The following is a 118720-nucleotide window of genomic DNA, read 5'->3' on the forward strand; positions in this document are numbered from 1 at the left end:
TCATCAGCGTCATCTTTCCCCAACTGGTCGAGCTCTGTGCTGTAGAGTAGTACCACCATCTTTTTTCTCAAGGAAGATTTTTTTTTTGTTTTTCAGAAAAAGGAAATAGAGGGACAGTTAATAAGTAGGCAAGGCGAGGAGGAAATAGGCATAGCTACCATCTATAAAAGAAGCCCATATGCAGCCATCAACAGGAGGACCATATCCCACACATATGATCTGTGCTGTCTCCTCAGCTCTCTTCATTCTCCTCTCCTCCCCCTGTCTGCTCGCCTAAGCTAACTCGAACGGCGAGAGAGCTTCCGCGAAGCCCAGGCCGCCGGAACCGGCCGCTGCTCTGATTGCTTATTGATTGGTCAATCACTCCGGCCGCCTACTCGACTCCATCCGCTACCGCCTACACCGCTGCAGGTACTACCGCTGGCCTCGCTAGCATACCGCATACGCCCGTGGTGGCGATAGACTAGTAGACTACTACTACTAGCTAGCTAGCTAGCTACTCGTACAACAGCTAGCATACTAAGTCGCCAGCGTTGGGCACAGATCCTCTCTTCTCTCGTCGTCTTCGCCTCCTCGCTGGTCGTTCATCCGAGCTTATTGCCGACCGGCCGGCCGCCGGCGGCTCAGCGCCGTTGCTGACGGTGTTTTCCAAGGGCGGCTAGCTGTTGGAACTTGGAAGCCGCGTGGAGGTGCGCTCGTCGGCGAAGCGAAGCTGCGTCTGTTGTTGTCGACCACCGTTTGCCATCAATCATCGATCAGCACCAGTCGTGGTTGATAGAGAAGGTATGAACACATACAGCAGATCCTGTATCCCTATTAATTACTTCTCCATCATTAGCATACGTGATTTCATGCATCCGAATCCAATCGTCTCGGTTTAACTATATTAGTTACCTCCCGCCGTCCCGCGGCTGACGAATCTAACTAGCAGTAGAAATCGTTCTGTAAAAAATGAAAAATAAGAAGATCTCGTACGCATCAGCTGGAGTAGATCTTGCTTTTGTAAGCATGTGGAGTTCTTGAGCTACATATATATCTCATGGAAAATTAAAGAATACAGACAGTGTAATTATGAGGTTCGAGACATCTCCTCCCCGTCCTTGTCCGCCCATCAATGCCATACCCGTGTGACTGTTTCTTGATGTTCATTCGGCAACCCGATTTGGATTCCCTCTTCGACGTAGATGGATCGTCATATTCTTTTCTTACGTATGGCCATGGATTACTCTAAGTCTCTAACCCATGGAGCATCCTCTTTTGTGCAGTCCACAGTTATAGCGTCGTCCCAGAATCCCTGCGCCAGTCGTTTCGGCTCCCTTGAATCGACCGGCGGCGGCGATGGACGCTACCTTTGGCTGGGCCGGCGCCAGCCACCATGTCGACGACTACTTCTCGCGCCAGGTTGGATGCGGCCGGTTCGAGATGGACGAGGCCTTCCTCGGCGCCTGCTTTGGACAGCTCCAGTGCGACGGGGTCCTCCCCGCCGCCGGCGGTGGCGACACCGGAGCGTGCCAGGTGAGCTCGAATCGCGGCGCCTTCGAAGGCGGCGCGGGTATGGACAGTGACCCGCTCGCGTTCTTGGGCGCGGGGACGGGGGACGCGTTCGATGCCGGCCTCCTCGACGCGGCGCTCGCGTTCACCAGGGAGCTCGGCGACGGCGGGGCCGTGTCGACCGGCGCCATGCTCTCCAGCTACAGCGGCACCACCGGCGGCAACATCTCCTCCGGGGAGTCGAACAACTACAGCGGCGGCCACGACGCCGAGGTGGTGTCGCCGACGTCCATCATGTCGCCCACCACGGCGCCGCGGCCGTTCACCCACGCGTCGTCCCACCAGCAGGCGCTCCACGCCAAGCGGAAGGTGGCCGACGAGTACCCGGCCGGCATCGCGACAAGCGCGCCGGCACCGGCGCCGCTCCCGCTCCCCGGCGGCGCGAAGCGGCGTGCGGCGACGAGCATCAGCTTCGGCCAGGGCGCCCAGCACGGCGCGCGCGACCCCGCCGCCGCCGGGTACGAGCCGGACATGGAGGCGATGGCGCAGGTGAAGGAGATGATCTACCGCGCGGCCGCCATGCGGCCCGTCAACCTCGGCCCCGAGATCGCGGCGGCGGCTTCCGCGGAGAAGCCCCGGCGCAAGAACGTGCGCATCTCGAGCGACCCGCAGACGGTGGCGGCGCGGCTGCGGCGGGAGCGCGTGAGCGAGCGCCTCCGCGTGCTGCAGAAGCTGGTCCCCGGAGGCAGCAAGATGGACACGGCGTCCATGCTGGACGAGGCGGCCAGCTACCTCAAGTTCCTCAAGTCCCAGGTCCAGGCGCTAGAAACCCTAGGCACCACCAGCACCAACAGCTCGAGCACGAGCATCAGCGCACCAAGCATGTCACCGCACTACAACTATTTCGGCAGCAGCAGCAGCAACCCGGGCTTCCTTGGATTGGCGAGAAGGAGCAGTAACATTTCTCCAGCTGGGTATGTAAATCCTAACGGATCGACGAATACTAGCAGCAAATTGTTGTAGCCGGTAACTGTTCGATAGATTGTATGACTGTGCCTGAGTGGATTATACACGCATGCATGTTGCTGTTTCATCGAACTGTTTGTCTGGTCGTCGTAAGGTCTCGTTGTTAGTTGTAGATCACGACGTACTCCTAGTGATCATTATGAGTACTTAGTTTCTAATTGTAGTTATATGTATACTCTATGTGCAAAGATTGATCAGATGCATTGTTGAGCGATCGATGTAACTTGAGTGAAAGACTGCGAGACCACGAGGGAGGATGATGATGATGATGATGATGACACATCTGAAGTTGTAGAGATAGTTTCACGAGAAGCAACTGCCGATCCAAATGTGTTTTAGAACATCGCCCTCCATTCTTTTTTACTGGACATCCTAGAATCAATCCAGCGCTCAGTTAAATTTTTTGAATTTTGACCACTTCATGCATGGTCAGAAGTACGCTGTTTTTTATACACATAAGAAGCCGCATCATTAATTAGGCTTGTCAAAGTAGCTAGCACATCTCCAAACACTGTGGAAAGGTCAAAATCATCAAGTAAAAAAAAAGGAACAACGATAGTACTGTAACTATTTCGTTGACCGGTTGATGCATTGCATGCCCGGCCCAGACTTGAGTGTGTGTGTGTGGCGCCTAAGCTACGACTGAAAACGGCAGCTGATTCGATCGTTGGACACAACATCATGAGGCTGGCGATCTTTGCTAGCGACCAAATTGCACATACTATACATTTCCTGCTGCTACTTTGGTGCATGATTAGCCACTTTCCCTCGCCCCATTCGTGCCCAAGCAGCCCAACGAAATATCTTTTCGAAGAAGGGAAGGAAAGCAGAGAAGAAAAGGGAGGCCGGCTGGGGACGGGGAGATACGCAAAGCTGTAGGCGGCCCCTAGGCTGAAGAGCTTTCTGGTCGATCAGCTAAGACGACGGGATCGAGATGCTAAATCTATCCGAGCTATCCAAGCTATCTCTGCGTCTGAATTCATATCTCGTCTTTTTATCCTCGAGTATCTCTCTCTATCACCTACCGATGCTGGCCAGGCCTTTTTAGATGATGAGATCAAAAGAAAGCAAGGAGGCCAGGGGATTATGTTTGTTAGTAAGTTAACGCGGAAAGGGCCTTTTGCTGACGAAACCTTTCGTCCCGGCGAGCTAGCCCCCAGCTCGTGCATGCATCGGTCAGCGCTGCTAGCTTGCTGCTGTCAAATCGGTCGATGCTTTGCGAAAGCCGTAGTGGCGGTAGCAGCAGGGCGGGCAAAACCCTAGACGGAATGCGCGCCCGATGGGCTCATGTCATGTGGGTGGGTGCGGTGGCGTTGCGGAATGGAATCATGGCGCATATGATTAAGAGCCCAAGGCCGGGCGCCGGGCACGTATGGGAGTTTGGGCACGTCCTTTTCCAGTTTTCCTACCTCATTATAGGCCTCCTCTCCCCCCCCCCCCACCCCCCCATCATGGAGCTCTCTCCTCTCTCTCCTTTCCTGGCTCGTTCGTGTCGAGTCTTCGGTGTGTGCCTGGCTCCTGCCATGAGAGAGACAGGGAGAGAGAGATAGAGAGACTGGTACTACAGAGACACGGTGCAGCTAGAGAGAGAGAGGGTACACAGTGCAGCTTGCATCATGCATACGCTTTTTCAGGGCGCTTTTCGGCCAGCCAGCCCTACCCTACCCTACCCTAGAGCTGGGTAGGAGGAGGAAGAATGGCATCGACCGGACCGGGTCCGGTCCGGGCACCACAGGTAGGGCGAGGCGCCTTTAACCCTGGTTGGGCTGCCCGATGCCAAAAGACATTCCCTTTGGGCTGACCCCCATGCATGTGTGCCAGCGCTGTCTCGCTCTGGCAACGACGGCACGGCAGGCCCAGGCCGCCGCTGCCCCGCCGGTCTCCTCCCCTCCGCCTGCGCGCGCCCCTGAACTCGTGCCGAGGCCGAGGCCGCGGAGGCGTGCGCCTTGAGAAGAACACCGGCCGGCCGGCTCCAAAAGGCGCGTGCGCCTCCCTGCAGCGCGTTGCTCCCCACATGCGCGCACAAACAATACAAGCCCCTGCTCCGTGCTAGGAGGGCTGGCAGCTTGTCACCTGCACGGCTGCACGCACGCACGGCGCTCTAGCTCGGTGGGGCGTAGACGGCGCGGTAAATCTGGGACGTCGGGTGTGGCCGTCGAGAGCGTGCGTTTTTACTTGGAGAGCATGGCATGGGACAGCTAGCCTTTTGGTCTTTCCTTTTTTTTACTAGAGGTAGAGCTAGTATCTACTAGGCGGAGAAAAAAGCGCACCCTGCCAGCACCCTCCCCCTTTTCTGCATTTTGTACCGTACGAGCCGTGGTTTGACCGGTCAATTCGGACTTGGTTTAATAATTTTCTGAAGAACATGTACGATCGAACTTGTCGTTAATTCAAATAAATCCGTACCAAAAAACTTAATAAAGTCCAGGGCAGGATCACGCGCCGCCGACCTCGGCTCGGATACGAAGGGAAGCCGGCGACGGAACGGGACAGATCTATCCAACCGTCCACGCTCCAATTTCCTGGGATCCTATTTTTTTTTTAAAAAAAAGATTCATCTCGTCCCCTTCCCGATTCCAGGATGCGCTCGTATAGTCACAAGGCAGATGACGCATCTCGATCGTCAAACACGCGGACGAGACAATTCCGTCGTCGGCGGCGCGGCTCGCGATCGGTCGAGGTCGTCTCGGGGACCCTCACCCTCTCGTCGGCGCGGCGCGGTGGCGGTGGCCTATCGCCGTGGCCAAGGTGGAGCAGGCTTGTGCCGATCGGCATAGGCGGCGGGCGGCGGCGGCGGCGCGCGTGCGTCATCGCGACGACGATGGAACCCCGCCCGGCGAGGCGGGTGACGGGACGTGTTGACCGCGTACGTGGGAAGGGAATAAAACGTTGCATGCGCGGTCATGATTGGATCGCAGCACCGGACCGGCTGCTGCGAGTGCTTATCTGCTGTAGTAGGCAGTACGTTCGGCGAGATGCATTCGTGAAACGGCCAGGAATTGAATATTGTAGTACGGCGACAGACGTACGCATGCACGAAAAAAAAATAGGAGAGTTTCAGCTGTTTGGATGGAGTATATGTATAGAACTAAGGCCAACTTGGCCGTGTTATGTCGTCACAATTGATACGGGATCTGGCTGTACACGCGCAGGGGTTGACACGAGAATTCAAGGACGTACTGGTGGCAGCAGGATAGCAGCAGCCGGGCAGCCGGCGTCAGGTTATCATGACCTGCATGCACGCTGCACGTTCTTTCCTGCTGTTTGACAAAACTACCATTCGGATCGCCTAATGATCTGTGCACGCATGAGCTTATTACGGCATGTGCGTGGATTATGACTCGATGGACTATGCCGTGCACGCGATCCGGGAATGGATTAACATTGTTCATCAGCGGACATGCAACGGCCTGGCTGCCTCCGCGTCCCAAATCTCAGTGCCCCGATTGCCGGATTCGGTTGGCCGTTTGAGTTTGGGTCGGCCGGTAGGCTGCCGAAGCGCGCGCGTCACGGCTGATTCGATCAGGAACGGTCGGTGACGCGACGGGCGCGTTTCGGGAACCAACCAGCCCGCGTTTCCTCTCCGTCCAGCGGCCGGCCGGTGTCGCGAAACTTCTGTTCGGCGCGCTTGCGTCGCGTCGCGGTCGTTACAGATTAAATTCTGCGTACTTCGTGAAGCCCGATCCGATGGATGCATTCATGCAAGTGGTGGGTGCCTGTGCAGTCATAAGGGCAAGTTATTATATTATGTTTTACCTCCTGCCATTCAGCCATTGTACGCCCACACCACCATTTAACCCGTCCGACGACGTTCGTTTAAACACTGCACACGGTCAACCCCGTTTGCACAGTTGATCATTTAGCCAGATTGACCGGCCGTTTTGCACGATAGGATTACTAGAGAGGGGAACTACTGCCTCCTGCAGTCCTGCTATTCACGGCTGAAGGGACAGACCAAACGGCTTGTCCCGTCCATTTCCTGTTTCAGCGTCCTCCAACCTTTGGTGTTACAATACCAAGAGAAACCGCCGCCTTCCGCCATTGTGTCCGATGATGGTCAACGCTCAACAGTGCCCCCTACAGCCTCGTTTCAACCAGGTTCTTTGTGCAAGGTACAGTACCACAACAGTGAACAGCGTTCCCCTTCCTGGTCTCTCCCCAAGCGTGCAACTTGATCCCCTGCGAAGGCGGTGATGTCGCCTTCAGTACCGTCCGCTCCCACCCCTAGCATCCCTAGCCGGCCATCACACGGCATCCGGCTGATACCATTATCGTCGATCAAACAATTCATCATCCATCACAATCAAATCCTGATACCGGAGCATCGCCCCCAATGCCCATCTCCCCTATCCAACCAAACCGGGTGCAGATCAAGCACACCATACGGCCGGCGGCCTCATCGCTGCATCCCACTTGCCAACCTAGCCCTGCGACCGCAGTTACTGCAGCACTGATAGACCTGCACCTTCTGCGCATGCACACCAGGCAAGGCAGCTGCGAGCCTGCGAAGCCCCACCTATTCGACCACCCAATCATTCGGGAAGCATCTGCCCAAACCCCAACACGACACCAATAACAGACTAGCCACAGAGCGGCCTAATCATAATAATTGGAAGGTAGACAGAGACAGCAGTTCAGAATTCAGATGGACAGATGCACGCGCAGTGTTAGCCACACGCCATCTTGTTAGCAGAACAGAACAACGTGCCCCAGGCAGAGACTCAGAAGTAATCTTTTTTCACTCTTTGGACAGTTAACATAATTGGAGTGTCTGACACTGTACATAATATGAGCCACTTGAAGTTTTAGAGGTTTGGGGGTAAACAAATGATGCTTGGAGAGACAGCGTGTTACTCAATATACAGCATTCAGACAACTCGTAACACACAATTACTGGACAGAGAGATGTGGGCCAACCTACCTGGAAGCAGGCTTAATGAGCAAGCTTGAAGTAGAGTATGATAAGGATGGCCAGAACAAGAGCCGTGATGATACCCCCAATGATCCACTTGTTCCTGTCCATCCTCTTTGACATTGCTGCCAGGATCTTCTTGCTCTTGCCAATGTTATCATCAACGCCATGCAACTATCAACAGGACATCGATCTCATTAATCGACACAAATAGGGAAAGTTGTATCATCAATAAAAATGCAGATTAACATGCCAAAGGAGGGGATCGTGTTGCAAGTATTTTTAGTTAACTCAATTTTGTGTTGCAAATTGCAATTTTAGATTATGCACGGAACTCATTCATAATGCAAAAGTATATCTTTTCTCGAACACACAGTAGAGCTGCGTATCAATATATTAAGAAGAAGAAAGGGGTTTAGAAACCCCAAGAGACAACATGCAGGTTAGTGGACCTGTATCACACCCCACATTCACACTGCTACACTCACCTATTAACAAGAAAACATGACAAAAAAACTTGACTAGCTCTGATTTCATTTCAACAAGAAACAGGTGTGTTGCGTGCATTTTTACTAAAAGGGATGTCACAATTCCTCTTTACAATGAAGAAAACAAAGCAATGAAATCTTCTACTCTGATCTATAAAATAAGAAATCAAGCGTACACAGTCCTTGCAGCTTTGAGACTAAGGATCTTTCCCCTTTTAATTCAATCATCAGTCCTTTGCCATGCATATAAAAATGTAGAGATATCACAGGATTCAGAACAAATTAACAAGTGCATGCTCACCCTCACAGGATGGACTAACAGATCTACCCATGAGTTCCGAAATATAACTCCACAGTCTAAATTCCTGAAGAAGTACTAACCTGTAACATGTGCACAGAAGTACTAGACACAGTCTAAATTCCTTACGTACAATCTAATCTCTACTATTCTGTAGCAATCAAGATTATGTATCCACATGGAGCGATAAGATAGCACTACTTAGGACATGGATGAAAAAGAATTCTACTCTGGACAGTCAAAAAAATATGAATGATTAATTGTTTGGGAGACATATTCAGAGCTAGCACACCTGATAGAATATTTGATGGGCTAGACCAAAGACACAGGAGGACTGTGTGTCATTACATTATAGGGAGAAAAAAGGGTCCACAACAACACATAGATCTTGCAAACAAAAGAAGGAAAAAAAAAATAAACACACACTCAACAGCAACAGCACAGATCACTAACATTAGCATGCCACAGAATCAAAAACCAGTTGATAATTAACATTTGTTTTTCACAAGATATCCTGCACAAAGCAAAAGCCAAACTGAATTGTTATGAATAAAGCCAAGATAAAGGAAATAGGTCCAATGAACCAAACTAGTAGTGCTATTATGCATGTTTTGTTAGTAAGAATTACTGCATCTGTTCAACCTGTAAAGTCAGAAAACAACAGCCAAAATTGGTAGAACTGTTGAGACAGGACACATACAGTGGTATGAGCATGTAGTAGCGACTGTCGTTGTTGGTGAAGGTCCTGAAGAATTGACACACCAAGTTCTTCTGTCTCCAACATAGTTCTTCGGCTCTCTTTAATCCTGTCAGTGGACTGATTCAATCTTTCAGTTGTCATCATCAATCTTCCCCTCTGATCAGTAGACACCTGAGACATGCAACAATCCCCTCTGATCAGTAGACACCTCAGTATAACCTAATAGATCCAACAGGAGTGCAGAGGCAGCATTCATATTGTATAGTCACCTCTAGGAATAGCTAATGTAGGTAGTTGAATCACTTCCCTAGGTATTAACAGCATTGTAAAATCGACTAATGAATTTATACTGCTATATTTTTCTAGAACACGCAAGAAAGAATTTATACTACTTTATTACTTGAGGAACATTTCTGTGTGAATAGATATTGACAAGTAAAATGCAATTGGATAATAGCATGCCCATATGATTATGTGGTTTACTTCTGTCAGACCAAAGAAGTATGCTCTAGTGATCATAACAGAAAAAAAAATCTACATGTAAAAGCTCTTTTTTAGAAATGTAACAGTTATGTCTTATTTAGCGACCAACAGAACATTACAGATATATAGGATGTGACCAACGATTTCTTGATTGTATCGTAATTTCCACTTTTCCATTCATCCAATACCAATATGAAGAAGATGATTACAAAATTAGGAAACTTAAGGGAAGCACAGTTAGTGAAGGGGCGTATAGAGATCAACGTGCTCAGCCATCTGGATGCCAATCAGTGGTTTTGTCAAGGTACAGTATTAAGAATCAAAATCTAAAAACTTATATCAGGACTGAAAAGGTAAAACTATGTGATATATACTTCTAAGTTCCAACATGTAGCACGATATTTCCTATAAAACAAAAGCTTGTAATCATGCCAGCTGAACATGTACAGATAAGGAAACCAATAAGCCATTGATTAAATCTTGAATGTCAGATACGGATGGGAACCTATATAAACATGCTGGCAGGATCCTAACGAGGATGCTAAAGAAAGAAAAACCCTAAATGTAATGTTGTAAGTTAGCTGGATTATCAACATGCAAATCTGTTCTAACTGCAGGACCTAAGAGAGCCAGTAATTGAACTACCATTTGACAATAAGATTAAGCTGTAATCTAAAAGCATTTATGTTCCTAGTTCGCATGTCTCGTTGCTATATAATAGCGCACAACGTTGCAAGCAAACTACAGCTGAATAGCAGACTGTATAAACGAACAATGCACAAACTCATTTCCAAAACGAATTAAAGTTCAATATGTCACCATCAATCATGTATATAGCCTATACCAATACATATGGTGAAACAGCAATTCTCAATGATCATGTCAGCATCAACCAAGTCACCTGATATCAAATACTACATCCAAATTTAGAAGCATGAACGCAGATTATTATCAGCTCCTTGCTCACAGACGGCGGACCTGTGACAGCTTTGCTCTGATGCAATCTATAATAAATGCCTTGATGTGATACAGGTTAAGCACTGCAGCATAAATGTACTTAAAACACTCAAGACGCAGTCCTAAAAGGTACTAGCGTTAAGCTATTGATAGGAGTCCAGGAGCTCACCGCAAGAGTGTCAGCCATGCCAGCCTCAAGGAGCTCCTCCCGGGTAGCCTGCCTGGCGTTGGGCGCTGATATCCTCTTGAGCTCGCTCTTGACATTGTTGAGGTCAGATTTATACTCCCTCAACTTCGCAAGCAAACCAGCCTTCACGCTCGGCTGCAGGCTCCTCGCCTCCAGGTCCATCTTCCGAATCTGCCAACACATAGAACAAAAACTTAAACTACTGTGTCCCCAACCTCCCAAACCCACACAAAGGCACATAAAAGTCTTACAGCCCTTCTACACAACTCCCTCAAAATCCCAAAAGAGCACCGATTTCCACTCTTATGTTTCTACTTTTCTACCACGCCCAATTCAATTGCTCCCCCACAGCAGAACTGAAGGCGCCATAATCGTATATCTAGCCAAGGGGATCCCAGAACAGAATGCGTTGCGGCATCTATTTACCAACGATTCAGCTTCCTCCACGCCGGACTGGATCTCGGACAGCTTCTGCTTCTTCTTCTCTGCGGAGATTCCACCGAATCAGCAAAACAATCAACAAAAGCGGGGGCTCCCCAACGGAATCACGACGGGGGAATCGGATTAAACAGGGGAAGTTTGCTTACCTCCATCGAGGGCGGAGGCGGCGGTGCACTTGCGGGAGAGGGAGGCCGATGCCTCGCAGTACTGCCTCTCGTAGCCCTCGAACACCTCGCTCATGGCTGCTGCTCGCGGCTCGCCTCGATCTCCTTCCTCGACCCGCGCCCTCCAAATCCCGCGGCCAAATCACTCCGGCGACACGATCCAACAGGAGCGACTCGGCGGCGTCGGATCGAGCGGACGCCGGAGGCGAATTTGACGGGGACGGCGATCCGCGTGGCTGGGCGTGGGGAAATTGGGAGGTGGCTTCGACTTTGTTTGATCGGGTCAGGAGGATTGGGGGAGACGGATACGAGAGGGATTAGCACATTGGCGCTGTTTGTTCTAGAGACTGCGTGGTGGGCCCGTAAGGTTAGTGGTTGTCGCGGGCTTAAGCAAGCGGCCGACGGTAGTTGCGGGCTTGCGGCAGCGCGGGCCCGGCACGGCGTTTGGTCCAGGATCGCAATGGTTTTTTTTCCTTATCTCATCAGGATTCAGGATCGCAATGGTCTTTTTTTCCTTTTATACTGGCGAGAATTTTCACCTGCATCCGTGCGCTACGGTTTGCCGCCAAGAAATAAATGTCCATTTCAATCGCAATAGAAATAAATGTGCATCTCAATGGAGATTAAAACACACGAAGTAAACACTATATATTGACAGACTTCATGGAGCTTCATTGTTTTACCCCAGTATCATCTCTTAAAACATTGTAATATTTCCAGCAATTACCTTGTCCTTGTGGTCAATAATGGAGGAGTGATACATCATATTTAATTAGGTTAAAAAGGCAATAGTAAATATAGAAAAATGATATTGCAGTATCTTGAGATCATAGCAACACTCCAACACCAATTGTAGTATAATAGAAGCAATCTTTCATGCTGTTTTAAGCATATCAAAGGACACATTAATTTGACAACTTCACCTTTGGTGAGACAGGAAGAAGCTATATATCAAACAGGAAAAAGTTATATCCAATAGAAACACAGAATATTCTAAAGATAGTACAATAAAATCAATCAAATCAGATTATTACATGCATTTTGGACCATCAATATCTGTAGTTTAGAAAGATAAGTACAAAGTACATATAAATTTCATTCCTGGCAATTGTGTCCGTCCCTTAATACAATTGCATACTATCATGTACACTGTTTGTCTAATAAACAAATGATGAGGGCCTACTACCCTAGAATAATGAGCCCACCAGCATTTCCTTCTCTCAAGAGGTCTAAAATCAAATATGAGAACACCATGTAAGTCAGGATACAATGTTAAATGCTTGTAATAAAATATTGATAAAGATGGCATGAGAGTTTATCATAAGAAAAAATTAGTGCTATGACAACACAACGAAACAGAAAAATCAGTTGAGAGAATCTCAACAAAATATCATACAACACTATGAGCAAATCAATAACTAACTCACACACACTAACAGAACTAAGTTGTGGATACCCGAAACCATGACCCCCCAAAGCTGGAAACTTAGAGGTTTGCATAGAATTAAAGAAAAGGTAAAACATGTGAAGAAACCATATAGGTACTGTCAGAAGTTAAGTTGAGTAAAAAAATATCAGCCATATGTGTCATTACCAGAATTTTCACTCTTATATAAAAGGATATACACAAGGTATGTACAGAAGCAGGGAAATGACAACGATGAAGAGAACATGCATCAGAAAACTTAAAAAGCACACTGCATTCAGATAAGATAAGCGGCACCTTAGATTAACATGACAATGCAGGAAGCCAGGAACTCACAAGTTCTGCACCGATGATACCTATGGAAAATGAAAAGGTGTTAGGCTGGTGATACCGTGTCCTAAAATATCAGATGCACCCCATGTACTCTTCTACCAGTGCTATACATTTTAATCCATGAGGAAAACTGAATAGGACGACAGTGAAACAAAGAAGTTCCATGAAATTCAGATCTCGCATAAATGTCGAGTGAAATAATTGAAGTTAACAAACAACCAGAAACAATTAACATAAATGTTGATTGAAATAATTGAAGTTAACAAAACAAGTAGACAATTAAAGGCATGTTCTGTGTTCTGGTTGCAGCTGAATCACAAGGCATATCTGTATGATGTCAGAATCAGACAACTTGTGTCGAACACAAGATAACCATAGAACACACAACTGTAACTTGCACTGCAGGAACAGATCTCACCAGGTGCGCGTTGATCCACCAGCCTTACCACCAGAACATAGCTCTTTGCCTCCACATTCACTAAACACCTTTCCCACGAAATTCATGAGCCATTGCCTGCCAGGTAGCCGCTGTGGTGCTGGTGACACACAGAGGAAAGAAAAAAAAATGAAAAATTGAAAGAAAGGAAAAGGAGGATGCCTAAGGCTGTCTCCAACGGGAGACTCTAAACCGTTCTCTACCCTATATATATAGAGAAGATTCCGTTCTCTATATGCTCCAGCAGCGTTCTCTAAATAGTCCTCTAAAATAGAGAACGCTACAGGTTTTCTCTATATATAGAGATTCTCTCTCCTCTTCTCTATTTTTTCTTTACGTTTTAAACACTGAATTAAATAAAAATAAAATATGTCCATAGCATTTGAGGTATGATAAATACGTACGTACAAAAATTTAGAACAAAATACGTTTCTAATATAGAGTTTAATGTATAGAGAACGAGATTTAGAGAACGTTGTTGGAGAGAAATGAGATATAGAGGAGAGAATCTTGTAGAGAATTCTGTAAATGAAGGATATAGAGAAGGATACAGAGAATGACGGTTGGAGATAGCCTAAATGACGGATATAGAGAACGATACAGAGAACGACGGTTGGAGATAGCCTTAGAGCTGCGGCTATAATTGTGAAGGCCCGCTAAAGCACGTCGACGGGGGATGCGTCCTCTTAAGATGTCCGTGAGTCTATCCCTGGCCTCGCCAATGAGGAGCACACCATGGCGCCCTGGTGATGATCCAGGTGAGCACCTCCTGCTTGATGAGGGCAATCAGAGGTCTAGTGAGTGTTGAAAAGTACATAGCGCTTGCCACCAGCTTGTCCTTCTGCACAGACGGGTCAGACAAAACGTCAAACACCTTGCAAACGCTCTCCAACAGGCAGAGGAGCCCACAAATCTCCTTAGAGATGCTGATCTGGGAGAGCTTCTCGCTGGACGCCATTAGGGACGTGTGATTTTGTGTGGAGGTGCTCACCAATCTCCACGGCGCATATAGGACATGCTGCGTAGGGTGTGTTTGGATAAGTGGCTAAGATCCAGACAGGCTTAGCTAATGCAGGATGAGCCCGTTTGGTTGTCTGCATAGACCGGCTAGCCAGGCTTAACTCATGGAAAAGAGGCCTCCAAGCCTGGCTCCGATAGCACGGTCGTTCTAACTAAGCCAGGCTTGTACAAGCCGCGTTATCACATCCGCTCACCTCCCGTGCTACTCGAGACTGCGCCGCCACCAAGCTCGCAAGCTTATCCATCGACGCTGGATGAAAGACCTCATCGTCGCCGGCTCCTTCGGTGGCAACGACACGGCCGCCGGCGAGACGCGCGGCTCCTCGCGAGGCGCGTGGGGCTACCTGTGGCCATCAAAAACGGCGACTGGGGCTGCCCACGGCCACCCACGAGGCGCGCGGGGCTAGCTGTGACCGTCGGAGATGGCGACTGGGCTGGCCGCGGCCACCGGCGAGACGCACGGGCGGCCGCAGACGACGCGCGGCCACCGCCTCGTAGTCTAGTATTCCGTATTCCATCTTCGATTGCAAGCGATTCTCTTCCCTCTTTCTTGTTTACTGACTTCGATTTCATACTCAGATGCAAGGATTCATCTAGATCTTGCTTTCTCGTTCCTCTCTCTGCTTGCTTGTTTCCCTGTGAATGACTCATCCAATGGAGCACACAACCTGTTTGCTAATGTGCCTCCGAGGATAACAATTGGTTTCATTTTTTGTGTGAATTGATTTTTGTCATATGTTTTGCTTCTCCTTGATTTTGTATCAACGTGAAACGTTCGCATGATCCCGCTCGTAGTCAGAGAGCACACCATGCAGCAACTCATTCTTAAACTTACCGCAAGAAGAAGGTGGTGATTTTACCCGCAGCAAACCAGGCAACCAAACAGGACTAATTGAATACAGGCTTAGATAAGCCAGGTAACCAAACACGAGTTCATTGTATTGTTCAACCCAGGCTTGAGCTGCCCAGGCTAGCCATAGTCCGACAACCAAGCACACCCGTAGGCTCGCCACGAGATGATCGATGCCGCGTTCCGCACGCTCGAGGCGGAGGCCGGAGACAAGGGAGGCCAAGATGAGGAATGCCGCGGCTGCCGTCCGCAAGTGTGGGCGTGAGAGAGAAAGCTCTTGTCTTGGCGGCGGCGCAGGACGGGCAGCCGAATGACGGGCCCCTAAGGGTACAACATCAATGGTGTCGGAGGAGAGCAGGTCGAGACAGAGATCTCAGAAGGGAGGTGGCGGTGGGGAGAAGAGCCAGAAGCTACTGTCGACTCTGACTTTTCACTGCCTGCTAGGTAGGACGCAACAAGGTGGATGCATTCCACAACGCAAGTGAGGTGAGAACGTGAGCGTGTGACTTGCTGCAGCGTCTAGTCCACTGTGATCTGGGTGCACGGAGCCTTGAAAGCTCGTTCCTACCTCTATTTGCTGCGCTCTGGGTCTCTGGCATGCCAAGCGCTCGCGGCTCTCGCCTCGGCAACGACGTGGCCACAGGCGAAGGGCCGAGTGGAGCGTGAAACACAGGCGTGAGAGGAGGAGGCAGTAGTCTTTAAGAAACCCGGATTCATGATGGCACCAATAATCCGACGATCAAGGATTCTATAAGCTGAAATTACAATTTACAACTGAATAATTGTACAGAAGTCCTGCAAAGAAGAAATAGCTCTGGATTGTACACATCGTACATTCCGTGGCATAATTTCAACCTGCATGCTAAAGTGGGAGTTCAATAGCCAAGTGGTGGATCTGATCCAGTGATGGCCAAGGTGAACTCGTTGTACTATCTGAGTTTACATTTTAAGAAAGTTGTTACGAAATGCCTAGTTTAAGTGGTTGACAGAGATATACGCTACCCTCACTCATCCATTTGAGGTGGAAGGACTCCTAAGAAAGTCTAAACACATTGAGAATTGAAAAGCATCCAAGATGACAAAAGTGCTCTAGTTGATCATCCAATTAACGGGACATTCTTAATGGATTATTAGTGCTAGATTCGATCTAGAAGGAGTGAGGTCTTGTTTGTTAGAGCTCCCAGAGCAGCTTTTAGGTTGAATCCAGAAGAAGCTCTACCAAACAGTTTTTTTTTAAAAGTGACTATGTTAATTCTGTAAAGTGATTCTCTGAAATGATCTAAAGAGTTGGGAGCTTAAAAAAGTAGTTTCTCCTTATTCACTTCTCATGTTGGATCTATTTTTTATAAAGTTAATCTTAGATAATCATAGAGGACCACTTTCAGCTAGTGAATCACTTTTCTTAGAAAATTCTAAACTTTTATGAAGAATCATTATCTAAAGAAGTTCTACCAAACTGGCTCTAATTGTATGCTCATGCTACCTTCTTCTTAGTTCAAGAAGTAAACCACATCAGTAAGTTTGGTGCACCGAAACCTTTGAACCCCTGGTAGCTTGTTGACAAGCTTGTCAACTTTTTGGATCAACCTTAGTTTAAAATGGCGTTAAGTGACCAACTATGAGGCTTGAGGTGAAGGCTTGCCTTGATGGCAAGTCGTTCATCCTCTCGCACTTGTCGCCATCCATGAGTCCTGCTTAGTTTTTAAAAACTCTTTATAGGTTGGTATAAACAAATTTGATAAATCATAGTTGCACATCTAAATAGAATGCTTAAGTTTATACAGAGGAAATAGTAGTGGAAGTCCTGAAATTGGTTTAAATTGACTTAATTTAACCTTTTATCTATGAAGGACATCAAGCACTCATAGGATTGTGTTGGAATATACAAAGACGAGAGGAAGGTGCACACACAAAAATAAAAAGCAATTTTGGCTTAGTTAGAGCATCTCCAATAGGAGTCCTAGATTGAATCCTATCTTGAAATATAGGGTTTAAGAGAAAAAATAGCCTCCAACAGGAGTTCTATTTTACAAAAAACTGGCAAATCAATTTAGGACTCAGTCTCCCGGGTCCTAGATATAGGACTCAATTGGTTGGGTCCTATCTCCCTTTTGCTACAAAATCTAACTGACAGAGATTTTTTTCCCCAATGCCTCCGCTCCAATCTTTCCCCAATTAGTTGTAAATGACATGATTTGAGACCCTGCTGTTGGAGTATAAGTTTTTTTACCCTAAACACATCAAATATGTCCCTAATACAAATTATAGGACCCAGATATAGAACTCATGGTTGGAGATGCTCTTATAGACTCTACACTTTTTTAGCCATAAATTTCTAACAACTATGTGTTCCGTGGTTTAGTGGACTAGCAAACCATAACAGCCAGCAGCAAATGACGATATCACTTGCTTATTTCCCTTAACAAACTCGCTTGTTTGAAGTGGATACTCGATTTTTTTTCCGATAAGATATACTCGAGTGCTCATGGCCGGCCCACGGGTAAAGGATCAAGCTGCTCGTCCTTCTCCTGGCGCTCAATTACATCAATTGATGGATGAGACGCCAACAAGGAATAGAGGCCGACGTACCTTGTTCAGATCGCGCGCACATCCCGATGCAAAATAATGCCTGCGCTCCTCATGTTGCACGCAGCCGCGCAGCAACACGACGGACGGGGCGCCGAGAATTTGATGCGCTACCGTGGTGCTGTAGGCTTCCAGGGCACGTCCTCTGATAGAACCGGCCCTGGGCCCCTGGCTCTGTTAAGAATGGCCCTGAACCATTGATGCCGACATGATGTTACAGTGTGCGTGCAAATCCAAGTAAGGAAGATTCTCGTTTCTGGTCCGGCCCGTTTAGATTGCAAAACTTTATAATATTTGGAAATATAGCGTTTTCGTTTGTATTTGACAAATTTTATCTAATTATGGACTAACTAGGCTTAAAAGATTCGTCTCGTGATGTACAATTAAACTGTGCAATTAGTTTTTTTTATATACATTTACTGCTCCATGCATGGATCCTAAAATTAATGTGATGGAGAAAAAATGTAAAAATTATAACATTTTGAATGCATCTAAACAAACCCCGGTGCGCTGTCTGTTTGCACGCGATTCTGCTCTCCTCACGTGGAAAACGGAGGAGGAATGGGGCCGTCGTCCTGTGCACCTTGGGCCTTTGGCATGGACAGCGAGATAAATGTTCCTCTTGGTGGCTGGTGGCCCTCCTGTTCCCGGCTCGTCCTGATGTACCGACGCTGGAGCAGCTGAAATGATGGTCTGGTCTATCTAGTCTTTACTACTTTTGTACTGTGGATATGACCCAAAGCTATCTTCTGCACGCTGTTTGCAATGTGTTCCTCGTGTCGACGCGACTTGCACTGTGTTCATCTTTTGAACGACGCCTTGACCTCTGTGACCTGCTCTGTCATGCCTTCATTACCTGAGCACAAGGTGCATTGCATATGGATTGCCTTTCTGGTGAAGCATCGTGCATACTGTTACACATTTCATGAATACTAGCAGGCCCGTACGATGGGCGGTGCAAGTGGAGCGACCGCACAGTTTAGTGGCCCCAAAATTTCACATACAAAGATAGTTGTAGCTCTATACATGCATGCATGCGCTTCACTGTTAGGTTCCTTTCCCTAACAAATGCATGCAAGCACCCATACAATATTTTCCTTTTTTTTAACATGTCCACAAAATCTCAATGAATGCCTGCTTGCTTCTCTAGCTTCTTTCTTCTTCGTCACGCATAAACTCCGGCATGCATGCGGGCCTGCTTGGTTCCTAGCCGTGGATCGTCACGCCGCAAATGTGGCGGCATCTAAGATGCGGCGCTAAAATCCAACACCACACTTGCGGCAGAAAAAAGAACTAAGAGAAAGCTGAAAAGCTATGGCGTGCTGCATTCTATTAATGAACCAAGCAGTAGCCTAGTATTTTCGGCGGCGCCACATCCAAGACGTGCGCGTGCTGTGGCGTAGAACCAAACACGCCTGCATTCTAACTTGACTGCTTTGACATATTCAGCGATTACCAACTTACTACGACCTACTCCTGGACCAGTCCGAATGCTAAAGTGCTAGTAACATAGGAAACTGTCAATAATATCTCGCTACCTTTGTCATTAAACCACATGCAAAATTGAATGAAGCTATGCTGCTAATAATTCCACGCGAGCTGCAGCCAAGTTCAGCCTGAACTTTTCAGCTCGACCGCCAGGTGACACTGAGGTCAAGAAAGAAGCGCATTTCCTTTGACCCGATGCGGAAGTCGCAGCCCCTCCAGCCACGAAAAGCGCGCCACCCCGGTGCACGACACGACTCGTTCACCCGTGACTAGGTTCACTCGTCAGGCCGCAACGACTTGTGCCAATGCGCACGCCACGGCCGTTCCTCCACGCGGCACGTGCTCTGAGTCCAGCGCGGCCGCGCTCGGCCAGGCCCAGGCGCACGTTGGCCACGTGCGCCGGCGATCCCACGGCTCCGGCCTCCGGAGATAATAGAGCGAAGGCAGCGCCCAAACAGGGCCATACAGCGCACACGTCGCGCGCGGCCCCGCGGACGCGTGTATAAAACCCACCACCGGCGCGCGGGCGCCGCCTGCGCCACAAGCACCCCCGCCGTGCAGCGCGGCCTTTCGTCCCGTCCCCGATGGCCGCGCCCGCGCCGAGGCCGGCCCGCACCCTGCTCGCTCTCGCTCTCGCCGTCGCCGCCGTCGTCGCTTGGCCCGGCGCCTCGGGGGCCGCGGCGGGCGGCGCCGGCCCCAGCAGCGACGTGCTGCGGCGGGCGCGGCGCCCGGAGTTCGCGGCGTGGATGGCCGGCGTCAGGCGGGCCATCCACGAGCGCCCCGAGCTGGCGTTCCAGGAGTACGAGACGAGCGCGCTGGTCCGGAGGGAGCTCGACGCCATGGGCGTCGCGTACAGGTACCCGGTCGCCGGGACGGGCGTTGCCGCGTCCGTCGGCACCGGGGGGCCGCCGTTCGTCGCGCTGCGCGCCGACATGGACGCGCTCCCGCTGCAGGTACGCTAGCTCCCATTGCTTGGAATTTGTTCTTCAGACTGTTTCCTTGTGTGTTCGTTCTGGAGTTCGATTAGGAACGTCGCGGTGTGAAACGAAGACGAACGACCGAGGTTTCATCAGATGGCTTAACTTTCCGCCGCAAATTGGACGATAAATTCAGGCTCCTTGGAAGGGCATAACGTGCGGTGCCATTTGAGCTGCTGCAAGCATACTAGAAATGGCACTAGGTTCCACCTCAAAAAGAGAGAAATAGGGAAAAGGAAGGATTGTCATTCGTCGTACGAGTCGAAGTGTCATTCGTCGTGCCAAGTGCAAAGTCAAGCGAGCTAATCATCTTGAATCTTTGAATATACACTTTGGGGGAAGACAAGTACAACCGGACAGCCGGTAAGGTTTATCCAAACAGGAAGCAGGTCGTATCGGGGCACGTGTGTTAGCCTCAACAAGACAGAAAGTTGACTCAACTCTCTTGCTCCCAAAGTTGCATACTATGCACAAGCATTCCCTAATCAAACTTTTAAGTTAATTCCCATGCGTGGCCTTCAACCCTTTTTTTTTTTCAAATTCTGTGGATCAGGAGGAAGTGGAGTGGGAGCACAAGAGCAAGGAGGAGCGGAAGATGCACGCCTGCGGCCACGACGCGCACACCGCAATGCTGCTCGGCGCCGCCAGGATCCTCCATGAGCGCCGCCACGAGCTGCAGGTTTGGGTCGCAACTCGTGCCTAGCTCGCCTCTCCTTCCGCCCTTCGCTGTCACACACACACTGTCTTCAACTGGTCATCTTATAGTATTTGTTTCTCTCTCTCCCGGTTGCCGTCGGGTAACCTGTGTGTGTGTCACTGGCCTTGTCGCAGTTTGCTGGATTTTCAGGTCACCTGATTTGAACTTTTTAATTGTCACGTTGCGCGGCTGCATATTCCGCGCAATTATTTATGCAGGTTTCATTCAGAGAACAGTTAGCGCGAGCATTAGTTCGTTGTGAAGTCGTTTTCCCACTTGATGCTTGAGATCTCTCTCTTGATCCCCCTTTAAAGCGATCAAGATGAACCTGCCCATTCCCCTCCTCCACAACATCTTTCTATGTTGCGTCCTCTTTTTATTTTTTAAATTATGGTAATTTAGCGCTTGGATTTGCCTTTTCTCCTCACAGCTTAGACTTTAGACAAATGTTGGTAATTGTTAATTTGGACCTTTAAATTTCTTAATGGTAAAGTAAAGGGGACAAAAAAATAGCCAAAATGCGTAGCTATTGGAATGAGCACACACATCTTGCATAGTCTGATTTATCTTCTAAAACGTGCATATCAGATTGAATTTCTCCTCCTTGCAACAAGAAATCAAAGACTTTCCATGGGACACCCCAGACGTCTTTTGCTACGATGCTACAATGCCTGTTAGTCCGTGGATGAAACCATAGGGAAGCTTTTGTTTTCTTGCGGATTTCGAACTCTATCGGAGATGTCGATCTGGTCTCGGGCACGTGGATGGGAAATGGATGTTATCATTGTTTTTCCATGAACAAGACGTTAACACATGGTGCGCGCCTAATTGACTCCGATTTGATAGAGCTGTCTCTTCTGATGGAGCAGTTTTCAACTAGCTATTGGACTGAAGAGTCGTCCTTTTCTATTGAAAACTAGGCGTCACAGCATGTAATAATGGACGCGAAGAAGAAATATGCTAGTGATAGAGCACATGGTTTTTATAGTTGAGGGTAGGCAGAGCTCAAGTTCCTTTCGCCTTCGTAATAAAACGAGAAGATGAGTAGCTCATTTCATTTAGTTTTGTTGTCGTCAAGAGCTTTCCTTTTGCGACATTTGCTAGAATCTAATTCTTGCGTGCAGCTCAATCTGTCGATTTGCTATTCACATGTAAACATATGCGATCATCTATCAGCTAATTGGTACTCACGATGAAGTGTGCTTGTGTTCTTCGGACTGAAGTTCTGAAGTTTTGTTGCTGCAACACTGCAATTTCAGCGAGCAGGAAAAAGAGCGAAATTGATAACAGCCAAAACTCTAATTTTTTCTTGCAGGGTACGGTGATCCTTCTTTTCCAGCCGGGAGAGGAGGTGGGCATTGGCGCCAAGAAGATGGTGGAGGCCGGCGCCGTGGACAACGTTGAGGCCATCTTCGGGTTCCACGTCACCGTGATGCTCCCCACCGGCGTGGTCGGCTCCAGGGCCGGCCCGCTGCTGGCCGGGTGCGGGTTCTTCGAGGCGGTGATCACCGGGGTGGGCGGCCACGCGGCCATCCCCCAGAGCTCCATCGACCCCGTCGTGGCCGCCTCCAGCGTCGTCCTGAGCCTGCAGAGCCTCGTCTCGCGGGAGGCCGACCCGCTGGACTCGCAGGTGGTGACTGTGACGAGGTTCCAAGGCGGCGGCGCGTTCAACGTGATCCCGGACTCCGTGACCATCGGCGGCACGTTCCGGTGCTTCTCCAGCGAGGGGTTCATGCGGCTGAAGCGGCGGATCGAGGAGGTGATCGTGGCGCAGTCCGCGGTGCACCGGTGCGGCGCGTCCGTGGACTTCGGCGCGGGGGGCAGCCCGCTGCTCCCCCCGACCGTGAATACCCCCTCGCTGCACGCGCACTTCGAGGCCGTCGCCGCGGACACGGTGGGCGCGGGCAACGTCCGCGGCGCGATGGAGCCGTGCATGGGGAGCGAGGACTTCTCGTCCTTCTCCGAGGCCGTGCCCTCGTCCCACTTCTACTTCGTCGGGATCGGGAACGAGGGGATCGGGGCCGTGCACGCCGCGCACTCGCCGCACTTCCTTATCGACGACGACGCGCTCCCCTACGGCGCCGCAATGCACGCCAACCTCGCCACGGGGTACCTGCGGCGCCGCGCGGCGTCCAGCGGGCCCGGCGACTCCCACGACGAACTGTAGTGCTCTACTGCGCGGCCTGTCGCGACACAGCGCCGGCGGCGACGGCCTCGCGCTCGCGCGCACCCGACGCAAGGCAGCTCGGTGAGCTCAACAAGGTCCAAGCCGCAGGCGGCGCCCTGCCATCGTGGAGTACTAACCAGTGCCACGCATTGGGGCATTGGGAATCCACTCGGTGTTCAGATGTAGAGATGTAGTCTGATTGATCATGCTGCTCGGTTCGTGGGGGTGTAAAGCTGCTGGTCAATCTCACGATGTGATTATTAGTGCCTGATAGAGGCGCTCACGTCTGAATTCTGAAGCAAGAATGAGCTCGTAATGAAAGGCTCCCTGGTGAACTGTTTTGCTTGGGGTGTTTCCTAAGTACTAGAACCTTCAGTAACTTCAGAGCATAAACGCCACAGACCAAGGCATCGACACAGCAAATGCTGATATGAAATGTCTGAATCGTTATTACAAACGGATAGTCTGCACAAGAAGGTAGAAAACACATCAACCTGGCACAAGAACAGAGCTCCTAAATTCATGCAGTAGGAATGTGAAGGGAAAGAGCCAAAGAACAGCAACGCCACGCCGTGTCCTCGAACTCAGTGGCGCAGGCTGCCGAAGAGGAGCGCCACGGCGGGGCAGAGGAGGGCGGCGACCAGCGAGGAAGACACGGCGGCGGCGCCTGACGTGGGGCTCGGCGCGGGCTCGTCGGCGGCCATCGCGACCCCCGCGAGGGAGGACGCGGCGACGGCGGCGGCTACGACGGCGCGGCGGAAGGTCTTGGACGCCATTTCGCTGCGATGGACCTTACAGGCTTCGTTCCGTGCACGGTAGAAAGCAAGAAGCCGAGGGAGGTGCTGTACTGGTGGGCGGTGGAGAGATGAACGGCGCCCGTTATTTTATAGCTGAAGAAACCGTGAGGCTGGCCTGGTGGCCGGAACCACCACGTTCAGTCTTGCTGGCCTGGCCTCGCATGCCCGCCTCCCCGAGACAGCTCACGACCAACGGCCGGTAGGCCCCTGCGGGGCTGGCCTAGGCTGCACGTTCCATTTATGACGTGGAATGATGAACTGCAGTGATGATGAGTGGGCCTCGCCCTCGCATCTCCCGGTGGCGACGGCGTGTTAGGCTGACTCCAACGGAGCAGCCAAAGCGCCTGTCAAAGCTAAAATAGCTGCCGCGTGGGTACTGTAGCAGCAGAAATCTTCTTCCAGCGGGACACCTAAACGGACCAGCTAAAATCGCGGTAGGAGAGAGAATCAGCCAAAATCGCTAGTGCTCTGGTCGGCAGCCATCACGCTGCTCCACTCTGCTAGCATGGCCCCACGGCCTACCAACCCGAACCCACCACCATTTACTACAAGAGGAGAAGGGAGAGTAGTTTTGCTGTTGGATTCACTCGTGATATGGCTGGGCAGGCAAAGCCCCGGATGGCTGGCCGAAATGGCCTGCGCATGTTGGAATCAGCCTAGATTCCATCGTTTTCCTCTCGGTCGTCATCGCCAGCGCCGCGCGCGAAGACGACAAACCGGCGAAGGTTAAGAGAGCCGCCAGCATGGTTCTCACGGATCGTTGCTGTCGCCGCCGTGCTCGTTCCCCGTTGGCTGAGTGCCAACTTGCCTTTCAGAAAGCGCTCGGCGTGTCGATGCCACCGAGATGGTCTTGGGCGGAGCTGAGCTGCCGGACGCCAGATTAACATTTAACACACCCAGCGATCTTGGATGGGGACAGCTGGCTTGCGCTTCTGAATTTCTCGTCGCTTCAAATTCAATAGGCTTTGGTTCCATCGCTAAGGCTGAGGAGCAGGATCGAGACTGACTAGACTTTGGACGAACAAGCAAACAAAGATAAGCAGTTATCTGCACCACAAGTAGTGTCAGTGTGTCACTAATCAAGCAGGACGCATGAGTGACCTGAACCACTCCGAGAATCTCACAGCGCAGCGCAGGGGTCAGGCCCCCAACTAACAGTGGATATGCGGTGGAGTGTCCTGGCAAAGTGGAGGATTTGGCCACTTGACAGCGCAGATGGGATGTTGTTCACTGGGGTCGTTTCTGAATCGTGGGAGCAGTTCAACCGTCAGTCAGTTAAGCGGTACTGCATTAAGAGGCCGGTGCACTAGGGAGCAAGAAATGTCAGCTCACACGTAACTGTCGCTGAGGAACAGATTTACTAGAAGCCACGGTTGACATGATTACTACCAGTGGCGAAGCAAAATGATATAGGCCATGGCTGGTTTGGAACTGAGGAAGAGCGAATCCATGTCTGAGTAAGGACAGAGGAAGAAGGCAACACATCCTTGACCTGCTGTTAGGTCGCTGCAAACTTACTTGCAATTCTGAATTATTCATTTGTTCACATGCGAATTCTCGGCGCGTTGGTTCCCTGTTCTGACTTCCGTTTTCTTGACAATTAATCTTAATTGCATTTTTCTTTTTCTTTTTGCAACTTTTCCAGAGAAGACTTTTTCCAGAAGAATTTCTTCATATAATTTTTTGAAGAACTCTATTACAATAATTTCGAAAAACTTGTTCAAAAGAATTTTTATACAAAACTTTTGTAAATATATAACTAGTAAGACAGCTGGCCTGCGCTGGGACTGGGAGTGCACGCCCACGGATCAGGGCAGCTTGTTTTAACTTTTAACTACGACCATTTTCTAGTCCTTTCCCTGCAGAAAGTCGTTATCATTCTTCATATTACCACTAGCAGCGAGTAAAGAATCTCCAAAAATGTTGGTTTAGTAGTATGGGAATATGGGATGCACAAAACGATGAGTTAAGATTCCCCATCAAAGCATCATTTCGCCACACTACGCACTGGCGTTGGACTATCCATCATACGTTCAGACGTGAAACGGTTTGGAACTGATAAAAGTACAGGAACAAATACGCCAACCATATGATGTCCCCCGACCTAATACGCCGCGAGTCCACAGCCACTCACTCGATGGTATCGTATTCGCCAGTCCAAGACTAGCTCGTCAGTTCATCACGTACCATGTACGGTTGCGATCTTCTTCAGATGTCACCTTCATCTGCATTGCCAGGAGACCCTCAAGTTTTAGCTTTTTTCAGGCCGCCTCATGTTGGAAACAAGTACGGCTAATGAGCATTTTCTGCTGGACCTGATACTAAGGGCATCCAATTCCCTCGCCACCAGCACGCGATAATCTGCATTTTCAGTTCTGAACTTGTAGCGTATAAGTGCTACCACAAGTGCGCTACGTTTTGCCTGTACCTCTGGCTGTCTGCAACTCAACTCTGAAGAATCCTAGTCTCACATCCTCCGGTTTCAGGTGACAAGCTACCAATCATGGTAATGGGCATCCGCCGTTCATTCAGCAAATCAGCACGATTTCTTTCTGTCGTTCATTCAGCAAATCAGCGTGGTTTCTTTCTTTCTTTCTTTCTCGTGCATACGGATTGGCACTTGGGGGTACCCCAAGCTGGGGTGCGATTTTCAAATCAAATCTCTGAACACCATGTGCGTTCGCTGTGGTTGCCGTTTCCTCGCAGCAACCGGCTCACCAGAGAAGGATGGTCGCGTCGAGCAAGGTGATCAGGGTCGGGCCATGGGGCGGCCGCGGCGGCAGCCCGTGGGACGACGGCGCGCACCGCGGCGTCCGGAGCATCACCGTCACGTACGGGCGCGTCCTGGAGTCGATGCAGGTGGAGTACGTCGACAGGAACGGCCGCCCGGTCCTCGGCGAGAAGCACGGCGGCGGGACGGGCCGCAGCCTCTCCGCCAAGGTCGATGAACGACTTCCACACGTGCTAGCTGCTCGCCACTAGGCACTCGCCAGTCCTGCACCTACCCAGCTCCGCATGTGAATTGTCGCGCAGATCGAGCTGGACTTCCCGTACGAGTTCGTGACGGGCGTGAGCGGGTGGTACGGCGCGGCGCACGGCGGGTCGCCGCCGGCGGTGCGGTCTCTGGCGTTCGCGACGAGCCGGGGGGCGGCGCACGGCCCGTTCGGGGGCGCGGACGCCGACGGGGTGCCGTTCGCGTACCCGATGGAAGGGGGCGTGGTGGTCGGGTTCGCGGGGCGGAGCGGCTGGCACCTCGACGCGCTGGGCCTCTACGTCGCGGCGCTGCGGGCCGAGACGCTCTCCGACGTGGTCCAGGAGCGCGGCCTCGCGGCGTACCGGTCCTTCGTCTACGGCGACGGCGGGGCGCCGCGTCGGCAGGACAAGAAGAAGCCGTTCGAGTGGTGCTACAAATAGCAACTGCTGTTCGAGTACTACGAAACGAAGGAGCCGGTGCGGCTCGGCCGAACCGCACTGAAGAAGCGGGCCGGCGGGCCGGAAAGGGCTCGAAAACCAGAGTGGGCGATCGGCCTACTCCCCTGTCACACTTCACGTGCAGAGTTATGGAAGGATAAGAACAAGTCACGTTGCTGTGAGTGCGAGTTGTAATCCGGTGAGGATAGCTCAACAACAGGGCGAAAGTTTGCCGCACCGGGAGCCAATGGCGCGCATGAGAGAGTTGCGAGAGCGAAGCAGAGACAGCTCACGTCAAAAGCGTTGGGAGCAGCAGCCGGACAACGGCAGCCGCAACCTGCCTGGAACCCAGCCAGCCTGATTGAATGGCCTGGCCCCTCGCTGCCGCCGGACGCAACGGGACGCCACGCCGCGCGGGAGGAAACGGACAGGCCGAACCGACACGGCAGCTCGGCAGGCCGCGCCCCTTCCCGTCCGCGCCCGCTCGCGGGAAGGAGAGAACGCACCCAGGCATCATCCGCCGTTCCGCCCACAGCCCGCCGCACATGATGACACCTCGGCGATCCGCGGGGTCCCGCACGCCCCACGCGTACGTACCCCACGGCTTTCAAATCACGGCCTCCCTCCCGTGGTCGTGCCGCCGTCCGTCTCTACGCGCAGTCGCACGCACGACTTCCATTCCACGCCCCGCGGCGTTTCAAATTGCGCCGAGTAAGCGCTGCCCGCTCGCAGACAGGCGTTTACGACGCCAACTAATCACCACCTCGCCGGATTAAAATTTTAATTTAATCTTGAGAAATCGAATTGAATGGACGCGGACACCGGGCCTCCTAATCCGTTACCCCCCGCCCTCCCCTCCCCGGCTCCCCGCCCTCGCCTCTCCCTCCCTCTCTCTCTCTCTCTCTCCTCCGCCTCCGCCATTCCCAAAGGCCCGCTTCGCTTTTGTTTACTCTCCGGCTCCCTCCACGCATTCCCCTTTCCGCCGCCCATGCGGATCCGCCTCCTCGCATCCGCCGCCGTCGCACGCCTCGCCCGCGGCCGAATCTGATCCGGGGTGGGCGTCGGGGATGGGGGCGGGGCTAGGGGAAGGGGAAGGGGCGGCCGTGGAGGAGGCCACGGGGTACGAGGTGGGCATCGTGGTGCCCAAGCTCTCCCGCGCCGCCGCGGCGGGGCCCGCCGAGGACTGCGTGGCGCGGCTGGTGCGGGAGCTCGAGGGCGCCGGGCTGCTCGTCGAGCGCGTCCGCGGCGTCCCCGCCGAGTTCATCAAGGTCGGTGGCTGCTTTTTCCCTTTTTGAATTCGGGTTGTGATGGTGCGCCCTGAGTTTGAGACGAGGAGTCGATTCGCAGGAGCGCGATCCCCTATGATCTGCCCGCCTCGCTCTGGGAATTGCGCGGGGCGTGCTGCTTGCTGTTTCGATTCTGACGCTTGTGGGCCTGCTGTTTGAATTTAGCTGGCGGCGCCGATGGGGACCCTGGGGAGAGCGGCTGCGGAGATGCAGATGAAGAAGCTAACCTACATCGGTAACCTGGGGCTCCACCTGGAAGCATTTTAACATCGAAATGCAGTTGGGGCGGGTGGGTGGTGTGTTCATGTTGCTGTTAATTTGGGTTTCAGGAATGGAGCTTCAGTTTGAATGGGACCAGGTCGCAGCATTTGTCAGGCAGCCAGATGGGTCCCTGTTCAGCTGGAGAGAGCGATATTGCTGCTTCAGTTACTTGATACATGGCATAGTAAGAGTACACTTGTCCTCATATGTAGCTGCTGCTGTTCCAGGTTGCAACAAATTGTAGATATCCCAACTGACTTATTGCCTATTGTTCTACTGATACAGTTTGTTTATGTGGTCTGCATTGAGCTGTGCTCTTTCTCAGGCACTTTGTTTCATCATTGATCCTATTTAGTGCATCAGTGCACTTTCATTCTTTTGCTTGATATTATGAATGAGAAGTGAAGTATATAACTAATTAACTAAGTGTTCGGCTCTTTTGCCATTTGGATATAGTTATGTGACAGCAAGTTGGAATTGATTAATGCAGGTGAACAAGACAAACTCTGAAATAACTCTTAAATTTGATGGCAAGGAGTTCCATTGGAAGAAAAATGAGTCACTATTGACAAGGCTGGAGTCTGAAGGAGTTGTAAAGCTAGTGTTCCCTTTGCATGGTACACTAATCTAAATTCTACTTGTTCTCATATTTTGTGAAGGGACAATTCCCTATATGCCACTGGTAAAAACAAGTAAACAGCAATCTGAGCCAGCTAAAACTTTGTTGCAGATGAAATTAAAAGGAAGCAACTCCTGAGAAATTGGGCGCTCAATTGGCTTGACTTCACATGGCAACCTATTGATGAGATTTACTCCTACTTCGGAACGAAGGTAGAACTGTGTCCAGCACATCTTGCCCCTAACATCTTTCATTTATTTACCATTCCTTCTGAAGGAAAATAATAATTTTTCTACCTATTAATTTGTAAAAACTCTGTCTTGAACTGCAGATTGCTACATACTTTGCGTTCCTAGGAATGTATACACGATGGCTTTTCTTCCCAGCTGTTTTCGGACTGGCAACTCAACTTATAGATTTTGGGTATACATTTTACTCGCTATTCCTCTTTGGAAAATATAAAATTAATATTATTTCCTATCTGTTCTTACTTCTGCATCTCTCCTCTGCACTTTGAATTCAGGTCATTGCAGTGGTTGGTTCTTCCTGCTTTCTTTATCTTTGTTATTTCTTGGGCAGTCTTCTTTTTGCAATTTTGGAAACGGAAGAATTCAGCACTTCTTGCAAGGTTAGACACGTGATTCAAATTTGATCTGTATATATCAAGCTAATTTGCTCACAACTGTTTCCTGACCTCTTTAAGATGGCCACAACAGATGGGGTATAAATTGTTCATTATCTGAATACAAAAATATGGGCAATGAACTTGGCTCCTTGGGTGATTCTCTTACTACCGAGGAAAAGAAGTTTGGTGATGTATCTGCTGAGAAAAGGAATTTGCAAAGGAACGAATGGTTTGGTGTCCTCCTTAGAATAAGGAACAATGCTATCATTGTGTTGGCTATCATTTGTCTTCAGCTGCCATTTGAGTTGGCATATGCTCATCTATACGAGATTACAGAAACTGAGGTGATGAGGTCAGTATTTCCCATAATCCATCTTTTGGTAGGGTTAACCCAAAACTGTGCAACTGACTTGCTAGCTAGCTTTCTTCCCTAGTACTTTATATCTGTTTCTCTCAGTATTTTGACATATCTGGTTGTCATTCAAATGTGCATTGTATTATTCTGATCAGTGTTATACTATACAGGTATTTGTTGACTGCTATATATCTTGTTGCAATTCAGTATTACACCAGAATTGGAGGCAAGGTATCTGTCAATTTGATAAAGTATGAAAACAACCAAGGAGAAGAATCTAGTTCTGCTAGCTTAGTTTATAAGGTAAATACGATGAAATTTGAAAGATGATTAGTTCTTTAAGTCTGGCTTCTCACTTTTTTTTTCCTTTTCTTGAGATACAGGTCTTTGGCCTTTACTTTATGCAGTCATATATTGGGTTATTTTACCATGCTTCTTTGTATCGTGATATACTGGCCCTACGGAAAGTTCTCATCCAGCGTCTCATTGTGTCCCAGGCATGTCCGCAGCATAATTGTTTTAAATGTTGAATATGATTGTACCATAGTTTCATATTGATGGTATGTTTGCTTTTTTTCTTCCCTTCAGGTATTAGAAAATCTGATTGAGAATTCGATTCCTTACCTCAAGTACAGCTATAAAAAGTACATAGCTGTCCAGTAAGTTTTGCACGAACCCTTTTGTTTTATCCTTATTTCCAGATCAATATAGTAAGACAAGAACTCTCTCCCATATTGTAGCAAGAAAAAGCAGGAGAAAGAATCACCCTCAGGAAAGTCAGTCCGGTTATCAACAAGAGTGGAGAAAGAATATTTAAAACCCTCTTATACTGCAAGCATTGGAGCAGAACTTGAAGATGGTTTATTTGATGGTAAGTGTCTGACTTTGCTTTGGATGTAGTTCATGTCTAGCACTTCCGCTGAGTTTCAGTCATAGCATTTGCAGCCTGAAAGAAATGGAAAAAAATGATGTAAGTTGTGCTTACAGTATTATATCCATCACAGATTTTCTGGAGCTAACTCTACAGTTTGGAATGATCATGATGTTTGCATGTGCATTTCCGCTGATTTTCTGTTTTGCAGCTCTGGTATGTGGTTTCTGTCACAAAATCACCGTGTTTTGTTTTGATGTAAATCTGTTAATGTTGTTGGAACTATTTTCTCTACAGAACAATGCTACTGAAATCAGAGCAGATGCATTGAAGTTATTAGTCATGTTGAGAAGGCCTGTCCCCCGTGCTGCAGCTACGATTGGAGCTTGGTTGAATATATTCCAGGTTTGCTTTCTGAACTTTTTATTTTGACTTCTAGTGGGTATACATGCATGTCCGTGATGTTCAGTCTTGAATTTGTTTTCAGTTCTTGGTGGTAATGGCAATATGCACAAACTGCTTGCTTCTTGTTTGCCTCTACGATGCCGAGGGAAACTGGAGGATTGAGCCAGGACTTGCAGCAATCCTAATAATGGAGCATGCTCTCCTCTTAATCAAGTTTGGTTTCTCACACTTCGTGCCTGAGGTGATTTCTATATTTATCTGCTTCCTCTGTACAGTTCTACTTATTTCTTTATAACTGAAGCACTGATGTGTGTTTATCGGTTTCCTATTGTCCATTAGGAGCCTGCGTGGGTGAAAGCAAATCGAGTACGATACGTAGCTCAGGCACAAAATGTCTGCTCCAAACAACTTTTGAAGAGCATTTCAAAGTTGGACGCAAAACTGGACTGAGAAACATCAGGTGCAGTTTAGAAGGCAATGCTAGTTTTGTAGCTTAGGTAGAGCGGGATTTGTATAGCCAAAGTTGTACAAATTGTAGGGATATAACATCTTGATTCTGCTAATTGTTAAGTGTAGATATCGGCTTATCGTTACCTGACCTACTGGTAAATGCGTAGAGCAGAATGACCTTAAGGAGTAAGAATGTGAGTGTTTTCCTTTGGGGTGTGGTTCAATTTTACTGCTGTTGAGTCGAACTGAAACTTGGTAGTTGACAAAGTGAGCGCAAACGAATTGAAGGTGTGTGGAAAGCCCTCGTCGGCGACAATCATCAATTTACTGGAGTAATATGTCAGCTACTGTTTATTGTTATTCACACTTGCCGCGAAATTTTATTGTGTTTGACAGAACGGAGGTAAAATCAGTACATATACATCACCCTGCGTCGCCCGCTGAATGAATGAATGAAAGAATAATGGTGATCAATGGATTCTGCATATCCCCTGCAGCGTCCTGGCTGCTGTTGCCCGGCGACGTCTGTAAGCATGTCAGCGAAGTTTTATGGTTACAGCGTGCGAAAGTTAATCTCCAGCTTTAGCTGCTCAGCCTGCGGACGTATCATCGCTCGCGCCCTGCTGCTCCGACGAGCCGTCGCCCTTCTCCGGCCAGGCACCGAAGCTGAGCTGGCGCACCAGCGCCGCCACCTTCTTGGCCCATCGCCGGATCTCGTCCTTGACCTTGTCGGGCTCCACGTCCACGAGCGGACCGGCGCCCAGCCCGGACAGGAGGCGCTCGAACCGGGCGCTCCCGCGGGCCGGCGCCGCCTTCGGCTGGCTACCGCCGCCGTCGTTGGCCGGCGCCTCGGCCGTCTTCTCGCCGACTGACATGTGCCGGAGCACCGGTTTTCCCGGTGAATCCTGTGCGGGGGGTTCGGTTTTATACCGGTCCGGCGCAGAGGTGTCCGTGTCCCGCACGTCTGGTAAGAGTGAGTTTCGCTCCATGGTTCCTTCCAAGATGCTCCAAGGTCTCGCTTCCAAGCCATCGATTTTTCAGCAGTGGGCACCAGATTTCGCGAATTCCTGTGCACGCAAGGCTAGCTCACGGGCTAAACAGATCCCTAGTCTGAATTTGTTAGTTTATTTATATATTTCAATACAGGCTCCTGCTGAGACAGCAGACGGCAACGGAGGATCTCTAAATTTTGAAAAATGCATTAGCTAAGCTGTGGAAGCATTCTAGTAACACGCAAAAGTTGCAGCTGGAAAAAGGGAAGTCGTCGAGTAACTCCTAGGCTTGAAAATGTATCACATGACAAGAACCCAGAGGAATATCCACGAGATAATCAAGCGTCAAATTCAGGTAGCAGACTTTGAATTATCCAAGTCACCTGATTCAGGGTACTGGCAGAACTTGTTCATTGGCAGTCCTTTTAGACCCCAATTGTATGTCACAAGGTAGAACTTCAGGCACCACAAGCACCAAAGGCCACAATTACTAAAAGGATATTCATATGCTTAATCATGTCATGGGTACAAAGGTGGAACCTACAATGAAAATTTGTGTCGGTCTTAGGTACGCACATCATCCATCATACTCCAAATCTAGAAACCATGAAACATAAAACACCACCCATCAAAACAATTCCTCGTGAATTTGGTTCGCCTGCCTGTTCTTCTTCTTGACACCAGACTTGGCAACCTGGAGGCTGCGGTACACTGCGCTCAGCCTTGCAAGAGCTGGCTTGGTAAGATCAGGCCTGTAGTAGTTGTCACCAACCTGTACAAACAGGAAGCAAAGCCATTACGGCAATTGAAGATGCCAACTTGGTCTAACAAGAACTCACAGATCTGGTCAGACATCTTTTCTCTCATTCAAAAGGCAAGCAGCACCATGTTTTAGAGGAATTCTGTTTGAGGGTCTACGCGTATGCTTCAAACAAATGTCTTCTCATTGAATAGTATGGAAGTAGCTCAGCCAAACGTAACAAGTATATCTCAATGAAGATCCAACCTTTTTTATGAATCTTCTTACATGTTAAGGCTCATCACAGCAACTGTTTATGATAACCACAAGGGCAAGCAGGATTCTCAGAAATGATTCTCACATGCTACTAATCTGCCATACAGTTTTATATGTTGACAAGTACTTAATACTTTTGTGAAGATTGGTATTAGAACCATATTGTTAGCAACAGCTAAAAATGTGAACCAAGAACTAAAAATTCATAGTAAAACAAGCATTTGTAGTTTAACTTGAAACAATAGGTCGAGAGGACCATAACAAGTATGACAAACTTTATTAGAAAATATGGAACAAGTGAATTTGATTGATGACCCAGACATATGAATGGATCTTCTCACATGATAGGGCTAATGACAATTTTGTAATTGCTTACCCACAATTATTTTAAAAATCATCTTTCAACAGAACACATCATCAAAGGAGAAAAAATAATATAAATAATGAAACATTTAATTGTTCTATACCTGGTTCTTGACAGCCTTGGCCATCTTGCGGAATTCCTTGCGCATGACAGACTTGTGGTAGAGGCTGGCAGGCTTGTTCTGCTTCTTTGTCTTGGTTGTCGAGAGGACCACCGCCATCTCCTTGCCAATGGCCGGTTGCACAGTCACAGTCTTCTTGTTGGCAAGGCCTGAAATGAAACCAATCCCACAATTAAACAGTGCCACCAATGGCATCCACATTTCAACCGAACACGCTGGGAAACAAACACTAACCAGAGTGCTTGTAGGAGTGGACATTGTAGAGGTTGTTGGGCTCCTTGCTGAACTGAACCTTGGCATTGCCATTGCCAAACTGCTTGACCAGGAAGGAGTTATTCTTCCTCACGATCTCCCAGATCAGAGAATCAGGAACCGTCGCCATTTAACTTACCTAAAGCACGAATCCAACCACACAACAGACAACATGCAACCAATCAGCAAAACAGGAGCAACTAAATATTAAAATTGAAATAGCAAAGTCACAAGCAATTTTACCACAGCTGAGAGTTATCAGACTAAAGATGGCAACAAAGAACAAATTAATTACAAGATGGCTGCTGCTCCACATGTTTGACTTAAACTGGATTGAGTTTAGTGGAGTTCAACAAATACAGCAGGTCGACGATAAACAGTTAGTGACCTGAAAACAGTATGCACTAGAGGTTTCTAACTATGATGAACGAGCCCACTAAACAATTTCTAGCACTGCAGCGCATATCAAATAGGGTTGGGGAGCAAATCGGGCACTCGCGGAGTTCGTATAGATCGACTTATGCAGATTAAAAACGGCAGCCAAGGTTAAGACAGATCAATTCATGTAAGACGGTCGAAGCGGGAAGCGAAGATTTCTCTCACCGGAAGTTGGAGTGACGCGCCGCCGATCTGCTTCTCTCCGGGACTCGGGGTGCTGGTGGTGGCTGCGGCGCGGCGAGTTTTAGAGAGACTGTTTTATAGTGATGCGGTGCTCATAAACCCTAGGTCCGGGTAGCTGCTTTTGTGGACCGGATGGGCCGAGTTGCTTTGTTCTCATGGGCCTCCATCTTGATCCGGTTACCTTTTTTATTTTCTCCGCTACTATGAATCTATATGTTGCCATTTTTTTTTAATCTCAGAGCATTAACTTCGTTCAGAGGCTGTAGTGTACACTGGAAGTAGGACGAAACCGCGGAAATTTCTTTCAGAGCTTGATTGGTTGGTACCAAAATCTATCCAGCTAAAAGTTAAGCAAAGCCTATAATTTAGCACTCATTTGGTTGGAATCAAAAAAATAAACCACTTAACCAAGTGTTACTCTAAAATTGCCAAAAATTTTAGAAAAAAAATTGCCATACCCTTATTTTAGTATCCAACCAAAGCAGGCCCTCAAATTGTTCATTCTAAGGGAGGCAGGCCTACAAGGGAATGATAAGAACGAGAAGTTTGTACTATCAACCGAAACACTTCTCCAGCACTGTGTGTCTCTCATCTGAGCCATCTCTGACCTATGCATCCAGTGTTGCCAAAAAGATTACCGTCACCATTCACCAGTTGCATTAGTTGACTTTTGGATGCTCAGCCTCTTCTAATAGCTTTACATCCAGTTCACCAAATATGGCACAATTTGCTTTACATGAATTGACAACACACCAGACTGCAGAGCTGAACGAATGGAACGATCTCTTCCAAAATTCATGCATAGCATGAGCGTATGAATATGATTAAGATCCAGTTACAATGAAATGAAATGAAAGAACCTCGAAAGTTTTATATCTCCGGCAGCATGATGTGCTTATTAAAAAACACTAACAGAAAATAAAGTCTTTACATTATAAATCTATCGAAATATATGAGGCCAAGAGAACAAAAGAATTGTAGGCTCAAAACTAGCATCGCACGATAAAATCCATAAAACAATGCGTGTTGCTATACTGTACAGATCTCAACTCAATCTCTATAAAACGTATCATGTGTATATTGTATTCATATATATGACTTGGTGAAACTCCGTGCTGTATATATGTGGTGTGAAACTGTAAACCTAGTGGCGGTTTGTTCGCAGCGACATAAAATGTGCAGCAAATGAATCGTAGTCTGTAGGAAGCTTGGGGTGAACATGTGCAGGTGGTGTTTTGGGGGTGCTTTCTTTCAGAGTTCCTGCTGAGGATTCTGTATTTCCCACATTTCCTGGAACAGAGCATCTACTGATCTCAGCTTCTTGCGACTTCCCTCTAGCCGCCATTGGTGATTCAACATGCTCATCTTCAGGTGAAGAGCGCTGTACTGCAACCCTCGGGTATACAGATGCAACCCTCCTTTGTTCAGTTGAGTTGTTCAATTGAGGGGCTTTTGTCTCCTTTGTCAAGATTTCAGTTTCTTCAGCATATCGTGCTCCAGTTGGGACATGACCGATCTTTGCGTCTGATGTTACATCACGTGTTCTGCGTGATTGTATCTGCACTCCAGACCACTTTGGCTGAGTAGTCTGCTGTTGCTCTAGTTCTTCTTCACTGTCTTCTGAATCAAAATAATGTCTAGCCATTCTTGATCTCATTTCCCAGCGTGCTCCAGTACCTGGCTTTTCACGATAAAGCTCTTGATTGGAATTCACACCTTCGGAAATCTTAGTTGTGGGAGAACTTGGATTAGTATATTGTTTGGATAGCTTCTCAGTGTCATCTGAATCAAAGAAATTTCTTGCCATGGTTGATCTTGCTTCCCCGCGTGTTCCAACAATTTGATTCCTGTCATAAAGTTCACTATTGTAATTTCCACCTGAAGAGGTCCTGGTTGAGAGTGAGCTTTTGGGGCTACTTCTGTTCTGTACAACTGGAGTAGTATTCGCTTCCGAATCAACTGACTCTTCAGTGCTTGCAGAAGCCTTAGGCAAGGACTGACTTGGCAGTATGTTCTCCCTGGAATTTTTGGTGTATGGTGGAGGTTGCCTGGGTTTGTTTCGTAGTCCAGGAGTTAACCTTCCAAAGTTGAGGCCAAGATCACCTTCCTTATCATCAGAAGTTGCTGAAGTCTGAATGGGAAAAGGCAAGGACAGATTCTCATTTGCTTCTGGTGAGAATGCACTTTTAAATTTATCTGGCTCAGTTTCTTCATCTGAAAGATCAGAATCTCTGGTTTGCACACTGTTAAAATGTCCCTGTGCCTGTGTCCCTAAATAATCAGATATGGGTGAACCACCAGTTCCACCACTGTGTTTCTCCTTGTATGATAGATTAAGACCAGGTGATGCCATGTATTTCTTGCTGGAGCTAGGCTCATAATCTTCAACACTTTCTTTAACATCAGGGACAACCTTTCCAGAAATTCTGTTAGCTTCTTTGTTCAGGCCAGAAGAAGCAGACTTCAAAGACTCTGTACGCGTGGTTGTGTCTATTTCCTCATCAGAACTACCACCATCTGAATCAAATGTAGGAGGCAAGCTATCATAAGGACGAGGTGAAGGAACATCCCTTCTGTTCACTCCTAAATTATCAGATTGTTGTGTTTCTGTCCTGGCAAATAGCATTGAAGTTTTATGGCTAGGAGATTCACTTCTATGTTGTTGACTCCAATCCGCAGCTGTGAATCCCATGTGATCTTGGACAGCAGGTGTCTGTTCAGTTTGCTTTGAGGAGAAAGTATCCAACAAATTCTCTTCTTCAGCATTAGAAACATATTCATCAAAGACAACAGATGAAGAGTCTCGAGTTTTGTCGTTCTGCTGGTCCCAAACAGAACTGCTGCCATAAGTAAATGTATCTTGGGAAGAACTGAAATTGCCATAGTAGTCATTTGTGCTCTCCTGATCAAAGCTAGGCTTCCTGATCTCCACATCCTGGACATTGCGCCCAGCAGGTTCAGTTTCTTGCAACCTTTCCCCAGGTAAATCAAATGGATGAACTTCAGATCTTCCAATGCTGCTTTCTCTCTCATATAAATCATCGAAATGGGGAGGCTCAGGTGAATGAGCATGAGGTGGTTTAGTTGGCATTTCATATACATGACTTTCAGGACTGTAGGAGTGGAATTGTTGAGCTGGGGAATGAACTGTTGATATATTCTGGCTTTGAGCTGGGGCATGAACTGTTGATATATTATGGTTTTCAACATGATTTGTTTCTGCTCTTCCAGAATTTTTTCTTGCATATGGCATTGCCCTTGGATCATTTATACCTGAACTCTGGTCATGGAAACTCCTGTTCTCATCCTTCACTAAATGCTCAGCTGGTTGCTTCCTTGGTGTATTTTCATGACTGTACGCAGCTGCCTCATAAGCTCCAGTACTTTGGTCTCCAGAATAGTTTCCACGACTAGCAAGTTGAGCAGCAGCTCTAGCAGCAATACTTGCCATCTCTGCAGACTCTGCTGCTGCCTGTGCAGCAGATGTTGCATCCTTGAATTCCATATTCCAATTGGCACCACTCACCGACGGTTTTCTTTCCCTATGCCGATTCATCTCTTCATTCCTGGACACTGTGTCTGAAAAGAAAATTCGAACCAGTCATTGGGAACATGAATAAGAAACAAAAACTGGCAGGTATTCAACGGTAGAATCTCTTTGTACCTGGGACTGTTGCACCATATTGAGGATAAGGTGAATCTCCAGTATTTCCATGTGAGATACTGTTAGGACCAGGAATTTGTGCCGAATAGTAAGCAGATGCACCATGTTGGGAGCTAGGGGGCACTGAAGCACTGGAACCACTCTGAATGTTTTCTTGTGAGAAAGCATTAGAATTTCTATTTGCTGCGACATCTGCGGGCGAATAAGGTCCCCCTGGCACATGAGAAGTGGCTGAATCCACAGTCGCTGCTGGAACACCAGAGTACGCGGGCTGTGGTGCTGACATGCTAGAAGTAGATGACCCCATAGTTGAAATGCTTCCTCCAGAATATGTTGCAGACCCATACTGGCAAACAAAATAATCAAATAGATTAGGGCCACAATATCCAATCAGGACAGAAATGAAAATACAAAATACTCTAAATCAGTTATTTACTAGATGATCTTCATTTGGCTTCTGCAATTTCTCCTCAAATGCTTTTGGCTCCCATTTGATGCTGTGCTCTTCCGCAATTGAGGTCAAGGTTTTGATTTTGGTCTGTAAATCAGGTGCTCCTGCTGACAGTTTTTCAATTACCTGTAACAAACATAGTTGTATAAGTGGTCTTGGGTAAAAGTGGCATCATGCCCATGGAAACAAGGAAAATCTTTCGTAAAATTTGAAACTCTGAAATAAAGGCAGCAAAAGATACCAGACGATTTACGCCACTGTCAGGGCGCACTTCAAGGGCTGCTGTGGCAAACTCTTTTCCATACTTGCTTGTGAATTGCTTCCGGACATCTGCTAGTTCTGTGACATCTGAACACCTCATAGATGCAAATATAACACTTGCTATTGCCTCCTTCAGATCAATGGGACAAGCCCTAAAATTCAGGTAAATAAAACACATGCTATTTAGATGTGCAGAAAAAACGTCCTAAATCATGATGTGGTGCTAAGGAAATGATAAATCTTATTTCGAGGAAAACTGTCATATGGAAAAATATATAAATCCAATAAAATAAGGAAATCATCACTACATAAATGACAAAGAAACAATTCTGAGCCAACTAAAAATGTGAACCATCGAATAATGGTTCGCGTATAAGAAAAAAATGGCTTACTTCTGTGAGTCAATAATGGACAGACGTGCCACTATAAGTTCACAGTATACTTCGATCAAGTCATATGCTTGCATGAACTTCTCTTCCCTTATGACATGTTCAACCTGCACGAGGAACACAACAGAGTCAGTAAGGAATAATGAGCCTCATGCTGACATAGTACTATCAAGACACATTAAACTGTTATAAGTATAAATTTTATTCGAACTGAGAACAAGCTAGTCGTTTTCTATGGCTCTAACAGAGTTTCCCTACAACAGAGAAGACAATTTTGTACAAACCATACCTACTTGCGCACATATGTTTGCAGCAAGAGGCATCTAAGAGTAAAGATGAAACAAGTACAACCCACTAATTATTGGTTTACATCGGCCAAACAATAAACCATGCACTTTGATCAGTTGAGGATCCAATGCTCCCATGGAACATCAGAGTTCCAATGGAGAAAGTTTAGTAGCATAAGTAAGCATTCACTTATAGCGAGTGCAGTGCACAAATAGCACTGAAACTAAAGTTAGGATCCAAGGATAAGCTCCGGTGTGTCCAAGGAAAGCACATAGTGGGGAAGAAGAACCAAGGCTAAATGTCATTAAAAAAAGTCCCAAATGTTTACATTCGTTGCAGTTCACCCTGTAGCTGTCCAACAGTCACCAACCATGGCTTATCTAGAGGGGTCGGACCACACACATTCATCCCAAATAGCAGCCAATTCATCCATTTGCACATATAAACACCCAGGCTACAACCAAACACCTAGCTCAATCTGAGGCCACAGCGCTTGAGCTCCAAAAGTCAAGTCCACGCCACCCGATTGCCGAACCCTACTACCATCAGGTCAACTGTGCTATCACGCGTGAGTCAACTCGGACCAATGGGCGGGGGTGAAATGAGAAACGATGGGATGAAGCAGCGAGGAGGGAGCCAGGCGACGGGAGAGGAGGCATGGACGAAGCACGTACCCTGATGCGCGCGGTCATGTCCTGGTTGGCCTCGAGCAGCTGCGCGACCTCGCGGCGCATCTGGCGCACCTGCACCTCCTTCCGGTTCCGCAGCAGCTTGATCCGCGCCACCGCCATCCGCAGCGACGTCTTGCTGCGAACATCGCCACCAATTAAACCGAAGAAGCGAAGCGGACGTTAGAATCCCCACAATCCTCCGCCACCCCGGGGCGGGAGCGAACGGAAATCGATCTGGACTGACCACTTGTCGGGCTTGAAGCCCTTGTGCAGGACGCCGGAGAGCTTCCCCCTGCTCTTGTGCATCTCCGCCTCCCGCCGGCCTCGGCCGCGCGACACAATCACACGCAGACCTCCCCTCCTGGATGATTCGAAGATCCAAACAAGTCCAACCGGCCCCGTGGGAGGAGACAGGCGCGCGCCACCAAGTACTGCCAACCCACCACCTATCGGAGGCCACCCTTTTGTTGCTGCGGTGCGGTGGATTGGAATATGGAAAGACTCGCCCCTCACGCGGCCGCCTGCCGCCAAGGGGAACCGAACAGGAAGAAGAAGAGGGGGAGGAGACTTTTTGGTTTTGCCGATGGAAGCAAATCGGTTTTTCGTGGGAAGAAGAGGGGAATTGTCGAATGGGATGGCTTGATTTGCTTCCGTGCGGGCGACGCACACGCACGGCCAGCGGCCGGCCCGGCAGGGCCAACCGGCCAACGCCCGACAGCGCCTTCCTCGCCGCTTCGCTTCCGCGTCGCCGGTTGGGGGTGCGCGCTCGGTGGTTGACCTTGACCGGCCGGCCCTGCGCGACGGGTTCGAGGCGCTCGGCTCGGCGCGTGGGACGTGACGCTTCGGTCGAGACACGGCTCGGCGCGGATCGTCCGGTGGCGGTGGGGCACCGGCCGGCCATGTAACCTTCCTGTTGTATGAACTTGAACTAGAGCTGGCTGGGGTGCTGGGAATTTAATTTTGGATCAGCGCCTTGCTAATGGTAATTTTTCAGACTTCATCCCAGTTTCCAATTCCTCCGTGTTTGCAGATCGAGCTTCCAAAATTCCTCCGTGTTGATGCGTTTGCTGGAAGGAAATACGTGTCGCGCGTTTGAAAGTCTCGGAGGCGTATGGGACTTCGTGCCAGCTGATCCTGACACTTTCACATTAGTTGACCATTCACGACAGAAGTGTCAGCCGCATTTGCTAGGCTCTAGACGCGCGCACGCGTGATTGAGGTTCGCTAGAGGGAGCACGCCGAGCTTAATTAGTCTTTTGTCCGAAGCCGAGGCCCCCCAATTAGGCAGATCTTGCTTCGGCAATACCAGCAAGCGCTAAGGAGAGAGTGATCGCATTGCTCAATTTCATGGTCAACCACTCAACACGGAGAGCAGGTTTGCATCGCCCACCAGACAGAGCAGCTATCCATCACATGGACATGTAACGGAATCCACCAAACTTAGTCCGTAAGTTACTAAGGTTGCCAACTTGACAAATGATGATGCTCCCCCCCTTCAACATTCATACCGGTGGAACCACAAAATTTATGAAGACAGCAACACACCTCCCGGCGTGTGACAGCTGCAAGGAATGAGAACGCTATTCTTTTTATTTCGGAGAGAAAAATGAATGAGATCAAATGACATTCAGCCCTAAAGGCCCAAAACGACGATAAGAAAGCCTACCACCACACCCGACAGAAAGAAATGGACGGACCGGAATCTTTACAGCCCAATATATTCGCAGCCGCACGGCCCAATGCCCCGCCTGTGGCCCACGACCCCGCTCGTCTTCCCCCAAACCAACGGTGTCGCAGAGAGACCTGAGTTGGGCTGCGGGGCTGCGGCCTGCGGCAGAGGCTTCTCCGGCGAAGGAGCCAAACCAGACCAGGGTGAAGTCAGTGGGAGGCGGCGTCGGCATGGACGAGGCGACGAAGAAGAAGGTGGAGGCGACGGTGCTGGAGATCCTCCGGGGCTCCGACATGGATTCCGTTACGGAGTACAAGGTCCGCTCCGCCGCCGCCGACCGCCTCGGCATCGACCTCTCCGTCCCCGACCGCAAGCTCTTCGTCCGCGGCGTCGTGGAGGGATACCTCACCTCCCTCTCCTCCCAGGAGGCGGAGGAAGAGCAGCAGCAGGGCGGCGCCGGCGAGGAGGCGAAGGGGGACGAGGAGGAGGAGGAGGAGGAGGAGGAGGAAGAGGAGGAGGAGGAGGAGGAGGAGGAGGAGGGAGGTGCGCGGAAGCGGGAATACGATGACCAGGGGGACCTTATCCTCTGCCGCGTGAGTTCTTCCTCCCGTGCCTCCAACGCTCAGGCTCTTCCCCTTCGCCTTTTGTTCGATCGATCCGGGTGCTAGGGTTTTGTGGCATGATGTGGGTTTGCGCGTGCAGCTGTCGACCAAGAGGAGGGTGACGCTGTCGGAGTTCAAGGGCAGGACGCTGGTGTCCATCCGCGAATTCTACTTGAAGGACGGCAAGGAGCTGCCAACCAGCAAAGGTGACTCTACTCTTCCTCGAACTGCAACCTTTGATTACTGCTTGAATGGTATATGCCATGCGCTCCACTCAAATAGACCTTAATACATTCATGCTTATGGAAAATTCGAGTACTGAGCTTAGCGCAATTTTTGTGTCTTTCTCATTTTAATGCCCCGCTATACCTAGTTTTGGCAAGCTTACTGCATTCTGCAGGGTCAGCTAGATTTGCCCCGCCTTTAGCCTTTACACTCTTACAGTACAAGGATGCCTCCGATTTCCTGAAACTGAATCCCACATGACCAATTTGTCGCAGAACTCAGAACTGGATAGTGAAAGCCACGTGTGGTTGTTTTCAGTGTTATATGTTCTTTTTTTCGTTTGATCGTACTATTTGGTAGTGGTTCAGAATGTGTCTGGTTTGAATCTTGCTCTTTTATTATTTAGAAAACCCTTAGTTATGTTCCGTGGCAAAGTATTGCAAACAATGATTGCAAGCAAAGGGGCGACATTAGGCAATGCTGAATTGTGATATACAGCGTTAACATGATTAGTTGTCTTCCAATTTATGTAACCATTTAACCACTAAGGTTTCTGCAAATTTTCCCAAATAATTTGTTAATAGCATTATTTATCAAAGCCAACATCCCTACTTGTCAATACCGCTGGCTATTAGTTATTCATATTTCCATTAGCTCTTTCCTTATGTTATAGAAACAATGCACATACCACAACTAGGTTTTCCATATGTCAACACATAATAGTGGTTAGGGTGCCTGTCCTGCTACTGCAGCAACATCCAGATTTTGTTATAGTCGCTGTTATGATTTATTGATATTGACTTCTCCGTAGGCTGTCAGTCCTCTATCTTAAAAACTTTTTAGCATAGTTATGAAGTTGTTAGATAGTTCTTCTTCCCCCCCCCCGGTGTCTACCTGGACACAATTGGTATGGAACACAAGAAAACTGCCTCGCTTAGGTTTTAACAGCTTCGTGAGTTATTTCGATATAAGTTAGATGTGACCATCTTAATGCAACATTACATTCAGTGTACTAAGAACTAATGATGTTTATCTACTCACCTAAATATGGGCTGATTAAATGAAGAATCTGAGGAAGTCATTCCAGCTACTGATCTTTCCACAATATAAAGCTTCAAACACCGTATTTACCTATACTAAAATATTTGGTTCATAAACCCTTTGATTGATAATTCTCTCTTTCATATGTTACAACTTGCGTTGCTTCCTTTGTTGTCTATATTGGTGGAAATGGTATGTTAATTTTTTTAGTTTTCACACTTTTTTTCTAAATGATTATTTCTTTCAATATTATCTGTGCAGCATTTTGTAATTAAGAGCAAGAAATTATAAATCAGTTGCCTTCCTTATGGCGATATCAGATACTGGTTATTGTTTCACATGAGTTATCCTCACAATCCTAACATGTTAGCATATCAGGGGTAACAACTCTGCTATGTGGTGTGCAAAATTTATATTTTCTTTTATTATAAACTTTCCTTGTTAAACTCAGACTAAATACAATTCCCCATTTATCACATTGCTACTATATATGTTTCTGAACAAATGAAGAGCTTGGTAGTTGTGTATTAGTGATGCCAACGTTTCTTCTTTCTGTGGTTTCTTCTTAGTTTTATGCTGTGGCATTTTTAGTTGTTTCATTCCATGGTATAGTGTTTCACTGACCGTTTTCATTCCTTTACTAACGTTCCACATAATGCAGGAATAAGTATGACAGTCGAGCAGTGGGAAGCATTCCGCAATGCTGTACCTGCGATAGAGGATGCCATAAAAAAGCTTGAAGATTCAGACTGAGAACATGTTTTACATGCCTCTTCTTTTGCCTGTATCAAATCAGAAAAGCCCATTCTGGGCCCCCATAAGGGCCATATGTGGCCTGCAAAGTGCGTCATAGTCTCATGGAGCTACTAGAGCTCCAATGAACTTATGTAAAAGGTTTCACTTGGTCAAACTGCCTAGTGCCATCTGTAGGGTAGACTGTAGACAGTTCGGAATGTTTGCTGACGAGTAGTAAAGAGTTTGGAATTTGTGCTAGCAAGTTTGTGAAGGTTTTTCTTCAGTTCTTGCCGTCATAATTTTTTTTTATGATTTTGCAAATTCCAAAATTGCCTTTTGTAGCGGTCAGGCACTCCACTTGACACCGATGAATTGTAGAGGAACTCGATGAAGAGTAGGACGTGATGTATAGATCGAGGTTCCAGAGGCTTTTGAATTATAAACGAGTTCGATAGTGTTCGCAGTCAGCACATGGGCTGTACTCATTACAATCATCCAGAATCGAGTAACATGCAAAAGGACGTAGAGGCGTGTTTGATCCACGTGCTAATATCTAAAAGTGTTAAACTTTAGTTCTAATTCATCTAAATAGAAGTGTTAATGGGGTCGATTAAATTTTATATAAGATTAAAAAAAATTAGCAAAAATATATGTGCTAATATGTGCTAAAATTTAGTACTTAATTTTAGCCTATAAAGACCCGTAATTTTCAAAAATAAAAAGTGTCGTTAGAGGAATTGACATGTGCTCTGGCTCATCTGGCAAAAGAGACAGCAACACAAGCCACCTTACACAAAGGCACAGGCGGTAAACCCACCTTCCCGTTCGTGTTGCATGTGCTACATGTTTCCACCACACTGAGTCACATGTCTCGCTCGCAAGATCTCTCGTGGATTGCACTAATAATCAACGGATTATCTTATCTGCAATCTAATCTTGTCGGCACATGAGCTTCAGGTCATGCTGGTTCAGCGATGGCAGTCTCCAGCTCGTTGTCTCGGGGGATCGTACTAGTAGTTTATTTAGCTCTCAGCAATCATGTCCTTTTCTTTTTCAAAAAGGAGATTAGCATTTAGCAAGATGCGTGACTGGACGTGCGAACCACCACGTGATCAACTAAATATCGTGCTAGGGACAAGCTCCCTGCTACCTGCTGGAAGAAGTTGCCCCGGTCTCCGGCTCTCTGACAACAAAAATGGCATCTCTGGCTCCAGGGGAGTCGCTGCAGATCCGAACGACAATAGACGTGACACTTCTGCACGCCTCCTATCTCCATGAATGAACTTGGTGAGTGGAGATTCGAGAAGCAGGCGAAAGCTTGTGTGTTCTTCACCCCAGATCGTACCGAGGGGCATGCAGTATAAACGCATCCAGTCTAGGGCCTCCAGGCTGCTTGGAAATCATCCGTGTCCCTTTTCATTTGAACTGCCCCCTTGACCGCAAGAGCTTGTCAGAGGGAACGAACAAACGGCCGTCAATTATCTGCGTACGATTATTCGAAAAAAATAATTAGTTGCGTACGAATTACAGGGACTTGGGCTAGCCAAGGACAGAAGCGCAGCGTGGTTTGGTCCCTACTCCCTAAACACCCCTCTAGGGCGTTGCCGCGTTGTGCATTTCACTGTTGGTTCACGTGACATCCCCAGAATATGTATTAGCTTCCTAATTTCTAGGGGAGAGCGTTATTGTTTTATGTGAAACTCTTCGTCCCAAACACGAGCGCTAGGAAAAGTAGCAGATATGATTGCAAGCTGCCATGCCAAGCTAGCTCTAGATTTTTAGTCCTTTGAAAATAAGAGTGTGCAGAAAGCAAGCTTCCAGTCTAGCTAGGGCCTCTAGGCAGCCGCACTGACACCGGGATCATTTTCTTCGCTTGATTTGAACTGCCCCCTTGACCACAAAAGATTAGCCACGGAAACAAACAAACAATCATCAATTACTTGAATCACCGCCCACACGTATAAGTACCAGCACCACTATCTGACCACAAAAGATTTGAACTGGACAATTTTCTGCTGGAGCTGAGAAGCATGCAAATTATTCCCTAACCCCTGGAACACGAAGTTGTCAATCGCGGGAGCCAACGAGCGCAGAAGCAGCTAAACAGGCTGTTGTTCTGCAGGAGAGACAAGGACACAAGTGAAGACCAAGGACTGAAGCCCGCAGCGGCATCTTTCCATTTATTTGCAGACACGCCGGCCGCATGTGTTGCACGCTGCCGCCGATCAGGGAGGGCGAAATGAAACCGCCGCGCCGCCAGGCCGTCATGTCAAGGAATAACAAACAAGCATCCCCCAGGGCGCGCGCGCGCGCAGGCAGCAAAGCGCATCCTGACAGGGACACCGGTGATTAGAACACATCCACCTCAGTTAGACACGTGACATTCGCGCGCCTCTCGTACAGCTCATGGTAGAAGCACCTGCCTGACTAAAATAGCATTATCCGGCGAGCAAAGGAGGAGCCGCCCTCGGCCGCAGCAAACCGAGGCTCTCTGAGCTGTCTGTGCTCGCTGGACTTGCAGAATACTACGGTGGTTGCTGTGCTAGGCATAGCCTAATTTTGGCAGTTGCAAGTGGCAGCACGCTAGCACAGCAGTCTGCGTCTCTGATTATTTCTGCATCTTCTTGCGCCTGCAAGCGTGCCTGCACTGCACTTCGGTCCTCAGTTACGCCTGGGAGCCTGGTGTCGAACAGGGCCGAGGACGGGGAAAAAGTTTCAACGCTCTCTGTAAGTTCATAACTGGATATGGCAATAGGTACCCGATACCTAAAATCCGACGGATTTTTATTCTATTAGGGTACGGGTACGGACTAATATTATACCCGTGGTCCAGCGGGTACGCAGGTACGGGTATGGGATCGTAGCACCCGAACCTGCAAACTCACGGGTTTTTTAAACCCGACATAATATAAAAAATGCAGATCATATACTCATTTTATTATAGCCTAATAACTTTATTTTGGAACTTTGACGTCTAATGTAGTGAACTAGTGATGCCATGCTAGGGATGGTGGACAGTAATTGGATATTAATCTAGCTGCGAACTTGTGATGTCTGATGTGATCAATGATGTTATGATTTGTGAAACACTCTATCAGTTTTATAGTTGATGTTTATCATGTATTATTGTCTCAGTTCTATATATGTGTCTATTGGATGATACATCCGAGTGGTTGAGTACTTAACAGATTGTCGGGCGCGGGCAGCCCGCAGGTACCCACCACCCGTGCGGGTACGGATTTGAGGGTATGGATTTCTTAGCGGGTATATTTTATCCTGACAGGTACGGGTATGGGTAAGCAATACCCAGCGGGCGCGTGCCCGCTGCCATCTCTATTCATGACCCGCCTTGTGCCACCGGTGGCCGACTGTGACGTCATCTGATTTTTTTTGTACCAGTCACCGCTCCATGCGTCTAGATGGATAATGATTCCTGAGCTAGGAAATTGCAGCCGCACGCATTGCATGTGCGGAAATGAATCCGTGCACGAGCCCATTTGCAATGTCGAGATGCATGCGTATGTTCTGTACCGTCCGATCTGTTGCACCGGGTCACAGATTATTCATAATGTAGACAGCGAATTGGCAATGCGCACGTGGGCTATCGGTCTCTAGGTGGCGAAGCGACCTAGCTCATTCTGCTGTGCCACCTAATAGTGGTACTGTTTATCTAGTTGTTACTAGCCACCAAAAGCAATCGTGGGTGTTTTTGGTTTTCCTGATCTGAACCCCATCACTTGTCTCGTGCATCTCTTCGCCGTCTCTTAAACTATCATGAATGTGCTTAACGATGGCGATTAAAGATTCTAATTCGGTGGTTGCTTGAGCGACCAAAGTCTGGTCAGAAGTTCAGAACAATATCTTCTTCTTCACAAAAAAAAAGGAGACTCGTCGACGGAAAACGGAGCAATTTTCTTTTCTTTCCTTCAGGCTCTGCATTTGACCAGAAGCAGGGCATCAGCAGTCAACCTACGTCTGTAACTTCCGGCTGCGGACTTCCGTCTTCCCTGCAGCGCGGAGACGTGGACGGCGCCAGTTCGGCGTGCATGGAGATTCCGGACAGACAGGAGAAGAGCGACCGGGCAGGTCGCCTGGCGCCTAGCCTTAGGTGGCCAGGCCAGCGTTCGTCTCCACCACATGCGCACGTACACTGCACGCGCCGGTACGTTTAACCTGCAGCGTAGCATGGTGCACGAGCACGAGTAGTTCGGCCCCGCCCGTACCCGTACATACAGCGACCGAGCGTGGCGGGCTGCTGAGTGACCACCCGCCTAACTTGTCACGTGCCCCCGTCCTGGCCGGTTCGTCGCGTACGTACGCGCCAAACAGCGTCGCGCCGCGCGAGCGAACGTGACGTGCGCAGACGAACCCGGCCAACCCATCCATATCCAACGGCGTATCAGCGGGGCCGGGGTGCTGTACCGGCGTACCTAAGCTATGAGGCGGTTGGCGGTGACGGGCGCCGTTCCCTTTTTCCCCTCCGGTACAGTACGCGTACAACGCACAGGGCCTTGGACCCCGTGGACCGTGGTGCGGCGCACGGTTACGGCCTTACGAGCTAGCACTCCAGATTCCTCGTCTCAACAGCCACCGAGTGCAAGTGCGAGGACCGCGCCAGGCATGCTGCGACCGTGGCGCCTGCGCCGATCCTCGAATCGCTTCGCCTGTTGATTGGATTGATGATGCCCACTTGTAGAACAGAGAGTGGCTGTGCACGTTCTCGCGCGCGCCTTGGGGGACGCCGCGTGTTCTGCTCTCTTCTCGAAATAGGCCAGATCCGAGAATAGTACTCCGTACCCACCATGAGCAGAAGACCAACTGTTACAGTTCTACGGGACGGTCTCTCCAGCCAATGATCTCACCTCAGTAGCTTCGCCAGCGAAACCGCCGCACCAAGTACTGTGGCCCGGACCGATCCGGCGCGCTCCGTTTTCAATCTCGGCGGCGGCCGTGAGCCCCGCGCCGTCCGCCCGTGACTTTCCTCGAACCCACCACTTGTGCTGCGCCGGCGCCGGCGCCGGTGGGAATCAAGTCCGGTGAAAGCCGGACGCGCGTCGACCGGCCGGAGGAGTTCCGCCGGGAGACGCGAGCTCTTTCGACGGCAGTTCGACACATCAACCTAGGACACGCACGCAAACAGGCCCTCCCCTCCCTTGAAAGGGCAAAAGGCTGCCTGTTTAAGGTCTAGTTTGTTGGCACGTAACATCCGATGGAATCATGGATCCACCGGCCCGTTCGGCCGATCCCCGGCCCCGGCCGGTCACGTCGGCCCCACTTGCCCGATCGGTCCGTACGAGCGCGGGGAGGGACGGCGGCGCTGCTGTCCCGCGCCCATTCGCCCGCCGTCGCTTCGCGCGGAGGTCCCGCTCGGAAGCTGCCACACGGGCCGGGGCGGCCGCTCGGGCCGTGGCTTCGCGGCGAACCTCGGACCAATCTGCTGGTGCTGGGGTCCCGAGCGCGCGTGGATGCGGCCTCGCTTTCACGGGAGGACGCGGTGCGTGACGCGCCCGACGCCCCGGGTGGCTGGCTTGACCTCCACGCGCGGACGGCGCGGGGTTGCGTAGAGGAGGAAGAAAACTTCCGGTCCGGGCCGGCCACGATGTGAAACGCAGAAACGCGCTGCCGGTCAGACGGTAATCATCGGTCGGCTCGTCAAAGTAAACGATCTGCCTGAAACCCCACGGCAGCTTTCCCCACAGAGCCGCTGGAATCGACAGGCAGGGAACGTTCATACAACGACACACTCCAGTCATACATGCAAAACAATTGGGGGCGGGTTGAATCCGACACACACGAGAGCTACAGGTGAAAACAACAACACTGTCAGGCTGCTGCACGCATGCTGTAGGTTAGCTACGAGAGGCTGGACAAACAGCGTCCAAGAAATTAAACAAAACTACAACTAACAACTAGCAAACTCTGCCTTCAATTGTGTACGAACGCATCTCGTGTAAACATGTGGTGGGAAAAAAAAAACTAGGGAAAGGAACACTAAATTCGTGCCCCCTTGGCCACCACTGTATTATGATGATCTGGGGCTTTTACTACGTGGCCGGCATGCAGTCACAAGTGGGGAGAAGCTAGCACTAAACGGTTGGGCAGTTGCACGCGCACGGGGCGCGCACGGTTACGACTTACAGCTACTACCAGCTAGCGCGGTCACGGGGAGGGGGTGGCGCTGGTCATTCCCCGTGACATGGCGGCGAGCACCGTCTCCGCGGTCAGCTGCTCGGGCCCGGGCGACCGCAGCACCAGCGTGTGCGTCACGGCGTCGTCGGCCACCGCCACGTCCGACGCCGCCACGCTCAGCTGGGCGTCCCGGATGGCGTGGAACACCCGGGAGACGGGGTGCGCGTACAGGGGCGTCGTGACGCGCAGCACCACCTCGTCCTGCATTGCCTTCACCTCCACGGCCGGGCTCTCCGCGCGCGCGCCCGCCCCCGCCGCGCCCCCGCCGCCGCGGAGCCGGTCCTCCAGCTCCTGGATGTACGCGATGGCGTCGCTGAGCAGGGACGCCTTGTCCATCTTGGAGATCTTGGGGACCACCGCGCGCAGGGCGTAGAACCGCTGGTTCAGCTTCTCCCGCCGCTGCCGCTCCGCCTCCACGTGGTTCAGCGGCTCCTCCCGCCCGTTCGCCGGCTTCCGCCCGCGCTTCCGCGGCCTCCGCTCCTCGCCGCCGGCCTGCTCCGCCTTGCCCGGCTTGGTGAAGTCGATGCTCTTGGGCGGCTCCGGAGGTCTGGGTTTCGCCGCTTCCTTGTTGGCGGCTGCGGCGGACGCCGCGGCGTGGCCGCCGAGCTGTGGAGCCCAATTGTCGCTGGTGACGCCGAGCCCCACGGCCTGCGGCCGCGGCGTTCGGCCGCTGGGAGAGAGGTCCTTGCCGAAGATTCTCATGCATTCCTCACGTGCCGCGGGCGGCGCGACAGCGAGGGCGGACTGGATGGCGCGCAGGGCCTCAGGAGTCTCGCGGACGGCCACGTCGGAGCCGAGCTCGAGGACGCCGCCCTTGCACGGGAGGAAGACGACAGTGCGGAGCCCCGCGGACTGGGCGAGGGACGCGCGGACGTACCACCCGGGCGCGGGCTCGCCGGCGCCGGCGCCGCGCGGGCGCGGGTCCACGGCGGCCCAGGCGTGGCGGCCGGAGGCCAGCGCGTGCCCCGGCCCGCCCGCGCCCTCCGTGAACGAGAAGTACATGGACGCCAGGAAGTACATCTCGGCTCCGGTGACCCGGTCGAGGCGGAGCGCGTAGTCGGCGCCCTCGTCGTCGTCCCCGCCGCCGTAGAGCGCGTGGAGCCGCAGCAGCGCGCGCTTCCGCGCCACGCTCCTCTCCGCCGCCGCCGCGCCGGCCTCCCCGGCGTCGTGCGGGGCCCCGCCGTCGCGGCAGTGCCCGTCGCCCCAACCGAGCACGGGGCGGCCGGCGCCGCGGGACTCCTGCCAGAAGATGCCGTACGCCCACACGCCGCCCCGCTCCACGAGGTCCTGCAGGCGCGCCAGGAGCTCGGGCGGCGCCGACGCCGCCGATGCCGCGGGCCCGTCCAGGTGCGGCGGCGTGGTGGCCAGGTGGTGCGCCGCGTCCCGCCCAAGCACCGCCGCGAACAGCGCGGCGTCCGTCTCCGACCACGCCATGCCTTGCTTCGAGCCCACCGCTACGCGTTTGCCAGAGGCCCCCCAAGTCCCCGACTGCTCCGCGGCGAGAAAACGCGTGGGTGACTTGGCCTGGCTACCAGCGACGCGGTCTACTCTCTCGGCTGGGCTCTGCAAGCTTGCGCTTTTATACGCGGAGCGGTGGACGAGAACGGCAGATCACGGGAGCCGGTCGCGAACGAGCTGCGTGGCTCGCTTGGTTTTTCCAGCGCGGGCACTTCGCGACTCGCGAGCTAGGAGGCCAGAGGCGGCCGTGCGCTCTGTGATGTGATACGAGGTGCGGACGCGAGCGAGGCCTCGTTAAAAAACGGGGGCGCGTCGCGCGTGTACGGCAGGTACCGGGGGTGGGTTCGGTGCACCGGGACCGGAGGGGATCGGGGGGCAGTCTTCGGTTTGGAGCGACGCGTCGCCTCGCCGCATGTGAATCATGCCGGCCCCTGTGCTTGATGCGGTTTGCCAGAGATGGGAAGGGCGAGCAGAGCTAGCGGGAGGATTGGGGGAGCTCAGTAGCTCAGGATGCCGCGCCGTCAGGAATTGAGAGAGCGCGCTGGAATAGAGGTCAGCGGCTGCTTGTTCACTTGGTCCCGTGGCGATTCGCTGCTCCTGAAGAACTGAGCCTGCATTTCGTGTCTACACCCTGTGGGGCAGGTTAGTTGAGAGGGAGCACACGAACCGCACGCAAACCAGATCGAGCAAATACCGACCTCGAAAGCAACCCCGATCCGTTTTCATCTCAGAATGCCAGCCACAGACGGTGGCCTAGTACAGGAGGTTTCGTACCTCTATGTCATGTCATCCGAATTCTGAAGTATACCTACCTGCACGGCAACAGCCGTCGTGCTTACAGTATTACAAGCTCAGACCCGAAACGAAGCGTTCATATCCGTTGGAAAATGCTAGCTGCAACCTGCTCAAGGAACCGGATCATCAGGTGGTCCGCGTTGAGAGCCCATCGGTGCCACCGGCTGACTGACTGGGGCTCGATGGATCCATGGGCCACGCTCGCCGGCATCATTGCTCTGCAGAGCACGGGCGATGCACGCCCACGTACGCGCCCGTCTGCTTCGACACCCGCCTGCGACGAACGGACGGACGGGCCGGGGGGCAGCGCATGGCCGGCGGCACGCGCGGGCGGGCGGGGCCGGGCAGAGGGGCATCATCGCTGCCGCCACTCCGGGCGCGAGAAGTCCTCGATCGGCGCCCGCCGGTGAGGACGCGATCGGGGCGGGCGACCTGACCTGATGATGGGGAACCCATGCGTGTGTCCGGCTTTCGCGCGCAGCTTTTGCACGCGGGGTTCGATTCGAGCTCTGCGGCTGGGATCCTCGGCCCATCGGCCTGTGGTGGGTCCGGCCCCTCCAGCCCAGATCTGAGCTCAGATCCGAGGTCTTGAATTTTGATCATGGCTTGCTTCTAGAGCAAGTACCCTTTTTCGGTGTTCCGTACGACGTACCAAAGATTATTCTTCGTCTGCCGACCGAAGTGTGGCATGGGATCTTTTATCGTCCGGGATGACTCTCTTTTGTCGTCGAATGAATCGAGCAAATATACTATCAATCTAGGTTCACACCATTTTTTTTTTTGAGTTCACCGAGTTGTGGTTGTAAGAGCGAGCTTGTAGGGATCACTGGCGCGCAGGTGCAGCTGGTTCTGTGATTTCCTCGATCTGACGTAAGCACGGGACGGTGCGCTTACCCAAGGCAAGCAACAATGGCAAGCAAGCATGGCAAAGTGCATGCACCCGGCAACTAGTTCCTGGACCAAAGGTATCGTTGCCCGGCTGGCCCGGCAGGTCCCCGGAGACGCCACATCACAAATAGCCGCACGTGCCTCTCGTCTCGGCTGGACAAGCGAGCTGGGGCGTACGGACGCATATGGTGCAATGCATCCGGTCACGGGACGTGGCGACGGGCGGAGCCGGTGCGGGGATGGTGGCCGGCGCGCGGACGGCAGCGCGCGGCGCGACATGCGCGAGCGAGCCGGACGCGCGCGCGGCAGGGGACAGGGGCCGAGGGCGATAGCCGATAGGCGCCCCCAGCACAGCAGCAGGCGTCGTCCATAACCGGAGGAGAGCGGTAGCGACGGCGAGGGCGAGCGGAATCTTCCCCATGCGGCCCGACAGCGCCTCGTGCCCACCCCGGGTCGTTCGGCGAACGGAGACCATACCCGGCGGCGGATCACGTGCGCGCAGCGCAGGGCCGGAGGCACTGAAGGCGCGCGGCGGCGGCGAGAGTGAGACGGCAGCTTTCCACTGTATGGCGCGCTACTACGCGATCTGATCTGGCTGGCCTCGTGCTCTCTCCACCACGTACTCCGGTCATCCACTCATCCGGTGAAGGTGAAGGGATAGAATAAAACCCACGTTTTGAGCTGCTGTCGAGGCGAGCACGATGCGTTTATCTCCCTGTCAAGATCTCTGCGTGTTCATGGGCACTGTACACTCCCTCCTCCTCCTAGCTTCGTGACGTGTGCCGTGAAGGCAACTTCAGCAGCGAAAGTAGCCTGACGCCCTGCAGGCTGCAGTACATTTCACGGAGCCGCCTTGGGTCGATTTCCATTTCCTATCTATTCTAGGGCATCACGGATGCCGCCGATTGGTTCATAGAACCATCCATATTCGGCGTTGCTGTACGCAGGCAGGACCTTCCTGTCCAACCCGATCGTGGCCAACGCTTTTCCGTGCTCAGCTCTTCCACCGGTCGATCTGGATTATTCCCGTCGTCGCGCACGTGACATTTGTGGCTTCAAGACTGAAGCGCCTGGGCCCGCTTCAAAAAAAGAAGCGCCTGGGTGATACTGAACCTGTCAGTGGATGCATGGATCTACGACCGTCTTTGTGAAGGACAAATTAAAAGATCCGGAAAAACTGTGTCCCAGGCTTTCTGTAAATAACTACAGGGATCTATGGACATCGTTCAGCTTTGTGAACGAAGATGAAACTGAACCAGAAGACCTAGGGAAAACGGGGCATAGAAATTTCGATAGAAAGGAACAAGACCCAGGAGTTTAAAGCTGACTACCATACAGCATATGTAGCAGTCAAAGCTCAAAGTTTTCTCTTTTTTTCTTCTTGTGTTTCTTTGTATTAGGAAGGAGATGAAAAAAATAGCTCTTTTACAACGACGTGGAGTGGCTCACACTCACGCAAAATACTTGAGCACGCGGTTGTGATTTACACAAAATGAAAACAACCTAAAGAGAGGAAGAGAAAGGAGCTAGTCCACTACTGCTCAACCATCCCTACGAGGTGCTTTGCACCCGCATGCAACCAGGCAGAGGCTTCCTACAGAAACCTTCCTTTCAGTATCATCAACCAACAGGAATTGCATAATCTAAATCTGAATGAGACGCAATGTTACGGACTAGGTTTCAAATAATCAGGTCTCAAGGAGGAACAGGACCAACACCAACATACAATTTTCACCGATTCAAAATTCAAAGCGGACAAAAGCATCCCGTTCACTCAAATTGTCCTAAACAGACGAAACATCACAATATGCAGAGGGCAAAGAATGTTCATCATTTTCTTTCTGTCATTTTCTCATACCACTGTGGGCCAAAAAAAAACATTTTTCAGCTGCAACCATTATTCCGACAAACAGGAGGACTCGTCCTGGTCTTTGTACTTCTGGAAGTATTCAATGCACGTGGCGAAAGTCTAAGAGCCTTATCATCAAGGTGTAAAACTAAGAAACAACACTGCTCCACATCACAAGTCCAACACACACAAAAGGAAAGAAATAAAATAAAATCACTCTCATTTCTTGCCTGTTCCACCAGCAACCACCTGCAGCAGTAGTAAAAGGCAAACCATTAATATTGGAACAAAAAAAACTAGCAGTCTCAAGTAGATCAAGGTAGCCTAGAAGCAGTAGCAAATACAGAAACGATGTGAATTATGATAGTGGGCCCAATTCTAAACTCAGACAAACAAAGCAGTTACGTAGAATTAAGTCCTGAAGATTCCTTGCAAAAAAAGAAGTCCTGGGGATAACCATTGGCAATTCAATTTAAGCTGCTTGCCATGCTTAGAGCTCCAGTCAATGAACATTTCACTGGTATGGTACAATAGAGTTACTACCGAGGAAGATGTTTGATGACACATGGTGAAATTGGGAAACATCTTGTATTACACTACTTGCTCTCAGTAAAAGAATGGTGGCCTTATGCCATTATTTGGTAAATCAAGATAAAACAATACTTCATTTTCAAAGGATTTGGATCAATATTAAGTGACAGATTCAATAGGACAAAGGTGCATACATCATTTAGAGCTGGTTGAGGAACTTGTTTGGCAGTCTCAAAAGAATCCAAGATGGGCCTGACAACGGCTGGAAGAAAAAGACCTGAAATCAAAGGAAGAAAATCGAAAGAACCATAAGTGCCTTGAATATATCAGTTTGACAGATAACTTGGCTGATCAAACAAACATAGTCACAGGTGACAACGCATGCACAGACCTACCTTCAAGGTTTTTTACAGAATAAATAACTCCAAAGTTGCCTAACAAACTAACTGTAGCTTTTTGCGCAAAACTTGAATCTTCCAAAGTCTTATAGGACAGAAACATGACAATACCTTTCGATTGCTACCAAGTGATCAAGAATACACTCTCCCCCAAGCCTTTAAATACTGTACCCAAATATTAATCCAATTGAGCCTTCAATAATTTTACATATACTTGCTTTGAAATTATATATACAGGTTCCTCATCACATACCCCCACAAAGTACACTAATTGTCGCATAAACAAACATGACATATATAATGAAGCAGGAGCCAGACTGCCAGTACCCAGTCATTGTGGGGAGCAGAGTAAGACCTCTAAGCAAGACAATGACCAGATGAGTATGGTAGACTGGTACTCAGTGTAAGGTAGGAAGCCTGAGGCACGAGACCTCTAAGAAGGACAATTTGCAGTTCAGACCATTTCATCCGAATAAAGGTAGCTTTGATAAATATCTTAGAACAAATAAGTGTGTATCCATATCATCAGATTTTTTTTAAAATGCATTCTAAACTGGTTAACTAGCATAAGAGGAAGAAGGGAAACATCAGAATGCAAGATAAGAATGTCTATTGACTTAAAACACGAAAGCACTGAAATAACAAGGTTGCAGAAGCTGTCATGGTAAGCCTAAAAGAAAGGTAGTGGTGGATAACATAACTTCGAATTCAAATTTGACTAGTTAATTGTCATAGCCTTTAAAGGAAAAACAGATTCCATTTCTGAACTTTGCTAAAAGATTCCTAGGATGGACAAAGAAAGAAGTAGCATCATGTCAATTAAGACAGCAAAGAAGCATGGCTGGTCTGTTGAAAAATTTACCATCAGAAAGAAATTATCTGAGAATACATCAATATGACTTTGTCACCTTGCACTTATAAATTGTACAGGAAACTAATATTTGACACAACCTTGATACACATAATTTTCCAGATCCTAATGCATAAACAATAACATGCAACAACCATCACTAGCAACTGCACAGGTACTCATGTTACATCACCAAACACACTTAGAGCCACAGGAAAAGCACTGCAATGTATGAAGAAGGAAGAAGAATCAGCTTGCTAGTTGATGAAGCAAAAGGTCATGATATGTAATATGCTCATCTGAAACATAAACCGTCTGAAAGAAATCGATGGAGAGCACATCAATTGAATTGTGGTTCCCTACACTTATGTACTGTATATAAGTATAACCATGATACCAGTAAAAGTTGCAACTAGTACCTAAATCCATAAACAAGAACATGCTTCAAACACCACTGACAACAGCATATGTAGTCATGGTAGGAACACCTACCACGCTGAGAGCCACCAAAGCATTGTGATCTAAAGAACCTGACGAACGCAGAACATCATGTTTGGCTCTCCAGTTTCAAATTCAGAGTAAAGTTTCCTGTTATTGTCAGTATTCATGACCCAAATCCAAGGATCCTCGCTTCATGCTACTCAAGAAAATCCAGCATTTCGCAAACGCATAATAACGAGAAACATCCAGAGCTCAGCTAACGAGAAGCTTCTAGGAAGGACTAGAATTGAATGGTACAAAAATACAAGCGCAACCTGCATCGGGGAGGTCAGGTCGCAGTCCGTATTATGCATACACTAGAGAGAGGCTGAAGGATTCGCGCGGAAGGCGTGACTGGGAACAAAGGGTACCAAAGCCGGCGATGAGGCAGGAGGCGGCGACGACCGGCTCCTGCACCACGAAGATCCTGAGCCTCCCCATCACGCCCATCGCTGCTGCTGTGGTGCTTCTCTTCTTCGCCGCCGCCGCCGATGCGATGGGGATGGCCGGCCGGATGGGAATGGGGATCGCCTGCGACTTCACTTCCGTCGTCGTCAATCCGACACGACCCCTGGCTGTTTGGTAGCCCATTTCCCAGTGCGGGTGTCCGGCCCATGATCCCAGCGAGGACTTTGGGCCGACCCAAGCAGAAACTCGCGCTCTCATCACTTTTGGGCCAACGGATCCGTTCCGTCTTCCAGCCTAGTAGCCACCAACGCCAACGGCTCGGGGACCGGATGAGGTGAGGGACTCCACCGTCTCGGCGACCCCCGCTGCAAAATGGCTATGGCAATGGCTTCCTTTGCCGTCGTTTCCCACCACCGCGTCGGCCACATGGCCGCAGGCTTCCCCTCCACCGCGCGAGAAGGCGGTAGGGTCGGCCGCAGCGGCGTCACCATCTCCATGAGAGCCCAGGTGGACGCACAACTGTGCAAACCTCCCTCTCTTTATTTCTCCTCCCAATCCTCCCCCAATTCACACACACTTGTCCGTATTCTGTTCTGTTCGATTCTCTCGCAGAAGAAGAAGAGCACTGGCGACTCAGGGAGTAGCAGTGGAGGCGGAGGTGCAGGCGGGGACGGGCGGGCCAGCAGCGGGCGGCGAGTGTGGCGTCGTCGGAAATTGGTACGTGCAGCAACCAAATAACGGCGGAATCTCTTTCCGTTCCTTTCGTGATTGTTTCACTCGGTATGGTAGCCAATTAGGATGCTATGGAAAGATAAGTTCCTGTTGAATTTCTTAAATACCCCTGTCCTGGCTGTAATGTGTACAAGATTAGAAGGGCGTCATTCTCTGTAGACTGTGGCACTATATTTTGCTTCACAACTAGGGATGGGGCAGTTATGTCATCTAATATGTCTGATGCACATCGGTGCTGTAGTTCCACGATCATCAGTAGGCTCTTATCATTAACCATGCAGCCCCTATTCCTCAATTGGTTCAGTTAAGTTGTTAAGCAGGCACTAGTATGGCGTGCTATACTTGTTTGTGCAAAAAATAGAATTCAAAATGTAATGTGATTTTTTGTAGCAGACACATCTGTTTTCAGTTATGTGCTTGGGAGTTTTTGAATTTGCAATGTTTTCTGACCTTCCTGTATCCATTGATACTTAAATATGTATATCCTTTCAGACCAAAGATGATGACATGTTGCGTTACAAGTTGGATCGTATCCCTTTCTTAGAAGAGAAGGTGAGAAAAGTAAGGGAGAATGGGAAGATCGTATGCTTGGACATTAATCAGCTGATGTTATCTCAAGAGAATAGATTTGCTTTCACCATGGAGGTGGCTGAAGAAGCTAATGCCTATCTTGAGAAGAACAGGCATGAATATGGGTTGAAGAAACCTATACTGCATGTCCTCAGTGACCGCATGAACGAAGCTGGGTTTTCTCGGCCAGAGGGTTATCTTTATCCTTACCCTATCAAGCCCGGTCCTTATTTCATTAAAGAGGAGGGACACTGAGTAAGATTACATGCTATTTGGTAAGTACATTTGATAATTTACTACCAGCTTTTTTATTTTTGTACAGTTTTTTCTTTCCTTTTCAGTCTGTCTGTTTCATCAGCTGTACCTGTGATGAGTTTGCTGGCAATTAACATGCCAGAGTGAGGCAGTCAATTTTAGTCAAAATTTGAAGAAAACCGAAAGAACTCAAAAATACAATGCTACACTTTCACCTCATAAAATGGCTCATAGATTATCCACTGCCTCACGTATGCTTTAGCAGCACACAAAGTTGGGTATCCAAAAAAAGTACTCATAGGTTCCATTTAATACGAGCTAGTCTCAACTTCATCCTTCTAGAGTGTTTATCAGATAAGAATATGTATATGGCTCATTGATCTAATTGGATATCTAAAATACACACAACAGGGATTCAAATATTTATGTAGTAGGTTAGCTGCAGTAAGAGGCTACTGCCCCTCATATAACCCCATTCATGTAGTAGCATCTTCGCATGATCATATGCAGATAATGTAATAAGGAGCTTAGTGGTCTAGCCATTCCTGCCCCCAATCCCAGGCCTTCTTCGAGGATCATGCCTAGAGTTTGCCCCTCCATAATCATAATCCTGAACCTCTGTAAGAATCTTTCTGATGTGGCCCTGCAATTAGAAGATAAAAGCATATGTGGATTAAGCTAATGAAAAAAGAAACCTAAAAGTAACAATTCTGATATTTGTTGACATGATTTTTGGGTTCAGCAGGCCACATCATTACTACCAGTTTATGAGATATCGTTATATGGCTGTTTCGAGCATGATTATGTATAGCAATGGTGAAAAAAATCAAGAGTTTCGGAACACAAACAACTACTCCACATCTCAAACTTAAATAATAACAGAGGGGGACAATTGACAGACCATTATCAACCTTGCAGTAACAGCATTATCATTTCCAACCACTATGGTTTGGCCTGCATTAGGACAAGAGAACATGTTCAGATATATAATCAATGGTTTAGCAGTTAGTATAGTGCACAGACTCAAGAGTACCTGCAGATGCATTGAAGAGAAAAATTAAAAGGATGACGCTGAGTGCAAAAGTGTGTTTAGGCATATTGTTCTCTTCTACTAGTATGTTCTTGCCTTAGGAGAATTCCTTGGGAGGAGCTACTAGACCTTTGCCTCTTTTATACATGGATGCTGGGTCAGCCAGCTAGAAAGGAAAGAACTTGTAACTTTAGATATGGTCTACTTGTAATGATTGCTCCACAGGGTTATGATGAAACACAATATCCCATGGCACGAGGTCAACTACATTTGTCCGAAGCTACTTTATAAGTTGTACTGCCATCTAGTACTAAGGCCAAAGTAAACTACAACCCATCCTGTTTTAGTAGTTGATACACTTTCTGTGCCTTTTGTATTCTATACTTCTAATTTGTACCAGATTATGAAATGACACCTTAATCTTGGAGTTACATACATGCTTGGAATTATTTGGCCATGAATTCATGATTAGATTAACTTCTAATAGACCATTATTGTTTCATGAGCAAAAAGTATTTTACATAACGATGATGATGTGCAATGATTACACAGCAGGTCCCTAGTAATTGTAATGGCATGATTCTGTGCATGTTGTCAGGATCATATCGAGTCATAATTTTTAGTAGTTGAAAACTTTAAATACTATACAATCAGCACATTCATTAATGAGTCAAAATTGTATCAATTATCAAATGGCCAAAAAATTGTGATACCAGTATAAAATCAGAGCATCCATTTTAAGAGCGAAAATATATCAAAGAACCAAAATGCTGCTATACTAGAATAAAATCAGAGCATCTGTTTTAAGGATTAAATGCATCAAATAACCAAAAAAGTATACAGTGCACCCACTATTGCATGGTAAATGCATGACTAAAGGATCAGGAACTGTATGTGGAGTGAGTGCACACTGACTGCTATGCCACAGTGTGTAAGAGGATAGTGGAGTGAGGGCACATAATGGAAATGGAGGGAACTGCAAGTGCAAGTGCAATAGTACCCCCCAATAACGCCCTTCGACCCTAAGAAAAAAAATCCTCCATCAAAGAAAAGAATTACTTAATTGTGTTATGGGGGGTCCTGTTTGAGATCTTCCCTATCAAGCGCTATTCATAGCATTGACATATGCACATACATATTCTGTGGATTTGTCTTGTTATACGTCTAGGTTGTCTTTCTGCTACATACCACATACACCTCCTTTTTATGGGAGATTTTATGACCTAACCACGCATATATCCACTGTTCCCCCAGATGTGCAAATTAGGAAGATCACGACCAACATGCAGGTGTGTTGTTGGCCGCTCATTATGTCATCCTAGGCAGCGAGCACCTCTGCTCAGTTGACCATCTATTTGTTCACTAGCAAGATTTTGTGAAAGTAAAATGCATGCTACAGGAGACCAAATCAGAGTCACTGCTTTACTTTAGACTAGCCACTAGTTGTTCACAGCCCCAGGTGCAGCTGGTTTCTAGAAATTGGAAACCCCACTACCTTGCTGTCTTGGTGTGTGACACCACGTACAAAGGTCTTTTGTGAACAACATGCCTGCACATGTAAAGAGGCTGAATCATGACCTGAAAATTTGAGCATCATATCATATCATCATTGGTGTTATGTACGCGAGGATGCACACGTGGCCGTGGAAGTATTAGACTTAGACTGCATGAAGATGATCAAGTAGCCACTTGAGACAAGGTCCATCTCAAACTATAGGGTTAGACGTTGACCAACACTTTTGTACCTGACCACAGCTATTTAATTAGGAAGATAATAAACTCCAAACAGGTTAGGAGGGATGCGGTGCATGACCAACATGCTTCTTGTATGCTTAGTGGTGCACAGTTGTTTCATACAAGAGGAGTTACAATTCTTCTTAAGCATGGGATAGCTTTAATTAGATTAGAACAATCAGAAACACTATCAGTGGTTACTTGTTTGTTGTTAAATGCAGAAGCCTTCTTTTGAGCATTGAGGTAATTTTCTTTCCTATATGTTTGTTACACAATTTGTTTTGGGCAAAATGTGTTTCTGAAGTCCATAGCAACTTTTAGTTGCAAACCAACTTCTGAATAGAGTAAGATTATCTGATTTGGGCTGTCAGTTCTAACTAGAACACCTTTTGGTTTTAGATGATACTTTTTAGTTTTAGACTTTCTGTGAGATGCAAACTTGTAGTTCATGCAGCTCAGGCTGTGAAAAGCAGTTTATAGCTTTTGTTGCCTTCAGGCAGTTCCCTGATGGTGCTTGACTTTCTCTATCTCCTGTATTCCTGATAGTGAGATACTGAGATTGGAGGATATCCGTATGTCGCTGTTAACGCTGTCTTTGTGGTATTCTATATTGGGATTTCTTTTGTTTACTAGAAATCACTGGGTGGAGTGGAGCAAAGCTACATCCTAATGCATCGACCATGCTTATGGCTTCTAATCTGTCGCCATTACATTTATGCATGTGCAGGATCGGCAAGCACAAGCTGGGAGCCTCTTTTCCAGAGGGAAGCGTGTTCTGGGAGGGCTTGGTCATGCTGTGTACACTACGCAGTGGGGATAAACCAAGAATTCTCTGATATATATTTCGCAATCAAATGCTCAGAAAAACTTAAATTAATTAAGATGCCAGATCTCTGAAGCATCACAAGAACATCTCTAGGCTTATTGTGAAGTGAAGGCACCGAAGCCTTTCTGTTTGGGCGGCTGTACCTGTTTCTTCGGTGCTGACAGGAGGCCATACATACTGCTTCAGCAAGCAGAATGATGATCTGCAGTGCCGAACAACGCGAAAGCTGGGCTGCTCGGCGTTACTCATCAGGATTCGATGAAACCATAGGGTCCATTAGGTCCGGTTGTTGTTGTTGTTCCTCCCAATCTCCCATGACATGTTGTAACGCTCTCTCAGTGGATTCGCCTTGGACTGCTGCTTCGAGCTGGACGTAGGAACTAGGAACGGATGCAGTGAAGGTTTGCTTCCCCTTTATGAAACAAGCATGTCCTAACTGTTGATAGCCGATCGAGTAAAGGGTTTGGTGTACTCCTGTTGTGTCGTGGAAAAGTTCCGAGCATCTGCCGTTGCATGACTCTATTCGGGCGTGGAGCCGGTGGTACCGGAATCGGAGTTGCTGTTTCTTTTTTTGAGAAGGAGAATTGCTGTTTCTCATCGATCGCCTGGAGGGAAACACGGATCAGGTAATGCAGGCCATGAGATGCCGGCAGCCGTTTCTGCTCAAGAAAAGGGAAGATCCGCGGCGCTTCTGCAGGCCATGAGATGCCGGCAGCGGCAGAATGATCATTCTTCCTTCCAGACCGCGGCGCTTGCGTGTTCAAATACGGGGGAGCGGAGGGAGATCCGTGCCGTCAGGTGTCAGCCCGTCTCGTGCATAGGAGAACGGAGCTTCCCTGACGCGCTGCCTGGTCATTGACGCGTGGTCCCGGACCCACGCGTCAGTGACCCAAAGCAGAAAGAGCCCAATAAGGCAGGTCACCACGGCAGGACGGCGGCGGCACGGGCACCGGCGCGGAACCCAGCGGGAAGGGCTCGACGTGGCGAACCCACAGCCGCATGTAGCACAGCCGAGAGCCGACCGCATCCGGAGGGGAAGCCGCCGCTGCCTCCCGCCGAGCTGGGAAGGGCGGAAGGCGCGGATCACGTGCACCCACCTCGAGTCCCGAGCCCTCCCCGCCGCGTCGCCCTTTCCATTTGGGTCCGACGCGCATCATCCCTGGTCGTGGAGTTTTTCTGTATCCCGCTCGCGTATCGCGCCTCGCCAGCCGGAAGCGGACACCTGGAGAGCCCCCGCGGTGGCAACGCGTGTCCTCTCGACGTGGCACCCAGTGCTTGCCCATGCAGGACACGTACCCCCGGCCTCTGCTTCGCCGCTCCAGCGTATAAAATGTTGCCGAACCCAAAGCAGCTCGTCACACAGACACACACAGCAGCAAGCTAACAAAAGCCTTCCACTGATAGTCTTGAAGCGTTCTTCGAGCTTAGCAAGGCGAGATCACAGTTTCGTTCGATCCACCAGTCTAGCTTCTACTAGCTTTTGGTTCCAGCTCGCGATGGCTTCTCGTCAGGAGCAGGCTAGCTACCACGCCGGCGAGACCAAGGCCCGTGCCGAGGTGAGCTTCGCGCACCTTGCTGTCTGCTCCACGATTCTTTAGATCTGCTCGAGAGACTCACGGCGTTCTCTTGCTTGGCATTGCAGGAGAAGGCGGGGCAGGTGATGGGCGCGGCGCAGGAGAAAGGGCGGGAGGCTAAGTCCAAGGCGTCCGGCGCCGCCGACCGCGCCATGGGCAGGGGCCACGATGCCAGGGAGGCCACCAGGGACAAGGCGCGCGAGGCCGCGGACCGCACCATGGGGATGGGCCACGACGCCAAGGAGGCGACCAGGGACGAGGCCTACCAGGCCAAGGACGGGGCCTCCGACGCCGCGGGCCGCGCCGCGGGCAAGGGCCGCGTCGCCGCGGAGGCCACCAGGGACAAGGCCTGCGAGGCCAAGGACAAGGCGTCCGAGGCGGCCGGCGCCGCCGGGGACCGCGCCCGCGACGGCGCGCAGCAGACCGGGAGTTACATCTCGCAGACGGCCGAGGTCGCCAAGCAGAAGGCGGCCGGCGCCGCGCAGTACGCCAAGGAGACCGTGGTGGCCGGCAAGGACAAGACCGGCTCCCTCCTGCAGCAGGTGACAGAGCACACGCGCTGACGATTCGCCGGAACCGTTCGAAACAAAACTAGTGCATTGTGCGTGCGTTCTGAAGTGTATTGATTCGGCTGTGCAGGCAGGGGAGACGGTGATGAACACGGCGGCGGGGGCCAAGGACAAGGTGGTGAACACTGCCGTGGGGGCCAAGGACGCCGTGATGAACTCGCTCGGGATGGCCGGAGAGAACGACGACGGCACCACCACCAATTCCGGCAAGGACACCAGTACCTACAAGCCTGGCAGGGACTACTAATCGAGGATGGAGATGCTCCTGCGCTGCTGCTTCTGGTAGCAACCGTGCTGCTGCCAAACTGTATCTTGTTTAGGTTCACAGTTTCAGACTTTCAGTTACGCACGTATCTACGTGTGCGTTTCACTTTGCTTTGATTTCATCCTGTGTTTGCCTCCCTGGTTATGTGGAGGTTTGTAACTTTTTTTTCTTAAATTAGAACGGAGGTGATGTAGGGGACATTGTCTAACCGGACGCCTCTTGTCTTTTCGTTTCATGGTCTAATAAAAGTTGCAAAGCTGGTGTTTTGTTTCGGTTTAGCAATGTTTGCGCTTGATCCCTGACTCTGATTCTGCTAGCTCGATTGTGCTTTGCATTGTATCACGGCGCAACACAAAGCGAATCGAATGCTCAGTTCAACTAAAACACAAATGAGCACGCACAGACGAAAAATAAACAACAACTGTAAGAACAAGACGACATGTCACTCGGAGTCTCAGATACACTCCTTACCAAGTCCGAAAGAAATGTCAGCACAATCGAAGCTAAAGCATGAAACTACCGTGGTGGCCGGCCAGGAGAACTTGCAGATATTCTGACTAACAGTGGCAAGAGGCAGGTGTTCAGTAATCCTTGCAGATATTCAGAATTTCAGACTAACAATGACAAGAGACCACTGCAAATAAATCCTCGCAAACAGCCATGTATGAACAACAATGACAAGCGAGCATCACTTAACATATAATCCATGCAAACTGGCTATTCAGACCAACAGTGCTAAGCAATCTCTGAAAATATACTCCTTGCATACCAGATACTCGGATCAGCAATGACAGCAATCACTGAGAACCTCAACTCCCTACAACTGCAGGATGTACCACATGCACAACTGGGCAGTTAAGCAAACTAGGATCTCTTATTGAGGAAACAAGCGAGCGCTGTGCTCTAGTCTAGTTTTTCCGTTTAGTTTGCCATTGCCTCTCGTCAGAACAAGGGGAGGCACGAGGCCCCTGACGAAGTTCCACCGCTACACGGGACGGACTACCTCGTGGCAGAATGGATCAGACCAGGAACTGCTATGATTCACAGACGGATTTGATGACACTGGTTTCAGAAAAAGAAAAAGAAAACATCTCAGATGAATAGACAGACATTCCAGAAAAAAAAACTGAAGGATTTGATGACACTGGTTTCAGAAATGGTATGACTGAATGCTGATTCCAGAGCATACAGGGAAATACTACGATTCACAGACGGAATGCAGATCCGCAGGTTCACCTTTTGCAGTTGCAAGCATAAGAAGAAACCATCTCAGATAAAATAAATTGACACAGGCATTGCACAAAAACAGAAGGATATGATAGCATCGTAGCACTGATTTCAGAAATGATATGACTGATAATCCAGCAGTGGGCAACACAGTAAGCAATGAAACAAACATAAGCAGTCTGCTTTACCAAGGGTCGAATTCGCCAGTAGTACGACAGATAGATGAGCCGATGGACCAACAGCACGTAACACGCACGCGGCCTGGATAGTAGACTCTAAACGACAGCCTACGAGACACATTGCAAAACACTACTACTAAGCTAACAGCTACCAGAACGGCACCAAAGTAGGAGTAGAAACCGAGATAGAAAGGCCGATCAACACCGGTCCCAACGACAAACACAAGCCCGATGGCATGGCGAACCTAAGCACGAGGAGCAACGGAGATCATGGCGTCGACGTCGTACTTGGTGGCAGTGTAGAGGCGCCCGAGCAGCGCGAGCATCGCCTCCTGTTCAAGCATCCGAGAGGGAAACACATGGATCATCGATCAGTTCCTTCCCCCAAATTAAATACATCCACCACTATCTCATCAGCACACGCAGTGGCGCAAGAAAGGAAGGGGGCACTTGCCTCGCAGCTGTCGATGGCGGTGAACTTGCAGTCGGGGTCGGCGGCATCGGCGATCTTGATCAGCGCCCCCCAGAAGTGAGCTGGTGGGAGGTGCCGCTCCGCGTCGACAACGGGGACGCGCATCACCCAGGGGAGGCGGAGAGGGGCGTCGCATCCGCGGGACACCATCCGGCGAAGGGCGTCCAGGCTGTCGGCGATCGCCCACGCCAGCCCCCAGCTGCAACGCCCCTCCTTCGCAGCCGCTGCTACTGTCGCGAATGACAAGAACACGGCCCAAAAGATCTGCACGCAACACGTACAAGCGGTCAGAGGATTGCCGAGAGAGCAAGAGATAGGTGGTGTGTGGCAAGAACAGAAACGAAGCAAAAGGTCACAGGATCAAGGAACCTCACCGGGTACATCCGGAGCCTTTCCTTGAGGCGGAGGCGGCGCATCGCGTCAGCGTGGAGGCCGATGCATCCCTCTGCGATCTCCTTGAGCTTCTCCTGCACCGCCTTCTCCTCCTCGGAAACGGCAGCCGGGGGAAGAGGCAGACCGATCAGTAGCTCGCCACTGGCATGCAGCCTCTCAACCTTCTGAATGAACTCGATGTAGACCCTCTCGAACTCCTGCAAGAGGCACCAGAGAACCCAATCCGATTATTACAGGGGAGAAAGGAACAAATCCGACTGAACCGAAGCGGAACGAAACGAAAACACTTGCGCTTAAACTTACATCGTCCTCGTCGTCATTGATCACAGTCTTGGGATAGATGCCAGGAGGACGGCACGCAAGCTTGACATTTCTGGCCAGGGCCGGGGCCTTGCAAAGCAAAAGGGAGAAAAAAGAAGAAGCAACCTGGTGAGAGAGAATGAGAAGAGGTAGACCAAAACGCTCCCTCCCCTATCGTATGGAGGAGATCGACTGGATTGGCAAAAGGAAGATGAACAGAGACCGGCAGAAGTTGCCAGTGAAAAAAGCAGGAATTATTTACACAGTTTTCATTAAGAACAAGTTGAAAAAAAAGAGAGAGAAGAAGCGGAAGAGTACACTGGAAACAGAAATGAAAACCCCAGAAAATCTTTGCAACAATAAACTACTGATCTAGGTGGGTACGGTGCGTCGTGCACGCGAGCGTCACCCTTCTCGCAGAGAAAACCGGGAAAAATCAAGCAGAAAGGGAAGAGTCCTGCCATTTCGTCCATCAAGAAAAAATAGCTAGAAGAGAAGCAGGAATCGCTTTAGTCCCCGTAACGAAGGGCTGAGTGCCGATCGAGCAACAGAATAAGAGAATGCAGGTGAAAAAGGGATCTAGAAATCAAGAACGAAAGAACAAAAAAACGCATCCCTCCGCGCGTCGTTTGCGAGGTAGCCTCTCGCTAGTCCCCTGCCATGAGGCGGCACACACATACAAGCGCCATCTCTCGATCGAAAGCATGAGCAGGAGCAACACGAACGAAGAAGAAACGAAGAGGAGATGGATGGAAGACCAAGAGATAGAACCCAGCCACACACACCGACCCGGCCCAGAAAACACCGCAAAAACCAAGGGACTAACCATGAACTGCACCGCGAGCACCCCGCCGTGGCCTGCTCCGACCCTCCGGCCGGCGAGCACGAGCGCGCCGTGGCCGGGGAGAGCCGGCGCCAGAGGCAGCCTCCCGGAGCCGAGGCGGCGAGCACGGCCGGACGGAAGGGAGGCGGCGGCGGCGCGAGCGACCAAGGACGCCATGGGTGCGCTGGTTTGTTGGGAGAGCAGCACAGAGGAAGTTGGTGGTGGTGCCTGCTCGGCAGGGGAGGAAGGCTTATATAGCCGGGACGGCCTTTCATGCCAGAAAACTCCCTGCACTGTTGAAAATTCACCACCGCAGTCCCTGCTTTATGAGCAAGTACATGGCTATTTTCTGAGAAACCCCCTCCTTTCTGTACTTGCATTGCACCGGGCCGCTGCTAACCCCCTGCTGGTTCCTGCCACTGGATGACAGGCAGGCTGCACAGCACAGGCGCCCGGCCCTGCCGCCGGCGTGACGCTTCCGGTTTGCCAGCCGTTTGATCTGATCTGCACACGATCTCGTGGCGTTCCGTCGCTGCGGGTATGGGTGGGTGGTGCTGCGTGCGAGTACGAGCCCGAAGTCGTGCACGCTCTATTCCATGACGCGCGGACGTGGATCGGATGACCAGCAGGAACGCTGCAACATTTTTCGTGGCCGTTCGTTCGACCTAGCTACTGGTGCACGCCGTGCGTGGATGGCCGCCGGCGCCGGCCGCCGCCCGTGCGTACTTGGCGTGCGTGAGATCAACAAGCAGAAAGAAGGTGCCTGGGCAACGGGTTTGATTCCGTTCGATGCAACGACAAAGAATGGAAAAAGGGATCCTGGAGTCAAAGCCTGAGCCTCGCATCGTCACGCACGCAAGAACGCGAGGAGGAGGTCTTGATGCTTTTTGTAAACGGGACCCTATGCGCTCGAAATTTTAACGTTTGAATGAATAGAGAACAAGAGCTGTTTCTTCCTTCCTTTAATCTGCCTGAAGTTAAGTTACTTTTTATCCTGAATCAGCAGTGGTATTCATCAGTTCCTCCCTATATTTTTAAGGGTATTTTAAACATGTTTTCATATGTGAATCATCACGCTGGTGGGCATACTTAATCAAAGTGTGGATGAGGAGAGAGAGAGAGAGAGAGAGAGAGAGAGAGAGAGAGAGAGAGAGAGAGAGAGAGAGAGAGTAAAAGAGACGATATCTGATAATTTAATTTCTTTCTGCCTAGCTCGAAGATTTGCTTGTATTTTCACATCATGCATGCATGGCTGATGATTGCTTGATGGCAGTTTGTATTTTCACATCATATGCTTCACGCACGGCTACTCTTTATTTGCTTGCGCGCCAAGCTAATTTCCTACAGATAGTTGACGCCGTGACGGACACTGTCAGCAGGCCGGACCCACACACCAGAGACAAGCCAGCCAGTTAGCCACACGATGCATGCAGCAGTTTGCATTTCAAATTTCTCGCAGCTCTTCTTTATTTACCCGAAGCACGCAGCAGAATCCACGCTCCAAACCCACCCTGCGAGATTCTCTTTAGACCGCGGCCGGGAAAAGCAGAGCGTGATCGTCGAGCCGTTTGCTGCCTCTCGGCGTTGTACGTGCCAAACCACGTTTGGCCACTAGTTAATGAATGCATTGCATGCGTGCACTGTCCGGCTGTCCCTTCCAACTTTTTGATACAATTATAATTGTACCGTGTATGAATTTTTGTTAAGAAAATTAAAATGGGTTTCACGTCCATGCTGAATGGTGACTCCGTTGTTAGCATCCACCCTGGACAGACAAGGTACGGCGCTCCTCCATCTTCAGGTTGAAAGCTGAGATCAGTAACCGCACAGCAGCACGTACGCAGGACACGTACGTACGTACGTTTGGGTTCAAGGTGCACGTCTTGATAAGGCTGTTTTTTTCCCACCCCCCAAAACATAAGGCTAAAATTCAAGGATAACTCGGCAACAGGGAACGGTAGAACAAAAGTACCCTCAATTTCTTCAGGAAGCAAGTAACCGTGCACCATCCATCCTGGTATCTCTGTTCAAGTAAGCACAGCGGCGGGCTGGTAACCGGGTGGACTCGCCAGCGTGGCATCAGCGACACGGCAGGCCGGTCCGTCCGTCTCCACTACCAAATCCTCGTAGGGGTTCGGGGACTTTGAGCGCTTGACTGGTTGCTGCTGGTGCATCGGGATTGCCGCATGGCCCACCGAATCAGCCTCGAGCACCACCGGTGGGGGAAGTGTCCCGAACTCCCGATCGCGAGTGGCTTGCATGATCGCGGCCATCATACGCGGTCCTCTCCTCTCCTCGTGCGCGGGATCTTCCCGGTTTGTCTCGATCGGAGAAGGCAGGAGGCGGGGGGAGTCGAGGCTGCAAAGTTTGCAAAGGACCGGACCCTCCTCTGACCGCGTCCCCTTTGGGCCGACAGCGACCACACTCTGCCCTATACTTTTTCAGAAGATCAGAGCAGAAAGATCGCTCGGCTTTGCAGGCTCGCCAGGTTTGAACGGCCGAATCTTTTGGGCCCTCCGGCGACCACGTGATCTTCTCCGGAGCGCACCGGCAGCTCGGCGCCGGAGATGGCGTGCGTTCCCGGCGGAGGCGATGTCTAGCCGTGGGGCGCCCGGCATGCATGCAGCTGGCCGTGCCGGTCGACGCGCGCGCACACCGTGGCCGCAACGTGGCGTGATGCGTACGTGCATCATCTGCTGTGGTGGTCGCGCCAGCTACATCGCCACGATCCCGATTGGAGCATAGGACGATGAGGCTGGATTGCTGGAAGAAAGCCAATGAGGCCAAGCACAGGGCCGGCGCCTCCAGGGACTGGCTCGATCGTGGCGGCGCAGAGCCCAGAGACGGAATGCAGACCCGCGGGTTCACCTTGAGCAGTTGCAAGCACATGAAGAAGGAAAATAGAGGCAGGCATTGCAGAAAAACCAGAAGGATATGGTAGCACTGATATCAGAAATGATATGACTGATAATCCAACAGTGGACAACACAGTGAAACAAACATAAGCAGTCTGCTGAATTCGCCAGTAGTACGACGGCAGATAGATGAGGCGATGGACCAACGGCAGTTCACACACAGTCTGGGTAGACTCTAACGACAGCAGAAGAGACACATTGCAAAGCACTACTGCTAACTAAGGCAACAGCTACTCGAACGACACCAAGTTTTGAGTAGAAACTGAGATAGAAAGGCTGATCAACACCAATCCCAACGACAGACACAAGCCCGATGACATTGACAAATCTACTGAGCAGCAGCAGCAGCAGCAGAAATCATGTCGTCGATGTCGCTCTTGACGGTCAGGTAGAGGTTGTCGATCATCGTGAACACGAGCATCTGTTGCATCCAAGAGGCGAGAATAACACGGATCGTCAGTACATTACGCCGTAGCTCCACAAAATTCAGTGCATCGGGCACAAAAGAGAAAGGCAGCTAGGCACTTGCCTCGACTCCGCCCAAGGGGAACACCGTGACAGAGAAGAACGGGGTCATCGGCTCGCTGTCCTCCATGTCGACAGGGAGAGGGGTCCTGCAGGCACTGGAGACCATCCTACGCACGACGTCCAGGTTCTGGCCGATCACCAACGCCATCTCCAAGGTGGCACGCCCCTCGGTCGCCCTCGACCTGACGATCGCAAAAGCACGATGGGCATGCCAGAAGATCTGCACGGACCACGACGCACAAGGCACAACCAGTCAGATCATAGACTGACACTACTAGGTGGTGTGGCAAGAACGGAACGAAGCAGACGGACAGGCAACTTCACATTTTCGAATCGACGCCGTTCCGCGCGCGCGGGGCAGGCGGCGCATCGCGTCGTAGCGACGCATCTCTCCGCGATGTCCTTGAGTTTGGCCTGCACCGCCTTCTTGAATTCCTGCAGAGGCACAAGAGAACACAGACGAACAGTTGTTACAGGGTGGAAGAGAGAAATCGAACCGAACTGAACCGTAACGGAACGAAACTATATGCGCTTAAACTTACATCCGCGTCCCCGAAGCTGTCAGGAGCGGTGCCGCTGGCAACCTTTGCGCCCGCAGCCTTGATGGCATCTCTGGTCGAGCCCTTGCAAGCCAAAAAGGAGAAAAAGACACCATGGTGAGAAAGATTGAAAGGACGTCGGCTGGATCGATCGGCAAAAAGGAGAAGAAACAGAGACCGGCAGAAGTTCCACACAAGAACAGTGTAGAAAAACCGAGAAAAATCAAGCAGGAAGGGAAGAGCTCATGCCATTTCTTTCATCAAGAAAAAAGAGAGAAGAGAAGCAGGAATCGCTTTAGTTCCCGTAACGAAGGGCATGTCGTCTCTGCGCGCCTCTTTTGCTAGTTGCTACTCGCCTGCCATGAGGCGGCATACACATACAAGCGCGATCTCCAACACGAAGAAGAACGAAGAGGGGAGAGATGCATGGAAGAACGAGCACACAGAACCCAGCCACACCCATCCGGCCCACAAAACACCAAAACAACCAAGTGACTAACCATGAACTGCGCCACGAGGACCCCGCCGTGGCCAGTCCCTACACTCCGGCCGGCGAGCACGACCGCGCCGTGGCCGGGGAGAGCCGGCGCCAGAGGCAGCCTCCCGGAGCCGAGGCGGCGAGCGCGGCCGGACGGAAGGGAGGCGGCGGCGGCGGCGCGAGCGACCATGGACGCCATGGGTGCTGGTTTGTTGGGAGAGCAGCAGAGAGGAAGTTGGTGGTGATGTGCCTGCCCGGTTGTAGGGGAGGAATGCATAAACTATAACGGCTCTTCATACCAGAAAAGTTCCTGCACTGTTATAAATTTCCCACTGCCGTCCCTGCTTTACGAGCAAGTACATGGCTATTTTCTGAAAGACACCCTCCTTTCTGTACTTGCACCGGGCCGCCGCTAACCCCCCTGATGGTTAATTTTTCAAAAAAAAAAAACCTGCTGGTTCCTGCCAGAGGGTGCCAGGCAGGATGCACAGGCGCCCGGCCCTGCTGCCGGCGTGACACGCTTGCGGCTTGCCAGCCGTTTGATCTGATCCGCACACGATGTCGTGGCGTCCCATCGCTGCGCGTCCGGGTGGGTGCTGCTGCGTGCGAGCGCGCCCACGGGTAGTCCACGCTCGATTCCATGACGCGCGGAGGTGGATGACCAGCAGGAACGTCGCAACATTTTCCTTGGCCGATCGTTCGACCTAGCTACTGGTGCACGCCGTGCGTGGATGGACGCCGGCCGGGGCGGCTGCCGGCACCACGTACGCGTTGTGTGCGCGCGTGAGATCAAGCAGAAAGAAGCTGCCGCCTGGCTCCTGCAGGTGCAGGGCAGGAGGGCCCCCCAAGACCAACCGCTTTGATTCCGTTCGATGCAACGACAAAGAATGGGAAAGAAAAAAAGGATCCTGGAGCCAAAGCCTGAGCTCCGCATCGTCACGCACATTCGAACGCGAGGAGTTCCTGATGCTTTTTGCAAACGTGCGTGACTCCCTATGTTGTGCACGAAATGTTAGGCTGGTGCCAATGGGGGGCCATACCGCCCCCTGTCGCCCCAGCCTAGGCGAGAGTTAGGTGAGAGGGAGAGAGAAGGCGGTAGCACTACCGCCAGGTGAGAGCGGGCGATAGCGCCCGCTCTCGCCCGCGTTGGCAGGCGCGCCGGGGCGGTAGGCGGGCAGTAGCGAGGCGGTGCGTTGGCGCGGCGGGCTCCGGACGAGAGGACGTGACGTGGCGCGTTTTGATTGGTCCACGCGGACTATCCGTTGAATTAGCCGTTATTTGACCGATTGAACTCCAAAAAATTCAAAAAAATTGTAAAAAATTCAAATTTCATCTCCAACACCCTATAAATACCCCACCAAGTTTTCACTCCTTCCACACCCCATTTGAGCTCATTTCTCCCATCCACACTTCAATTTCACTCTTCTCGACGCCATGTCTTCATCTACCACGGATTCGAGTGAAGGAATGGAGGCTAAAATGATCCATGCGTTCCAAGCGGAGTATGAGGAGGCGATGCTCAATCTTGAAGAGGAGTCAAGCAGAAAGCGACGTCGTCGACGCTACATCAGGCGTGATCGTGAGGGTGCCCATGATCGGCTGTTCCAAGACTACTTCGCCGATAACTGCGTTTATCCTCCGAATTACTTTCGGCGAAGGTACCGAACGAGGCGTCAACTTTTTCTACGTATTATGCGTAGATTAGGTGAATACTCTCCATATTTCACCCAAAAAGAAGATGCTTGCAACCGTCGTGGTCTCTCTCCGCTACAAAAGTGTACCGCGGCCTTACGCTTGTTAGCTTATGGAGGCGCTACGGATTCGATAGATGAGTACCTAAAGCTAGCTAGATCAACTGCATTAGATTGTCTAGAGAAATTCTGTGAAGGCATCATTCACTGTTACGGGGATGAGTTTTGCCGTCGACCAAATATCGTGGATACTCAGCGTCTACGAGCGAAAGCCGAGGAGCGTGGCTTTCCGGGCATGCTAGGAAGCATCGATTGCATGCATTGGTAGTGGAGAAACTGTCCAGTGGCATATGCGGGGCAATTCACAAGGGGGGACATAAAACATCCTACTATTATCTTAGAAGCCGTTGCATCGTATGATCGTTGGATCTGGCATGCCTTTTTTGGAGTGGCCGGGTCCAACAACGACATTAATGTACTCAATCAGTCACCGTTATTCACTGATGTGCTTAGAGGAGAAGCACCCTTAGTGAACTTTACGGTTAATGGACATGAATACAATAGGGGTTACTACCTTGCCGACGGCATCTACCCCTCTTGGCCGGTGTTTATGAAGGGTATTACTCTTCCGCAGTGTGAGAAGCATCAGGTATTTACAAATGTTCAAGCAGCTTGGCGCAAAGATGTCGAGTGTTCGTTTGGACTGCTCAAGTCTAGGTTCAACATTATAGCAGTTCCCGGACGCTCTTACTCACAGCGTACTCTTGGGTTGATCATGCGTGCATGTGTCATCCTACACAATATGATCATCGATGACGAGCGTGATACCGATTTGGACGAGATCTATGAGACAGTTGCGTCCAATGTCGGTCCGGCGATCCACAACGATGCCCCACCAAACCTAGCTGCCAGAATTCAGATGGACACCGAGATGAGGGACTCACCGATGTATGCACAGCTCCAGCAAGATTTGGTTGAGCATGTGTGGGTACATAGTCATCCTTAGATTTATATAATTTTTTATTTATTATGTAATTTTTTTATTTATTATGTAATTGGTAACTTTTTTAAGTTGAATAAAATTAGTTTATTGAATTATTTTGCGTACGCAAACAAAAGAGAGTGAAATAATTAAATCTGGAAAAGAAAAGCTGACGTGAACGAGAGAGAAGTGAGAGCTGGCACTGTAACCTCTGCATTGGAGGGGTGGGATGAGAGTGGGGTGAGAGTGGGGACGAGAGCTGACGTGGTGGGGCGAGAGTGAGGCGAGGCACTGGGCTCAGCCTTAACGTTTGAATGAAGAGAGAAGAACAGCTGTTTCTTCCCTGAAGTTCAGTTACGTTTTATCCTGACTCAGCAGTGGTACCCCAGCCCGTTGCTCCCTACATTTTTAAGGGCGTACTGGTGAGCAGGAAAGGGAAGAGAGGAGAACAAGAGACAGTATGCCCATGTGGATTCTGTTCTGGTGCTTCAATTACTCTCAATCTGATGACCTCTTTTAGCTCCAAGATTTCTTTCATTTTTACAGCCATGGCTGAGGATTGCTTAATGGTAGTTCGTTCATCGAAGGAGTAACAGAGGCTCCTCCGTACTCTTTAGCGCTTGGAGCGATCTCCGTGTGCCACCTGCCAGGCTGCCACACTCTCGTTCATCAAGTGATCAGGCTTCTGATCCCGCTCCGCACCCCCATGGATCACGCACGGTGACTCTCTTTTGCTTGCCCACCAAGCTAATTGAGTAATTTCCTACAGCTGACGGACACTGCCAGCAGGGCTCACCAGAGGACAAGCCAGCCACACGTACGATGCGTGCAGCAGATGACAAAAATTATCTCCAACCCGGTCTCTCCTCATCGCATTTATTCTTCCAGTTGCGGCAGAGTTTATTTGTATTCCAAATTTTCGCAGCTCTTTATTATTTACACGAAGCATGCAGCAGAAATAATATTCCACTCCAACCCTGCGAGCTGCTTTCTGACCGGCCGGGAAAAGCAGAGCGCGGAGAGCCGTTGCGCGCGGCTGCCGTTGTGCTCTCGGCGTTGTACGTGCCAAACCCCGTCTGGCCGTTTACGTCCCGTCCCTGCAACGTGAGAAAAATTACCAGAAGGAAAACTACGCGTCCGATGTATAGCTGTGTCAATTACCACAAGGCATTAGCAATAAAACTAAGATTTTCTTTTATGTTGTAGAGTTCATACATGGCTTAATAACATGAGTATAACTTGTTTTGGGAAAAAGTTTAGTTAGATAAGATTCCAAATTAAGGTGGCTAGAACCCTTGTCTACGTAGAGTCGGATAATTTGAAAAATCATAAATTCCCAGAGTTGTTTGATCCTTGCAATCAAGATTAACGGAGTAGGATAATTTTCAGCATGTTCTTTTAACTACCGAAAGAGCCTATCGTACTCCTATTTGTTAGCACTGTACCATGGATGGTTGTCCTTGACTGACCGAGTCAACAGGCAGTTGCGAGTTGCGGCAAGAGAGTACAAATACCGTATTTGGATTTGAACTTTGTGATGAAACGATATGCAAAAGACGTGATCTGCCTGAAATGAAATTTTCAACCGAAAAGTAAATTTTGGAACAGATTGCCTAATACAATTGAAATTTAATTTATTCTGAGCGGTATGTGAAATATTGGCCAATGGCTGCGTCCTCAATAGAATGGATTTTCCCCTGCTTCCGAGTTTCCAATCCAACAGAGTTCTCTAAAGAAGTGAAAGAATCTTGGTGAAAGTATGCAATTTGTTCTGTGTAACCGCAACCCAAGATGCAGGATACATTTGGATCGCAGGTGGACATCTCAATAAGTTTTTTTTCCTTACGAAAATGCATCATCCATCCTCGTATCTCCGTTGAAGTTAGCTCATGGACTCGCCACCGTGGCAACAGCGACACCGGCAGAGGCCGGTCCTGTCCGCCTCCACTACCAAATTCCTCCTCGGGGTTCGGGGACTTGGGCGCTTGGCTGGTTTCTGCTGGTGTATCGGGATTGCCGTGTGGCCCACAGAATCAGCCTCGGGCTCCACTGGTGGAGAAGTGTCCCGATCCCGAGCGGCCGGCATGATTGCGGCCATCATGCGCCTCTCCTCGTGCATGGGATCTTCCCAGTTTGTCTCGATCGGAGAAGGCGGGCAGGCGAGGCGAGGCGAGGCGAGGCACTGCAAAGTTTGCAAAGGACCGGACCCTCTGACCGCCTCCCCTTTGGCCTTTGGGCCAATAGCGAGCATACTCTGCACTCTAATTTTTCAGAAGATCAGATCAGAAAAATCGCTCGGCTTTGCAGGCTCGCCAGGGTTGAACGGCCGAATCTTTTGGGCCCTCCGGCGACCACGTGACCTTCTCCGGAGCGTACCGGCAGCTCGGCGCTGGAGATGGCGTTCCCGGCGGAGACGATGTCTGGCCGTGGGCGTTGGGCACGGAACTCGCTGTGCCGGCCGCCGCACGCCCAAGCGAGACGGCTCACGCACGATCACCGCTGCACGCGCGCGCAACGGTAGGAGGCCACGGGTACAAACGCATAGTGCGCTGGAAGCATGCGTGCGTAGGTGCATATGGGCTCGCGGGCGGCTGCTATCTGATACCCCGGCCGGCCACGCCCTTTTGGAACGGAGGATGACGGGACCAGGTCGGCGAGGCTAATCGCGATTACTGGGCACTGTTTAATTCCGCTTGTTTGGAACTCGCTTATTTGTGAAGCAAGATTTTATGGTAAGCTAGCTGGAGAATCGGCTATCTGAGTAAGCTCAGTATTTGGCCATTCTGATTGTTTTCAGTCGATTTTCTGATGCGAGTAGTAAAATATCTGAAGTGCCCCCGAGTCTGATGATATCTTATTTTTTTACTAAATACAAGGAGATGTCAATAATTTCTTTATTTTTTGTGTATCTTGAATAGATATATAATACATTTACAAGAAATTAAAATAACAATTAACAGCCAATCCATACATCAACTTTGCACTAATGGTCCATTAACATATCTAAAATCTAATGAATCTTTACAACACCAATAAAATATAATAATCGCATCGCAATATTGCTTGTACTGTCTGTTCAGGGAGGAGCAGCTAAAGCTCTGAGCGGACTAGCACTCCCCGTTCCCCATCTCCAAGTCCCAGATTTTTTCTCCCAATTGAGTTGACGGCTGCGGCTCCTACCCAAGTGGTTGGTAGCACCGGCGGTCGGGCCATCTGACAAGGCAGATGACGAGCGAGCAGGTGCGGCGGCCGGGAGGCCTGCTTGCGTGGGTGTGTGGGTGCGGCTGCTAGGCCATCCGACGATGTAGGCGACAGGCGCGCGGCGGCCCTATGCCGGCGGCATGTAGAGCCTCGAGGCTAGCACGGCGGCGCGGGTGCGACGGTGCTGGAGACCAGCTGGGCTCGTGTTGCTCGTCGCTAGATCTGCCGTGCGCTGCCGGATGGACATCGTATGAGACGGGCGAGAGGTGTGGTAAGCAGCTCTAGCTGTGATGCCGAAGTGAGACTCACCTCGTACACCTCGCCGCCCCCCTGGTTCTTCGCAAAGCGCCTTGCGCCACGTGCGTCGGCTATGAGCCATCGAAGGCACAACTTCGCACCCTCGTCATCGTCGTCGAACGAGTCAATTAGCCGTGGACTGGGGGCCGCGGCGGTGAGCTCGTGGATGTATCACCGCCAATGTCAGATCTGCCTTTGCGGGGCTCGCCGTTGTTTCTCCGATGAGCAGAGCCGGTGAGTTGCCGCCGTCGAGGTGGATCTGTACCGTCGGTGGGGGTGGGGGTGGAGGGAAGACAGGAGAGCTATTTCAAATGATCTTGAAACGGTGAGAGAGAGAGTCGGCTATTTTATTACATACAAATTATGAATAGTGGTTACCGTATATATAAGTTGGTAAGTTGGTACATAGTAGGTACGTGATATAGTATAAATTAAAAAAATAGTTTGTTATAGATACAGATTTCGAGAACATAGTACTACTATGATTGTATACGATAACACCTGCTAGGGTATTCTGGAGCCAGAAATCTTCATCCACGGCACAGCTCTTTCACTGCCCTCGCATCCCATCAGAACCGGACGCATGGCTGCACGCGATCGTGCTCGCGGAGATGCAATCCTCGAATTCTTCGTGCATGCAGATGCAGCAGCAGCTCCTCCCTGCAAAAGTGAAGCTATGCCTACTGTTGGGATCGCAGCAGGAGACGCAGAATTCTCGGCGAGAAAGATCGAAAAACAGAAGTGCTTTTTGGGAAATGGAACCGTCGTCGTCTTGCTGCAGTTTCCTTGAGCCCCATGCCGTGCAATTGCGATGCACCGCCCCTTGCTGGCAAGGTTAATTATGTGGACAGACAGACACAGATGCATGCAATCACCATGGATGCCGGGACCGTCGGCTCATCTGCTCTGGTCATTTCTTGACGCGTGACACTGTGCCAGCGGCCGCGATCATGAACGGGCGTGGTGACGGGAGAGGCGAGGCGGAGGCAAGCAGTGAAGTGAGCATGCGGCATGTGCCTCGGCACTGCAGCGAGACTGCGAGACGAGACGAGAAAGAAAGCCCGTCCGTTCCTTGAATGCTTGTTGCTTGCGAAACTCAACAACGCTCTGCTGCCGCTGGTGCCCTGGTGGTGGGTGTGGCAGAGCTAGCTGGACTGGTCTGGGCGTGGGCGGCAAGCCGGCATTCTGCAGAAGCAGAAGCACTTTGGTACTCGTAGTTTGGTGTGATTTGCCTTGTGTTACAGTAGCTGGCTAGTACAGTTCTCTGCCAGTGCTTTCTGTTTTCATGCAGGTGCAGGGGCAGCAGTTGTGTGTGTGAGAGAGAGCCGAGAGCCGATAGGGGGAAGAGGAACAGAGGTAGGGAGAGGGACTAGCAAGGAGTAGCACGGCTGCAAGGCCTTGCGAGACGCCAGGCACAAGCAGGGGCGCTGCGGCCCGCTCACCCTCACGGACGCCGATGCCAACGCGTGGGAATCAGAGCCCGGAGGCGGCAGCGCCACCGTGCTAGCGAGCGAGCATCGAGACGCGCGTTCGAGCTTGTGTGCGGGCCACAGGGAAGCGAGCGCCCTAGTACGCCTACGGGGCGCGGATCACGCACGCACGCTCGGACGCTGCTGCTCGGGCATCGTCCCGCGTCCGTCCGTCCGTCCGTGCCATGCCCACGGCTCATGCTACTACTACGACCGCATGGAAACTGCGAGATGCTACTCCCTCCTTTTTAAGCCCCGGATGCATTTCCAAATTTAGGTTTGTTAAACTTTGATTGATCAAATTAGCCCTCGAATTTACGCACCGGGCAGCGGCCGGGCAGGAGGCGGGCTAGCTGCCTTCTTACCCCAAGCAAGGACGAAACGCAACCGGCAAGCAGGCGGGTGGGAGGCTGCCAGGGCTGTGAATGGGGCCCAGGAGATGTGCCAGGAAGAAGCCTCTCCCCGTTTTGTTTCCATGCGGGGACACGGCTGCGGCAGACTGCCACCGGCGTGATGCTGCCGGCCGGTTCTGAACACGACTTCGTGGCGTTCCAGTGCTGCGCGTCCGGGTGGGTGTTGTTGCGTTGCGTGCGCGACTACCTAGTCCACGATGTGGCATGGACGGCCGCCGGCCGCCGGCCGTGCGCGTCGGGCGAGCAGCCTTGGCGTGCGTGAGATCAAGCAGAAAGAAGCTGCCTCCTGGGTCCTGGCTCCTGCAGGTGCAGGACAGGAGGAGCCCCCCCGGCCAACGGCTTTGATTCCGTTCGATGCAACGACAAAGAAAGGCCTCGCAACGTTGGAAGGCGGAGGCCGATTGGCCGAGTGTTGTTCTTGCTGCTAGAAAGCGTAGTTGTTTTCTGTAAATCTGAAGTTCTCCTGACTCGGCACAGTGGTAAGCGTTCTCCCTGCCTACAGTTTTTTTTGGGTGTTCCATGTGTTCATGCATGTTAATCATCAAGCTGGGCCTACTTGACCAAGGTGTGGAGGAAGGCAGAGAGGAGACGATTAATATGCATGGAGCGGTATGACAATAATTATCTCTTCCTGATCTCTGCTGATAGCATTTGCTCCTCCAGGTACAGCAGAATTATTAGTAGTAGTATTTAAAATTTCGGAGGCAACTACTCAGCGTAGCGAGGCCTCGCGCTCGTTGTAGCGCTACGAGGAGACCCCTGGCCCGCACATATACATTCTGAAATTTGAACGTTTTAACCTTTGATTAGTTAAAATTAGTCTAGAGTTTATAGACTCTTATTTCAAAGTACTTTCATATGTGTTAGTTTTCTAGTCATGAGCAATGCGCTATAAGAAATATGAACGGTCAAAGTATATGATCTTGGAGACTACGGTCCAATTTGAATCCTATTGCTAATGCACAAAAGGGCTAAACTTTAGTATTAGCACTTCCAAACATGAGTGCTAAAGTTTAGACAAGTTCAAACATAAGGATAAAATATTATATAGGGAGAATAAGTGATAAACTTCAGCATTTGACATTAGCACCTTCAAACAGGGCTACATTAATTGAGCCGTCCAGCTGCCGTCTGGGATTTGGAATAGAGGGGTGGCTTCTAATACTTAGCATCTAGTACATCCTGTTCGCCCCACATTAGAATGGCAACGGATTCACATGTGCACAATTTTTATTGACCCTAATCATCTTAATTTTACGATCAACCAGTATCATTTATATTACCTTGCTTGGGAAAATGATGTTATTGATCGAGCTGGCTCGCGAGCTGCTGTGAGCTTAACGAGCTGTGCGCACCAGCAGCCCACCAGTCCAACTATACCGGCCCAGTAAGCCCAACAACGCTTCTGACCGAGCCCTAGATACACATGACTACATGAGCCTTCTCCAAATCGATCCTCCCCCAGTTCGTCCGTTTCCATCGTCCTCCTCCAAGTCGCGCCGCCTGCGGCACCAGGCGCCGACGCCCGCCCACCCTCTGCGCCTCCATCTCTCCCGCGCTGCTCCTCTCTGGCCTCCGTCCCTTCCTTGCTGCGCTTCCTCTCCGGCTCTTTCCTGCTTCGGGCGGCACAGGCGCGGGGCGCACGGCTCCATGGCGGGCAGCAGGTGCGCGCGACCGTGAGTTCGAGTATTTTAGCCTGCGATGGCAAGCTTGCGGGGCTTGCAACGTATACGTGCAGAATTTGGTATTGGCTTCAGGCCTTCAGCGATTTTCGATTTTTTTTTGGATTTCCTGATTCAGGTCTCATGATTTCTTGAGTTCCCGTATGTATCGATCATGCGGTTCTTTTCCTAAAGCTCTGGAGATTTGTTATGGAGAAACAAACGATTCCTTTCTACAGCATACAATCTCCAATACAGATTGCTCCGATTCCCTGTTCCATTTACCTTGTGTGCCTGGCTCACGAGCTTGACGAGCTGGCTCGAGCTACTGACGAGCCGAGCCAGGTTTTTTGCTCGTTTGATTAACGAGCCGAGCCGAGCCGAGCCATCCACCCCTAGTTGTTGACCCCAAATATCTTAATTTTACGATCAAGTGTCATTTATATTACCTTGCTTGAGCATTGCTGCAAAAATAATGTGGCATGTGTGTGACAAACGAGGATCAGCGAGGTACAACATTTTAGCTCTGCATTGACTATGACTACCACACAATTTTTGACATGACGATTGTCGGTACATACAGATATACAGACACAATAGTACCTTCCGCTGGGGCGTCCGGCTCCGGCGTGTGCGCCAAGCGCATCATGGTGGACGTGCACCACCACATGCTCGGCCGCCTCTCCACGATCATCGCCAAGGAGCGGCTCAACGGCAGAAGGCCGTGGTGGTCCACTGCAAGGAGATCTGCATGTCCGGAGGCCTCGCCCACCAGAGAGTCGTCTGCCAGAGTGTCCAACCTGATGGTCGTGAGGTTATCCGTGACCGCGCCCTCGGCCTGGGCCTGACAGCTGCGGTCATGGTCTTCGAGCCTCCTCCCGTGCTGTTACAGGTGTGGCGTCTCTATGTACCCCTCGAAGGCAAGGTGCTCGGGAATGGCCTTCGCGGGCCCGGACCCTCCGGGGGGTCCGGTGCCGCCACGTGTGGGAGCCAGACCCCTATGGGCTTGTGTACCTGGGCCGACCTTGGGGGCCCGGACCTCCCTTCCCCCCGGGGAGGAGGTCCGGTGACGCCACGTGCCGCTGAGGAAGCAGCACCTAGGCCAACTATGCCACGTGTCCGGTAGCGGAAGGCCTTCATCGGGACGCCAGCCCAACAACCGCATTAAATGCGGGTAGGCGGGCTGCGCGTACCCAAGATAGGGCATGGACTGTCCACTGACATGTTGGACAGGTAAGCTGACACCACGGTAAGCCCACCTGTTACCAAGGCGGCGCGTCACATCACTGTGCTCTGCGCGCGGGCAGGCGGCGTGTAGTCACGTCGCCGCGCCGCACGCGTGAGCAAGAGGTAATAATGGTCTGCTGCGCGAGAGCTGAGGCGTGCGCTGCTACAGTGTGCGCGGAAGCTACAGCGTAGCAGGTCAACGTAGCCCCATCGCCCGTCAGCGGGAATCAACCCAACAGTGTGTAACATCCTGAAAATTTTACCCAGAAATCACGCGCTAAGATTTTCGTTTCGAGAACCGTACCACCGAAACCCTAAATTTTCCGGCACCCGAATCCGGTCGCAGTCACGCCATCTTTTCCCCTCATGCAGCGCGCGAACGCCGCGCGCGCGTGGTCGATCAGCCGCGGTCACCGCCGTGAAATTCGCCGCGCGGTCGCCGCCGCGAATCCCGCCGGCGCGCGTCACTTCTCCCCTTTTCCCATTATTTCTTTTTCTTTTCCTTTTCTCTCTTCTCCCTTTTTCCTTTTTTTCCCATTTTCCTTTTCTCTTTCTTCCCTTCCTTTTTCCTTTCTCCTTCCTGTTCCTTCCTCCCTGCTCCTCTGCTCCCGAGCGCCACCCCGCACGCCGCTCCGGCCTCTGGCGCCCCTGCCCTTGCGCGCACGCCACCCCGCCCTCGCACGCACGCCGCCGTACGCGCGCGCGCCGCCGATCCTCGCGCGCACGCGCACGGCCGAGCCGCGACGCGCTCGCGCACGCCCGCACGGCCGCCGTGCCGCCCGCCGCTGCCGCGCCCCGCTCGGGCCCCGCGCTTCGCCGCGCCGCCCGCTGCGCCGCGCCACGCCCCCGCGCGTGCTGTGCCGCGCGTGCCGCGCCGCCCGCTGCGCCACGCCACGCCCCGCGCGCGCTGTGCCGCGCGTGCCGCGCCACCCGTCGCTGCCCGCTCCGCCGCGCGCGCGCGCCACTGTGACGGCACAGCACCCCTCCCGCGTGCCCGCACCGTCGCGTCATCCCGGCCTCGCTGCCCGCGCCACCGCTCGACGACACGGACGTCGCGACGCGGCCGCCATTAAAGCGCCCGCGCCGCTCGCCGGCCCCCCCTCCGCCGGCCTCTACCACCGCCGCCCTTGTGTGCCTATAAATAGGCCCCCCCGGCATCCCCGGCACCCCCACCACCTGCCACGCCGCCTAGCCGCGCCTCCCCCGAAGCCTTAGCGCCGCCCCACCGCGCTCTGCATCCGCCGCCGCCTGCGCCCGTCGCCCCGCTCCCACGCGCCACCCCGGCCTGAGGTGAGGCCGGGGATCGAACCCCCCTCTCCCCCTCCCTCTTTTCCCTCTAGCCCCGAACCGCCCCGGGCCCCGGCCGGCCGGAATTGGCCGCCGCCGGCGCGCCCTGTTTCCCTCTCTGTTCTGTGCGGGAGGGGAGGAAGAAGGGCATTTTGCCCATAGCCCCTTGCCCTTTTCTGTTTTCTCCAAGAAAACCCCCCCTCTTCCACCTTATTGCTTATAGAACCTTTTCCGTCTTAATTACTTCCTTTTGCTAAAAGGACCCTGCTCTTCTCGTTAATTCAAACCAAACCCTCCGTAACATGGACCCAAGACATGCTCTACACTCTTTAACATGCCCCGAGTATTTCTGGGATTTACAAAAAGGTCCCTGATATTTCCAGATACTTACGAATAAACCCCTAGAGCCCTGTTCAACCACCCGAACCCTCTTTAGCGCGTCATTTTATGCGCGAAACGACCTCTGATTGACCCGAAACTTTACCCTGCCCTTTCTAGTATAGTTTTAGCCATGCCATTAAGAAACCACCCAGAGATATTGCCCCGACCTCCGTAACTAAATTATTTCCGATTCAAGCTCGACGATAAAAGCTTTTAGTTCTCGTGCTTGATGGTGTGCCTGTTTGTTTGCGTCGTAGGACACGGAGTGAACGAGGAAGGTCCCGACTGTGACCAAGTGAACGAGGACCAGTGCTGCGACCCCGAACCCGTGGGACAGTGCTTCGATCAGGATTTCCCGCAAGGGTTTGACGATGGCAAGTTCAATTCCGCCCTTTGATGCATGTTTCTGTCCTAGTTTTTATAAAACACAACCCAGTGACCTGTTTTATAAAATTGCATGGTTTTGCGTGCTGAAAACATGGTAGGATAGCCACCCTTGTTTGAGATAACCCTACCTTGACCACCTGATTTTATAAAGAAAATGTGTGTGTGTGGGAAGGGATACAATGTGGTTTTGAAAGACGAGTTAGACGGGATGGATGGCATTTCTGTGTGAATTGCCGTTGGTGTGCTCGTACCTGTGTGGTTGAGCGAGGAAGGGAGATATCCATCCTGTCACCCCTAAGGACCGAGTTGATGTGACATCTCACCTAGCTTTTTGTCGTGCGAACCACTTGACCGTTGTATGGGCAACGGCTTAGCTTAAATCCCACTAGTTAGCTTGATAGCCATCAGGAGAGCTGAGAGCAACGGGTGATCAAGGAGACGGGATAAGCTCTGTGTGACTTATGCCCCGGTTAAATCTCGGAGATAGGTCGAATGACCCCTTGATGGATCCCGTGATGGCTAGTCAGGTCTAGCTAAGGTGGGTAATGGCTTTGATGGGATCTGCACCGGCACTAAGGTGTTCGTGCTGTGGTACCCCACCTGTGGGTAAAGTTGCACACCTCTGCAGAGTTAAAATCTATTCGAATAGCCGTGCCCACGGTATTGGGCAGGTTACGGTGTGGTCACATAACTAGTGTTTATCTCTGGGAATGGATGGGCTGGTGTGAGTTGTTTGGAAAGTGTCCGGCAGTTGTGCCGTGTGCTACGGCGGACGGGGAGTCCGGTAGCAGTTTAAAACGTGGATCCTGTGTGGATCAACATTGTGTGTTTTTGGTGCCAGAAAACTCGTTTTGGAAATCATTTTTAAACGAACCCTTGCATACAGTTGAGTTTTTCACAAATGAACCATAACCTATCCTTGAATTGTCCTGTGCATATGATTACTGTTATACCCCCCCCCTCCGTGGGTGTGATTGGATTTGCTGAGTACGTTTGTACTCACCCCTCTCTTACTTTTACAGTGGAAGACCCAGACTACATCCCCGAAGACAACGAGTAGGGTTTCGTCCTGCACCCAGCCTTGCCTGTGGTTGAGGCCACCGTTGGATTCCGCATGGCGCAAGACTCTGATGTTCCTTTGTTCGTAGCCAGTGTAGTTGTGTGGGTTGTGGTTGTAATCCTCGCGATAGTGGCGCTTCACTGCCCGTTACCGCGTAGAGTTGTACGGTGATGTACCATCTGATGTAATAAAAGTGTTATCAGCCTCCTGGGACTGATAAACCGACACTTTTAAGTCTTCCCTGATGGGGGGAACGCTTCAGGTGGTATCAGAGCCGTAGACTGGCCGTAGGACGTGACCCTAGGAGCGAAACCCCTTTTCAGGCCCTAGGACTGGTTCTGACTTAGATGTTTATCTGCACAAACGCTGATCTTTGCCCTGTTTCAGATGGCTGAGAAAGGATGGACCCAGGGCGATTGCCAAGCTGCACCTGGCTTCCCCAGCCTCTTGATCAACACACTGGAAGGCCTTGGCGTTACGAAACGCCCAAGGTACTACAGCCGAGAGTACGAACACCATGGTACCCTTCGCTGCAGGGTGATCCTGGTCATCGCCAGGAGCAACCGCTACCCCGACATCCAACCTTGGCGAGCGACCGCCACAGGGTTTAGACACCAAGACACCTACCCTTTGGCCATCAGAAAAGCGCTCCGTTATTTGTGCCGGATTTTTGAAGAACACCTCGCCCCTACGCCAGCGAAGTTCTTCCCGCCGGCCATCAGAACCCCAGTCTGGGAAGCCCGCATGAGAAACTTGGAGCGACGACGCCACGAAGAAGGCCCCCTGTACCAAGTGGCTACTTACCTAGCCGCCCTGGACCAACTCTTTGATGAGCAAGCCAACCTTCTAAGGGAGCAGACCCATCGAGCCGAGCAAGCAGAGCTCGCGGTGAGGATACAGCAGATCCGAGCCGCCCATGCCGAGGCGAGAGCCGCAGCCGCGGTCAGTAGCGAAGCAGTCGCCCAAGAGAGCCTCAGGCAAGCCCGAGATCGGCGCATGCAAGATTGGACCCAAAGCGGAACACCAGTCCCGGCAATAGGGGAGGACCATGTTTTACTCGGGACACCCATCATAGGATGGGGGACACTCTTCAGAAACACACAAGCCCCACCCGAGAACCCTGAAAGTTCCGCTGCTGCCGCCGACGAAGGGGATGCTGCAATGCAGCCCCTGACCGATGGGAACCCAGAAGACGGCGAGCAAGAACCCCTCACCCTGTCCGCCCCGGAAGAAGACACACCACGCAAGTAGAGTGACCGACGCCATCCCAGTGATGCCCCTCCCCAGCCTTTCTGTTTACGCCGTAACCTTAAGACAAAACCCTGGCCGAGTAGCACGAGACCTAGTCGTACCCCCAAGCTGTACCCTCCTTGCAGTAATAAAATGGTTTGTGCTTGTTGTTTGTGATGTTGTGTGCTGGTTTGTTGTGTGCTGATTATGAGTACCGGCAGGAGGTAGATTCTGCCTATATATATATACGAATTAAACAACTTAAACATCACATAATCGTAACCCCACCCTAACCAATCAACAGATGATTCCCCGGAGCGTCACGAGGGCCTCCCGTAGCCGGAACCCCGTAGCCGCTAGTGTCGGAGTACATCCCGTTGAACAAGATCTTCCCCAAGGAGAACAAGAAGTAAGCCAGAACCGAGGGGGAAGTCAAGAAGGAGAACAACTACCACCACCCCCACCTCTCGGAGACCTGGCGCAGATCATCCATAACCAGACCCTCATTCTGGAGACACTGGCGAATGCCCTCATTAACCGGCAGCCACGAGGGCAGAATATGAACGACAAGCTGACGGCCTTCCTAAGGACCAAGCCACCTACCTTCGCCGGATCCTGCAACCCGTTGGATGCTGACGACTGGTTGCGAGTAATTCAGAGGAAGCTCGAACCATTCGAATGTCAGGACCGGGATAAAGTCCTTCTGGCAGCCCACCAGCTCACCGGAACAGCGTTATCCTGGTGGGAAAACTATTGTGCCGCGGCCGAAGATGCCTCTACCATCACTTGGGAGGAATTCGTAAGGGAGTTCCGCCGCTATCACATTCCTTCGGTCACCATGAAGCGCAAGGCGGATGAATTCCGCGCACTGCAGCAAGGAAGCATGACGGTGGAAGAGTACACCCACCGGTTCATTGAGTTGGCCCGATATGCACCGGAGGAGGTGAACGACGACGACAAGAAGCAAGACATGTTCAAGAAGGGGCTAAGCCCAGAACTCCGGACCCTACTCACCCCTCAGATTTACCCTGACTTCAACACCTTGATGAACAAGGCTATCCTTACAGAAAGGGCCAAAGCCGAAGAGCGGAAGGAGAACAAACGCAAATTCCTGGAGAGTAAGGCCCGCCAACAAGACCGCAACCAAAAGCCTAGGAACTCCAGCTACACTACACCAAGATCACAGGCCCCGATGCAGTATAGGACTCAATCTCAAGTGACAGGATCACAGGCCCCGCCCAGGAGTCAGAATACCACGAGGGCCCCGCAGAGCAATGCAAGCCAGGTCGCCCCTGACAACAACAATGTTAGGGCCTGTTTCAATTGCCGTGAAATAGGGCATTACATCGCCAATTGCCCATATGCCAAGAATAAGCCGGCCACATCAGCCTTCTCCAACACAGTGAATGGACCCAGACCAGCTCTGACCGGTGTCAACCGAGTGCCTGTCCGCAACAACGACAACAGCCAGCAGACAAAGCAGCCCCAGCAATCCTTTGGACGAGCCCGCGTCAATCACATCGATGCGCAGGAGGCTCAAGAAGCTCAGGGAGTAGTGCTCGGTGAGTACCTAGTCAACTCAGCTCTGGCAACAGTACTATTTGATTCTGGAGCATCGCACTCATTCATATCCTCGAGCTTTGTGGAAAAACACAAAATACCCACGGTACTACTAAAAACACCCCTATTAACCCGGACGCCTGGAGGCGACATCAATTGTCAATTAGGCTGTCTACGGGTAAGGATCAATTTAAGTGGGGTAGAATTTCTAGCAGACTTGGTAGTACTTAAGTCAGGGGGAATAGACGTGATCCTTGGAATGGACTGGTTAAGCCGACACAATGGTCTCATAGGTTGTACCGACAAAGTGGTACACCTAACAAACCCCGAAGGAGTACAAGTGATCTGCCATACCCGGGATAGTAAGTTTGACCCAATGGTGTTTAGCCTGGAAGCCAAGCCCTTAGAAGGAGTCCCGGTAGTAAACGAGTACCCGGATGTATTCCCCGAAGAGCTTCCCGGTATGCCGCCAGATAGGGATATAGAGTTCGTCATAGACCTTATCCCCGGAACATCCCCTATAGCCAAGAGACCCTATAGGATGGCGGCCTCTGAGTTGACAGAGTTAAAGAAGCAACTAGAAGAATTGCAACGAATTGGTTTTATCAGACCAAGCTCGTCGCCATGGGGAGCCCCAGTGCTGTTTGTCAAGAAGAAAGATGGGAGTATGAGGTTGTGTGTAGATTACCGGGCACTGAATGAAGTTACCATTAAGAATAAGTACCCCCTCCCCAGGATTGATGACCTGTTCGATCAGCTTAAAGGAGCCAAGTACTTTTCCAAGATCGATTTAAGGTCAGGGTACTTCCAACTCAAGATTAGAGAAAGTGACATCCCTAAGACAGCTTTTGTCACCCGCTACGGGCAGTTTGAGTTCACCGTAATGTCCTTCGGACTAACCAATGCCCCTGCCTATTTTATGAACCTCATGAACAAGGTATTTATGGACGAGCTGGATAAGTTTGTCGTAGTCTTTATCGACGATATACTTATCTACTCCAAAAGTATTCAGGAACATGAGCAACATCTGCGGGTAGTATTGGAGAAGCTGAGGACACAAAGGCTATATGCCAAGTTTAGCAAGTGTGAATTCTGGCTGGAAAGAGTGGCTTTCCTTGGTCACATCCTGACCGCGGAAGGCGTAGCAGTGGACCCAGAGAAGGTCGAAGCCGTTTCCAATTGGCAACGGCCAACTAACGTTAGTGAAATCAGGAGCTTCCTTGGATTGGCCGGATACTACCGGAGATTTATTGAGGGATTCTCTAAGATAGCCCGACCCATGACAGAACTTCTTAAGAAAGAAAAGAAGTTCGCCTGGACGGAAAATTGTGAGAGAAGTTTTCAAGAGCTGAAGCAAAGATTGACAACCGCCCCAGTGCTGACCCTGCCGAACATTCATCGCGACTTTGTCATTTATTGTGACGCATCCCGGCAAGGATTAGGGTGTGTACTGATGCAAGACGGGAAAGTCGTTGCATATGCCTCCCGCCAACTCAGGACTCATGAACAGAATTATCCAACCCATGATTTGGAATTAGCAGCCGTAGTGCATGCCCTTAAGATTTGGAGACATTACCTGATTGGAAATAAGTGTGAGGTTTACACCGACCACAAGAGTCTGAAGTATATCTTTACCCAGCCGGATTTAAACTTAAGGCAAAGAAGATGGTTGGAGTTGGTCAAGGACTACGACTTGGAAATTCATTATCATCCCGGGAAAGCAAACGTAGTAGCCGATGCCTTAAGTCGGAAAAGCTATGGACCCGAGGATGACCATCTACGCGAGGAAATGGCACGATTAAATGTGCACATTATTCCTCGAGGTTCCGGCCAAGTGCTAAACGTGCAATCAACACTAGAGGATAGGATTAGAGAAGCCCAAAGCTCGGATCAGGAGTTAATGAAGATCCGTAAACAAACCGGAGAAAACAAAGCACCGGGTTTCGGAGTAGACGATAAGGGGACATTATGGTACGAGGATAGGATTTGTGTGCCCCAGAATGGAGACTTCCGGCAAGTGATCATGGACGAAGCCCATAACTCGGCCTACTCCATCCACCCAGGATCCACCAAGATGTATATGGACATAAAGCAAAAATATTGGTGGAATGGAATGAAGGCGGATATTGCACGATTTGTGGCACATTGTGATACCTGCCAGAGGATCAAGGCCGAGCATCAAAAGCCGGCAGGATTATTGCAACCCTTGCCCATCCCGGTGTGGAAGTGGGATGAGATAGGAATGGACTTTGTAGTGGGTCTACCCCGAACGCAGAAAGGACACGATTCCATATGGGTAATTGTGGATCGACTCACTAAATCGGCACATTTTATACCCGTAAGAACCACTTATGGCGGAGAAAAGCTGGCAAAGCTTTATGTGGAGAATATAGTAAAGTTACATGGAGTGCCTAGCAGAATTGTCTCAGATAGAGGGACCCAATTTACGTCTAGGTTTTGGAATGGCTTGCATAAAGCTATGGGTACTAAGCTAGACTTTAGCTCCGCATACCACCCACAGACGGATGGTCAAACCGAAAGGGTGAACCAAATTATGGAAGATATGCTGAGAGCATGTGTCCTGACCTATGGAAATGATTGGGAGCAAAGTCTGCCTTATGCAGAATTTTCGTACAATAATAGTTACCAAGCCAGCTTGGGCATGTCGCCATTCGAAGCCCTCTATGGGAGAAAGTGTAAAACCCCTTTGATGTGGTCAGAAGTTGGAGAACGTACCCTAGTTGGACCCGCACTCATAAAAGAGGCAGAGGAAAAAGTAGCGGAAATCCGCGAGAAATTGAAAGCGGCTCAATCCCGACAAAAGAGCTACGCAGACAAAAGAAGGCGAGAAATAAGTTTCAACCCAGGAGATTTTGTTTATCTCAAGGTCTCGCCTATCCGAGGAACGCGGAGATTTCAAGTACAAGGAAAATTAGCCCCTCGATACATTGGACCGTATCGGGTTCTGAAGAGAGTCGGAGCAGTAGCGTACCAACTGGAGTTACCAGAAGAAATGTCGGATATACACCCAGTATTTCATGTCTCGCAATTAAAGAGGTGTTTAAGGGTACCCGAGGGAGAACACGTGCCGGTAGAAACAATAGATCTGCAACCGGATCTGCGATACCAGGAAGTACCGGTCAAAATTTTGGACACCGTCACTAGAAGGACAAGAAATTCCGAAGTACGGATATGCAGGGTTCAATGGAGCAGACACGGGGTAGAGGAAGCGACATGGGAACGCGAAGATGCTCTGAAGAAAGAGTTTCCCCAATTGTTTAGGAGCTAGCCGAATCTCGGGGACGAGATTCATTTTAAGTGGGGTAGGTTTGTAACATCCTGAAAATTTTACCCAGAAATCACGCGCTAAGATTTTCGTTTCGAGAACCGTACCACCGAAACCCTAAATTTTCCGGCACCCGAATCCGGTCGCAGTCACGCCATCTTTTCCCCTCATGCAGCGCGCGAACGCCGCGCGCGCGTGGTCGATCAGCCGCGGTCACCGCCGTGAAATTCGCCGCGCGGTCGCCGCCGCGAATCCCGCCGGCGCGCGTCACTTCTCCCCTTTTCCCATTATTTCTTTTTCTTTTCCTTTTCTCTCTTCTCCCTTTTTCCTTTTTTTCCCATTTTCCTTTTCTCTTTCTTCCCTTCCTTTTTCCTTTCTCCTTCCTGTTCCTTCCTCCCTGCTCCTCTGCTCCCGAGCGCCACCCCGCACGCCGCTCCGGCCTCTGGCGCCCCTGCCCTTGCGCGCACGCCACCCCGCCCTCGCACGCACGCCGCCGTACGCGCGCGCGCCGCCGATCCTCGCGCGCACGCGCACGGCCGAGCCGCGACGCGCTCGCGCACGCCCGCACGGCCGCCGCGCCGCCCGCCGCTGCCGCGCCCCGCTCGGGCCCCGCGCTTCGCCGCGCCGCCCGCTGCGCCGCGCCACGCCCCCGCGCGTGCTGTGCCGCGCGTGCCGCGCCGCCCGCTGCGCCACGCCACGCCCCGCGCGCGCTGTGCCGCGCCACCCGTCGCTACCCGCTCCGCCGCGCGCGCGCGCCACTGTGACGGCACAGCACCCCTCCCGCGTGCCCGCACCGTCGCGTCATCCCGGCCTCGCTGCCCGCGCCACCGCTCGACGACACGGACGTCGCGACGCGGCCGCCATTAAAGCGCCCGCGCCGCTCGCCGGCCCCCCCTCCGCCGGCCTCTACCACCGCCGCCCTTGTGTGCCTATAAATAGGCCCCCCCGGCATCCCCGGCACCCCCACCACCTGCCACGCCGCCTAGCCGCGCCTCCCCCGAAGCCTTAGCGCCGCCCCACCGCGCTCTGCATCCGCCGCCGCCTGCGCCCGTCGCCCCGCTCCCACGCGCCACCCCGGCCTGAGGTGAGGCCGGGGATCGAACCCCCCTCTCCCCCTCCCTCTTTTCCCTCTAGCCCCGAACCGCCCCGGGCCCCGGCCGGCCGGAATTGGCCGCCGCCGGCGCGCCCTGTTTCCCTCTCTGTTCTGTGCGGGAGGGGAGGAAGAAGGGCATTTTGCCCATAGCCCCTTGCCCTTTTCTGTTTTCTCCAAGAAAACCCCCCCCCTCTTCCACCTTATTGCTTATAGAACCTTTTCCGTCTTAATTACTTCCTTTTGCTAAAAGGACCCTGCTCTTCTCGTTAATTCAAACCAAACCCTCCGTAACATGGACCCAAGACATGCTCTACACTCTTTAACATGCCCCGAGTATTTCTGGGATTTACAAAAAGGTCCCTGATATTTCCAGATACTTACGAATAAACCCCTAGAGCCCTGTTCAACCACCCGAACCCTCTTTAGCGCGTCATTTTATGCGCGAAACGACCTCTGATTGACCCGAAACTTTACCCTGCCCTTTCTAGTATAGTTTTAGCCATGCCATTAAGAAACCACCCAGAGATATTGCCCCGACCTCCGTAACTAAATTATTTCCGATTCAAGCTCGACGATAAAAGCTTTTAGTTCTCGTGCTTGATGGTGTGCCTGTTTGTTTGCGTCGTAGGACACGGAGTGAACGAGGAAGGTCCCGACTGTGACCAAGTGAACGAGGACCAGTGCTGCGACCCCGAACCCGTGGGACAGTGCTTCGATCAGGATTTCCCGCAAGGGTTTGACGATGGCAAGTTCAATTCCGCCCTTTGATGCATGTTTCTGTCCTAGTTTTTATAAAACACAACCCAGTGACCTGTTTTATAAAATTGCATGGTTTTGCATGCTGAAAACATGGTAGGATAGCCACCCTTGTTTGAGATAACCCTACCTTGACCACCTGATTTTATAAAGAAAATGTGTGTGTGTGGGAAGGGATACAATGTGGTTTTGAAAGACGAGTTAGACGGGATGGATGGCATTTCTGTGTGAATTGCCGTTGGTGTGCTCGTACCTGTGTGGTTGAGCGAGGAAGGGAGATATCCATCCTGTCACCCCTAAGGACCGAGTTGATGTGACATCTCACCTAGCTTTTTGTCGTGCGAACCACTTGACCGTTGTATGGGCAACGGCTTAGCTTAAATCCCACTAGTTAGCTTGATAGCCATCAGGAGAGCTGAGAGCAACGGGTGATCAAGGAGACGGGATAAGCTCTGTGTGACTTATGCCCCGGTTAAACCTCGGAGATAGGTCGAATGACCCCTTGATGGATCCCGTGATGGCTAGTCAGGTCTAGCTAAGGTGGGTAATGGCTTTGATGGGATCTGCACCGGCACTAAGGTGTTCGTGCTGTGGTACCCCACCTGTGGGTAAAGTTGCACACCTCTGCAGAGTTAAAATCTATTCGAATAGCCGTGCCCACGGTATTGGGCAGGTTACGGTGTGGTCACATAACTAGTGTTTATCTCTGGGAATGGATGGGCTGGTGTGAGTTGTTTGGAAAGTGTCCGGCAGTTGTGCCGTGTGCTACGGCGGACGGGGAGTCCGGTAGCAGTTTAAAACGTGGATCCTGTGTGGATCAACATTGTGTGTTTTTGGTGCCAGAAAACTCGTTTTGGAAATCATTTTTAAACGAACCCTTGCATACAGTTGAGTTTTTCACAAATGAACCATAACCTATCCTTGAATTGTCCTGTGCATATGATTACTGTTATACCCCCCCCCCTCCGTGGGTGTGATTGGACTTGCTGAGTACGTTTGTACTCACCCCTCTCTTACTTTTACAGTGGAAGACCCAGACTACATCCCCGAAGACAACGAGTAGGGTTTCGTCCTGCACCCAGCCTTGCCTGTGGTTGAGGCCACCGTTGGATTCCGCATGGCGCAAGACTCTGATGATCCTTTGTTCGTAGCCAGTGTAGTTGTGTGGGTTGTGGTTGTAATCCTCGCGATAGTGGCGCTTCACTGCCCGTTACCGCGTAGAGTTGTACGGTGATGTACCATCTGATGTAATAAAAGTGTTATCAGCCTCCTGGGACTGATAAATCGACACTTTTAAGTCTTCCCTGATGGGGGGAACGCTTCACAGTGGCAGCACGTCTTCCTCTGTGCATGTCACTGACAATAGGTACTGTGCCGGTAAGGCGGCACATGACCATACCCTGGCTGTAGATACGCACATCAACTTCTTGATCGAGGACTACAGGAAGGAGCTGAAGTGCAAGATCTTGTATCTGTCGCATTATAGGCTCCGGTCTGTACATTATGTATCGCCGGGTCCACCTGTCGGGGCACCGCTCAGGGTACACGCTCCTCTTGAGCCTATAAAAGGGAGAGCGCACTCGCTGGAACACAGGTTTTTCACACAAGGCACTCACAAGCTCTCGAAGCGCTCGGAAGTTTAGATTCTCTAAGTTCTCGCAAACAATACAGTACACAAGTGGATGTAGGATTTTACGCTCCGGCGGCCTGAACCACTCTAAAATCCCCGTGTCTTTTCCGCGTTCATCCACCCTTTGGCAAAGCGTACCTAGATCTCCCCTAAACTCATCCTAAGCTAGGATTAGACGGGTGCGTTCCGCCACCCGGCTGGAGATTTTCTCCGACAACTATCTTGGAGCTTAGCCACTATACCTTCTACCAAAATATGACAGACTGCGGCTAAGCCTCTAAGAGCATCAAGAAAGGAGATGATTGTTTCCATCTTAACTCTCCCATGGTATGCATCCTCAGCAATATTACAGAAGATAGATGTATATGCCCGGACCATCTATATTTAAAGAAGAAATGAACAACATGTTCACCATTGTCATTCAATTCAAAAGTGCCATGAACCTGATACTTATGTAAGCTTACCTGGTTTGTTGTATGTTGAGAAATTTCTGTAGCATGAAGGCCTAAGCCTGCAATGTCCTGACGAATTGTTTCAACAAAACTTAAGCGGAAAGTTCGAAAATAGTCAAAGGTTAATTAAATAATGACACATGGAATCTACATATAAATAAAGGAGGAAAAATATTGTAGCTGCAGCCAACTTACCATGACCTTGGAAGCTAAATCCAGAGCTTCTTTTGATCTTGAAAAGATTATATGTGCCAATACCGTGGCGTTTACATTCTAGAATCGCCAAACAAGAGAGAAAAGTGAGCTTGTTGATTATTTGAACTTGCTCATGATACAAGAAAGGGAAGCTACTTCTGATTTTCATGCACATTGAGATGATGTTTGAAAATCAAATTGAGACAGTATCTTTTATATCTGATAAATCTTTTCCATCCGTTTCAATATTAAGTTCATTATGACAATGCAGCTCTACTTAAAGTAACCAGTATTGCATTAGTTTCAACGTAAGATGATAGCATGTAGGGAAGTAAAAAATAATAATGTTACATGTGAACAACGCAATATATACTGTAGGAATTAAGTCTGGATTGGAACATCTCAAATATATATTATCAAATGAATGCTCGATATTTAGTATGGAAACAATCAATATAGTTAACAGCTAGGAACAATCAGAAAAGTTTGTAGGTGCAATCAACATATACTGTTCAGCTTTCGATTATTCATGATATTTCACTAGTTTAGGAGCCATGTTTTACTTCTAGTTTAGTGGTGGTTTCAACTAAGTCGGATAATATTCAACTAGTTGACCATTGAAGATATATTACTTCTGGGTGAGCTCCACTATATAATTCAGAGAAAGTGTTGCACAAGTTCAGCAATTATACTTGATTAATTTGGAGTCAATGCTCCATTATAGTATATGTTCACTATTCAATTAGTTTAAGATGAAAATAAAAGAAAATAGCTATTGTATATCTTTTTTCATAACCTTGCTGTAAGAAATTGCACGATTAATATAGGAACTGAAGAGACAGGTTGTGTTGCATGTAGAGAGGACAAACCAAACAATGAGAAAGAAAGATAGCTAAACTAAAAAGATTGGAGCAAAGAAAACTTTTAGGGCATATTTATTTACAGTAGTAAGAGCAGCTCCAATAGTTATGTAAAGAGCTCCCTAAATCCTGATTTAAGGAGATTTTTAAAAAAACCCACCTCCAACAGTTATGTAAACAACTCCTTAAATTTACAAAAATCCTAAATTTCTCTAAATCCTTGCTACATGTAGGGACCTTGTAGGGAGTTCCCGAAACACATCTCCCGCCGATTCTCTCCGAAAAATGCTTTCGCACCACCTCGCCCAGCTTCGAGCGCCACCATTTCGTTCCACATCTCGCGCACACCCCGTTCCTCTTCCTCCCCTCCTCCAGAACGGCTCCCTGGCCGAAGCGGTCAAGACGGCGCCGCCCCCAGCCGTCCACATCGAATACTTCCGCTGGCCTCCGTCTCGCCTCGCTTGCAGGTAAACCATCGCTGCTCGCCCGCTCCTTCTTGAATTCCGCGTTGAATTCCATCGCGGTTTAGGGCCTAGGTCGTATGATTTTGGTCGTGGTCTAGATTCGGCCGATGGATGTTGCGCTAGGTTTGTTGCTGCTCGATTTGGGGGGTTAGGGATTCTCGCCGATCCAGGAAGGCGATTAGCTATGGGTCGTGATTCGGGTTCTAGTTTCATCCATGGCCGCGCTTTTAGAGAGATCGAACAGAAGAAACTCTAATGAAGATTGAATAAACAAAACTATTCATTAATCTACGCACCTAGTCCTGGAAGTCCAACGCGCCGGCCGAATAGAATTGCGGCCGCTGCCGCCGATTAAACTAATCTAGATGGCCACCACCGATGCAATTCAGGGCTGCAGGCACATCACCGCGATTAAATTAGTGCATCGAACAAGACCTCGGCAAGAGTTGATTGCACGCACCTGTATTGATTTGATGGGGACTGTTTGACGGCTCCGCCATTCGAACAGCCACTCCGATTTCTTCTGTGCCCGTCGTCCTGCTACAGTCATTGTTTCTACATCTTGCTATGGTCCCTTTCCTTTATTTTCTAATAATATTTTTTCATCAAGCTATACTACAAGAACGTCGCCATGCTAGGAATCTGCCATGTATTGTCAAAAACAGGTCTCTTGTCCTCATTGATGTGCTACAATCTTTTATTTTCTACCCTGCAATTTGAAAACGTTTAAAGCAATGATTGCTGCTTATAACACTCCTTTTGTTCTAGCTCTGAAAAAAAACAATAATGTTTCTACTTCGAAATGTATTTTCCATCCTGGTCATTTGTGCAGTGCTGACCATGTTTCTACTTCGAAATGTAGTTTCTAAATATGTGAAATGTAGTTGCTGCTTTATGCAGGTGTTTCAAGACATGGAAGGTCATGGTGCCTATTACACAAATCTGATGAATGAAGGCACTTACAATGAAAACTATGAGGACATTCTTGATACTCCAACTGAGTTTCAGCAGACACCTCCAATAAAGGACAACAACCAATCATCAAAGGCGACTCGAAAGCAAAAACGGAAAAATTTTACTGAGGAAGAAGATAGACTTATTGTGTCAGCTTGGTTGAACGTTAGTACAGATGCTACACAAGGGACAAATCAAAAATATTGTACATTTTGGAAAAGAATCTATATGTTCTATGAGACCAATAAAGGAGATATTGCCCTGTGGTTCAGGTATGGTCTTAACCAGTGTAGCCCAAGACGGGTAAATGCCATCGGCAAGGTAGTATCCCATTGTATATTCATGGTCGTTGATGTTGTAATTCACTTTTGGAGCTTCTCCATTTGATAGCTTAGCGAAAAGTGGAGAACGGTGAAGAACATTGATGTCATTAAGAGACCCAGGTAAACCAAAAAAGGCATGCCAAATCCATAGATCCTTCGAAGCAACAACTTCTAGAATTACTGTAGGTGTATGATGGTGGCCCGAACACTGACCTTGCCATGCGGATGGGCAATTCTTCCACCTCCAATGCATGCAGTCAAGTGAGCCGAGCATACTTTTCCTCCTCTTTCCGCCCCAAGTGCAAGTAATCGAGCTATATCGTTCTCATTGGGTGACCTCAAATACTCGTCTCCAAAAACTTCAATAACAGCTTTAACAAACCTTCTCAGACTTTCTAGAGTTGTACTCTCTCCAATACGTAAATACTCATCCGTAGCATCCGTTGGTACTCCATAAGTTAGTATACGGAATACTGTAGTTACCTTCTGCAAGCAACTTAGCCCTTTCTGGTTAGCTGCGTTTCTCTTCTGCTGAAAGTAATCGTCATGTTGTTCCACAGCATTCATTATACGAAGAAATAGTGGCCGATGCATCCTAAACCTGCAATATAAAAATAATAGTAAGGCATTGGTAATACAAAGACTACACTACTGACTAGTAAAAATGAGTAGACCATTACCTCTGTCGAAAAACAGTTGGGCCATACGTGGGATGTTCTGCAAAATAATCTTGATACAATCTTGCGTGCCCAGCTTCTCTATCCTGATGTATGTATGCACGCCCTGGTACGGAACCCCCCGGCTTTCTTCGTAGTGCACTTTGTACGATTTGAGCTGCGGCAATTATGAACTCATCGTCATCATCCGAAGATGATTCATCCAAAGCTTGTGCCGAAAGCAATCGACTTTGACTCATCCCGCGTGAAACTATGATTAATAAAAATTGCTTACAAACTGTAATGTAGAAACATGTAGAAGCAAGTACGAAGAAACAAAAATGATCACGACTCACGAGGCATAATGAAGCGTGAGAGAAAGCATAGATCAGGCAAGGCATAAACATGTAGAAGAATGATCACAAGACACATAGATCAGGCAAGTACGTGGCAAATTAAGTGAGAGAAAGTACTAATTTACCAGGTTGACGGCGGATGGAGACGTCGAGCCTTCAAGTTGATCGCCACAGGCACAGATCACACACGTACAAGTACTTGCGGCGGCATATATCTGCGGCTGCGGCAGCGTCGTGTATCTGCGGCTGCGGCAGCTAGTACGTAGGTCCGTATTTGAGGACAAACAGCCCAATGGATTGACAGCCCACGTAGAAATTAAATGGATTACCAGCCCGTGTAGATTTCAAATTTGATTTACTCCCTAAATATGAGGAACTGTTGGAGACCAACCTTTTTTTGACTAACCTTTTTTTGACTTCCAATACTGGTTTAGCAACTCCCTAAATATAGATTTAGGGAGCTAAAATTTACATAACTATTGGAGCTGCTTTAAGGCTGGATTAGGTAGTATTGAAATCTCAGTCAGGTGGTAGCCTGGTAGGTGTAGGAGAAACTTGTGCTCCTACCAGACACACTAAGACGGCTTGTCCTCCTAAATACTTTGCTTTCTTTGAAACAAATTTATGATAAATTGAATATATATATATATATATAATTATCAGAAAGTTTTGTGTTAGCATCGAATAGTTTGTGTATACAAAACGTTTCAAACAGGTTGCCAACATAATAAAAAAGAGACTCACCAGAGTTTCGACGCTCAAAGAAGGTATTCCTGTCACGTACTTAGAAATTTGGTCCTTCTCTTTAATAAACATGTCTGGGGCCTCAGGCGGCTATGAAAGCAACAAGAAATTAATAAGAGAACCAAATCATAGCACAATAGATAAGATGGCCCTCTCCTTCATATGATTCGAGAACAGTCGGGCGAGCTTAATGGAATATTTTATTAAAACAACAGATGTAAATTTTAAGTAGAAATTTACAAAGGTTCCACTGGAATCAAGCATAACCCAAATTGCTACAATGCAATAAAAGAACTCGAAAAATTGGATGACGAACAAGGAAGTATATATTTCTTAGCAACAGACCAAAACTTGTTTGCCTGAGTGACAATAAAACCCTTCTATTTATTCTTTCTTGATGATTGATGCCCGACCAACCTGGCCCACCACTACTGCGCTCTCCTATCGCCCATACTTCGGCAGCGCCAACGCCATACATCTAGCCACCCTGTCTGTATTGGCTACCAGAGCATTTTTGTGATGATTTTAATTTGACCCCGCGGATTAGATGCTACAAAATAATCAACCAACTAGAAAAAAAAAGGAACTGACTACCATTGCGATCAAAACTCACCACGCCCATCAATGCTCTAATCGCGGCGCTTGTCTAGCATCTCGCATAAGAGCTTTCCCCCGTCCACCTGATGCATTGATACAACATGATGGCATGGTGGATTTGCTGAAGATATCGAGAGTTGCTGCACGTCGGTCATGCCTCGTCCGGCCCGTCGGGTTCGCCGCCCTCGTCCTGTCGCTCCGGGTGCTGATCGTCGGCACCCTGCTTCTGGCTATGGGGGCGGAACATGTGGCGCGGGCGGGCCTTCGTCCTAACCGGAGCCGGCAAGGGGCGGCCTGGCCCGCCCAGAGGGAGGCCACGAATCGGCCGCGCGCTACGGGGCGCCGAGGCGACGGCCGGCAGTGGCGACCAGCAGGAGGCGCGGAGCTGGAGCGCGGCCATGTTGACTGGCGACGGGGTATAGTAGCGTAACGTCGACTTGTGCGGTTTCAGATCGCCTGGGAACGAAGTATAGCAAAATATATGTATGCAGTTTGGACCGGATTGATTGGTAGTGGAGACCTTTCGCGAAGCATGCATTGTAAGTGGCGGTGTCCAGCTCTTCTTCTTCTCCAGTACCTATAATTGTCGATCGTCGTATAGATGCTGGACTGCTGGAGGCTGGCTGACCAACGCCTGCGGAGTCCATGTTTGTTAACGGAGGAATTCAAGCACAAATAAAGAAGGAAATTATAGATTGACCACTCGAAACCTTTTTTCAAAAAAAGGAAATTTATCAATTTTAAGTAACGTTACATAAGGTGATACAACAAAACTTGAAAGAAGCTTCCGACTCTGCTTAAAAAGCATACGGCCTTACACAAAAGAGAGAGATAGCAAGCACTCCACATAGACTAGACCGCCACCCATACGTTGGATGCTGCTGCAACTAACTCCTGTGCAGTAGGTGTTTGGAGAATAGCCTATATACGAAGCCAGTGCGATACTGTGTAGATAACCTGCAAAAAAGATATTTGCTTGTTTTCAAATATCATATCATTCCTACTCAACCACAAAGACCAACATGTTGTTGCAGCCCAAGTAACACTAGAGGTTTAAACTCGTTACAAATCCCTGTTAGCCAGTGACCAAACATACCTGGCGCACTACGAGGTTGTTGGAGTCCAAAAGTCACATGAATAGCTGCCCAAACCATTCGAACTGGTCGGCACTCAAAAAACAAATGTTGTGTTGCCTCATCTTTATGGCAAAAGAGCACTATTTACTACCTTTCCATTTCCGCTTAATTAGATTATCTTTTGTTAAGATTACCCCTTTTCGAAGGTACCATAGAAATATTTTTATTTTCAGTGGAGCCTTTAGTTTCCAAAGATGTTTGTTCAAATTTGGAACATCGCTATGGATTAAGGCAAGGTAATGTGATTTCACCAAGAACACTCCATCGTGATGTAGGTTCCAGCGAAATTCATCATCCTCTTGACTAATCCGATATTGGTGATACGTGTAAGGAGAATATTTCATGCTATCAAATTGTTGCCAATAAGATCCCTACACTAAGAGATATTCGGTTGGTTGGTGCTCAGAACTTGTGCCACCGTATCTTGTTTTCGGCGTTATATAACCTAGGATACTGATCACGTAAAGTTCTATTTTCTAACCATATATCTTCCCAGAATCCTATTTGAGATCCTTTTTAACATAAAAGTTCCATATTTGAAGAAATCCCGTTTGACCTTCGTTAGGCTGGCCCAAAAATAGGAGTCTCCTACTTTCCACTGTATTTGCACTAGTGGTTTTGTTCCTAGATATTTACTTCGCAGTATCTGCTGCTATATTCCATAGTTGTATTAATAAATTGTTCCTTAGTCGGACAAGATTAATGGATTAATTACCATCAGATTGACAGCTAATCGATCAACGTCAATTGTCTTGGACTCTTGGTCGTGTCAATCTATACTTAGTAAGTTAGTATATGCTAGCTAGTGGCTGTTAAGATTTCCACAAACAAGCAAATGCATCGTTTGGTCACTGCATGCAGTATCTCCCACATCGATCGATGACATAGAATGCAGGGTCCCACAGAAGAGTCACTCTGAATCGAGCTGATGTGTCTTGAGCCCCAAGCGCTTGCGCGACGTGGGACCGGGAGGAAGCGCCCAAATTGGGCAGCGGCCGGGCAGGAGAGGGAGGGGCTAGCTGCCTTCTTCCCCCAGGCAAGGAGGAAACGCAACCGGGGCGGGCAAGCAGGCGGGTGGGAGGCCAGCACCCGGCAGGTCTGTGGATGGGGCCCAGGAGATGTGCCAGGAAGCCTCTTCTCGTTTTGTTTTCATGCGGGGGGGACACGGTTGGTGCTGCGAGCCTGCGACAGTGTCACGTATAGTGCAGTTATCTTTTGGTGAGGAAGACTCAGGCCCAGCTGCTGCAAAAGGAAAGGCGAAATAGCCACTATCTTCCCTCAACTTCTTTTCAAAGCTCAAATTCATTCTTTAATAATTAAATAGACCAATTCAATTCTCAAATTTTTTACCCTATTTCACCTATGGTGTGAGGTGGAGCGCCTACATGACAGACATGCTAACTCATCTAAAGGCATGCTACCAAGTCGAACACCACTAATTATTTAACTGCTATACTGACTCACAATTCACTAGCATAGTAGCATTGCAAAAGAGCTACAGGTAATCTTGTGTCCCTGAGTAAAGAGGTTTATATTTTCATTTATTTGTGCATTCTTCTTGATCTTTGAACCGTATTTTTTACAATGCATTGAACGCAAGGAAGAAATAAGAGGTAAAAGAAGCCTATTAACTCACTTTACATCTGACTATGTTGCCAACATAGCATGCCACATGGGCCTAGGAATGAAACTGAGCGTGGTGCAAAGTTTCATTCTACATTTACCGAACCGGTTGGGTTTTATGGATGAAACTCATCTCTTATCTTATGAAATTCTCTATCATCTCTTCTCATAATGACACTACCAAGTTAGAAAAATTGTTGATGTGGCATGTTATTTGGAATTTTTGATGAAATTTTTATTGAGACTGACCTTAGAGAATCAGATAATAAGTTTTAGCATGTCAGTAGTGGGATTTGAACCAACTGGGAACGAGGGGGAGTTCAAAAAAAACTTATTAAAGTTCCATCAATAGATATAAATGAAGTCGTGAGTTCAACTCCCGATGCAAACACGCTTACATTTACATTTAGGTTACACTTTTAGCATTATATAGTTTACAATTTGGTGGAAACACAAATGTGTATAAAAGCGATTTCAGAGACAGGCAGAGAACTAATTTTAAAGAAACAAATGAATACCCGCACACTGACGTGACTGAATGGGATATATAGCAGCTGAACTACTGCTGGATTGATGATATTGACTGTCAGAAGCCGGCGAACTTGGATTTCATGGCGCTGACCTCGTCCTCGCCCATGAGGAACGTCTTGGTGAGCACCTCCATGGGCATGGCCGGCTTGGTGGCGAACATGGCGAACGTGGGCGTGACCACGCCGGGCGACTGGCTGTCGAACATGGCCACGAACACGGCATCGCCTGCGCCGGTGTTGAGCTGGAAGTGCTGCAGGCCCCGGGGCACGATGAAGAGCTCGTTCTCCCTGACCACCTTGGAGTAGAGGCGGTTGGCCCCCGACGTGAAGCCGACCATGACCTCGCCCCTGAGCACCATGACGAGCTCGGAGGCGCGCGGGTGCGAGTGCGGCGGGTTGAGCCCTCCCGGCGCGAGGTCGACGCGCGTGATGGAGACGCCCAGCGTGTTGAGCCCCGGGAACGTGGCCACGGTGGCGCGCGTGGAGTTGACGCCGAACGGGTTCGCGGTGCTGGCCGCGGACGCGATGGCGCGGGAGAAGAAGTCGTCGTCCACCACGGCGGACTGCGGCTTGCACGCCAGCTCCGCGGCCTGCGGGTCCACCACGCAGAAGTCCTGGAGCGGCGTCGGGTCCGACAGTGCGCCGGCGACGGCCGCCGCGAGCAGCAGCAGCGCGCGGAGCACGAGGGAGGAACGAGCAGGAGCGGCAGCCGAAGCCATCAGATTGCACGATGCGTTGCGCACAAACTTCTCTTCTTGTGTCCTTGTCTTGGTTGTCGTTGTTGCATTGGGGGATCGCAGGCCGTGCAGTATATATATAGCAGGCCGCAGGGGGGAGTGGCCTGTGGCACGGGTGGAGTTGATGTGGATGCTGATGCCCGCCGGGAGTGCAGGCGGCCGGCGGCATGGCTACCGGGTCGGAAAGCGCGTGCAGGGATGCTGCACGCGAGCTGGTGAGCACCCTAACAGCTAGCTCATGGATGGTTTTGGCGCTGGTGGGGTATCTGCTGCCGTTTCCTCGGGCCGTTTCCATTTGGATTCGCAGGAGAGTTGAACAGGTTTGAGTCCGGCCGGCCCGGCAGGTAGTACGGGGATATTATATTTGCAATTTCGTGAGCAGCTGTTGGAGAAATTTGCTACGGCGATTTAGGAAAAAGATTGGGCCTCATTCTGACTCGGAAAAGGCCCCGTTGCTATGCACTCGCTAAGTAAGTATCCAGGCCCACCGAAGTACAACATGGAAATGGGCCGTAATGTGGCCTCCGAGTCCAACAACGTTCAATTTTCTTTTCCACCAGCGTAGAATTCCTTCCTTTTCGAACCCCCGGCCCGAAATTTCTAAACATCTTGCTGAAGATAACGTGGTCTGTTTTGAATCACTTTTGGGTGGATTTGATTGGTTTAAGATTTTTTGCGGGTTTTTGTTCTAACGGTTTTCCAAAAAAAAAACTACAACGTGCAAATTTTTTTGAGGAATATAACGTGCAATTTCTATGTGATCCGTATTGTTGTTTTACGCAAGGCAGCCCAGAGCGGAAAATCGCGCGTCCTGCCAGCGATTTCGTCATCCATCTTGTGGAAAGGCTAGCTAATCTGTTCGCTACCTGCGCGTGTTTTCTTAGCTACGGCGATCATGGAGACAGGTCGAATGCTTAGCAAATAAACTTGGTCCAACCCTGAATCTCACTGAACGGCAGTCTTTAGTCAGCCATAGTTTGAGCAGCATGCAACGACTCAACAAACAATGCAACGAAGAACTTTTTTTTTCGACGAACAACAATGCGAAGAAGAATGAAAGATCAGTTTTAATAAGGAGTCCGGCCAATTGGAGTCATGCATACGTATGTGACTACTGATTAGCATCGTTGTGTAAGCATGATTCCGTTCTCACCCTCCTGCTCTCCATTCCCAACGTCGGCCCATTTGTCCCGGCATGCCATCCATCAGTATCACGCTGTCACTTCGCGCTCCTACTCCTCCCGTGGTGCGTCCGTCCATCTTTGCACGTATCAATCATTCCACACCACAACTTCAGTCACCATGTAAACATTTGTTTTGTTTCCTAAAAATAAACTCTATAATAATAGAATGAGAGCCAATGCCGTACTTGCGCGGTTTGAATAGAGAGAAACCGTCACGACCGGCTCCTGAAGATGACAAAAAAAAAACAATTCAAAGTCCACCTGAGTGGAGTAGAGTAGAGTAGAGTAGTCGCCGGAGGACTCGGGTGATCGACGAGGCTAAGCAACCCAAGCGAGCGAGAGCGGCGAAGGCGTCTCCACCTGTTCAGTCAGTCCATTGCAGGACGGTCAGCCGCAGGCGAAGCGCCATTGATCCGCCCTCCCCTTATCTCCATATCACATGGTTTTGATTTGACTCCCCCAGCTCCAGCCCGCGCCTTGCAGCCGTGTATATTGGCGCCGCGCCGGCCGCGCGCGGACGGCAGCAACAGGCAGAGGAGGTCACGAGCGAGCGAGCTCAGCGCGGCGGACAGCATGGCGGGGCTGCAGCGGTCGAGCGAGACGTTCCGGCGGTCGGGGTCGTCGGGGACGGTGTGGGAGGACAAGCACCAGCCGGCGTCAGGCGAGCTCGCCAAGCCGGCCCGGGCGAAGCAGGGGGCGCCGGCGGCCGCGCGGCAGCAGCGGAGGAGCGGATCCGGCGGCCACGGCGGGTACAGGGCCGGGCACGTGCAGCCGGCGCTGGACCCGCCGTCCCCGCGCGTCCCGGCGTGCGGCTTCTGCGGCATCTTCGGCAAGGACAAGCAGCCGCCGCCGGCCCGCGGCGCCAGCGGCAAGGGCCGGCGCCGCTGAGGATCGAGCTCGGCGACGGCAAGGCGGGCCGGCGTGCAAGCTCTGGTGGTTATACATGCTGTATGCTATACTTAATCCTGTAAGCTTCTTGCTGACAGTAGCTAGCTTCGGTCTTGTCGTGAACTCGTGATAGCAAGCTAGAGGATGCATACGTGCATGATCATCACTCATCAGAGACCACGGAATACTGAAAAACTTTTGTGTTTGTGTTCGTACAAAATGGATCGATTTGTGCACCGTTCTTCCCAATTCTCTTAATGCACAGTGGTTTTATGTTCGGATTCCATCATAGGAAATCATCAATCGCCTAGTCGCGCATGTACTTAAAAAGGTTTAGCCATGTTAATCCCTTTGTGAAAATTGTTATCTTGACAGGGATACTAATTATATGTATCATCATGTCCCTTTCGTGTTGCCTCCTTTTTCTTAGTCGTACGTATGGATACAAATAAGCTCCCCGTTTACTCTTCAACTCCACGCCATTCGCACATAATATGATTAGCTACATTTTTTCCCCGGAATTAATAATTGTAACAAGGTTGGACTGGACTTCAAACCCTAACAGTTCAGATTTTGCGATTCTTATTCAACTATGCCAAACAAAAAAAAACTCCCATTCAAACGGCACCAACACGCCCTCATCTTGCCAGGAAAAAATAAATGCAATTGAAATGTCGCTTTAGAAAGCCTACAGCGATGAGTCGATTTTGAGACCATCACTTGTCATACATTGAAGCAGCAATTTCGTGCGCTTAGATTATTCTAATTTAATTTGCAAAAACTTAGATAATCAGTTACATAGCAGGTCGGTCAGTGTATTAATCTTGACCAGCACCGAATTTTGTAGTCCCCATTCTAACTCATGTAATTACACAGGTACACAAACCCGGCCCTGGCGCAGAGAGACAGGACATTGATAGAAAATCAAGCTCATGAATGCTTTTTTAACCTCTCCTGTATTTCGATTTAATTTGGTTATTGAAAAAGTGGAAAGAAGAATAGAGATGTAAAAAGAAACTGACCTTGTTCAGTTCCCAGCAGCTAATTGTTCAGCTTATCAATTACAATGATCGGGAAATTGCAACGCACTTGTGCGACAAACACTATGCACACATGGGTGGTGGTAAGGGAGATACTTTCAGGAAAAAAAAAATAGAGGCCCTCCTTAACCACCCATCTGAATCACGTTCTAAAGTTAGCAAACCAACGTGATGAAGCCTTAGCCTTGACCAGTTATAGAACAGATGCCACATGAAAGTATGAAACCAGGCCAGGTTTGCAGGCTGCACCTGCAATTATCCAAAGCTGAAAAATCTCATACAGCTTGCGAAGTAGCAAGTGCTAGTATATTGTCTCATCTACTCTCATCTGTGCTGGATCTCTCTTCCTTTCCAATCTCATATGTAGAACTGAAAAATTCTTTCATTGCCACGGCTCTGAATGAGAACAGGACACGAAAGACATAAGAACACCATTAGTATAAATTGGCAATTGGAATACAAGCAATACTATGTTCAATTTTAGAAGAATTCTACAATTACCTTCGAGCGATGGTGATGCATTCTCTATCTACAAAACCTATCAAAAGTCCGCTATCCTGAAGATTAGCATGTTCAGAGACAACAGGAAGGTGATCCAAACCATGAGAATCCATAATCTTCTCTGCAGTAGTAAGTGGCATCTGAGGAGTCACAGAGCATGATTTACACTCGCCTGCTTGGTAAACATGAGATACCAGGAATTCCTTTACCTGCACCAAGATTGAGGAAACTCCCAATCAGTTGACAAATATGACCATCTGGCAATAAATGTTACCTAAACTTAGACATCCTCTAAATTACTATTCGATCTCACCGAACAAACAAGAAATCCATTTTATTTTTTAAAGAAAAACTTGGAAGTATGCATAAACCAGAGAAACTTGGAGAGACCAAGATTGTCGTGTTCACAAGAACAAACCAAACTTGACAACTTTTTGTTTGATACATTCTGAATATTAAACTTATGGTATCAGGTCTAATTCATTACAAAGCTATTTGTTTGGTGTATGTGGGTCGTAGTATGGCTTAGAATGCTCAACTCCCTACTAGATGCTAGCTACAATCCAGAGTTGGCATGGATGCAATTACTCTGTAAGTTGGTTATATCTAACAAAACTGGTTAAGGTTCATAGGTAAAACAATAATGCATGATCGCTGTGTTGAGACAACAAAATATCTATAGATCTCAAAAAAGAACTTGACCTTTAACTTGCCAAATCTATGTACTATGCAGAACTCCACATCACATCTCACCTCATCTTGTGCCCTTGTATCTTTTGCAGCTCGGCAGAAATCTTGGATATTTTTTAGTGCTAGCAAGCCTATTACAGACCGGTTATTCTCAGTGACCATAACAAAGGGCTGCTTCTCTGCAAGCATAAGATCTAGTGCCTCAACTAATGGAGTAGTCATTGAGACAGAAAGATAGTTAGTTTTCATGGCCGCTGCAACAGTAAGATTCTCGAACATATTCTCATCGCTGGCATCATAGACACAAAGGGAGCTTTCAATTTTACATAATTCTTGAGATGAATCAGCCGTATCCATGCATTTGACTTGTTTGTTTTGAGTGGGCAAGCTGTTTGCCTGTTGAGCAATACTTGATTTCTCCTCCACCAGGTTACTCCTAATTCTTTTAGAGAACCTTTGAGGAGAAGCAATCCAAGATGATAATCCAACAGCCCCAAGCAAAGGTAGAACTATACGATAGTCATGTGTAAGCTCAAAAAGTAGGAGGGCCGATGTTAGAGGCACCTTGCATACACCAGCAAGGGTAGCCGCCATACCTACCTGTGAAGATTAAACAAAAAGGAAGAAAACACAAAAAACTATCATATTTCTTTGCTTAATATTGTCATCCAAGATTATAATGCGTAAATTGAGACAAGGAGTGGAAAACTAGTTTAACATTTGGAATACAGAAAATAATAACATAACACTGTAAAGAGATAGTTATTAAGGTAGTTGAGAAGAAGAAGAAAAATGCAGATGAAAGAGCTGAATTGGTAGGCATGTTACCAGGCCATATGCTTGAGGTGATGCCACATCTAGGAAAGGGATATGCAAGAGTGGTTCAGGACCAGTGAATGTAAACCTCATGAACTTGCCATATGCCATCCCTGTAGCTGCACCAATAAAAAGAGATGGTGCATAGTAACCACCAACCAATCCAAAAGCTCTGCACAAAGATGTTGCTAACAATTTCACTCCAATGAGCTGGACCAATATAGTCGCAGAGAGGCCACTTGTAAATGGTCGTGATTCCAGCAAGATATCAACATTTTCAAAGCCCCAATACAATACTTCAGGGTACATGAGTGCTAGGAGACCAACAATAAGGCCACCTAATGCAGGCGATGCAGCCTTTGGTAATCCTGTTGCCCTTTGTAATCTCTCAACTGTCTCCATAGCAAGTGATGTGCATCTTGATAATGTGATTGACACCAATCCACAGAAGACCCCCAGCAAAAGATATAAAGGAAGTTCTGACATTTATGAAGTCATGTAAATATCCTCATACTTTTAATCTCTGGAGCACGAAAAACAAAAATGTAAAAAGAGGATATCATAAAATTGACACCATAACTAACCTACCATCAGGAGGAGTGTAAAGGAATTCTATGACTGTAAGGGACATTTTGGCAAACTTGGACGGATAGAAGGGGTTTGCATGCTCTCAGAGTCAATGTACACCATTCCGCGATTCCCCAACTCAATTGTCAGGAGGACAAGAGCATATGCAATTCGAAACAAAGTAATCCAAAAATCAGCTAGCTTACAGCAATATTACATTTTGTGTCATGTTTCAGTAACTTTTGACATCAACAGCTGCACATACCTATTTTATTTGACATCTAAAGTTATTTAGAGAGTGCTATGAAACAGCAAATGGTTAAAACATCTTCACCATTAGAAGTTTTGTAAAAACAGTTATCAACAGTGCTGAAATCTCAATATATAACGAAGTACCTGTTGGGGAGCGAAAATCATATTCTGGAACAGTGAAAGCGGGATCGGAACCTAGACCAATTTCTGAAACAACAGATGCTATCACTGAACTGAGTATCACCATCGGTGTTGAGTTGGCAAGGGATGAGGAATCCGTAGAAGAAGGCCACAAAACAGATTCCACCGCAAAAAAGCACCCAGAAACAGCAGCATTAAAACCTAAAATACAAGGCAATCACCTGAAATATAAGTAAAATGAAATCAGAAAGAAGACACAAAACCGCATGGACATGTTGAGTTGTGGAGCATTTTAAGTATCCATTGAAGGTGAATCTAATGCAAGCTACAGGGTAAGTGCTGCATATATTATGCAACCAATGAACCAATATATCACGCATAGCTATCAGCATACCAATCTATTCATAATTGGTGGTTCAAAAATTATCATACACCAGCACCACAATGAGGAAATTTAGGGGAAATAATCTACATTAGGTCAAGGACATGGAATATTGATGTGGTGTTGCTAAAGAAAAAAGATTGATGTTGAGATGTTAGGTTGGTGACAATCATTTTCCATGGACATGAAGAAATCAAGAAAACGTTCGTGGCATTTGAAACTTATTATACATGCTACATGCGGCACAAAAGTTTACCGCATACAATGCTCATGCTCCAGATAGTAAAAGTTACCTGATGAAATTCCAGCTGCTGATCCAGCTGCCACAAGGGACAGCCTTTTCCCACCCTCCAAGTCAAACACATTTCCAAATCCTTTGGCTATTGAAGAACCAATCTCCACACTGGGACCCTCGGGACCCAAAGAATTGCCAGTTCCAAGTGTGAAAGATGCTGCCACAGCTTTCAAGAATGGCATGATTGCACTCTTTATCTTGGACATTGGGCCATTTGAGTTAGTTTTGACAGAACTTCTTAATGCGTTCAATCCTCCTACTATAGCACCTCCACTGACTGGAACAAATATCACTCTCTGCCAGACTTCACCGATCGGCTCTTCCCTCAGCCATGAAGCGCCTCGCAAAGGAATACCATCCCAAAATATGTCACGTATCTCATGAACCTGTATCCCAAAAAAAAATGCGCATCTTAAATCACAGGATATAGAATGAGGTACTTAAGTGGTCAGCACGAGAACCTGACACTAAATCTTCAGTACTAAAATGCACCCAAGATGTTCAATTCAGTGGCTGAAGGGAAACTGATGCTTTTGAAGTCCGAGGACTTGCCGGGATAAAATGTAACTGACCGAACAGCATCGCGAACTGATTCAGCAACTCTGGATATCAGAATTCTAAAGCACGATATACCTGATCAAGTCACTAACCTCAGCTCCATAATTCAAAATGCCGAACCTAGTACCGTAGTACGGGATACCGTTTCACGCAAGTCTGAATACCAAACCAAACGATCAAACCGGAGATGAGCACGCGAGGCGCGGGTACCGTACCGAGAGGTTGAATAGCACGACGGAGACGCCGGTGAGGAGGCCGACGAGGCAGGCGGCGAGCGTGACAAGGTCGCGGCCGGGCGCCGGGTCCTCGATCGCCTCCTCCGCCGCCTGCTCCCCCCGCGTGGTGGCCCCGGCCTGCTCGTCCGCCGCGCCGCGTCGAACAACCCGCAGGCGGCGCGCGCACCCGCCGCCTCGTCGCGCCAGCCCCACGGTGCTGCGGCGGCCGCAGCCGCGTAGCCCGAGGAGTGCTGGCGGGGAGTGGGGCGAGGCGAGGAGGAGGCGCGCGGATGGCGCCATGGGGGCTCTGCTTCTGATCGCTCACCGGCTATCTCATCTCGTGATTTGAGCGCTGGCTTGCTGCGAGGCCCAAGGGGGCAGAGAAGGAAGGCAAAGCGAGCGCCTCCGAGTTCTGACCTTTCCGGACGGAGGGAGCTGTTTTTTCTCGCTCGGTTTCTGCGGTGGCCGTGAATCCGCGACGTGTCCGTTATCCTCTCCCAGTCTCCCTCTCCTCTTCTTTCCGTCTTCTCCCCTGCGGCCCTGCCCCTGCCGCACGGTGCCGAATTGGGTTGGGCCTTGGTAAGGCTGGGCCTTGATACTTGCCGTCCATGAACACTCTGCACAGCGGCTAAGCAGTCATATTTCTAAGACACGGTATTTTAAGTGGATCCTGCATGTCCTATGCAACACAATGCAGCATCACCCATCTGCTGAAATTTCTACACTTACCACCTCCTAACTGCCCTACAAAATGCATGCTACAAAAGTATCCCTTCACTCCTTCAACATCATATTCTTTCCTACCTTTCATTTCATTTTCACCTTTTCAGTTTAATTTCTTTTTCTTTCTTGACACATCTTTAGCATTTTTTAATTTTTGCCCTTTCTTGGTATGACGAGCTTGTGCAACACCTCCAAAATTAGATGGTGAAGTGTCACCCCCAATGTAGTGTAACTCCAGCGATGAATCAGTTGAATAATCCTCAAGTTAGTCGAGAAACTCCAGTGACCTATCCGTCAATCATGGCTCTTAAGTAAGTGGGCTATCATGTACTGAAAGAAAATATATATGCCATTACTATCCGAAAACCAGGCTGAAAAATATTCCTAGCTAGCTAGTTCTCTATGATTGGTACAGAGAAAAGTAAGTGTGCATCTAGTCTACTTATATAATTCTAAAAGCTCGGAATAAATCCCTCATGTGTTCTGCCTTGGTCCGTCGATTTTCGCCTGTTGTATGTACGTGGACACAATCTGAACTTGTGGTGGGATTCCTCCTTCCACCATCTATGATTTCACAAATTAAAGTCAAATCTCCTCAAGATAGAGATAGATTAGGGTGGGAAAAGAAACATGAGGCCTATGGATTCCATTTAGCTGCAAATATTTGGACAGAAGACACTGAGCTTGAATCAATAAGTTTTAAAACATTTTGACTTGACCTTGACTTGTGCTTGGACGCTAGGTTATACCTCTGGGTCACACCAAATATTCATCTTAGTTTGCGTGAAATTGTGCTTGAAAAATGGTAATGTTTGCGCATAATTGTTGTCTGTCTATAGCCTACGCAAGTACGTGTAGGCGACAATCCACGAGGACAGCATATCTTCAACCTCAAACCGTTGGCTGCCGATTAAGGCTAGGGGTTGGGGTTGTTAGTGTGGGTCTAATATGACAAGAATGGCAGGAGTAGAGGAAGGCACTGGGCGATAATGGCTGGTGATAGAGGAGCACTATTGGTAGGCTTGGTAATTGGTTTAGCGATTTCTAAAAAGATTTAGTTTCTAAAACCCAGAAGACAAAATAATTTAGCAACAAATAAAAAATGAACCTAACAACAAACCAAAAAAATGGTTTGGTTTATTCTGTTTTGGGTTTAAACCAAAAATTTTAATAAGTTGTGAAATTCAACCTCATCCAAGAAAACTTTACTGATACAAAAGACAACATGATCCTACAATTACTACTTGTCAATGACTATGATAGTAACAATAATTTGATAGCAACCATACTCAAATGAGAACATAAATAAATTTATCAATGTAATGGTCACTTGCTGGCTAGCTACTAGCTACTAATGACCTGTTCGTGCTTATTTAAGTTTCTGTCAGCTTATCTAAAGTGATGAAAAAAATCCCTAAACCCGTTGCATAGTCTTGTCTCTATTGTGTTTGGCTTCAATGCTTGTTCATTGGCCATATTCTCTTCAGAACTCTACTACTGGATCAATTATAAATGTCATGGCCACTTGCTGCTTGAATATGCTACTTTAGTTTTCATGTAATCCGTAGATTCCTTACTACAAAAGTTCGAATTGAATCTTCAGCTCGACTAACCATCACCCTGGGTTGAACTTTTTTGTTAGTTCCTTTCTATTTGATGCTGAGTATAGCGTTTGGACTTCTCTGTTTTATTAATAGATGATAGATCTACGACGGGCAGGCCGTTTGGGTACTCTGCTTTATAAAAATAAACTCGATCGGGTGGGGTATGACGGCCCCAACCTTTTTTCACTAAGAGAAAGCAACCGGCTTTCCGGTCGAGAAAACTCCTAGAACCTTAGCCGTGCTAGCGAGGGGGATTTTTTTAACCTTAGCCTAAAATTCACTCCCACTGAGAATCGAATCCAGAATATGAGAAGTGCTATTTAGAGGTATGTTCGTTGGGTACTCTGCTTTATAGGTCATAGATCTTGATCTGCTTCCATATATGCAAAGGGAAATGCTAGTGGTTAACGTGGTGTAGTTCCCTTAAAAGTTTGTGATCATTCGTCGAGGCTATTGCAACTTTGGTATTAGTTGTTCTTCGAGATTATGGAAAGTTGATGTGCCACTAATACTAGCTGTCAGATACTGGATTTTTTCTGTGTAAAACATTAGCAGTACTCTAAATGTAATTATTGAGAACCTTGATCTGCTAGTTACCTGACAAGGACCATCATATAGTACGTAGTAGTATGCATTATTCCCTGAGTCCTTGTCTTGTCATTGAGTGTTCAACTTGGACTATTGAATAAACAGGATTTGCTGGTCAGGCTGGCCGACGCCTGGCGGCGTGCTACTGCCTCTCCTGCTTCTGCTTGTACTCCGTACTGATCGATTGTCCATGCCGACGCATGTTTGCGCGCTCA

General features: G+C 49.6%; 16 protein-coding genes and 1 non-coding gene across 21 annotated transcripts; 8 read left to right on the forward strand and 9 right to left on the reverse strand.

Moving 5' to 3' along the window:
• The first annotated feature begins 210 nt into the window (after positions 1-210).
• LOC112894750 (transcription factor LATE FLOWERING-like) lies at positions 211-2735 on the forward strand. Its single transcript, XM_025962551.1, has 3 exons — positions 211-411; positions 544-783; positions 1266-2735. The coding sequence occupies exon 3, from the start codon at positions 1339-1341 to the stop codon at positions 2512-2514; it is 1176 nt and encodes a 391-aa protein (XP_025818336.1). The 5' UTR covers positions 211-411; positions 544-783; positions 1266-1338; the 3' UTR covers positions 2515-2735.
• Positions 2736-7233: 4498 nt separating this feature from the next.
• LOC112894052 (vesicle transport v-SNARE 13-like) lies at positions 7234-11499 on the reverse strand. Its single transcript, XM_025961625.1, has 5 exons — positions 11130-11499; positions 10969-11027; positions 10525-10713; positions 8916-9086; positions 7234-7603 (listed from the first exon to the last, which is right to left on the reverse strand). Exons 1-5 carry the CDS (start codon positions 11221-11223, stop codon positions 7451-7453), a joined length of 666 nt encoding a protein of 221 aa, XP_025817410.1. The 5' UTR covers positions 11224-11499; the 3' UTR covers positions 7234-7450.
• An 8356-nt stretch (positions 11500-19855) lies between these two features.
• LOC112895753 (IAA-amino acid hydrolase ILR1-like 2) lies at positions 19856-23490 on the forward strand. Of its 2 annotated transcripts, XM_025963744.1 has the most exons (3): positions 19856-20239; positions 20817-20942; positions 22276-23490. In XM_025963744.1, the coding sequence occupies exons 1-3, from the start codon at positions 19871-19873 to the stop codon at positions 23125-23127; spliced, it is 1347 nt and encodes a 448-aa protein (XP_025819529.1). In that variant the 5' UTR covers positions 19856-19870; the 3' UTR covers positions 23128-23490. The 2 variants fall into 2 exon arrangements, with proteins under 2 accessions (XP_025819529.1, XP_025819530.1); XM_025963745.1 differs by lacking the exon at positions 20817-20942.
• Positions 23491-26244: 2754 nt separating this feature from the next.
• LOC112895805 (jacalin-related lectin 19-like) lies at positions 26245-28046 on the forward strand. 2 transcript variants are annotated; one of them, XM_025963796.1, is made up of 3 exons: positions 26245-26430; positions 26631-26864; positions 26958-28046. In XM_025963796.1, exons 1-3 carry the CDS (start codon positions 26428-26430, stop codon positions 27336-27338), a joined length of 618 nt encoding a protein of 205 aa, XP_025819581.1. In that variant the 5' UTR covers positions 26245-26427; the 3' UTR covers positions 27339-28046. The 2 variants fall into 2 exon arrangements, with proteins under 2 accessions (XP_025819581.1, XP_025819582.1); XM_025963797.1 differs by having other exon boundaries at positions 26245-26864.
• A 182-nt stretch (positions 28047-28228) lies between these two features.
• On the forward strand, positions 28229-32550 carry LOC112895802 (anoctamin-like protein Os01g0706700). 2 transcript variants are annotated; one of them, XM_025963791.1, is made up of 16 exons: positions 28229-28603; positions 28787-28856; positions 28951-29066; positions 29373-29499; positions 29613-29713; positions 29833-29924; positions 30025-30129; positions 30218-30478; positions 30652-30784; positions 30865-30978; positions 31070-31140; positions 31222-31352; positions 31486-31568; positions 31650-31757; positions 31840-31998; positions 32097-32550. In XM_025963791.1, exons 1-16 carry the CDS (start codon positions 28403-28405, stop codon positions 32205-32207), a joined length of 1983 nt encoding a protein of 660 aa, XP_025819576.1. In that variant the 5' UTR covers positions 28229-28402; the 3' UTR covers positions 32208-32550. The 2 variants fall into 2 exon arrangements, with proteins under 2 accessions (XP_025819576.1, XP_025819577.1); XM_025963792.1 differs by having other exon boundaries at positions 28467-28603; positions 28683-28856.
• Positions 32551-32716: 166 nt separating this feature from the next.
• On the reverse strand, positions 32717-33541 carry LOC112895811. The gene has a single exon (XM_025963802.1). The coding sequence runs from the start codon at positions 33194-33196 to the stop codon at positions 32798-32800; it is 399 nt and encodes a 132-aa protein (XP_025819587.1). The 5' UTR covers positions 33197-33541; the 3' UTR covers positions 32717-32797.
• Positions 33542-33678: 137 nt separating this feature from the next.
• LOC112895808 (60S ribosomal protein L28-1-like) lies at positions 33679-35677 on the reverse strand. The gene is made up of 4 exons (XM_025963800.1): positions 35555-35677; positions 34934-35090; positions 34682-34848; positions 33679-33971 (listed from the first exon to the last, which is right to left on the reverse strand). The coding sequence occupies exons 2-4, from the start codon at positions 35079-35081 to the stop codon at positions 33828-33830; spliced, it is 459 nt and encodes a 152-aa protein (XP_025819585.1). The 5' UTR covers positions 35082-35090; positions 35555-35677; the 3' UTR covers positions 33679-33827.
• Positions 34161-34249, reverse strand: LOC112896055. Its single transcript, XR_003229345.1, has one exon. It is a non-coding gene; the product is annotated as a small nucleolar RNA R24 (small nucleolar RNA).
• Positions 35678-36418: 741 nt separating the features above from the next.
• Positions 36419-42096, reverse strand: LOC112895801. The gene is made up of 7 exons (XM_025963790.1): positions 41541-42096; positions 41300-41432; positions 40341-40444; positions 39929-40100; positions 39673-39813; positions 39237-39582; positions 36419-39151 (listed from the first exon to the last, which is right to left on the reverse strand). The coding sequence occupies exons 1-7, from the start codon at positions 41600-41602 to the stop codon at positions 36717-36719; spliced, it is 3393 nt and encodes a 1130-aa protein (XP_025819575.1). The 5' UTR covers positions 41603-42096; the 3' UTR covers positions 36419-36716.
• A 992-nt stretch (positions 42097-43088) lies between these two features.
• Positions 43089-45830, forward strand: LOC112895807 (RNA polymerase II transcriptional coactivator KELP-like). The gene is made up of 3 exons (XM_025963799.1): positions 43089-43558; positions 43668-43773; positions 45495-45830. The coding sequence occupies exons 1-3, from the start codon at positions 43196-43198 to the stop codon at positions 45584-45586; spliced, it is 561 nt and encodes a 186-aa protein (XP_025819584.1). The 5' UTR covers positions 43089-43195; the 3' UTR covers positions 45587-45830.
• Positions 45831-51320: 5490 nt separating this feature from the next.
• Positions 51321-53466, reverse strand: LOC112895803 (transcription factor bHLH13-like). The gene has a single exon (XM_025963794.1). It carries the CDS (start codon positions 53189-53191, stop codon positions 51728-51730), a length of 1464 nt encoding a protein of 487 aa, XP_025819579.1. The 5' UTR covers positions 53192-53466; the 3' UTR covers positions 51321-51727.
• A 3177-nt stretch (positions 53467-56643) lies between these two features.
• LOC112895809 lies at positions 56644-59572 on the reverse strand. Its single transcript, XM_025963801.1, has 3 exons — positions 59378-59572; positions 57473-57555; positions 56644-56996 (listed from the first exon to the last, which is right to left on the reverse strand). The coding sequence occupies exons 1-3, from the start codon at positions 59454-59456 to the stop codon at positions 56967-56969; spliced, it is 192 nt and encodes a 63-aa protein (XP_025819586.1). The 5' UTR covers positions 59457-59572; the 3' UTR covers positions 56644-56966.
• A 142-nt stretch (positions 59573-59714) lies between these two features.
• Positions 59715-65032, forward strand: LOC112895806 (protein PLASTID TRANSCRIPTIONALLY ACTIVE 7). The gene is made up of 4 exons (XM_025963798.1): positions 59715-59921; positions 60027-60131; positions 60639-60991; positions 64463-65032. Exons 1-3 carry the CDS (start codon positions 59787-59789, stop codon positions 60969-60971), a joined length of 573 nt encoding a protein of 190 aa, XP_025819583.1. The 5' UTR covers positions 59715-59786; the 3' UTR covers positions 60972-60991; positions 64463-65032.
• Positions 65033-65936: 904 nt separating this feature from the next.
• Positions 65937-67085, forward strand: LOC112895804 (late embryogenesis abundant protein 14-like). Its single transcript, XM_025963795.1, has 3 exons — positions 65937-66117; positions 66204-66677; positions 66775-67085. The coding sequence occupies exons 1-3, from the start codon at positions 66058-66060 to the stop codon at positions 66949-66951; spliced, it is 711 nt and encodes a 236-aa protein (XP_025819580.1). The 5' UTR covers positions 65937-66057; the 3' UTR covers positions 66952-67085.
• Positions 67086-107319: 40234 nt separating this feature from the next.
• Positions 107320-108043, reverse strand: LOC112892414 (germin-like protein 1-2). The gene has a single exon (XM_025959589.1). The coding sequence runs from the start codon at positions 108041-108043 to the stop codon at positions 107381-107383; it is 663 nt and encodes a 220-aa protein (XP_025815374.1). The 3' UTR covers positions 107320-107380.
• Positions 108044-109454: 1411 nt separating this feature from the next.
• On the forward strand, positions 109455-111305 carry LOC112893305 (uncharacterized protein At1g15400-like). 2 transcript variants are annotated; one of them, XM_025960553.1, is made up of 2 exons: positions 109455-110193; positions 111010-111305. In XM_025960553.1, the coding sequence occupies exon 1, from the start codon at positions 109819-109821 to the stop codon at positions 110131-110133; it is 315 nt and encodes a 104-aa protein (XP_025816338.1). In that variant the 5' UTR covers positions 109455-109818; the 3' UTR covers positions 110134-110193; positions 111010-111305. The 2 variants fall into 2 exon arrangements, with proteins under 2 accessions (XP_025816338.1, XP_025816337.1); XM_025960552.1 differs by having other exon boundaries at positions 109456-110212.
• On the reverse strand, positions 111139-116048 carry LOC112893304 (chloride channel protein CLC-e). Its single transcript, XM_025960551.1, has 7 exons — positions 115591-116048; positions 114816-115203; positions 114144-114341; positions 113193-113659; positions 112428-112964; positions 111675-111883; positions 111139-111569 (listed from the first exon to the last, which is right to left on the reverse strand). Exons 1-7 carry the CDS (start codon positions 115888-115890, stop codon positions 111488-111490), a joined length of 2181 nt encoding a protein of 726 aa, XP_025816336.1. The 5' UTR covers positions 115891-116048; the 3' UTR covers positions 111139-111487.
• Between the last annotated feature and the right edge of the window lie 2672 nt (positions 116049-118720).

The sequence above is a fragment of the Panicum hallii genome, chromosome 5 (assembly GCF_002211085.1).
Source record: "Panicum hallii strain FIL2 chromosome 5, PHallii_v3.1, whole genome shotgun sequence".
NCBI classification, from domain to species: Eukaryota; Viridiplantae; Streptophyta; class Magnoliopsida; order Poales; family Poaceae; genus Panicum; species Panicum hallii.

Coding starts and splice junctions, on each gene's coding strand:
- LOC112895753 (XM_025963744.1), top strand. CDS start 19,871: ATGGCCGCGCCCGCGCCGAGGCCGGCCCGCACCCTGCTCGCTCTCGCT. Junction 20,240..20,816: donor TGGACGCGCTCCCGCTGCAG/GTACGCTAGCTC, acceptor TCTGTGGATCAG/GAGGAAGTGGAGTGGGAGCA. Junction 20,943..22,275: donor AGCGCCGCCACGAGCTGCAG/GTTTGGGTCGCA, acceptor TTTTTCTTGCAG/GGTACGGTGATCCTTCTTTT.
- LOC112893305 (XM_025960553.1), top strand. CDS start 109,819: ATGGCGGGGCTGCAGCGGTCGAGCGAGACGTTCCGGCGGTCGGGGTCG.
- LOC112895806 (XM_025963798.1), top strand. CDS start 59,787: ATGGCTATGGCAATGGCTTCCTTTGCCGTCGTTTCCCACCACCGCGTC. Junction 59,922..60,026: donor CCATCTCCATGAGAGCCCAG/GTGGACGCACAA, acceptor ATTCTCTCGCAG/AAGAAGAAGAGCACTGGCGA. Junction 60,132..60,638: donor TGTGGCGTCGTCGGAAATTG/GTACGTGCAGCA, acceptor ATATCCTTTCAG/ACCAAAGATGATGACATGTT.
- LOC112895808 (XM_025963800.1), bottom strand. CDS start 35,081: ATGGCGACGGTTCCTGATTCTCTGATCTGGGAGATCGTGAGGAAGAAT. Junction 34,849..34,933: donor CCACTCCTACAAGCACTCTG/GTTAGTGTTTGT, acceptor GTTTCATTTCAG/GCCTTGCCAACAAGAAGACT. Junction 33,972..34,681: donor CCAAGGCTGTCAAGAACCAG/GTATAGAACAAT, acceptor CTGTTTGTACAG/GTTGGTGACAACTACTACAG.
- LOC112892414 (XM_025959589.1), bottom strand. CDS start 108,043: ATGGCTTCGGCTGCCGCTCCTGCTCGTTCCTCCCTCGTGCTCCGCGCG.
- LOC112895809 (XM_025963801.1), bottom strand. CDS start 59,456: ATGGGCGTGATGGGGAGGCTCAGGATCTTCGTGGTGCAGGAGCCGGTC. Junction 57,556..59,377: donor CTGCCTCATCGCCGGCTTTG/GTACCCTTTGTT, acceptor CTTTGATTTCAG/GTCTTTTTCTTCCAGCCGTT. Junction 56,997..57,472: donor CTCAACCAGCTCTAAATGAT/GTATGCACCTTT, acceptor CTACTGCTGCAG/GTGGTTGCTGGTGGAACAGG.
- LOC112895804 (XM_025963795.1), top strand. CDS start 66,058: ATGGCTTCTCGTCAGGAGCAGGCTAGCTACCACGCCGGCGAGACCAAG. Junction 66,118..66,203: donor AGACCAAGGCCCGTGCCGAG/GTGAGCTTCGCG, acceptor TTGGCATTGCAG/GAGAAGGCGGGGCAGGTGAT. Junction 66,678..66,774: donor CCGGCTCCCTCCTGCAGCAG/GTGACAGAGCAC, acceptor TCGGCTGTGCAG/GCAGGGGAGACGGTGATGAA.
- LOC112895807 (XM_025963799.1), top strand. CDS start 43,196: ATGGACGAGGCGACGAAGAAGAAGGTGGAGGCGACGGTGCTGGAGATC. Junction 43,559..43,667: donor GGGACCTTATCCTCTGCCGC/GTGAGTTCTTCC, acceptor TTGCGCGTGCAG/CTGTCGACCAAGAGGAGGGT. Junction 43,774..45,494: donor GGAGCTGCCAACCAGCAAAG/GTGACTCTACTC, acceptor CACATAATGCAG/GAATAAGTATGACAGTCGAG.
- LOC112894052 (XM_025961625.1), bottom strand. CDS start 11,223: ATGAGCGAGGTGTTCGAGGGCTACGAGAGGCAGTACTGCGAGGCATCG. Junction 9,087..10,524: donor GCATGGCTGACACTCTTGCG/GTGAGCTCCTGG, acceptor TGCATGTCTCAG/GTGTCTACTGATCAGAGGGG. Junction 7,604..8,915: donor TACTACATGCTCATACCACT/GTATGTGTCCTG, acceptor TCCTGTTGATAG/TTGCATGGCGTTGATGATAA.
- LOC112895803 (XM_025963794.1), bottom strand. CDS start 53,191: ATGGCGTGGTCGGAGACGGACGCCGCGCTGTTCGCGGCGGTGCTTGGG.
- LOC112895802 (XM_025963791.1), top strand. CDS start 28,403: ATGGGGGCGGGGCTAGGGGAAGGGGAAGGGGCGGCCGTGGAGGAGGCC. Junction 31,141..31,221: donor AAAAAGTACATAGCTGTCCA/GTAAGTTTTGCA, acceptor CCCATATTGTAG/CAAGAAAAAGCAGGAGAAAG. Junction 31,999..32,096: donor TCTCACACTTCGTGCCTGAG/GTGATTTCTATA, acceptor ATTGTCCATTAG/GAGCCTGCGTGGGTGAAAGC.
- LOC112895801 (XM_025963790.1), bottom strand. CDS start 41,602: ATGCACAAGAGCAGGGGGAAGCTCTCCGGCGTCCTGCACAAGGGCTTC. Junction 40,445..41,299: donor ACATGACCGCGCGCATCAGG/GTACGTGCTTCG, acceptor TTCCTCGTGCAG/GTTGAACATGTCATAAGGGA. Junction 39,152..39,236: donor ATATGGTGCAACAGTCCCAG/GTACAAAGAGAT, acceptor TTTTCTTTTCAG/ACACAGTGTCCAGGAATGAA.
- LOC112894750 (XM_025962551.1), top strand. CDS start 1,339: ATGGACGCTACCTTTGGCTGGGCCGGCGCCAGCCACCATGTCGACGAC.
- LOC112895805 (XM_025963796.1), top strand. Junction 26,865..26,957: donor GCCGCAGCCTCTCCGCCAAG/GTCGATGAACGA, acceptor ATTGTCGCGCAG/ATCGAGCTGGACTTCCCGTA.
- LOC112893304 (XM_025960551.1), bottom strand. CDS start 115,890: ATGGCGCCATCCGCGCGCCTCCTCCTCGCCTCGCCCCACTCCCCGCCA. Junction 112,965..113,192: donor CACCTCAAGCATATGGCCTG/GTAACATGCCTA, acceptor TAATCTTCACAG/GTAGGTATGGCGGCTACCCT. Junction 111,570..111,674: donor TGCATCACCATCGCTCGAAG/GTAATTGTAGAA, acceptor GTTCTCATTCAG/AGCCGTGGCAATGAAAGAAT.
- LOC112895811 (XM_025963802.1), bottom strand. CDS start 33,196: ATGGAGCGAAACTCACTCTTACCAGACGTGCGGGACACGGACACCTCT.